This window comes from Hippopotamus amphibius, chromosome 9 (genome assembly GCF_030028045.1).
Source record: "Hippopotamus amphibius kiboko isolate mHipAmp2 chromosome 9, mHipAmp2.hap2, whole genome shotgun sequence".
Taxonomy (NCBI): Eukaryota; Metazoa; Chordata; class Mammalia; order Artiodactyla; family Hippopotamidae; genus Hippopotamus; species Hippopotamus amphibius.
In genome coordinates this window covers 25,768,591-25,890,486 of record NC_080194.1, presented here as the reverse complement: position 1 = coordinate 25,890,486, position 121,896 = coordinate 25,768,591, and the positions used below count along the sequence as shown (strand labels likewise).

At 49.6% G+C, this 121,896-nt stretch overlaps 3 protein-coding genes across 4 annotated transcripts; 1 reads left to right on the top strand and 2 right to left on the bottom strand.

Annotated features, from left to right (window-relative positions):
* The first annotated feature begins 984 nt into the window (after positions 1 to 984).
* On the top strand, positions 985 to 5,855 carry TMEM86A (transmembrane protein 86A). Of its 2 annotated transcripts, XM_057750259.1 has the most exons (4): positions 1,000 to 1,143; positions 2,977 to 3,044; positions 3,242 to 3,506; positions 3,892 to 5,855. In XM_057750259.1, exons 2-4 carry the CDS (start codon positions 2,985 to 2,987, stop codon positions 4,326 to 4,328), a joined length of 762 nt encoding a protein of 253 aa, XP_057606242.1. In that variant the 5' UTR covers positions 1,000 to 1,143; positions 2,977 to 2,984; the 3' UTR covers positions 4,329 to 5,855. The 2 variants fall into 2 exon arrangements, with proteins under 2 accessions (XP_057606243.1, XP_057606242.1); XM_057750260.1 differs by lacking the exon at positions 2,977 to 3,044 and having other exon boundaries at positions 985 to 1,143; positions 3,892 to 5,432.
* Positions 5,856 to 6,760: 905 nt separating this feature from the next.
* IGSF22 (immunoglobulin superfamily member 22) lies at positions 6,761 to 24,628 on the bottom strand. Its single transcript, XM_057750258.1, is given in 26 exon segments — positions 6,761 to 6,831; positions 8,192 to 8,521; positions 9,316 to 9,615; positions 10,718 to 10,780; positions 10,783 to 10,909; positions 11,107 to 11,195; positions 11,676 to 11,972; positions 12,616 to 12,744; positions 12,963 to 13,136; positions 13,929 to 13,985; positions 13,988 to 14,230; positions 15,543 to 15,839; positions 15,983 to 16,124; positions 16,213 to 16,337; positions 17,069 to 17,353; positions 18,290 to 18,562; positions 19,217 to 19,379; positions 19,915 to 20,028; positions 20,702 to 20,724; positions 20,727 to 20,823; positions 20,825 to 20,876; positions 21,083 to 21,124; positions 21,207 to 21,304; positions 22,489 to 22,625; positions 22,824 to 22,955; positions 24,520 to 24,628. Coding segments are annotated over 26 exon segments (3,969 nt in total).
* A 2,801-nt stretch (positions 24,629 to 27,429) lies between these two features.
* PTPN5 (protein tyrosine phosphatase non-receptor type 5) lies at positions 27,430 to 100,646 on the bottom strand. The gene is made up of 16 exons (XM_057749335.1): positions 100,471 to 100,646; positions 82,289 to 82,436; positions 81,873 to 82,152; positions 59,394 to 59,474; positions 40,155 to 40,348; positions 39,516 to 39,623; positions 39,192 to 39,269; positions 38,464 to 38,705; positions 37,261 to 37,450; positions 34,810 to 34,894; positions 32,523 to 32,602; positions 32,163 to 32,300; positions 31,517 to 31,627; positions 29,228 to 29,388; positions 29,023 to 29,136; positions 27,430 to 28,574 (listed from the first exon to the last, which is right to left on the bottom strand). The coding sequence occupies exons 1-16, from the start codon at positions 100,644 to 100,646 to the stop codon at positions 28,481 to 28,483; spliced, it is 2,280 nt and encodes a 759-aa protein (XP_057605318.1). The 3' UTR covers positions 27,430 to 28,480.
* Between the last annotated feature and the right edge of the window lie 21,250 nt (positions 100,647 to 121,896).

Below are 121,896 nucleotides of genomic sequence, written 5' to 3'. Positions count from 1 at the left end.
TCCTACACATGTTGGGCTTGGGAGGAATCTTGGAGATCATCCACTCATCTTATACTTGAACAAATCCAGGCTAAAGAGGGGAAGGATGGAAGTGGCAGACCTGGGACTAGGTCCCAGTCCATTTGACTGCCTACCAGTTCTCTCATGTAATTCCCGTGATCCTGAAATGTGCCTGTGCACCTTCAGCCTGTGTCACATCGACATTAATATGCTTGAGCTGCATTTTTGGCAGAGTTGGTTCACACCCCTTTGGGTCCTTAAATATGCTCAGGTCTGCCTGTCTATCATTCTCGGTGTGTTCTTGTGTGTGTTACAGTTGTCTCTGAGTTGTGGGAGGTGTGTGTCTAAGGGCAATTGAGTAACTGGGTTTATTATGGTTCTATAGGCTGCTGCATGCCTATATATGTGTCTCTCTTTTTACCCTGAAGGATGTGTGTCCACCTGCAGTTGTCAGTTTTGTGTCCATGTACTTGTTTGATGCCTAAGAGTAGTTGTGATCCTGTGTGTGTGTGTGGATACGTATGGGTCTATGGGCTGCTATGTGTCTCTTTTCATGCTGAAGGCTGTATGTCTGCTGCCCATCATGTGTCCATGTGGGTGTGTGTTTGTACGCAGTGAAGGTTGTGGGTCTAATTGCAACGGTGCCCATGCAGACTGCATGTTTAAAGGCTGAAGGGACTCCGTCTTTGACTTTTATCCCCGGGTGATGAAAAATAATGTGTGTAGCCCTGTGTCCAGAGCAGGAATGTGTTTGTCTCTCGGCCAATCTCCGTCCTCATCCAGGGCCTGGGGTCACCGTTACGTTCCGGGATGCCTCGGCACTGATTTCCAGAGGGGTGGGGCCTGCAGGGAGAAGCCTCTCTCCCCGGGACAGTAGCCGCGGGGTGTGGGGGTGCAGGGGGGCGGGGTCTACCCGCCTCACCAGCCGCCCTCCCTCCCCCCGCCCCCTCCCGCGCCGACTCCCGCCTGCCCATTGGCCGAGTGCGCCGTGACGCCGTGGGGGATCGCAGAAAGCACCCCCGGCGCCCGGCGCGCGGGAGGCACTGTCCGCCACCGGGGCTTTGTGACGTCGTCGCCGCCTCACCTGGCCGCGGGCGCGTCCTGGCCGCCGCCGCCGCCGCCATGGTGTCCCCGGTCACTGTGGTGAGTGTGCGAGCCAGCGAGCGAGCCCGTGTCCGGCGCGGCCAGAGCCCACCGGCCTGCGGACCCGGCTGCGGCGGGCCGAGCCGCCGGGGGCCGCGGGAGGGCGGGGACCCCGCGGCGGCCCGCGTCGCCGGGCGAGAGGCGGCGCGGCCGCGGTCCCCCGCATCCCGAACCCCGGCGCCGCTCCTCCGCGCGCCCCCCGCCGGCCCGCGGGAGGGAGGAAGGCAGTGGGCACGTGACTCGGAAGCGTGACTGTGTTGATCTCTGTGTGTCTGGCGCGGGTCGGCAGGGTCGCTGCCGGGGAGAGGAAGGGGACGGCAGCGGGCCGCCGGCTTCGGCGTGGGCGAGGGCAGGGGAGAGCAGGAGGGGGACGGGGACCTCCTGGGAATCCTGTTCCCAGTTGGGTTCCGCCCTTTCCTCGTCTTATCAAGAAGTCTGGGCGCGGTGCAGGGGATGCCTCTGAGTCTAAACAGCCTTGATAACGCGCTGCAGGAAAAGCGCTCGTTCTCTGTGGACGCCTCTTGTTCAGACTTTCTCACCTGAACCTTTGTCTCTCCCCCGCCCTGCTCCTCCTTCTAGTGCTGGGTTCTCTTATGACTGTCACAGCTTCCCCAGCTGCTACTGCTGTTTCTCCTTCTAGGAAATATGGGGCTGGGGGAGGGGTGTGGAGTAGATGCTTCCAAAGGCTGGCAGGTGGAGGCTGGGGAGATCTGGGCACGGTGAGGTTACGCTGCCTCCTCCCCTGCCCATGTCCCTGCCCTGACCAGCTGCATGGGGGAGTCTCCATAGGAAGGAACTTAGCCATCTCTTCTCGCTGCTCTCACCCCTGGCACAGCCAGGGCAGGCTTAGACGCTGGACCCACCATCTGCCTCTTCCCAGCCTCCTTCATCACAGCCTGTTCAGTCCCAGGTAACCAGGGACTGGAGGTCTGAGAGTCCAAGTGTGAACCCAGGGCCCTGTGCTGGGCGGCTCACCCAGCCAGAGGCCTATCACTTTGGTCAGAGCCTGAGTATACCGGGAACCTCCGCTGCTCCGAATCACTCTCAGAGCCCCAGTACCAGATGCCCAAGAAAAGGAGCTTCAGGACATCGCAGATTCACAATATCTGCAGCAGCCCGCTGGTGCCTGCGCGGCCTTGGACACAACCTTTCTTTAGCTGCCCTCCCCCCTAATCCGGCTGAGACCAAGTCAGCTGCTCTAACTTCCCCCTCTCAGTTCCTCATCTCCTCCCAGCCTGACTGCTGGCTTCTGATCAAAAGCTGGGAAGAGAACTCCTCCCTCCCCTTCCTGCCTCTCTTTCTGATGTGCCTTGAGTTGCTCTTGTTCTCTGGGAAATGAGACTGACACGCTCTCCAACACCCCAACCCGAGATTTTAGGGACAGTATTTCCGGGACAGTTTTCTTGCTCCCAACTCATGGGTCCATTTCTAGGCAGTATCCTTGTCTCCTCTCCTTGTCCTTGATGGTACTTTTAAACTAGGGCAGCTGGAGTGCAGGCTGAGTTGCAGACTGGCGGAGGAGAGCGCCTGTGGGGGCTGAGATGATTGACAGTGCCCACCCTCACGCATTCCTGGCACTCACCTGCTGTCGGCGGGCCATGCCCTGGCCCCACTACTGAGGATCACGAGTTGGCCAGTTGTAGCATCTCTGTGGTTTCCTGCTGACTCCACTTTATTCCAGACAGCTGGGGGCTGATGCTGGCAGAGAGGCTAAAGGGGCTTTGGTGAAGGAGAGGGAGGGGGCCGGAAGGGAGAAGCATTGGGCTGCAGGATGGGACACTATCCCAAAGTCTGTTTTCTGCCCAGTGAGTGACTATTCTGGTCCTGCCCCAGGGCCAAGAATGGATACCAGTAGCAGGAACAGTGGAGCCCTTTCTCTTCCTAATCAATTAAGCCTCAGGGTAATGATGGGCTTGTTCATACTCTGGTGGCTGCTTGGGGCAGGCCAAACTGGGTTTCTGTGTGTCAGTCCTCCCTGCTTGGGATGTGGGCCTGTCTTTGGGGGTGGATGCCTGGGCTGAGGGTGCTGGCTCTGGGCTCCCCTCTGGGCTTCTGAGCTCCCACGCTCTGAGTGCTACCCTTGTCCTGTGTCCTCCAGGTGAAGAGTGAGGGACCCAAGCTGGTGCCCTTCTTCAAGGCCACCTGTGTGTACTTTGTGCTCTGGCTGCCCTCGTCCAACCCGTCATGGGTCAGCGCCCTCATCAAGTGCCTGCCCATCTTCTGCCTCTGGCTCTTCCTTCTGGCCCATGGCCTAGGATTCCTGCTGGCCCACCCCAGCGCCACCCGCATCTTTGTGGGGCTCGTCTTCTCTGCTCTAGGTGATGCCTTCCTCATCTGGCAGGACCAGGGATACTTTGCGCACGGTCAGTCATCACAGTAGCTACGTGGGAGGAATCCTGGGGTTGGGGACTAGAGGACCCTGGGTGGCCAAGGATTTGGGAAAGGGAGGTTTTTTGTTTTGTTTGTTTGTTTTTACAAGAATATGGGGAATTTGAGGGGCTGTGAAGCCAAAGACTGTTAGGGCCCCTGTTGGACGATAACCTTGCTGGTGATATGGTGATCAGTTCTGGAGTGTCACAGGAGAGTTGGGGAGGGGATCTTTGCCTTCGTGGATTTCTTCCCACCCCTGTTACTCCCAAAAGAAAGCTCCTGGGTTATCCCAAGCACTCTACTTCTGCCCCCACCTCCTATCACTCATTATTCACCTGAGCTTGCCTTCAACATCCCATCATCGCCTCTCACTCTTAGGTCTGCTGATGTTTGCTGTGACCCACATGTTCTACGCCTCAGCCTTTGGCATGCGGCCATTGGCTCTTCGGACAGGTCTGGTGATGGCAGTACTGTCGGGCCTGTGCTATGCCCTCCTCTACCCATGCCTCACGGGTGCCTTCACCTACCTGGTGGGGGTCTATATGGCCCTTATCAGCTTCATGGGCTGGCGGGCTGTGGCAGGGCTACAGCTGGTTGGGGCCACCTGGCGCTGGACTGAGCTGGCGGCAGGCAGTGGTGCCCTGCTCTTTATTGTCTCAGACCTGACCATCGCCCTCAACAAGTTCTGCTTTCCTGTGCCCTACTCGCGGGCACTCATCATGTCCACCTACTATGCCGCCCAGATGTTCATCGCCCTGTCAGCTGTCGAGAGCCGGGAGCCAATGGAAGACTACAGACTGAGCAAGTCCAAATGAGGGGCCAGGTTCTGGTCACCCCTCTCTTCTCCTGGGGCTGGGGTCCAGAACCTGGGAACCTGCAAGAGCTGGATCAGGATGGCTGCAACACCAGCCTGGGGCAGCAGGTACCATCTGTGAAATGTACAAGTTTGAGGGGATAGGCAGGAAAAGGATCTTTCTAGCAAAGCTAGTGGTCCAGGACAATGCTGAGAACTAATGAGAGCCAGCCTAATGCTCCTTGCTGGAGCCAGAAGAAGATATCGCCCCACCTCTACCCCATCCGGACTGTCAGAGCCCCTCTGAAGGGCCATGGTGCTCTGCCTCTTGTCCTCCCCCACTTCTACTAGATGGAAGAGTCTGACTCAGGCTCTTCTAGTCTTTCTGATTTGCACAGAGTTGAGGGAGGAGGGGAAGAGTCTGTGCTGAGATGCCCCATGTCCAGGGCTAGAAGCCCCTTTTACCGGCCCCTAGTTGGGAAGATTGGATGAGGGTGGAGTCTCCCTTTCCCGCATCTATCCTTGTTACTTGAACAATCTTAATCTCTAAGTGTTGGGTGGGAAGGTGAAGGGGTATCTATCCAGGTTGGCAAGACTGGGGACTACTTTGGCCTGGGAGTTTGGGGTACCGGGGATTCAAGTTGGTCCCATCTCTCAAAGGCCATCCCAGAGCTCAGGCCCCACACCACCACCCTCAGACCCTATCCCCAGGGCTAGGGTGAACCATGCCAAAGGAAGGGGCCAGCCTGTGTGTGTGTCTATGTTAGTCTTGTGTGTATGGACTGTCTCCCAGCCTATGTCTTACTCTGCCAGCTGTCTCTGACCTGCTGTGTGTCAAAGTCTTAAAGGGAGAGGGCCTCAGGGAGTTGCTGAGGGGGTGCTGAGCCTAGCTCAGAGAGCTGGGACATCCCCCACATACACACCCACTCTCAGTTCTTTCCTCCTTGTCCCTCCTGCACTGGGAGCAAGAGGAGGGGGTTCCAATGATACTCTAGGGTCCTAAGACCCGAGGCACATTCAATGCAAGAGGAGCAAGGATGGGACAACTCTATCCTATTGCTCATGTGAAAAAAATAAATGAATAAAAACCAAGGGCCATTGGCTGCCTTGCTTGTCTGCCTGTGTGGCACGTGCCTGTCCTGGAGAGGTGGGGGTGGGGGCATGGCGCCAGGGGCCCTGGATGTCCTCACAGCCTGGGTCATGGTCCTGGCTAGTGCATCTTGGCGCCAGGCTGGCTCCCTCGCTCTGGTGACACTGTGCTGGTTGGAGTGGGTTTCACTTCCTGGTCACGTGTGTGGGTGGGGATGTAGTTCAAGAAGATGGAGGATGGGTAGTATTTGCCACAGTCCAAACTTGTCCTTGATGCACTCCCCTGTGCACAGGTGCCCAGCACCTTTGGTGATTCCTCGTTACCCAGTGTCCTCTACTGCTACCCACCTCCTCCCATCCCCACCCCAGACCTTCTGCTTGCTCCACAATGATCCAGTTCCCTTCAAGCATCTCTTTTCTTCCTGGATTCTGGGCTCAGTTGAACAGCTAGGAGGAATTAGATTAGATTGTCTGATTTGTTCTTTAGATGTGAGGCCCTGGCAGAATAATGTGTCACCCCCCCCCCCCCAGGGGCATTTGCATCTTAACAGGCAGTGCCCTGACCCAGAAGTAAAAAGGGAAGCCTTGGGGGGTGGTGGATGTGCCATCAGTAGTGGGGATGTGATAGAGATACTCAAGCCCCATATGGGTGTTGGATGAATCAGTGATTTTCAAACTAGGGTTTTTACAGAGATCCCTGATGGGAGCTAGCAAAAGAATAAAGTAGAGGAGGGAAGCCTAAAGACCCCTTATCCTTGTTTCAAGTCTAGTAGCTTCTTAAGATTTTCTTTAAGGGTTTTCTACTGCAACACATAAGTTTGAAACCTAGTGAACTTGATGACCAATCCCTTCTAGCTTTCAGATGATCTAATTCTCAAACAGTGGGAACCCTGGACACTAAAGAGGCAAGGTCCTGATCCCTTCAAACACCTGAACTCTGAAGACACAGTCACCTGGAGTGAAGAAATGGGAAGGGCAGGATGGGGAGAGAGATGAAGACTTTCCCTCTTATCCCCTGAAGGAGGGCAGGGTGCAGTGTGGCTGTGGAGGAGGGGAAGGCAAGACCCAGTCAAAAGTGGACCAGTCACTCCCCATGTGGGTGGGTTTGGGCCATACTCTCAGGGGTTGGGATTCTCTGTATCGCCATCCCACTCCCAAGTCCATGTCCTTGGTCCCTGCTGCACACGATGGTTAGGAACAGGCAAAGGCGCGCTTAGTCAGTTTATCGTCCCATCCCTTCACTGAATGTTGTTGACAAGCACCACAGAGTGAACTGGGCCTCCCTCACTGGGACCACACAGGGGACAGGCCAAGAAGCCCCACCGACATCACAACATCCTCCTGATGCCTTGGCTGGGCTGCAGCTCACATAAGGTACTATGATTTCTTCTGCAGACTCTCAGTGATGGATGCTAAAATTGACTTGTCCTCTTTGTCTGAAAGAGCGAAGCAAGTATTTGTTAGTGTGAATGACGGGGGTGAGGGAAACTCCAAATTGCTGGACTTGCAGTCACTGTGCAGGAACCAGGGGCTGGACCCTGCCTGGGATCCTCAATCCTTCCCAGTCCCAGTCTCCCAAGGTCAGCTGAGTGTGTGACAGCCAAGAGCTGCCAGTTGTTCAGCATTTAATATTTGCCACGCATTGTGCCAGGCACTTCTACGCACTATCTCATTTAATCCTCATAACAGCCCTAAGCAGTAGATGGGAAAACAAGCTCAGAGTGGCTTGCCAAGGTCACATAGCTGGTTAGTATTGGAGCCAGGGCCCTGTGCCCATGTGCTTACAACCAGAATTAAGTTGTCAGGGATCTCTCCAGCTGTGGAAGGAGAGCTGGATGTCTCCCACAGTGCCTTCCTTGGCCTAGTTCTGTTATACAGTTCAGCAGCCACTGTGGACCCATTATCTCAGTGCCAGACTCTTAGCTGAGTACTTGAGAGAGAGAGCAACAGGACATGGTCCTTTCCCCAGAGAAGGGCATCTAGAACAGGATGGAAAAGGTCTGTAACCATGGAGACCATGGACACCAATAGTGTGCCATGGAGACTTCATGAGTGGTGGAGGATGAGGCTGGTGAGGTAGATGGTGGGCGGTGGGGGTGGGGTGCCTTGTTGATTGTGATTTTTATCTAAAGGATCATGGGAAAGCTAGGAGGGAGTTTAAGCAAAGGGGAGCAAGACAGGTCATCTTTACATTTAGAGAGTTCATGCAACTAGCCGTTTAGCTGTGAAGACAGTAGAGTCTGTAGGAAGAAATAAAATATTTCCCCTACATGTGCACCCGTGAGCAGAAACATGACACACGTGTACGCAGAGGGAGGGCCTCCACTAGGTTCCCTTCAGTGCCTCCCATCTATCCTTGTCCCCAACCAGTCGTTTCCAATTTTGGTTGCACATCAGAACCGCTTGCAAAATCTGTAAACAGAAAGATTCCTTCCAGAACCCTGCCAGAGAGATTGTGATTGGTAAGTCTGCTTTAGGCCTTATCACTGGTATCTTTTTCAAATGCAAGTCTAGGCCCACCAAGGGTTGCAAACTACAAACTACTGAGGGATTGCAAACTCTCAGGCTGCAGAGGCCAGACATATAACAAATGACATGGAGAAGATGGGAGAGTGGCATGAACCATGGCCAGCTGGAGAATGTTTACACCATCCAATGTCAGATTAAATCAAAGACTGCGCCAGCCATAGGAAAAGAGTCTATTGACAACAGCCCATTTTGCACCTCCGCCCCAGACAGGACGCTGCCAGGCACCCGCACCCTCCCGGGCCGGCCAGCGCCGCGCCGCGCCCTCACCATAGACGGTGAGCTTGCAGCTGCTGCGATCCTTGCCCAGCTCGTTCTCCACCAGCACGCTGTACTCGCCGCTGTCCTTCTGCGTGCAGGTGGGGATGACGGTGGTGCACACGCCGCTGGTGGAGCTGTACCAGAACCTGGAGGTAGCCGTGATGTTGACGTCGCCCTTGTAGAGGATCACGGTGGGCCGCGGGTTCCCAAGGAAGACGCAGGTCATGATGCAGTCCTGGCCGCGCAGCACGGTGTGCGGCTTGAGCGGGGTCAGGAAGCGCGGTGCGTGGCGCCAGTCCTCCTGCTGGTACGGCTTCAGCTTGGAGCTCAGGTCCTCGACTGTGCAGACGGGACACAACGGACAGTGAGCGCACCCCAAGGTCCCCATCCACCGCGCGCCCACTGAGAGCTCGGAAGACGTCCCGGAGACCCAGATCACGGAACCCCGATGACCTGGGTTAGATTCCCACACGCCAGCAACTCCGGGGCCCCGGCTTTATACTGGTTTCTAAGGTTCTCCTTCCACCCTCCTCCCACCCCCATGGGATCCAAGACCTAAACCAGGTCTGCGGGGTTTTACGCTTTTCCAGACCCGGGCGTCCTAGACTTCTTTCCAGCCGCCAGCTTCCTGGACCCGAGCTGTTATCTGGCTTTTAAACTTCCCATCCAAGCCTTCCCCGGCGCCGTCCCAGCCTCCACGGTCTGCACTCTCTCCAATTGAGGCCCTCATTTCAAGTTTCCCGCAGCTATCTCTACCCTTAATCCCCTCCCTCCAGGGTTTCTGGAAGTCATCCCCGCTCCTGAGGTCCTTGAGTCCTCACTCAGGACCTTAGTCAGCCCCTCGGCTCGGACTGCGTCTCAGCTCCACATCCCCGCCCATCCCCCACCGTCGTCCCCACCCCCAAGGGGACCTCCCCACCTCCACGTTAGTCCCACCCCTCAAGTACCCCGAAGGAATCTCCTCCCATAGGCTTCCAGACCTCTACCCTTCTCGCGGGTCCCCCATGTTAACCCTTTCACCTCAGTGCTTCTCAGATTTTACCTCAAATCGTGGGTATCCCTTGCAACCCTTATTTCATCCCTGCCACCAGGGATCCCAGACGTTACCTGAACCCCAAAGTCCCCAGACTCACTCTTGTCCTTGTTGACAAGCCAGGTATGCCTGGAGTCCAGCGGGTCGCTGTCACCGATTTCGTTGCGGGCCAGCACTAGGAAGTAGTACTTCCTGCCGTGGAGCAATCCGGTCACCGCGTACTTGTTGCTGAAGACCCGCTTGGCCGCAGTGAACCGGGTGGCGGTGCTGGCATCCCGCTTCCTAATGACGTAGTGAGCCTCGCCGTCCTCCTGCACGTCGGGGCTGTGGTTCCAGGTCAGAGTCACCGTGTTGGGGACCTCCTCAAACAGGTGTAGGTTTGTTGGTGCCCGCGGAAAACCTGGAAGGGTCCAAAGATCCATCAGCCGCCCTGGGGGGCTGAAGTATTGTACACCCACCCCAGCCACCTGCCAAGCCCTAAGGAGGATGGGATGGGGCATTTTCACCTTCTAACTCTCAGGCAGCTGGGGTCTTGGAATCGGGAAGTGTAGCTCTGCCATTTAACAGCCCTGTGAATTTTCGCAAGTTACTTATCTTTCCTGAGGCCTATTTCCTCATTTGCAAAATAAGGGTAACAATAACTATCACAGAAACGTTGGGTAAAGTGCCTGGCCTGTAGGATCCGTTCAATAAAAGTTCACCCCTTCATCTCTTGGGGTTTTAGGGCTTTATTAAAAGCTTCCAGCCCTCTCTAAGAGATCACCCCAATTTGGGGGGTGCTGTTAGGCTTTTAATGGAAGGAGGTACAGAATGCATCAGTGCAAAAGAATGTTTCACATACTCTTCAGCATATTGATTAATGTAAATTTAGGAATACCCAATGTGTTAAACCTCAAAACCTGCAAAGTTTCCTGCAACCTAAGATAATGAAAAGGTTCTTTCTTAAGTTTTTACCCACTACCTTTATTATTAAAGTTCTAAATATCTGGGGGGGAATAAAAAATAATAGGAGGCTCATTTCAGCTGTGGTTCAGGAATTCTAATGAAGCTATACGGCAATGACACTGTGGGATTGTGACGTTTCCCTGAAAGGGCTTTCTGGGTGACCACATCACAAACTTTAAAAGTATTTCCAATAACACACAGGCAAGTTAGCCCAATTTTTAACGGACTCATCTCCATCTGTTCCTCCTGCCTCTCACCCATTCTCTGCTCTCCCTCTGCCCACTGACCCTACTCTGCATATGCCCCGAAGCTTGCCACATATGATTGAAGAAACTGAAACAAGGGCTTGGTCCTAGTTCAGTGCCTCTGGGGCTTCAAGACACTGAGAAAAAGTGGAAACAAACTTCTCCATTATGGTAAAGGCTGATAAAGTCTCGTTCTGTGGTGCCAAAGAAGCCTTGACTACCTTAAAGCTTAACTGTGCACTGGTAGGAACTCAAGCAGCAGAAGGGAGTGTGTGCAGGGAGGCCTCCCCAGGCCTCTGCCCATTGCCGTACCTGCCACGTGCATGTGGATGGCATAGTATGCCTCTCCAAACGCATTCTGGAGCAAGATGCGCTACCCCCCGAGGCAGAGCGCTGGGTGCTGTTGATGAGGAACTGGGAGTGGCTTTTGCTTTTGGTGATGGTTTCCCTGCCCTTGGTGGGGATGCCATCTTTCAGCCAGATCACGTTGGGAGGTGGTGAGCCCTGGGCAGTGACAGGAGATGGCATCAGGGGTCACCCAGGTGGTATTTGGGGGCAGCCCCTCTCCCATTGTCCAGGAGTCTCCTGCCAGGCTCTAGTGCCAGGGGTCTGGGCAAGGGCAGAGGCAGAGACTATGATAGCCATAGCAGCCATCTTGGTTCAGTGGTGGGTGTCTGGGGCCAGGGACAGGAACGACTCACGGAGAAGGCAGCATGGATGCAGACGGCTGTCCCAGCATGAACCACCATGTGACTCTTCAGCCGGGCACTGAGGTCAAACCTGGGGGCAGCTGAGATGGAGGAGACAGAGATGGAAGCATGGAGCACTCTTTCCAGAAGACTCAGCTTTAAGCCTCCCCTCCAAAGCCTTTCCCAACCTCTTCTTCATGCTCTCACGACAGGCCATACAGACATCTAGCATCCCTGCAATGCTGTGAAGCTTTTATTTTTTCTTATCTGTCTCCCTCTATTATTACATAAGACTCTTTAGGGCAGGTCCTAGGTCCTACTTTTTTTCTATATCCCTAACACCTCCCTTGGCACACAGTAGATACTAGTTGGCACACAAAGAGTGGGTTGTTTTGTTTTTGTTTTTGTTTTTGTTTGTTTTGGCCAGGACTGGGGTTATCCCTAGCTCTGTCCAGGCACAAGTATGGACGACTCTTGATCACAGCATCGCCCAATTTTCTTCTGTGGGATGAAGTCCCAGAGAGGAAGGTGTGGAGCTAGGATGTTGGGCCCTAAACCCCATCCCTGTCTGCATCCCTCACCTGGTGGTGGCATGGCACAGACCCCCTCGTCCAGCTCCACAGGCTCCCCAACCCCAGCCTCGTTCACAGCCCGTATTCAGAAGAAATATTTCTTCCTCTCGGTGAGGCCTCCCACTGTGTAGCAGGTGCCTGAGATGGGGATCTTTGTGCACTTGGACCACTTCTTGGTGTCTTCAGCCCACATCTCGAGGATGTAGCCAGAGGGTGGGTCTCCCACTACAGGCTCCCACCAGGCCAGGGAGATGCTGGAGTTGGAGGAATCTGACACATGCAGGCCCTGCACCAGGCCTAGAGGTTCTGGGTGACACACACAACTAGACAGCCCCCAAACTCTTCTCCACTCAATGCCATGCCCAGTTCCCACACTCAATACCCCTGAAACCTACCTTTCACCACCTCTACCTTCCACACTCACTGTTAACAAGCCCAGTACCCAGACTTGCACCTTTAACAACAGCCAAATTCAGTTCTCTTACTGATTCACTACTTTCACCCTTGAAGTCAATACCCTCCAAATCCAATATACGCTATATACTCAACCCCTCTGTATTCAAAACTCCAGCATTTAGCCCAACCATCTCCACCACATCCATTTGTGGGCAGTATCCCCATCTTACCACCTAAGCTCAGCACCCAGCCAACCATTTACCCAACACCCCTGCTCAATCCTCAAACATGCCCCTACCACCTCACCTAACCAGACATACTCCACATTTGATAAAAACTTTTTTCCACCCGCCTCCTTGCTGTCCCTGACTCTCAATCTTTATTTGCTGACTTTCTCTTGTGTATGAATCTTGTCCCTCTATCAGGCTGGCAGCTCCCAGAGAGTGGAGACTATGTGATCCCCTCCCCCGTTAGACTTCCCAGGAAGAAATCTTCTTTCTACCTCAAATGGCTAATTCCACTCTGTGTTGAGTCCTGGCAGCCCCAGACTCACTGACAGGGTCTTTGGCTACCACTGAGCTGGATGGCACACTGGGCTGTCCGGGGCCTACCTTATTCACAGCTACAACTCGGAATTCATATTCTGTGTTCTCCACAAGACCATCCACAGTGTACTTGCTGCCTGAAATGGGAATTTGAGGGGGTAATGAGGCCAAGGGGGGGGGATCCATGTGGTAGGAGACCATACAGTGAGTAGATATGGAGGAGGGGGTCATGAGATGCTATTAAAACCCACAAAGGAGTTGGAGGAGGGAGTATGTTCAGAGCAGCAGGGGTACATGGGTCTACCCAACAAAGTCTCCCGTGGTCCCTCCTGGGCCTCTGTCCCTAGGACCTCACCTTGGATGGAGTCCTTGTTGACTGGCACCCACAGGTTACTGCCTTTCTTCCTCCGCTCCACAATGTAGCCGAGCACTGGGGCTCCCCCATTGTGGGTGGGTGCATTCCACGTGATGGTCACGGCCTCTTTGGTCACATCAGTCACTTGAGGCTGGGAGGCAAGACCAGGGGGCTCTATGGGGGAGAGAGAGAGAGAGCAGAGGTGAGGAGGGGAAGCATGTAGACAGTTGCCCACCCCATGCTGAGCTCTGGTCCCTTCCTTAAAAAACATAAGCCAATGATTCTTAACTCTGGTTGCATAATAATGTCAAGTGGGGAGTAAAAAAGACCCCAAAACACACCATCAACAACTAGTGCCTGGGTCCTGTCTCCTGATGTTCTAATTCAATTGGCCTAGGGTAGAGACCAGGTATCAGCATTTTTTAGAGACCTCAAGTGATTCTAATGTGTAGCCAAGATATAGAACTGCTGACTTGAATTTTCCAACCTGTGGCATCCCCAATGGCACAGTTTTTCATGGACTGTCTTGACGCACAGAAACATGGAGATCAGTCGAGAGGAGTGTAGCAAGTAATTAACTAGTGACCATAATTAAAATGCCAATGTAGTCAAGGGTTTTCTTTGGAAAAAAAAATGAGAATGAATTCCAGGTTATCCCTAAAGTAATATTACTCTCTCTTGGATATGGGATGATGTCTGGAACGGAGCAGCAAGCGGAGTTATTTCCCTGAATTGTACATAGCTCTGGATATACACACAAGAGTGTGTTGTGCATGTGATCTGACTAGAAAACACTGAGAATTCCCATCCAAAACGAGGTTCTGCTCTTACTCTAAAATCCACCTGTCTCGCGGGGCAGCTAGAGATGACCATGCAGAACCCCTCACAGACCAGCCCTCCTCACCGGCTGAAGGCCCCCATGCTGGCCCCCAAGGTCCCTACTGAGCACAGGGCTATCTCACTGGCCAATAGGATTTCCTGCAAACCCTTCCTCTGTCTCCAGCAGATCGCTCACTCCTTCTTGTTGACGGCCAGGATACGAAACAGGTAGGCTTTCCCCTCCTCCACCTTGTTGGTGGAGAATTTGGTGACTTTGCTGTCCACCTCGCCAATCTTAATCCAGGACTTCTTGCCAACTGCTCTCTGTCCCACTATGAACTGTGTTATAGGACACCCGCCGTTGTCCTTCGGGGACTTCCACTTCATGTGCACACAGTTACCTGAGAGCTCCAGGAGCTCCACCCGGCCTTCGGGAGGCTTGGGACGGTCTAAAGACAGAAGATAGCGTTAGAATGGGGCTTTGGAGCAAAGGACCAGAAGGGCTTCATCCCACCTGTCGAAGGTCCACCAGATTGGGACATAGCTAGGAACGGATGAACTGGAGACCTGAGGGCCCCCTGCCTCAGCTGATTCCCACTTGTCCTCTTCCAGACAAGGCCTCCCCTCTTCTCAGCTTCCAGAACTCTAGTACTTTCTTTTATTATTTTATAATTACATGCCTACCAGTTTATATCCCTTTTGGGTTGAGGCACTGCTGGGGACAATTCATCCCTGTGTCCCCAGCACTGAGAACACAGAGGAGGTGCTCAGCCATTGCTGCTAAACTGAATTGAAACCCAATCCATCCCAACGCATAGCTTGATGGAGATGCAGGTGGAGGAGGCGGTGATGGTGATGGTGATGGTGTGGGTGTGTGTGTGTGTGTGTGTGTGTGTGTTGCATGTTGAATATGAGTTCACTAAGGCCATCTCCTTATCTCTTTCCTTAACTTTATATTCAGACTCATCCCAAATCCCACTTCCACCCCCATTCCATCTTTCTCTCCAACTTCATTTTATCCTTAACCCTATCTTACCTCCCCTCACTCCATTTCACTTCCAACTCCAGTACTCTTCCCAACCAACCTCACTTTCATCCCTAAATCCCACCTCTCTTTCACCTCATTTCTTTCTTTCTTTTTTTAAAGAACTTTTATTGAGATATAATTGACATACAATAAACTGCATATATTTAAAGTGTACAATTTGATATTTTTTTCTTATTAGTAGTTCATTTCCACCTTATTTTCAACCATGTCCTCATCTCCAAGTCAGTCACAATACTTCAGTAACATCTGAAGATCTATTATGTGCTGTGCTCTCTGCTATATTCTTTAAGTTTGCTTGAAATAGGCACTTTAAAAAACTACCCTGTTGTTGTATAACAAAGGGAGTCCAACTCGAGGATGGAAGATGCCTTAGAGGACTGGGGCGGGGAGGGTGGGGGGGACTCGAGGAGGGGGGGAGTCAAGGAAGGGAGGGAATACGGGGATATGTGTATAAAAACAGATGATTGAACCTGGTGTACCCCCCCAAAAAAAAAAAAAAAAAAAAAACTACCCTGTTGCAGATGCGAAACTGAGGCTTAGGAAAATTAATTGCCCAAGGCCACTAGTTAGGAAGCAGGCTTCTTCTGGCTGCGAAGCCAGCGCTTCAATCCCATTCTCAACCCAAACTCCAACTCTCTCCTCCGTTGGTGTGGTGCCCTGAGCCCGGGGCAGCAGGTGCCCTGAGCCCGGCCAAGCCAGGGTCCTGCCCTCACCCAGCCCGCTGAGGTGCAGAGTGGCTGTGGCAAAGCCATGGTCATTCTTGAGCTTGAGCAGAATGATGCCACTGTCCTCGCGCATGCAGTTTGAAATGGTGAGCAGCGCCTGGTCTTCCCCACGCTCCATGGACACGCGTTCCTCTTCTGTCACCTCCATGCCGTCCTTGTACCACGTCACTTTGGGCAACCGCTTTGCCCGGAAGGGCACCTTGATGTTCGCGGTGTGGCCCACCTTCACCGTCACCGGGTGCGCGGCCAGTGCCTCCAGTACCAACGTGTCGATGGCTGGAGGATTTGCAGGGCGGGGGTGGCAGGGAAGGCTCCCCCAGCAGGGATGGGGAGGAGCCGAGGGGTGGAGGAGGATCCCGTGGGGATGCGGGAGGAGCTAGGAGTAGGTGGGCGGGTCAGGCTTTGTCCATAATGGGCGGCGACCTTACCTGCAATAAATACCGAGGCTTCGCTCTCTGCACCCTTGGCCCTGAATGTGTATTTGCCCTCGTGCTCAAGCCCCGTATTGGGGACGATAAGCCTGTGTACCGCACCCTGCTTCACGATCTCCACGTCGGGCAAGTCCATGACCTGCGGGGCGAAGGGCGGTCATGAGTGCGAGTGTATGCCCGGTCGATCTCTTCATCCTTCATTCCCTTCCCAGGCCCCTGCCTCAGACCTCCTTGCCATCCTTCAGCCACACGCCCTCCACCTTTTCGTCTTTCAGCACTACGCACAGCTCAGCCGGGCTCCCCGTGGCCGCGTGCACGCCGGACATCCCACTCTTCACGGTGGCCAGCCGCTCTGGAGAGACAGCGGGCAGGGGCTGGATGAGGGTATGGGTTGGAAGGCACTTATGGGGAAAGGACTGGTAGTGTCTATCAAAATCATTTATGATGAGCAGGATGTTTGGAAATGGGCAAGTGGGTAATTTTCAGTGGGTGGATTAGAGCAGGTGGGGGGGGGGTGTTGGGAAAAGTCAGTGGCATTGGGAAATGGCAACCAGGAATTCTGGGAATTGGCTAATGGGCAGCTGATCATCAGAGGATGGTCAGTGGGGACTTGGGATGCTCAGGTGAAGAAGGGGACTAGATGGGAGGATGCAGGTGGTTAATGGAGTTGGGATATTTAGCTATGGTTATGCCGGTCTGTGGGACGCCCAGGGTTTATTGGGAGTTGAAGGTGGTCAGGCTCAGTGAGGAATGGTCAGAGATAGTGAGTAGGGGCTGGTTAGGGTCAAGCGGTGTGGGGTGATCAGATTTGTTGCCGATGGTCAGGGTCTGGAAGAAAAGGGTGGATGAAGTCAAGGGATTTTGGATAGAGTTCAAAAGATGAGGGATGGTCAGGGTCTAGGAGGTAGAGATGGTCAGAATTTGGGAGATGGGGTGGTCAGAGTGGAGAGGTAGAAATAAATCATGGTCTGGAGGAGGACTGAAGTCAGTTGGGGGACTGATGGGTGTCCACAGTAGGAAACTGTTAGGGCTGGGGCGGGGGGTGGGGGTTGGTCAGTGAGGGCTGACAGGGTGGGTACATACCTCCCATGGTGACTACAGCAGTACTGCAGTATTCAGTGGGGTCCCTATCCTGCATGGCCACCACAGCATACTCTCCACCATCACTGAGCTGTGCATGCTCAATGACCAGCTCCGCTCGCTTGCCCTCGTGGTTCATGGTGCATTTGGAGCTACACGCCAGCGGCTACCCATCCTTCTTCCAGCACAGGGTCACATCCTTGGACGTCAGCTCACACTCAAGGCATGCACGGCTTCTCTCTTTCACACGCACATTCTTGAGGGTGCTCACAAACTTTATAGGGATGCCTATGGATAAACACTTGGTCCTGCTTTCAACGTCTTCTTCTGCAGCTAGATGCTGCCCTGCTCCTCTTTTTGACCCTAGAAACTACAGGGCCTGTGACATGAAGTGTGTACCTGACTCACAGAGGTACGTGGCAGGGAGCGTCCCAGCTCTCCCTCTTAATTGCTATCTGACTGTATGCAGTGCATTCACTCCCTAAGTCTTAGTTTCCTCATATGTAAAATGGGACAATAGATTTTACCTCCTCACAGCCCTGCAGGCAATATCCCTAATGCCCCCTTGGAGTTCCAGCCATAAATTGCATTGTCTCTCTGGTGTCTGGGCCTTTACACACGCTATTCCCTCTCCTGAGAATGTCCTCTTCTCTTGCCCCTTCTCTGAAAACTGAACTCCTTTTCATTTATTTTACTTGGTAAAGCTTTGCCATCGTCTCATCACATCCTTTTTGACATTGCCACGTGGCTCCTCTTCTTTGCGATCCCACAGCCTCTGTGTCTCCCTCAATCACAGCAATGATAAGTCCATGTCACTTGTGTCAAGAGTGGTTCACAGGTGTGACCCACCATCATGTGCAACTCTCCAAACTAGGCATAATATAAGAAAGTAAGTAGTAAAGAGTGATGGGCTGTAACATATGATATTAGAGCCATAAAGGCTAATAACTTCTTGGCCCATGATCTCCCAGCTGATAGTAAGATTCTAGTGTGTCTTGACTCCTTGCTTAAGAACTTTTGTTCTAATTCCATTTCCAAGCCTGCTTCTCCCACTAGCCTAGGAGTTAGCAGAGGGGAGAACTCTCTATCTTTCTAGTGTCCATCCAAGGGCCTTGCAAGGAGGAGATGGATGGATACGTGGATAGATGGATGGATGGATGGATGCCCGTATGGAGGTTGCTGTGACATGAAGCCCACTCCTCAAGCTCTGGCCCAAACACTCACGGTCAATAGTGAGCTGGGCCTTCTGAACCAGGTCCCCCACCTCAGCAGAGAACTCGCCACTGTCACTGAGTCTGGCATACTTAATCTTAAGCATGTGGGTCAAACCATCCTCAGATGCAGTGATTTCATACTTTTCATCCCTCTTCAGCTCCTTTCCATTGAACTTCCACACAAAGTTGGGCACTTTTTTGAAGAGGCAGATCTCAAACACAGCTGTCTGGCACTCTGTCACCTTCACTGGCTTCATCTTTCCCAAGAACTTCAGGGGCTCATCTGCAGCAAAGAGTAGGAATGGCAGTCATTGGGCTGTATCCCTGGTCCCCCCTGAGGGGTAGGACGTTGAAGGGGGCATAAAGACTCAGGTCTCATTGGCCTCCTGTAGCCCACAGTTGGGGAAATCATCCTTCTTTCATTCAGACTCCAGCATCAGAATCCTGGAGTCCCCTTCCACGATGTTCATATCGTCTTCTTCCCAGTAATATTAACAGCAATTTTAGAGAGAATGTTTATCTATGTGATTTTAGATATGTGCCAGGCACTATTCTAGCCATTTTGCACATATTAAAGCATCCAGTTCTCACACAGGTAGATTCTACCATATTTTCCCATGGGAAAACTGAGGCAAAGAGAAGTTAAATCACTTGCCCCAAATACACAGCTCATAAGTGACAGAAGCTGGGATTTGAACTCCAGTAGTTCAACTCCAGAGGTTGTACTCTTAACCACTATGCTACACTGCCCCATGACACTTTATCTCATAGTCCTCTCCCATACACCCCATGTTTCTCTCCTCCATTAACTCCCATCCCCATGCAATCTGTGCAAAGCCCCATAATCCTTCCCCCCACATCCCCATGGACCCCATCCTTGGATATTCCTCTGCCCTGGCTGTGTCCTCCTTGTGCCCCCTGGTGCCCACACTCATACCCAGCACCATGAGCTCTGCACTTATCTGCTTGTTGCCCACAGACAGGCTGTAGGTGCCTGCGTCGTTCACATTCACGTTGGTAATAGCCAGCATGTACTTGGTGCCCATCTGCTTCATGTCATACTTGCCCAGGGAGCACTGGATCCTAAGTGGTTCATTATCCTGCCTCATGGAATAGGTAGAAAAGCTGATGAAGGGGTTTAGGAGGAGATTCATAGAGGTCTCCACTCCCCAAGGCCAGCCTGAGCTGAAAGGTGCCATATCTACCTCTCTAAGATCCTCAGTCATGCTCAGAGGCCCCTAAGATCTCTGAGCTAGCCTCATCACCTGGCTTGGTGGGATCCAGGGTCCCCGCCTCCCCCGAGGCCTGAATTCTTAACGTGCATGAGTTCACTAGATGCTTTCTCTTAGAGGCCCAGATCTTCAGCGATCTGCAGGACTATCTAATCCCGCCTTTTCAGTTGGGTAGACTGAGGCATAGAGAACGGAAAGTAACTGTCTCAAATCAAACAGCAAACTGGTGGAGCATCTAAGAAGAAAGCCCAGCTCCCAGCCAGTTTCAACCATACCAGATGGCATCCTTTAGATGGGATGAAGGAGAGGACAGGGCTTATGGGTAAAGAGAGGGTCTTGGAAGGAAAGGGGTGTAGAGAAAAAATGATATTCCAGGGTGGGCCCTGCCTAGGTGCTCTCCCACCTTCATCCATGTCATTTTGATATTGGGGTCCTTCAGCTTCATGATGCAGTCAAAGACCACTGTGGTGTCCACCTTGTTCTCTATGTCTTCCAGGGGCTTCAGAATCCGGATGGCCTGAGAGATTGTGCTAACAAAATGACAGGTATCAGAGGCATCTGGAATCTGGAATCTGCCCAGACTGTGTCCCCAGGCCTGGAGGAGCCCCCTGAGGGTCTGAGGAGAAATGATTAGGCTGATTAGATATCTGTGCTCTCCACCACCCCTTATCCTAAAGTGAACAACTTGAAGATTTAGGGGGAAATGGATATGATAAGGGAAGAGAAAGGAACCACCGTATGCGGAACAGTCACTATGTTCCCAGGCCCATTACATAGGTCCTATAACTCCAGTGCAGATGCCTAACAATTATGAGTTGATTGAGTGGATGAATGAGACCACCGATGCAAAAACAAATGCAAAAGGTAAGTACAATTTTCATTTTGCAGAGGTAGAAACAGGTTCAGAGAGACCTCCAAGTTCACTCAGTTGATAAGGCAGTAGAACTGGACTTTGAACCCAGCTCTGTCTGACTCCAAAATCCATGCAAATACTTTGGGGAGTGGTGAAGAGAAAAAAGGTAGACGGAAGGTGACCTGAGTTCCTTGCCTGCCCTTGCAGTAGAATATGCCCTTGCATAAGCACGTGCAGGGTGGAGTCACCCTTGTCACCAGAAGTCACACAGGCACTAGCACGTCCAGTAAGGACCAGCCCCTGGCCTGTAGCCTCCTGCCCCCTGATGGGCACTGACCTCCACCTCCACTTTGTTCATCCCTTTGAGTTCTTGAGCAGCCCCTGGAAGTCGGTGAAACCATACTCCATGCAGACCTTCTCAAAGTCCTTTTTGGGCACCTTGGACAAAATCTCCAGCATTCTCTTTCTCATCTGTCACCTTCTTCTGCTTCTTCTTGGGAGGAGGGGGTCCCCTGGAAGGAAGTGGGTGCCAAGCTTGGACTTAGTGCCTTTCTCTGAAGACAGAGGGAGGCTCTCCCAACCTTGAGATGCCCTTCCCTTCTCCATGGATTCTTGAAGCTGGTGCATTAACTCAGGGCCCTGTTGAAAGGCCTTCCAGAAGCTCTAGCCTGGAGGGTGAGGGGACCACACCCTGTGCAGAGGAGCCTGCCAGCCTCACCTCTTCTTCAACATCTTTTTGAAATCCAATTTTTCTTGACCTGAAGACAGAGAAAGGGACAGGGTCACACAGGGGGAGTTTGGTCCCTTAGAGGAAAGGCCAGGAGAACAGGGCTGACTCATCCTCGGTCACCAGCAAGGACATGGTGTAGATGGCATCTGCATGGTCATTGCTTGCAATACACTTGTAGTTGTCAGAGTCGTCTGAGGTCAGTGGCTCCATCTGGATCAGAGTCAGGCCATTAGTAGGGGAGGTGGGGAGGGAACCACAGGGAGACTTCTATGAGATGGGAAAGGAGGGCATTTCAGGGGGATGGGGAGGAGCTGAGTGTTGGGTGTATGTGTGGAGGACTGAACAGCCTCTCTGATTGGGAGGTGCCAGGTAGCAGTCAGTGTGAGTGTGTGTGTTTGAAGTCTGATTCCACACTGGATTCTCCCCTTTGGCTGTGAGCTCCTGGAAGACAGGGACTTCCTCTGAGTGGCAACTTTATCTGCAGTTTCTGGCACTGGGCTGAGTACTCTTTTATTTAACACAGATTTACTTCTCTGTACCAGGTATTGGGCTGAGCTCTTGAGGAAATGGGGGTGAACAAGGTTGTCTTGGTGCCTGTAGAAAGGCCCTTACGTACCAGTGGGTTCCTGGAAAGCGCCTGCTCAATGAATGAGCTTGTGTAAGGAGTGGCAGGTAGGGAGACTCTGGGGCAGCTTGTGTGTGCTGTGGGGGCTAAGGGTCCGATAATGGGTCTTTGGGAGGAGAAGGAAGCAAATTGCGTCTGTAGGGAGAGGGGAGGCTCTTTGCCTTTCACAGTGGGAAGTCGGGGCAGGACCAGGAACAGGAGTAATTATAGGCCTTGGTCTCCCAGGGACCCATCCTTCCCTTTCTTCAAAGGGTGAGACCAGAGGCTGCAGAAAATGGTTAGACCTTAGGGTGATCGGCACTTGAGATTGCTCTTTTGGAAGCTTCCCCCTAAAGAGCCCAAGAACCCTCACCCTCACCTCCGCTCTATGACCAGCCCCTCCCTCCGTGCTGGTCCCTCCCCAATTCAGCCTGGCTCCACCCACCATGGTCTCATCCCCTTCTAGCCGCGCTCATAGCTTTGGTCTCAAGTTCCTTTTGGGTTCATTCACCTTCTGCAACCTTATTTTCTCTTCCATTTGGTCCGGCCCCCTCCTTGTTCTGCCATTGTCCTAGCTCTGCCTTACCCCGCCCGTAATTTTGGTCCCCTGCTCACTCTGGCAACCCCCCAGCTTCTGACTCAGTTTCCCTTATCCTGCCCCTCCTCTAGGGCAATGATAGCCCCTTTTCCCATCTCCCAGTTCTTGGGTCTCCGTTGTGGATCTCTTGTCTGTGAGAGGATCTGCAGCCCATGGTGGGGGTCCGGCCTTATCGGTAACTGGACCTCGCACCTTCAGCACGTGCTCCTTGTTAACGCTGTCCTAGAATATCTTGGCAGACTCCTTGATGGGGATGCCACTCTCCCTCTTCCAGGAAATGTTGGGTTTGGGGTTCCCCTGCACCCGGACTCGGAACACGGCTTTATCCCCTGCAGTGGGCACAGGACCTATTTTTGACTCTTAGCCTCCAAGCTGCACCTTCTGCCTGCTCCCAGCCCTGGCAGGGGAGGGACCCTCAGCCAGTGATTCTGTGTTGGGAGGACAGTGGTGGTAGTGGTGGCGGCGGCTGGGGCACTGGGAAAAAAGGGAAGTACCAGGGGGCTGGGGAGACGCGGGGAGGGATGCACCCTCGGGTGCAGCGACCGGCTGAGGCTTCTCCACGAACTCCAGGATGCTCTCGGCAGCAGGGATGTTGGAACTCTGGATCACCAAGCTGAAGAACTCTGTTGTGCTGGAGGACTTCCTCGTCACGACTTCCTCTGTGGCGGCACAGGAAAGGTCAGAATGGGCTCCAGGCGGAGCTTAGTCTGGGATTGGAGGGCTGACCTTTTCTTGAGGGGACAGTGGAGCATTTTAGGTCAGGGTGGGGCAGGACCAGCTTTGGCCAAGAAACAAGAACCTTAGAGTCGGTGGGTCATTGTGTTGTGGCAAATTTCAACCACTAGGGGAGCCAATGCCTCATCCACCCCTCAATGGTCAATCTTTACTGGGTCAAGGCCTTGAGTTCCACATTTTTTCTTTTTTGAGAAGGAAGCTTCTCTTTGGGATTTTATGGGTCTCTTGGGCTTCTCTCCTGGAAGTTCTGGTCCCCGGTAGTATTACATAGTGACCAGAGTGCTAAAGGCTGCACCTGGTCTATAGATTTATTTTTAATTTGACCTTCACAATGTTTAAACAAAAAGTAGCCCTACATCTAAAAAGTGAGAGATTTCACATAAAAATTCAGATTTCTGGGTCCTCAAGCCTGGACTCATATTCCCATATGGCCACAGTTGGTGGGAGGTGAAGAGTGGCTGCCCCTTTAGATGGGCTGCAGCCCGTCCAGTTCACCTTGGTCTTTTTTCTGCATGTATGTTTCCTGCCTGGACACTGTCGGCCAGCGGTTTTCAACTCTGGCTGCACATCAGAATCCTTGCAGATCTTAAACAAAACAAAACAAAACAACCCCCCCGCCTCCCCGCACCAGATTTAACTGTTTGAGGTGAGACTCACATATCGCTTTTTTTCTCACTTTCCCCTGCCCCGTCCCTAGACTAAGATGACTCTGGAGTGCAGTCAGGGCTGAGAATCACTACTGTAGTCACTTGGCTTTGCAACTTCTGATCTTGCGTCCTAGCTGTTGCATTTGCTCTGCCTCTCTGGCCAGGAGGAGTTGGTGTAGAGTGTCTACTTGGCCTTGACCTCTGTGCACGGAGGACTCTGAAGGAGGGGGCAATGACTGGGAGGATGGGAATTCAATATCCTGGTCCCTGGCCACCTTTTAATCACTTTCCTCTAGAGACATGACTAAAACAATCTGTCCTGCTCTGAGACCATTTCTCAACGTTCCCTTGGATCTGCCCTCCCCCAAGTCTGGTCCCCAAGGGCTGAGCGCCCGGAAGCTCAAGTCACTTGTTTACGCGTTCATCTTCTCTCCACTGGCAGCTCCAAGTCTTCTCTTCCTTAAGTGCAGCAGGGCCAGCATTATTACTCATAGGTAGATAAGGTTGCTACCTCCCTAACTTCCTCCGTGCCTGAAATTCTACCATCAGAGATTCGTGCATTTGCCTATGGCTCTGATCTCAAGCAATTAAGAGCTCATCAGTCACTCACACACACCCATGTGATTGATGTTTCCTAAGCTGTTTTTCTGGAGGTTGGATCCGTGGGTGAGCACCTGGCTGGCTAAGCTTTATCAAAGCACAGATTAGAAGCACAGGCGGGGATGGGTTGCAGGTGGTATCTTGGGCTCTTGAGGGGCCCAGCAGTCGTAAAGACTGGAGGAAGAAAGACTGCCCCTATCTGTTACGCCTCCCCCACCTCCAGTCATCCCACTCTACCTGCCTCCCACAATCTTGGTTGTCTGGGAGAAGGTCTGCACATGGGTGGTAGAGCTGGAGAACTCCATGGACACGTGCTCCTGAAGCATCTGCTTGTGGTGAATGGTCGTCATGGTGACAGCAGGCGTGGGCACTCACCTGGGAGGACCAGGGAGAGGATGAGGCCATGAAGGACAAGGAAGGAAGCAGGAGGGAGACGCAGAGATATTCTTATGTGTGTGTGTGTGGCGGGGAGGGACAGGATAGGTGGACACAGGGGGAGACGGCTGTGCACAGGAGAGGGTGAGGAGAGGTCGGGCAGCAAGCCTCTTCTCTTTGGCCTCTCTTCACTTCCCTTAGTGTTTCCTTTTCCCTGGTTGGCTACAAGGACCACTGGGCCTGTCACCAACTGAATAACCCCAAACCATTGCAAGTCCTTGGAGGGGGAGGAGGTAGGGTTTAGACTTACCCAGCAAACCCAGTAAAGCCCAGAGGGAGTTGAGAATACCTATTGATAGCTACATGGAACTAGGGGGGAGGGGGCAGTGCTGGATGTTTCATCAGGAGGGAATGAAGTCAGACCTGAGAAGGAGCAGACACTGGAGCAGGCCTTGAAAGGAAACTGCGGATCTTCTTGCTGGGCCCTGGGGAGCCCTGTCATTGGGGGAATGCTAAGACAGATAAGAGCACCTTGGTACAGCTCTGCTTTTGATTGCAATATGGTAAAGACAGAGGTTAAGTTTTTATTTCTTATACTTTTCTGATTTGGTAATTCAATCACATAGTTAAAAAACAAAACAGCATAAACATCTATGTGAAGAGGCTCCCTCCAGATCTCAAGCCCCTCCATCGCCCAACCCTCCCCAATAGGTAACCACTTGTGGTCTCTATGCTCCTTCTGAAGCTCTCATGCAAATATGTTTTTGTCTCCATCTCCTTTTTTTTACATAAGGTAGCCTATTATACATGCTATTCGGCCCTCTTTTCACTTTATACATCTTCGAGATCTTTCCATCCCAGTTCATAAAGTTTCCCCATTCTTGTTAACAGCTACACAGTATTCCAACGAATGGGTGTACGTACCATCTTCCATTTAACCAGAGTGGCAGTTCTTAAACCCTTATTTTGTTTATGAGAAACTGATGTCTGAGAGAAATAACCTATCCAAGGTCACTCAGACTAGAATCCTGGTCTCTTGACTCTCAGTCCAGTGTCCTTCCAGGGGACCCCAAAGCCTTCTTCTGAGCCAGAAGGTTTGGGGCTAATCTTTACCCCCTTATCGCATAATATCTCTCTGCCTCGGCTGCCTCTCCCTCCGGGTTCTGAGACCACTCCCCGCCCCAGCTCCTGCAGTCCTCCTCTGGGCTCAGAAGGTAGCAGACTCTGCTCCTTTCCTGAAGGAAGATGGAAGACTTACCTTTGCATCACCAATCCCTTCTAACCCTTGAACGCTGTGTCCACTCATGACTTTGGAGGCGCACCTGGTGCTTGGGCTGTAGACCGACCAATTTCCTTCTTCCTTTGCCCCAGCAATGAGGCCACCAGGAGTCACTGGTTCCTTAAATGTCTGGCTCCCTGGGGGCAATCCCCTACTCAGGTTCCACAGCTGCCCCGGGGTGGGGCAAGCTGGCACACTGCTTTGGGGGATGGGGGGACTGAGGGCTAGGGCTGGAGGAAATGCAGGGGATGGGGCCGGCAGGTGGCTGAGGGTGGCGGTCCCAGGTTCCTTTCCTGTTCCCTGTGCAGAGGTTTTGGTTCTCACTGCTGCTGGATGGGACCTCTCTGAGCCGAGGGGCTCAGGGTAGTGTGTGTGTGTGTGTGTGTGTCCCCTCAACAGGGCTTGGGGAACAAAACAACAGTTCTGTGTTTTCCAGGGACCAGGAGGGGGTGAGCTGGGGATCCTGGTGGGTCTGTCATTTTGCACAAATCCAGGGGGCGCCATTCATGTCATGCTCTATACGTGGTGCCTGCACAGCCTGAGTGGCCTCATGGGGCCACACTGGGAGAGGAGGGGTAGCTCTTCTCCCTGCTCCCACTCCTACTGCCCGCCCCCCCTAACCTGGGCAGAAGGGTAGGAGGGCTCATCCTCTTGTTGGAGGGTGGCTGGAGAGCTGGCTCCCCTTCTCTGGGAACTCCATCCCAGCTGCCCAAGCCACTCCCTGTTCTTTTCCTCATCGTTTGCAGTATACCTGCAGCCCAGACCCTTGACCAGTCCACTTAAGGATCCGCTACCTTGTAAGGTCCCGCTGGTTGGTTAGCAGCCCTGCCCTGACTCCCTGCTGCCCTGGGGTGACCCACACCTGTCAGCAAGGGCATGACAGTGGCTTTTGCTGCATCCCTGGGGGCTGGGGTAAGAATAGCGCAGGAGTGTCTGGGAGGCACAGGATCTTTGCCTAGGAGCAAATTCCCCAGGCCCCTTGGGCGGTGCTCCTCTCAGCCCAGGCCTTACAAGGGAAATTGCTGGGTTGCAGCTGCTGTTGGGACCTGCAGGGCTAACAGGGGATAAGTGGGCTGGCCAACAGGGAGGGGCCTGTGTGACCTGAAGGTCCCCCTGCTCCAGCCTTGGCCTCTCTGGTCCATCTGTCAAAGCTGGTGGCCTGCCATCCACTTTTCCTTCTCTGCAAGCCTCCAACACCTGACTCCTGGCTGGGTGGGGGGGTGTAAGAATCCTGCTCAATGGCCTTTGGTTTTTCAAATCTGGATTCCCGCCACACTCCAAACCTCCACAAGGGGGCGCTAGGGACCTCAAGGGCCAGAGCGTGCGTGCGTGCGTGTGCGTGCGTGCGTGCGTGTGCAGGCGTGCGTGTGCGTGCGTGCGTGCGTCCCCACTCAGGTGCGAACCTGTACTAGGAGGAAGGGCACGAAGACAGGGGTACAGGGGGGCAGGGAGTAGAGGGGAGGAGGCAATCACACAGACCCAGGAGGCTAGTTTTGCTCAAAATGCTCCATTTATTGCTCTATTCAATGACCACGAACAAATTATAAAAAGACACCAAATGTCTCTGGTCTGCCGTGGAATAAATATTTAAAGTCAGCAATAAAAACACGTGGCTCCAAGATAACACATGTTGCCAAAGAGTCATGCACGCCCTCCTGACGGGCTCTCAACACACGCATGGACACAGGACACACGCAGAGCTACACGCGGCGAGACTTCTGGGAGGGATTTCCCACAGCGACACAGAAACACGTTTCACACTGATCTGGGGCCGAGCCCCCACCCCACCCTCAGAGCTCCCCCTCTCCCACCATGATCCAGGTCCTCTAGGTTCACTGCCCCCATCTGTCCCCTTCCTCCTTGATGCCTCACAGGCTCCTCACCGCCTCCTGAGGGCATCTGACACCTCCCCACCCCCACGCAGAGACCCCTCTTCCAGCTGAGGTTTTTCTGCCACCCCCTCAGGAGCTCCCTGTGCCTGACCTCCAGATGCTCAGGCCCCCCCTCCTTATCCTGGTCCCAGTAACTAGGGGCAAAGTGCAATCTGCCTGTTGGGAGAGCGGGGCTGGGGGCCCGAGGCAGGCACCTCTACCTGGGCCACTCCGGGGCTGGAGCTCATTACCTCTCTCCCGGGCTGAGGAGACACAGTGTCCGGTACAGACGGCAGAGATGGATGGACAGACAGAACACGCTGCGGCAGGACACGTGGAGTGCAGCACGGTAACATTTTGGATCAAGTAGCAATGGAATCATCATTAAAAACTGAGACCCCAGGTAGCGCCGTGTGGGTCAGGCCCTGGGGCCCCAGGCCTGGCCTGGCACACCCCTCCCCCACCCTGCCCCACTCCCCAGTATGTACAGTAGGAAGAGCTATGTTTGGGGGGCAGGGTCCAGGCCGGGGCTGAGGGGGGAGGCGGCGCAGACGGAAGAGAAGGAAGCGGGAGGGACAGGGAGCAGGCTGGACCCGAGGCAGGGCCCTGGGTGTGGCCGGGACGAGGGCCCAGGTTCAGGCTGGGTGGTACCCAGAGGACCTCGGGGAGGAGGGTGGTCACTCCGGGGACGGGCGGGACAGCTGCTTCTCGTAGAGGCTCATGACATGGTGCACGAACTGGTACTGCTCACACGTCTGGATCATGCCGCCCCTGCCCGGCACACGCACAGTGGGGACGGGGTCAGGGAGGGATGGCTGTGGGGCTGCCCCCAGACCCACAGAGGGCCCATCATCTGGGAAGCACATCAGGGACTCTGCCTTTGCGCAGCTTAGAGAGGCCAACTCTGGCCAGCTGCTCCCCTCTGCCCCTTCCTGTCCCTCCCAGCTCTGGCACAGACAGCGGGGACACAGGTAACGAGTCCCACTACGCTCAGCCCCTGCCCCTCTGTCCGCCAGCTCTGGTTCTCTCCCCTTTTCATCCAGCAACCAACTGTCTGGATCTGGTTCCTCTACCCATCTGTCCTCCCTACTTCCTGTCTGCTAGCAGTTCCTGCGGCGTGTGTCCCCCTAACCCTCACCCTATGCACACGGCAGCCTCTCTCTGCCGCCCCCCCGGGGTTCTAGCTCCCCACGTGCCCCGTCTCCACCCACAGGCTGACCTGTCCTGACGGAGCTGGCACGTGGTCTTCAGGATGTCCACCACGCCCTCGTGCCGCAGCTGCCGGCAGCAGATGCTGGTGGCGATGAAGCAGCCCGTCCTCCCAATCCCTGCGCTGAGGGCCGAGGGCATGGGGGGGTGAGCGGCAGGGCAACCTGGCGGCGTGGGAGGCTGCCCTGCCCTAGAGGGCGTCTGGGAGGACCCACCTGCAGTGGACGACGATGGGGGCGCAGCGAGGCCCCTCCTGCTGGGCTGCCTCCTCCACCTCCCGCACCAGGTGCAGGAGTGGGGGGGCCCGGTCTGGGGTCTTCTGATCCGGCCAGGACGTGAACCAGTAGTGCTTCAGGCCTCGCTCTTCTGTCCCGCTCTGTCCAGGACACAGAGGCCCACCCCAGGGACACGTGAACTCTTTGGGCCCATAAACCAGCCCAGAGATGGACAGAGTGAAGGAGGAAACACACAGGAGGGAGGCCGCAGGGAGCGACGCCTCGGGCCTCTGCCATCTATACCACGTTGCCCAGCGGCACCAGACAGAGACCCAAAGCCAGCTGGGCAGCGGCATCAGCACCGGTCTTCACACGGGTTCTGCCCCAACTCCAGGATCATCCAAGAGAGGCGAAGAGTCCCTTCCCCAATTCACCCCTGTCTTCCGGTCACCCCTTAACAAACATCCCAGGTCCCACCACAAGAGCCCTGGGACCCTTCCTCTTACCTCAGTGTACTTCCTTGCTCACCCTCACCCCTGGAAAGTGGTGTGGGTTTCCCCCCGTCGCAGCTATCCTCTCCGCCATGACCACCTCCACTTTGTTCTTTTTCATGTCTCAACTGTGTGAGACCCTCCCTCCTCCTCCCTGACAGCTCCAGCTCCACAGCGGTCAAAATGGTCTGTCTACAGCACAGGCTGCTCTCCTGCTCAGGACCCTCTGATGGCTCTCCTTGCTCTTAGCATCAAACCCACCCTCCCCAGTCTTCACCCAGGCAAATAAGACATGTGGTTCAGCATCTACCCCTCCAGGCCCAACTCCTGCTCCTGTGAACTTGTACTTGATGCTCTTGCACTCCAAATGGTTTGTAGATCAAACCTCTGCTTCCCCTACCTCCTCCACTGTATACACATATAGAGCTGTTCTATCGTCCATGCCCTTACTTTTACTTTCTCTCTGCCTGGAATGCTCTCTCCACTATTTTGCCCCCTAGCCAACTCTTACTCATTCTTCAGAACCCCATTCAGCACCACCACTTCCAGGAAGCCCTCCCTGAGCACCCTAGCTGACAAAGTGTCCTTCTCCTGTACTCACCTATTTCCATATCAATACTCACCATTTTATAGGTGCTTCTTGAAGAGAGAATCTAGGCTTTGGACAGCTCTGCATTCCCAGTACCCAACCCAGAACCAGGCTCAGAGCAGGTGCTTATGAAGGTTTATGGACACAAGTAAATACTCGCAAGCCCCAAGCTGTCCCAATTCCTCCCTAACCAGTCCCACAGCACTGAGAAGATGAGACAGCCCTCGCGTATCATTCAGGGGAAAAGGAAGCTGGTTCCTTGGGCCCCTGGGCTATCTGGCTGTGACAGCTACCATGGCCTCTGCCCTCTACCTCCTGGCCCTTTCTGCTCTCCAGCAAGCCTATATCTTAGAGCTGCTTAGGTGGGCACTGCCCTCCAGGGCCTGAGTTCTCCTTGACACCCACCTTTTACCTTCTCCAGTGGGAGGCGGCAGCTCAGAGGAACAAGTCTCAGGCCCTTGACATCCTATCCAGACCCTGTGGCTGCCAGCATCAGTGGACCTCTTAGGCTGTTTCTGGATAGGATGTCAGCTTCCTGGCACCCAGCTCACCTCTTCCAGGCTGGGGTTATTACAGTGGCATCACTTTCCCCAAACATGGGTCATAAGATTTCTCAAAAACAGAATGCACTAATTCACCTAACTCCAAAGGAACAATCTCCTCTATTATGCTGAGCCTGGAAGAAGCACAACTTCAGGGTGGGAGGACACCTCCCCCCACTCTTCTGGGCTGTTTTGTATTGCTCATATTTTGTATGTCTTCTTCTCGCTCTTTTTTTCCTTTTTCTGTAACTACAACCTCCCTGTGCAACCTAAATGCAGCAAGGAGTGCCTGCCCTCTGGTGGACAGAGTTGGTACTACAGGCCAGAAGCTCAGGGAAAGGGAAGTTTCTAGGCAGGATCTCAAAGTTCATTTGTAAGGACAGTGCTGGAAGCTGCTGAAGCCCCCTTTTCCAGACAGTCCTGGCTTTGGGTACATTTGAAGCAGAGCTGGAAGACATTATGAATTACGGAGAAAGCCTAGCAACACGAAATGCACTGAGGGTTTGGTCCTGCCTGTGGCCTCCAAGTCTATTCATCCCTCTCTCCCTCGTCCCTGTTTATCAGTAAATCCTGGGAGTGACACACGCCTTACTTTCAGCTATCATGGCCTCTGGGACCCTGTTGGCTGTGGAGTCCCCCATCCGCCCAGCCCAGCCCCAGGCCTCACCCTGAGAGCAATGAGTCGGAGCCGGTAATCCTCAGTGTGGATGACTTTCTGCACAGTGATCTCCACGCCGTCGTACACCACCTGCTCCTCCGGCCAATACTCGGTGCACTTCTGCAGGGGCCCAGATCAGGCTGCGATACTCCCAGCACCCCAACCATACTCTCCCCAATGCCCCTCTCAGGTCGGCAGGAAGAGAGATAACAGGGCAGTAGGCGTGCAGTTAGAGAGTTCAAATCTCAGCTTCATAACCTGTAGATTACTTCCCCTCTCTGAGCCTGCGTTTCCTCATCTGGAAGACGGAAGTAATACCCTTTTTGAAGGACTTTTATGGGAGTTTGATTAAACGGGCTGTGATGAGTAGAGAAGTAGCCAGCATCAGCCCCGGCAGGCTGCACAGCCGCAAAGCACCGTATTTAAGGTCCCGAGCCCTGGAGGTGGAGAGGCCAGCTCCAGGCTCTGCCTCTGACTCTCTGTGTGGCTCTGAGCACCTGACTTAACCTGGCTGAGCCTCACATTTCCTTCCCTTGTCAGGCAGCGAGGTGAGCATGCCAACTTCACGAGACTGCTGTAGGGGTGAATACGGAAACAAGATGCTTAGTGCAGGGCACAAAGCGGCAGCCACGTGGTAAGGTGCAGGGGAGCCTACCTCATTCATCTCCTCGATGTTGGTGATCATGACAATGATGGGCGTGTGCTCCTGCCACACCATGCGCCAGAAGTCGCTGACCGTGCTGACGATGGGTCCCTGAGTGGCGATGTACACCTTCTCCTCCCCACCGTAGCCCTGCAGCCAGCCAAGTCCAGGCTGTCAGGGCTGGATGCCGTGCTCCCGGGGCCCAGTCCCCACACGCGCTCTTCCCAGGGGCCGGCAGGAGCAAGCTCACGGGCTTACGGACAAGCCCAGGGGATGGATCCCACTGACGTGGGCCTCCTTCACTGACGTGGGCCTCCTTCACTGACGCGGGCCTCCTTCTTAGGGAGAGGCTGTCGGGATGAGGCTACGTACCCGGATGTAGTTGGCGTTGATGTAGGAACTCAGGGGGTCGTCAGGGTCTGGTGAGGTCAGACACACTCTGCTGTGAGGGTCTGCGGTGGGGGAGACAGGTGAGGCTGGGATTTCACATGTGCCATCCCCCTGTTGCAGGGCCACCTTGTCTGGCCCATTTCAAGGCACCCACATTTCTCTTGGGACTCGAAGTTCCTGCTTCCCTGGCTCAGAAGCAAAACACTAACCCATCCCCATGGCCCTCTCAGGCAGGTGAGGACCCAGGCTGAAGAGCAGAGTACACAGAGAGGCCTTGGCTCTCTCCCTCTACAGGATCCATGCCGCCCCTTGCCGTGTGTCCCTTAAGCCGCCCTGTCCTCACTGTGCCTCATGTTCTGGGGAGGAGAAAGCGAAGTCAGTACGAAATTCCCCAGGGGAATCGTCCTGGACCACAGGGCTGAGTTTGAGTGTACACTGTCCCCAGCGTGCTGTGTAAGCCTGTAAAGCACATGGCCTTTCTAATAAGCCTCAGTGTTCTGATCTGTAATATTGGGGGTAAAGATGCCTACTTCCTAGGATTGTTGGGAAGATAAAAGAGAGAACAGATGTGAAAGTGCAATGTAAACTGAAAGCACTTTATAGCTAAGATGTGGGTAGGACGTGGAGGGAGAATATTACTAGGAAATGAGTAAAGTCTTCCACGGCTGAGAGATTAGGACTCAGAAGCGGGCACCACCCCCGCTGGCCAGACGCCAGGGCCTTTGATACTAAAGAACCATCGCGAGAATGGTGATGGTTCATTTGGCAGTGAGGATGGAGGGGGAGCTAGATTTGAGGGATATTCATTCATTCACTCCATTCATTCATTCATCCATATACATGCAGCTCCCCTGCATCTTGTCCTCAGTGCTGCCTGCTGGGTTGCTCTGTACTGGAGCTGTCCATGGATCTGTCTCTCTCACTAGACTGAGCACCCTGTGTGCAGAGTGTGTGTCTCGTTCATGTCTGAATTCTCAGGCCCTGGTCACGGGCTCAGGAAACGTGTGTTGAACGAATGAGAAAGCAAACCTTTGCGTGCCCTGGATCTGAGAGGGCGCTTTGCCACCTACCCCAGCCCGGTCTCTGAGGGCACAGGGTCAATTCTTGCTGGCCACAGAGAAGATTCTCTGTTGGGCTCGGGAGCCCGGACACTCAGGTAATGGCTGGAGGCTGGATTCTTCTCAGGAATCCAGTGGGGACCAGAAGGCGTGATGGCCTGGCTCCCATACTCCCCCAGTGGCTATTCTGAGTGGCCAGCAAAGCCCTAGATTGTGGGGTACCTGAACCCTTCCCTCCAGGTAGGCCTGGGTGGGTGCAGGGGGGCAAGAGGAGGGAAGAGGTGAGCAGCCCTGAATATTGCATCCTGGCCTTAAATGGTGCTCTGTTTAACGGGAACTACCTAGACGTTGTGTAACCATAGCAACCACAAGTCGATATTTTAAAAGTTAAAAATAAGTCATGACATCTTACATGTTGTTGGAGAAGCTGATGGCAAAACTGCTTTTTTCAAGCCTCCTTACTCCATAAACTGAGTGGAGTAGGTTTGTGGATTTGCTTTAAATAAATCAAGCCCTAAGCTAGCCCTGGGGCCCGGGGTCAGAACTTGGCAGGGGTGACAGGCAGACAGGGGCTTGATGAAAGTTACCTGACAATGACACCCCAAGGCTAAAAGAGGAATATCAGGTCACCTGGTCTAACTGCCCCCAAAGAGGAAAATCCCTATCAGACCTTCCAGGGGACTGCTCATGCAGTCTAGCTTGAATACCCTGACTGATGGGGAGCTTACTACCTGACAGGTAGCTCATTCCCTTATGGGGTGGCTCTGCCTATTAGAGGACTCACAATCTGGTCAAATTACACTCAAGGTAGACAAAAGAGCCCAATTCTGGGGTCACAGAGACCCAGTTTGAAACTCAGTTCTGTACGTCTTAACTGTGTGACAGTGGATGAGCTTAACCTCTCTGAGACTTAACATCCTCTCTTTAAAATCTGCCCACTCTGAAGAGACCAAGGATGTGATAATACTTTTCAGTCACCATGAACAGTCTAGGAGCTGCTGTTTTTGTTTCTCCTTCTCTCTGGGCTTCCACAGGGCAAGGGTCTGGAGAGTGCTGTATGAAGGAACAAGAACACCTCCAAAGGGGGTGTCTCCCTTCACGGGGTACCCCCACCCTCTGTCCCCTCTCCGGGGTTAAGGCCTTCCTCAGGGTGAAGGGGCACCCAGCTGAGGGACAGCCTGCCCCCACCCCCTGTGGCAGTAAGTACTCACTGGGAAGGATGGTTTTATACCGGTTCTTCCGCACCAGCCCAGGGATGTCATACTCCTTCGGATCCACAAAGTTCATGGGGATTTCCTGCAGGAGGAGGACACGGGGGTGTGAGCAGAGGTGGGCTGACTTAAGTGCACGCATTCATTCAACAAGCATTGACTACTACCTGAGTTAGTGCACATGAAAAGCATCTAGAACAGACCTGGCACATGCTGGGCGCATAATAAATGTTATTATCACCATTGTTTATTGAGGGCCAGGCTGGCACACAGCAGACATTCAGTAAATGGCTGATGAACAAAGAACAGAAGATAAAGTGACTGGCCCATTGCTGCCTTCTTCTGCACCCTGTACGGCAGCCACACGGAGTGGTTTCGCTGACCCGTGTTCCTACTCTGGGAGTCTCCACCTCAGGACCTTGGGTTGTGCTGCTCGCTCTGTAGTATAGTAACATCCACCCCATCCTCCTCGTCTCGTGTCCTCCTGGCCATCATAAATGCCACCTCCTCTGAGAAGCCTTCCCTGATTTTCTCCAGCAGGAAAAGTCCCTCCTTCTGGGCCTCCCAGGGTTGTATTTGCACCTCCCAATCACTCTCTACGTCAAGAGCTCCAAGTCGGAACTTCTTTGCCTGGAGTATGAGGTCTTCTCCGAACTGGCCTTTCTTTACCATCAGCTGCTCTCAGGAGAGCCACCCTCCAGCCGTACCTGACTCTTCCCTGTGGTTAATTTGTCAGTCTCTGGCTGGACTCACCGCACCCTGCTTGTGGGGAGCACTGGTCCCAGCCCTCTTCATCACCCCAAATCCTTCCCACCCTTTAAGGTTCACCTCTTGCCTCCCCCCAGCGTCCTCTGGGATGACTCCCCAGTGTCTGTCTTCTCCTCACGCCCCCTCCCTCTGTCCCCATGCTTCAGCACCTGACTTCACACAGTTTTACAGTGTTCACTGTTTGTGGACACACTAAGTATGCACTTTGTGCCGTGAGAATCAAAAGAATAAAAAGCACGTGCAGAAGTGCCCGTGGAGTGGGTGTGTGGGCACCTCCACTTTCTTTCTCTCTGGGCAAAACTGACGATGATCTGCTGAATCAGAGATGACAAGGGGATGCGAGCCCTTCCCTCAAGGGGAGGTGTGGCCGTGGGAACGGCAGCCGACGCTGGGTGGTGCAGGAAGGCTTCCGAGCGGCCTCCAGGGTGGGGGATGATGACAGTGAAGGCATGTGGGTGAGGCGGCCCAGTCTGACGTGGACAGTCCCCACAGCGATGGGGATGTGAGTACAGAAAAGGAGGCTGCCACTCGCTCAACTCAGGGAAGGCAGGCTGGGCCTCATTCTGCAGAATTTGGAGCAGCGGGTCAGAGGGTGATGGAGGGCTTCTCAAAGGGGAGAGCCATCCGGTCCAGATAGGGGGTGGGGCGGTCTGGGGCAAGGGGAGCTGTGAGAGAGGCACACGGGCTCCCTGCCCCACTGGCTTCTCCTAGGAGGGACCCTCCTCCAGTGCCGATGGCCTCCTGCCCGTTCCTACCCACAGAGGTGGCCGCGTTACCTGACGAGGGTATCTGATTGAGGAACTGGGCTTTTGGGCCCCGGACCCTTCCTTCCTCCTCCTCTCCTGACCCTCCTGCCAAGAAAGAATCATAGGGGCACCCTATGGGGTGATGCTGGCGATTGCCAGCGCTGTCTGGGGTGGGTGGAAAGTTTGTTCACTCTGGCAGCTGGTATAAGGAAGCTTCCTACTGCTGCATACCTAATCCTCACGTTAAACCTAGCCTTTATCAGCAAAAATAAAGGTGGTTTCATGATCTTCTATGCCTCAGCTCTTAGCTAGGTGAGTGCCCAGGCAGCTAAAACAGAGGTGTCATTTTTGGGCCCCTCAAGGTCCAACAGGAGGCAGCTGGAGGCTGTGGCAGAAGTCTAGAGGGGAGGTGATCAGGACCGCCCTAAGCTGCAGCCACAGAACTGGAGAGATTTCAAAGGAGAACAAACAGCGTTTGGTGATGTCGGGCAGGAGGAGGGTGGGAAAACGGGAGAGTCAGAAGAGAAGGCCTTGCGGAATCCTCTGGCAGTCCAGTGGTTAGGATTCAGCGCTTTCACTGCTGGGGCCCAGGTTCAACCTCTGGTGCCTCGCAAAGTGGCAAAAAAAAAAAAAAAGAGGACCGCTTTCTAAGGCTTTGGGAATGCCACAAATACCAATCACCCAATGGGTGCTCTGCACACGTTCTGCATTTCTTGAATCCTTGCCACACCCCTGTTTTTTTTTATCCCCATTTTCCGGATGAGAAACAGGCCCAGAGGGAAACGAGCTTGCCCAAGACGGGAGGTGAGGTCAGAATGAAATGACGGTCACCGATCAGATGCTGAGCTTGGGTACCCTGTTCCAAAGCCTTGCTAGGGGGGTCGGCATGAGCAGAAAGGGCTGCCCCCTGCAGGGCAGCCGGCTCAGGCGCACTCACAAAGAATTCTGCCTGTAGCAGGAAGGGGTCCAGCGCCTTCTCGTGAAGCTCTTCAGCCTGGAGGACGCGGGAGGCGCTGAGCAGGTACTCGCGGGCTGACTCCTCGCGTGGGGACATGAGATAGCCAAAGCCCTCCTCGTTGCAGCCCGGCGTGCACATGTCCAGAGTCAGGGAGACGTTGGAGCCCCGCCTGGAAGGACCGGGGAAGGCGGGGTGAGTATCAGGGTGAGAGAGGGCCAACAGCTGGGGGCCTCGGAGCAGGAGGATGAGGGAGGGAGAGAGGGGGTGGGAGCAGGGTGGGTTTCAGGGAGAGGAGTGGGTGTGACATCACCCCGACACAGAGAGCTCGAGGCTTGACCCCGAGGCTCCGGCCGCCTGCAGTGGAGTAGCTGAGTGTGGCCTCAGCCCAGTTCCAAAGGTTCCACACAAGGCCCCTCGACACAGCCCTTCCCTGCACTCCCCTCCGCCACTGCGGGGGGCAGTTCCCAGCCCTGTGGCCGTGGGAAGCTCACAGAGAGGGCGCCTGCCTAGAGCAGAGGAGCAGGGTTGGACCCTGTTTCTAACGGCACAGAACAGGAAAGCCCTTGTTACACAGAAAGGGAAACTGAGTCCCACAGAGGGGACAATAATTGCCCAAGTGTACACAGTAAAGGGGTGGCAGAGCTGAGACAAAGATCTAAGTTTCCTGACTCCCTGTTTAGTGCTCTTTCCGTGACGTCATGTGGGCAACTCAACCCTGTGTGGTCTGGCCTACCCAGCCAGGCTCCGAAAAGAGAGTGTTGACACCTCCCAACGTGTGCTCTATGTGACACTATGCGACACTATAAAAGTAGGGTTCTGTGGTCAGATGACTTTGAGGAATGCCACACGCTATCCCTAGTCAATCTACGATGACTGCGAGCATGTGAAAGGTCCTGACAAGTCCTGCAGTAAAGAAACCTAGCCAAACCATGAGAGTGTATGTGTGAGTGTGCACGTGTGTACACCTGTATACGCTTATGTGTTTGTGTGCAGTAACAATATTTCTTAGCCTTCACCTTGGGGCATCCTGAGCTACGTGACTCAGACCTGAAGAGGGTGTGTCTACACTGGTGGGGCTATGAGCTCAGCTCTGCCCTGGGGACGAGGAGGCAGAGTCCTGAGCCCCTCTGCTCAGGAGCTGAGAGCTCCAGGACATAGAGCCCACCCCTCCACTGCACGTACCTTTCCTGCAGACCCATGGCCTTGACGGTCAGGGAGGCAGGATCGGCTTCCAGTTTGATGTCCATCACACAGTCAAACACAGGTGTCTCGGGGACGGGGTCCAGGTCCAGGAAGTCATCTTCAACCCTCTCTTCCATCCACTCTGAGTAGGTGAAGGAGGGCTGCCGGCTCACTGACTGGCGCCTGTCCTCGGGGGGCAGTGGGGCTGGTGGCTCCGCGGGAGTCCTCACCAGGTGCCACACCTAGTTGGGGGCACATGGCATCACGGACCTAGGACCATGCCGGCAGCCCCAGGGGTGATGGGGTGCCCCTGGGGTGAGCCCCTGTCCCTCCAAGTGTCTGAGCAGCCCTGCTCTCCTGGGAGGTGTCTGCACAGCACCACCCCTCACCTAGATGGGAGGCTTCACCCCGCGCGTCAGGTCCTCCCGGCCCCCTCCCTCCCCAACCCTCAGGTTCTTGTGGATTGAAGCCTTCTTGATGGGGTGGGTGGTTCCTACTCCGGTCTTCTCCCTGCCTCAACCCCTTTCCCTGTCCAAGAACACTGCAAACCAATTTTGAGAAAGACGGCATCTCGCCCCCCAGGCTGGGCACGTTGGTGGAAGGAGACAGGTACCCCATGCTCAGCCCTACCCAGAACGTCTAGTCTGCAGGTCAAATGGGAGAAGGTGGGGATTGGGTCTCAGGGTCACAGGAGGGGAGCACTGAGGTCGGTTCAGGAGAAGCCTTACCAGGGTGGTGACAAGGACCACAGACAGAGAGACCAGCAGTAGATTGGGGACGTCCCAAGTCCCAACACCCAGCCAGGCCTGGGGAACATCAGACAAACAGGTCAGGGTGAAGGAGGAGGGGTGGGCAGAGTTCTCATCTGTTGCAACAGGGATAAAATCAAGGCTCTGAAAACTTTGGAGCCGGTCTGGGTCGGGGACAGGGAGAAGCACTTCAGGGGCCAATAAACATCTTCTGAGCTCAAAGAAGCCCCAGGCAGGGGGTGGTGGGACTGGAGGGCCCCCACGTGCTCCCTCCTGCCCTGGGGCTCCCTGGAGCTTACTCACCGCGGGTCCCAGCGGCTCCAGGAGTGTGAGCACAGAGGAGACGAGGTCCGTGGCGTTCTGCGACCAGATGGGGCCGTAGCCGCTGAGCCAGAGCATCCCACAGGCGAGCTGGGGTGGCCGGCGGCAGCGCACTGAGAATTTGGAGCCTGGGCTCCTTGCCCCCACATCCCCACCTTCGAGAGCGCACCTTCAGCCTCACCCGGGCCCCCCAAGGTCCAGACTGCACAGCTGACGCAAGGGCCTGGGACTTTCCCTGAAGAAAAGCTAACTCAAGGGAGCTAAGAGAAAGCTCCTCCCACAGGGGACCTTCCCACCCCACCAGGTACACACATAACAAGGAGGGTCTCCCAGAGAGGCCTCCAGAGACGGGACGTCCTCGGAAGGACCCCCGCAGGGCCAGGAGGTTGGGGGGCAGGCCTGTGTCCCTGCTTCTGGGGTCAGGGCGCGAGGGGCTTAGCCACCGAGGCTGTGGCTCAGGACTCCAGCCTTCTCCTCACACCAGCCCGAGGGCTGGGATCACGAGGGACACCAAGGCCCCTCATCCCTCTGTGTCCCCAGGCGGCCATCCTGGGGAGGACGCGGAGGGCGTCCCTCAGCCCGCCCTCCCTCCGGGCCCCGGGGGGCCTGTGATGTCCTTACCAGGAACTGGAAGGCAGCCAACAGGCACAGGCTGCTCCTGACGGTGAGGGAGTGGCTGCCAGCGCCTGGAGCTGGTGGCTTCTGAGCTGGCTCTGAGGGCGGTGAAGGGGGCAGGGGCGGTGGCAGCTCCCTCTGCGAGGCCACGGGCCCCTCGGCCTGGTCCGGTGCCTCCATCCCTACCGGCTGGGGGACACCTGTGCAGGGAGGACGCGCGGCCGGTGACCTGGGCCCGGCCCACCCCGGCGGGCCGCTCCTTCTGGGGCTGCCGTGGCTCCCTCTCGATCCGGGATCAGGCAGCCTGGCTCCACTTCCAGCAGTCACCCTCGATTAGCAAAGCAATATTCACCTACCTTCGTCAGAAAGAGCTACGTGTGGGTGGACAAATTATTTCTCTTTTATTTCTCTAGTAACAGAGTTAAAATGGCAGGAGGTTTTTCAGGGAGTTAACCTCGTGGTGTTTACGCAGTTTCATTCTTTTCCCATTTCTTAAGGAAACAAAAAACAACCACCTCAAACTCAATTAAAAGAGAGAGGGGGGGACAAGAAAGGCAGGGCATAACCAGGCCGTGACCCTGAACAGCCCACCCACGCCTGCCCTCTGTGTTTTCTGTCTCGCGAGCTCTGTGCCCTGACTGGGGGGGAGCTGGGGGAGGCTGGATACTTGCCAAGGTCACAGGCCCGTGCTCCACCCCCACCTCAACACCCCACACTGAGAGGATGGCGGTGGTCAGGATGGGGTGCAGGAAATCCTCGGTGAAGCAGAATTGATGTCAAATGTCTGAGATCCAGTTCTGGGTCCGTCCCCGGTTGTGTGACCTTGGGAAAGTCAGCCCCTCCTTTCTGGACCTCCATTTCCACACCTCAAAAATGGGGGTTGAGGTCATCCCTTTGTTTTCTTTCTTAAAGATTTTTTTTTTTTGATGTGGACCATTTTAAAACTCTATTGAATTGGTTACAATATTGCTTGTCTTTTATGTTGTGTTTCTTTGGCCACAAGGCACGTGGGATCTTGGTCCCCCACCAGGGATCGATCTCACAGCCCCTGCAACACCACTGGACTGCCAGGGAAGTCCCCTGGCTTTCTAACTGTGCTTTAAGGAGCCCTGGCATTTTCTCAGGTGCGCTAGCTATGCCGGGGCCTCTGCCGTGCTAGCTGTTCAACAGCATTTCATACACTGGGTTTCCTCTAAGAGGATTTCAACACAAGCTTCCACTACTAAGCAAGTCTGAACAGCACTGGCTTAGATCTGAGGCCCCGGTGGAGGGTGGCGATTCCAGCAGCACCACCTTGGTGACCCCAGAGGTTAGCGCTCCCCATCCAAGCCCACACCATTCAGTCTACTGCCAAGAAGAAAGGGACAAGCAAAACAGATGTGTATGGCTTGATGGTGGGGATGGGACGGTCCCCTTATCACTGTGTACGTGGGACAACGGATTCCTTTTCTGGTTGGGAGATAATGGAACACCCACAGCCAAGACCACGTGTCTGCTTACGTGACAAATACTTCCTAAGCACCTCCCATGGCCTGGATCAACAGTGTGGTGCAGAGAGCCGGGTCCTGGGGATACCTGTATTTCTATCCCAGGCTCCCCCTTCCCAGACCTGACCCTGTATGGCTTCCCACCTGCTGTGGTTCAGTTCCTCAGGTGAGCCTACACCCTGTGTTTTGCCCCTGTCCCCTCTGCCAGGAACATCCCTCCAGCATCCTGCTCCCCTCACATGCCCACAAAACACTTTGCCAAGTTAACTTCTATTCATCTTTTTTTTTTAAATTTTTTATCTTTATTGGTGTATAATTGCTTTACAGTATTGTGCTAGTTTCTGCTGTACAACAAAGTGAATCAGCTATATGGATACATACGGGGACATAGGGATATACGTACACATAGAGCTGATTCACTTTGTTGTACAGCAGAAACTAGCACAACCCTGTCATATCCTATTCATCTTGTAGAACTCAATCATTTGTTTCCTCAAGTAGGTGCTCTCCTATAATATATACCCAGCAATCCACGTCTCTCCTTCATACGACCAGCAGCGACAGTACACCTGGAGCACACACAGCCCTGCGCTGAGTGCTCTGCACATGTTAACCTATTCACTCTTCACGGTACCCTGTGAAGCTGGCGCTACTATTATCCTTATTTTACAGAAGAGGAAGATGAGGTACAGAGAGACTAATAAGTGGTCTTGCGGGTTTGAACTGAGGCACTTGGATAGGCTCTGAGCTACATCACACTCACTACAGTTTGTCAAAAGCATTTGCTGAACATCATCTCTCCCAGTCCTCTCTGTGAGCCCCGTGAGGGCAGGAGCAGTGTCAGTTTTGTGCATCCTGACTGTTCACAGCACGTAGCACCAGTCCTGCCACATAAGTCTGCAATAAATATTTCCTAAATGAGTGAACGATGGGTTAGTGATAAGCAAGGACAATAACACATTTGAAAAGCTGTGATGAAGATGGTAGATGAAACATGGGGCATGGCACCTTGCATCTAGTAGGTGCTGAAGAAACGTCAGATTATAATAATAATGACAACATGTAACTTCTGCCTTCAAAAGGCTCAAGTCAGCTGGGTAAAACAGACTAGTGAATGCGTGTTTACAGTACTATGCATTAAGTGAAAGATCTAAGTGCTCGTGGCGCCTAAGGGCCTCTACCTTTGCCCAGGGAGGCTACAGTTACTAACCACATGAGCAGACACCTCAGATTCTGGCCAGTGAGGTGAAAAAGGAAAAGTCGCTGCTAAGAGACGGATCACGTAGGAAGCCAAGAGTCTCCACTACTGATAAGCAGAGGGTCGATTACTCAAGTGGCAAGTTCTCCACCCACACCCTCCAAAAAAGCAGTCGATGTGTGATGGCAAAAACAGACAGGTGGGAGGGGTATAGCTCAGGTGCCACTTGGCTTACAACACGCATTGCGGACTTTGGGCAACCTCTTCTCCTCCCTGGGTCTCAGCTGCCTTATCTGTAAGAGAAGGGAGAACACAGTGCTTCTCAGATGTTCCTCCCATCCCCAGAGCAGAGGGGAAACGGGTCTTTGGGGAAAAACAGCAAGTCACATGATCCTGGACTTTGCTGCTTTGTTTTAAAATTCATGGGTGTTCTTTATTGTATTCTATGGCATATCTGTGCTTGTTTTGATCTTGAAATAATGTTTTTTTTTCCCCTCCCAAAGCTTGGAATCAAATTTATGCTTCAGGAAAATGTTCTACATTTATCCTGTGGCTTTGCCCTCAGCGGTACATGCACCCCAGTCTGAGAAGCCTGGAACCTGCCTACAATAAAACATCATCAGGCTGCCGTTAGAAATGACTCTGTAGATGAATATTTAATAACAGGGAAAGAAATTTTGATAGTGTGGAGTGAGAAAGGCAAGGTTACAAAACAGTCTGCTCTTCTTGGCCTTAAAAATTAAGAAAGTAATCTAAAAAAAAAAACCAAAAAAACGGTACTGATGAACCCAGTGACAGGGCAAGAATAAGGATGCAGATGCAGAGGACACGGGGTTGGGGGGGGGGGAGGGGGTGAAGGGGAAGCTGGGACGAAGTGAGAGAGTAGCATAGACATATATATACTACCAACTGTAAAATAGATAGCTAGTGGGAAGTTGCTGTATAACAAAGGGAGATCAACTCGATGATGGGCGATGCCTTGGAGGGCCGGGACGGGGAGGGTGGGAGGGAGTCGCGGGAGGGAGTGGATATGGGGATATGTGTATAAATACAGCTGATTCACTTTGGTGTACCTCAAAAGCTGGTACAGAAGTGTAAAGCAATTATATTCCAATAAAGAGCTTAAAAAAGAAAAAAAAATTTAAAAAGTATATAAAAAGGTGGAGAATCACCAATGAAAGGTAAGAGGTTAACTCACGTGGTGTCTGCAGAGTGTCAGCGTGACGGAGGCGGGGCATACAGTAAGCGCTCAGTGAACGTTACACTCGGTAAATGGGAGGGCACAGAAGCCAGGGAGTAGTACCAATAGCTCTTTGGAGGAGGATGAGAGGAGAGTGGTATTTTTCATTGTTTACATATTCTAAATTTCCTCCAATACGTAAATAGGCACATATGTATAAAGATAAGTATATCTGTATATACGCATATTGATTCGTATGAGGAAAAACATTTTTAAAAAGAGGGCACCATTCTGAGTCCAGATATTATGAGGTCTGGTTAGTATTCCCAGGTTCAGGGCCCTGAGTCTCACCTGTCGCATCTAAATGCACGTGGCGGGACTGGAGAGACGGAGTGAGTTAAAGGCTCTGTGAGACCCACCCAGCAAGAGAGCAGCCACTCCGAAGACAGCTCCCCCCACCCCATGCTCCTTCATCACTTTGGCATATGAAAGATGGCAGGTTAACTGCCTGGCACTTTGTGGAGGTGGGAGAAAAACTGCAGGCTGGCGGGGGCCCTGTAATGCACCTCTCAGAGACAAGGGTGGAGGCTGTTTTTTGTTTTTAAACCCACAGGGTACCTGGGAACTCTGGAGGCCAGAGGACGGCAACTGAGTGCCTGGCCAATGCCCACCTTTCAGAGCAGGGCTTATTTAACAGTTTTTCTGGGCAGAAATCTAACATTTCTTTACTCAGGAAGATACATCTTCACATACACACTATATTCTGTACGTAATTTTGGAGGGGATCCATGGACCTCAGGTTAAGAACCCCTAATCTCAGGGGTGGGGAGCAGAGGTCTGTGATTGGGTGGTAGAAGTGGGGAGGTAGAGAACTGGGCTGATTTAGTCTCTGCTCATTCGCGTGTGGGTCCAACGCACACTTATTGAGCACCAATTATATACTTTGCCAAGCACCGGGCTCGCCTCTGTGGATACAGCAGTGAAGAACACAGTGCCTGCTCACTTGGTCCACCAAGGTCCTGGGCCCCTTTGTTTTTGGGGTCCTGCTCCTAGAGATCACAGCAGCCCTTCTCCTCGCCCTGCCCACCCTTCCACACGCAGTCCTGCTCTGGAATGAGAACACCAGCTCTCTGGGCAGGCTCTGTGCAGCTCCCAAAGCGCTTGTGTGCACACACTTGCTTTTACTTCTCTGTGAGGTAGACATTAACATCATCAGCCCCGTTCTGCCGGTGAGGGGCGGCCGCTTGTGTCAAGGACTGATTTTTCAATAGTTGACAGCGAGGTAGCTGCTCTGCCACGCGCAAAGCCCTGACTCAGAGGTAGCTTGCTGACAGTGACAGAACACCGGGCTCCTTGCGGGCTTGCCTCCTGCATGGGGTGAAGGGGATTTTCCAGGCATGGAAATCAGCCTGAGCCAGGTTAAGTGGCTTGCCCAAGTAAATGCAGATCCGAGATGCAAACCCAGGCCTCCCTGACGCCAAGGGATCTTTCCACTTTGCCAAACTGCTTCTCAGGAAAGGGGTCACTGCAGCAAAGGCAGGGTGATGGTGAGAACCTGGGAGGGAGGGAGGGAGTCCCGTATCTGGGGGATCCTTGAACCCTAACCAGCTATATGGGGTGGCGGTGCAGCTTTTGTGCCTGATCCTGGCTGATGACTCCTCAAAGGCTGTACCATATGGAAGGAAGAAGCATCGAAGGCAGGAGCTCTGCATCCTGGGCCAAAGTTCTAGTGGCCCTGGGTGAGGCACGCAGGCAAATGGCCTTGAGAGTTTACCTGGGGCATGTGTAAACACCACGATCCCTCTCTTGTCTCCTGGCACCCAAATCCCACCACGAGACTCTGCAGCCACAGTGCGCCCAGCGGCTGGCCCCGCCCGAGCCTGAGAACCCGCGGCTGCTCCCGTTGGTGACTCATCCTCGGAGCTGCCAGCTGCCAGCCACCGGAACTGGAGCTGAAGGCTGGCTCAGCCTGTTCCTGTTTACATGAGGAGGGAGCTCCTGTCCCATTCAGCTTTTCTTCCCTTCCCAAACGTGGCCAGGAGGGACCTCCCCACCATGCCCACATAGGCGCAGGGATGCTGACCAGCCCTGCCTGGGCTTCTGGGATCGCTGACGGACAGAGCCAGGTTGGCCTTGAGGAGCATCTGGTCTAGTGTGCTAGTTTCTCTGATGGGGAAACTGAGGCTAGGAGGGAAAGTGGCTTGTTATAGGTCAACAGCCAGCCAAAGGCAGAGCCAGGACCACTGAGGGCTAACACTTACCGAGTGCTCACCACTGCAGGTGCTGCTCTAAGTGCTTCACATATATTAACCCATTTAATCCTCACAACAATCCTAGAAGGGACTGCTCTTACTCCCATTTTACAGATGAGGAAACTGAGGCACATGGGAGTTAAGTCACTTGGCCAAGGTCAGCTAGTAAATAAGCAGAAGCTAAGACCAGAACCCAGACAACCTACAGCCAGAGCCCATACCATTAACCAACCCACCAGATGAGACTAGCTCAGGTGATCTGCTCTCCACACCATAGCATCTTGACGAAATCTCCAGCACTGACCCTCCATGTGTTCACAAGTACGGCCTCATCTCTGTGGGAGATGGTGCTGGGCTCCACAGCCCATCACAGTGTCTGAAACCCCACCCTTAGCCACAGACACTTGTTTATAGGATTACTGCTCCTGCCTCACTGTGGGGATGGAGGGGAGTGGAGGCTGGGAGGCTGAGTGCTGGTTGCAGACACCGGAGGGGGCCGTGCTAGGGAAGGGGACACATCAAGAGGTGAGAATGGGACCCATGTGTGGATGCTCTTGGGAGGCAGATTTCCAAGTACCTCAGAGACACTACGGGTTCGGTTCCAGGCCATCGCAAGAAAGCAAATACTGCAAAAAAGCAAGTCACACAAATTTTGTGGTTTCCCAGTGTATACAAAAGTTATGTCTATACTCCACTGTGGTCTACTAAGTATGCAGTAGCATTATGTCCAAAAAACAATGTACAACTGATGAACCCAGTGACAGGGCAAGAGTAAAGATGCAGATGTAGAGAACAGACCTGAGGACATGGGGTGGGGGTGGGGGGCAAAGGCGAACCTGGGACGAAGTGAGAGAGTAGCACTGACATATATACACTACCAACTGTAAAACAGATAGCTAGCGGGAAGTTGCTGTATAACAAAGGGAGATCAACTCGATGATGGGTGATGCCTTAGAGGGCCAGGATAGGGAGGGTGGGGGGGAGTCGTGGGAGGGAGGGGATATGGGGATATATGTATAAATACAGCTGATTCACTTTGGTGTACTTCAAAACCTGGTACAAGAGTATAAAGCAATTATATTCCAATAAAGAGCTTTAAAAAAATAAAATAAAATCCAGACATTAAAGATAAAAAAAACAAACAACAACAACAAAAATAATGTACAACTTTAATTTAAAAATAACGCTGTTGGGCTTCCTAGGTGGCGCGGCAGTTAAGAATCCACCTGCCAATGCAGGGGACATGGGTTCGAGCCCTGCTTCAGGAAGATCCCACACGCCGCAGTGCAAATAAGCCTGTGCCCCACAACTATTGAGCTTGCACTTTAGAGCCCGTGAGCCACAACTATTGAGCCCATGTGCTGCAACTACTGAAGCCCACGCACCTAGAGCCCGTGCTCTGCAACAAGAGAAGCCACGGCAATGAGGAGGAGCCCGCGCACCACAACGAAGAGCAGCCCCCACTCACTGCAACTAAAGAAAGCCCGTGCACAGCAAAAAAAGACCCAACACAGCCAATAAAATAAATAAATTTATAAAAAAAAATCATTGAAACTTTCTTTAAAAAAAAAATAATGCTGTTGTAAAAATGGCATTTTGTAATGTAAAAATTTCAATTTGTGACAAACGCAGTGTCCGTGAAGCACAATCGCGCGAAGCGCAGTAAAAGGAGGTACGGCTGTAACAAGCACTGCCTCCAGGACCTGGCCCCGTGCGGTCGGCACTGCAGCTCTTGCTGCCCCTACAAGTGGCTTGTTTCTGGGGAGGACGCTCCTGGGGGGGGCTCCCAGCAAAAGCTCTGGAGTCACCCAGACTCAGGTTTGAAGCCAGACTGTGCCACTTACTACCTGTGTGACCTTGGCGAAGTGACTCAATCTCTCCTCTGGACAACGGATCCGCTATGCCTTGCTGGCTGGGGTCTGAGGATGCCATAAGGTAAAAAAATGCCCAGTGCTTAGGTGCCTGGCACACGGTGAACGCTCAGGAAACAGCAGCAGAAGTTAGAGGAGGCGGAAGAGGGCAGGGGAGGGGAGCATGAGGGACAGGCAGCAGGACCTCCCTTTCATCTGCCAGGTGAGCCCCTCAGGAGGACAGCGGGCACCCACCCTGCTGCGGGCACCCGGGTGGTGGATGGAGTGGGCATGGGCTGGGGGTGGCGGAAGGGGGGCAGCTTTGTCTCTGTCGGTTAATTACATCCGAAATGCTAACAAGCTTTCGAAACAAAAGGCAACTCAAGTACTCTTTGGATGGGATATAATAAAATGGTTCTATCTGAAATTGCAAAATAGCTTTGTTGCTGCAAACAAAGGCTCAGTTCTTTGTGTCTCTCTGGAGCGGAGGCCCAGAAGTACATGGGTGAAAAGGGTCAATGAAACTCTGAGGGTGCAGCTACCTCCTCCCTACAGCCCACGGTGAGAACTAAAAGAACCGACAGAGAGGCCCAGAGGGGTGGGCACCAGAGGTCCTAAGTGCCTGAAACTTACGCACGAATGTGTGGGGAGGGAGGGACAAAACTGGAAGAAGCCCTTGCTCCACCCTCCCATTTCACAGATGAAGAAACTGAGGTCCAGAGAGGAAGAGGAAGAACCAGGATTGGCACACGTCTTTAACCCTCTGGTTCAGTTCTCACTCATTAAGCCAGCATGGGATATTCCATAGGGGCTGCCTGTGGGTATCTGAAGGTCTGAGGCCTCCCTCCCTGACAGCAGAAGGCTGGGTCCTGGTAAAGCTCTCAGAGGTCTAGGGAAGTCCAGGGGATAGGAGGTGAACAAGGGCGACCCAAGACCCCTAGGGACAGATGTGCTGACAAATCCCAACCCTCCGGAGCTGCTGCCCTCAGGCAGCTCTCTGCAACCGGGGAGGCTCACAGTGCTGGCGAGTGTCAAGGGGCTCCCAGCAAAAGCTCTGTGACTAGTGCGCTGTGCAACCCCGGGCGTCTCACTGCCTCTGTGGGCCTCAGGGGCCTTCTGTAAATTCACAGAGCCTGCCTGGGGGTCTTTCAGGGCCCTGCTAGTGTTAAAGATCCACTGTCGCCTTTTTAAAAAAAAAAAAAAACACATCTGAGCCCCTGCTTTAGTTTCATTCAATGGCTTCCCCTTGTTCTTAGGATAAAGGCCAAAGTCCCTGCCACGGCCACCCACCAAGGCCCAGCATGCTCCGGCCCCTGGGTAGCTCCCCAGCCTCCACCCACACCATTTCCTCCTGGTTCTCCGTGTTCCCGTTTCTTCCAGATTCTCTGCTGGAACCAATCTGGGAAGCAGAAAACTCTGGAAATGAGTGCTTCTGCTCAAAAAAATTCTTACACAGTCCCAGGAAACACGCCGTAAACGGAAGTTGCCTCCTGTGCTAGCTGAGGTGGGGGTGGGAGGAGTAGGGCAGCCACATTCTCATCACTTGGCGGGGCCGGGAGACTGTGTCCAGGGGCACCCGGGGGAGTGCCCTGCAGCCCTTAGAAACAAAGGATCAGCGGACGTATGGTACCACGGAAGGATCTCAGAAACAGGGCTGAGCAAAAAGAATGAGATGGAACACAACAGGCACATTATAAACATATGTATACATAAAATATTGCCACCCATTCTGCAAGAGCACACACACACACACAAAACACACACTAGACATGTCAGAACACATTAGCTGTGGGGAGAAGAGACGTGGTGGGAAACAAAAGAGAAAAAATAAGTGAATGAAACCAGAGAGGGGTGTTGTGGGGACCCCTGAAGATAACGGGGACCACAGAGGAGTATGACTGACCACACTCTAAACCTACCAGCCATCATCACCCTCTCCTCCCGCAGGTGAAAACAAAACCAGCTGAGTTGCAAGTGGGGCCAAGGTCCAATGGGGAAATAACGAATGAAAGCAGAGGGCCCTTCATCCTGTCTACGTCCTGGAACTGGGAGAGCTGTAGAGAGTGAACTTGCTCCTCCTGCCCTGGGAACAGACACCCCTAAAGGACTCATGGACTTAGTGAAACAGAGCCAACTGTTAAGGACCCCTGAGTCTCCTCGTCTCTGAACTGGTTCACCAACATGACGTGACATGAATCATTTTATTGACTTTCTATGGGAGATTCCAGGCGTTGGTGACTGTCTCCACAGATGCCCCCACAGGATTAACCCCATTAAGATCCCTGGGGTTGGGACTTCCCTGGTGGTGCAGTGGTTAAGAATCTGCCTTCCAATGCAGGGGACGCGGGTTCGATCCCTGGTCCGGGAACTAAGATTCCATATGCTGTGCGGCAACTAAGCCTGCACGGTGCAGCTTCTGAGCCCACGAGCTCTGGAGCCCTTGCACCACAACTAGAGAAGCCCAAGCCCTTGCACCACAGCTACAGAGGCCGCGTGCCACAGTGAAGATCCAGCACAGCCAATAAATAAATAAATACATAAATTAAAAAAAAAAAAGATCCCTGGGGTTGGGTGAGCCCCAGACTCTGGGCCTGCTAGGCCGAACAACCCAACCTGGAGGGAGAACCCCAGGGGGACCCCACGACCCCCAGCTACTACTCTTGCCTGGCAAAGATTATTAAATATTTTTGGATGGCTAATCTTTTTTTTTTTTTTTGGCCGCACTGTGCAGCATATGGGATCTTAGCTCCCCAGTCAGGGATCGAACCTGCGACCCCTGCAGTGGAAGTGCAGAGTCTTAACCACTGGACTGCCAGGGAAGCCCCAGGTGGCCAATCTTTTAAAAATGATTTTGGAAAATATGAGGGAAAAAACCTCATAAAAGCATAAAATGAACCCCAAGTCATCCACGATCCTACCACGCTGAGAAAGGCACTGGTTTCCTTTAGATACATTTTCTGGTACTTTTTCTCTCTTTGTGGGTGGACTTTTCCCCCATAGACCATTCTGTATACAGTCGGCTCTCGGTACCTGCGTGTTCCACATCTGTGGATATGGGGTTTGGCTGTTACTGTGCCATTTTACATAAGGGATGTGAGCATCGGTGGATTTTAGTATGTGGGGCATTCTGGAATGAATCCCCTGCAGGTTTGGAGGGACAACTGTACAGGCATATCCTGAGAATACACCTTTTTGAATTTCAAGGATTCAACACTTAAGCAGTATGGCAGACAGCCTCCAAGGTGCCCTAATGATCCCCACTTCCTGGTATTCACACCAAGGTTCCAGACATGTAAGAAAAGCTTTCTTGGACCTTCTATCCCAGCCCAGCACCAGGTGAATACAGCTTAGTGAATGACCTCAGTTGAAGCCATGGAAACAGAAGAACTGCCCAGCTGAGCCCTGCATGACCCCCTGAAACATAAACAAATAAAACTGTGGTTGTCTTAAGGCACTAAGTTTTGAGACAGTTACTCAAAGCACATGCTGAGACTTGAAAAGAAGAAATGAGCTTAAATGGAAGGAAAAGTTTTTTTTTAAAGGTATAAAGAAGTTCCTGAGAGTTGGGGTGATTAGTCTCTGGGCCAAGTTGAGGAGAAAGGTGACAGCATCTGTCACTGCATATCTTAGTTACACAATGATGCCCGTTTGTCTGAAAGGGCTTTAGCATCAACCTGTATGGAGTCAGGGGAATGGACCAGATGGCCTCTTTTTTTCTAGTTGCAAAGACTCTCTTTCTAGTTTCATCATACATGCAGGTAACTCCCAGGAATATCAGAACTGTTTCTAAACCGGAAAATGGATATTTGGCTTCTCCAGCAAGTCTGACTCCTCTTTCCACCTGACTTTGCAAGCAGACAACACTCATCCATGTGTCTGCTGGTTCTGTGAGGTCCCAGCATGCAGTGGGGAATCATGAAAGAGCCCCAAAGCCATATTATCCACTCCACTTCTGAGGGTTTGGCCTGGGCCCTTGATGTCTGGGAACATGCAAAGGTTTTTGGTTGTTGTTTATACTCCACATCCTGGCGCAATCGTCACCATCACTATTTGCTACCATCTACAGAGCGCTGTGTAACAGGCATTTCACATGCCTCAGCTCATTTACACCCCTGAAATCTCTGTGAAGATCTTATTATCACCCTCATTTGGGAGTGAAGAATTTGGAGCTTAAAGTGGTCAGATTATTTACCTGAGATCAAGCTGCTGGTCAGCAACAGAGCTGAGATTGGAACCCAGGTCTGACTGCCTCCCCCAGGACCCCAAGACCCAGCTAAACTGCCTCCATATCTGTCCTGGTGTCTAAGGATAGTTAACCTCTACCATCACTGACTGGTGAGTACCTGAGTTGGCACTTTTCTTCTCAATACAGTGGTATTGTTACAGAATTCTCTCTAAATTAGGGTTCTCAGCACATCTAGGTGGTGTTGTTTGTCTTTCTTTAACTTCTATTCTACAGTCTCAAGGACAATTCATTGTACCATCGGCCATATAACCACCCCTAAATGCATTAAAAGTCCTAAATGAAAACAGAGATATCAATGAAAGAAATAAAAGTCAATAGCACATAAGCTGCTGAGCATTGATGGGCACAAGTGACATCTCAGTAATGATACTACATCCAAATCTATCTTCTCTATGTTTGTCCATCTGGGCTACTGCACTTGCGCCCACACCATTTGAACCAGTACCAGGCACCTGATCAGGGAGCTCTGTGAGAACAAGGGTTAGCAAGTGGGGGCCCATTCTGAGGTTAACCTGTTCCTTAAGATGCTTTGATAGCTGGTTCCTCAAGACATGAACTAGGATCTAACTCATCCTTCAGGTCACAGTTTAAAGGCCACTTCTTCCAGGAAGCCTTCCTTGACCCCCCCAAGATGAGGTAATATTATTGTTGCACCCTTCCATGGTACCCTGTCCTCCTGAGCGCAGGGACCAGGTCTGTCCAGCTCTTCATTGTATCACCAGTGGCTGCTACAGCACTGGGCACAAAGTGGATGTTGGATAAATGCTTGCTGAATCAATAATGGGATCAGTCTGCCTTTTCAATCAGCCCTTTTTGGCTTCTGGCAAAGACCTTATCCATGTTGTGGTGGGACAGCTGTGAAAGCTATGGCCTGATTCTCCCTGATGACCAGGGGTAGTCACTGCATGATTAGGATAACAAAGATTTCCTCAATACAGGCCTCCCCTTTACTTTATAAAAGGCTACCCAGGATGGGCAGTGGTCTCTTGCTGAGACCTAGACGTTGTCCTCCTCAGAGGAGGGTCCATCTGATACCCATGATGGTACAGAACCTAGAACTGGGCCGGGGGTAGCCTTCAAGGCACCGGGACTTAAGGTGTAGAGAAGTCAGCTGTTCCTACCATAGGGGCAATGACCTACTCGGGCCTTCAGTGGCTATTCACAGCCTTGCGTAGACCCAGTTAATTATGACACGCTTAAATCTAAGGGTGGCAGGGACTGCCATGGCTCCAACTAGCTGCTGCTGTAGAAGGGCTGTGGGAGCACACCTTGTTCCCAAGAGCAGTGTGGTCCTTAGACCTGGGCCCTGCACTCCCTCCCCTCTGGCCATGCCACTCTCCATGAGGGGAGAGGGCCACAGGGTCCAGGAGGTGTGCCCACGCCCCCCTTTCCAGGCCACGCCCTGGCTTCGAGGACTCCAGAACCCTCTGCCTGAATGGCCTGAAGCCTTCATGAATGCAGGTACACCCTTCTGAGCAGGCGCATGGCCTTTCACAGGGGTATCTTTAGGTCTAAGGGGTGGCCAAGTGTCAGCTATCGGGTCAATCTATGCTTACATGCACACACTGACGTGCCCCCACGCACGCACACAAGGGCCCTCACAATGCAGGACTGAGTGGGGGAGGGGTACCCCACGAGGGGCCCCATCTGCAGTCTGACCTTGGTCTCCGCAAACGTTAGGAGCAGGCCTGCCCGTGAACCTGCCTGCTGGAGACGCTGTGAGCAACACGTGGTGACCTCATGCCATCGGCATCACTGTTGCCTTGTTCACCTCTTTCCTCTGCCCTGTATCCCCGAGGAAGCTGCTGGTCCCAGGCTAGCCCTGCACTGGTGCTATCTGGGCAGAAGCGGAGGCCCCAGCACCAACTGGGGTGCCTGGTTTCTCGCAAATGTGAACACCTACACACAGAACGGGGTGGGGAGGGTGAGTTTGAATGTATAAATGTGTTTGGGTGACTGTGGGCAAGCAAATGAGCGAGGAAGTGAGCAAGTGAGGGGGAGTGCAAGAGAAAAGAAGGAGGCAGAGCACGTGAAAAAGAGCGTGTGCACGCGGGAGAGGAAAAACCCGGACCTGGGGACGCACCGGCGCCCACTACAGCACCCAGGAACTGCAGGCAACGAGGGAGGGCCGGGAAAGGACGGAGGACTGGAGGGAAGGAACGTGCCTGCTTATCCACCCGTGCAGGAGAAAGCGGCGTGGCGGCAGGAAAGAAAGAGACCTAAAGAGGAAACAGACAACAAGCGCGTCCATCTCTAAGAAGCATCTCTAGCGGAAAGGGGTGGAAGACAGGGCGATGGAGCTAAGAGGTCCTGGGTGTGCAGGAGGAAGAAGACTCGCAGGGGCGGGAGCTGCGTGTGCCCTGGGGGCTGCATGTGGGCAGGTGCGCGCGCATACATAAGCGTGCGGCTGTGACAAGTGAGAGCACACGTGAGCGTGTGTGCGCCTGCGCGGAACGCCTCCGGGGGTGCGAGTGAGCGTGCCTGTCCCGGGGGGTGGGCAGCTGTGGGCTGCCTGCAGGTGTCTGCAATACCAGAGTATATTTTCACCCAGAAATCTCAATCTGGGAGGACTGGATGACTTGCTTGGCGCTGGCTTGGGTCTGGGTGGCCGCGGCCTCGGGAGCGTTGGCCACGTCACCCCCGCCTGGCAGCGCATGTGGGAATGCGTGAGTCACCCAGTCACGGCTGGTCCTCACTCTGCCTCCATCTTAGTCTTGCCCAGCGGGGAAGACAGCGGGGAGGGGAAGATTACTCGAGGGCTGTATTTCTACACTGTCGTTATGCACCTGCTTGCAGTGCCCATGGGCTCATTCTAAAGGCCCAACGCCCCAAGTCTCTGGGCCTGTACACCTCCATCTCCTTTTGTGTCCAAGTTGCAGCTTAGGTCGGTGGTTTGGGCTGACGAATATTGTGGAAGTCTACTCCTTACCAGGTTCCAGGACTACCTTGTTTACAACGCCCCCCGACCCCCCAGCCCCAGTCCTTTCCCACCCTGCCCTTCTTGGCTTTAATTTTCTCCATCGCATTTATCACCATCTGCTATACTATATATTTTACTTATTGATATGTATTGTCTATCTTTCCCTTAATAGTGTATCACGTGCTACACTCCAGGCACTGTTCTGAGCTCCATTTAATCCTCCAACAACTCTACATGGTAGTGAATGTTATTTCTGCCATTTTGTGAATGGAAGGCAGAGAGGTTAAGTAGCTTGCCCAGGATCACCCAATGGTAAATGGTGCAGCTGGGCCTGGGTCCAGAATGCCTGCTCTTAACTAGTGCACAATATTGTCCTGTGAGGGTGGGAAATTTTCTCAGCTTGGTTCATTCTTGAATCTCTGGTGCTAGCAGAGTGCCCAGCACATGGAGGTGGTCAATGAATGGTGAGTAAATGGATGAAGAAATAAGTGAATGAATGTTGTCATGGAGGATGGAATAGGGAGGTAGTTGCCTTCAAAGCTCACGGTCCCATGGAGGAAACAGACAAAACGTTATTTCAGTATCATATCAAGATGGCATCATGGGGGTCTAGAAGGGCATATAACTTGCTTGGCTCCTGGCAGTCAGGCTTTCCAGATGAGGACAGGCACAGTGACATCGCCCAACTCCTCCAAACTCCTCCCTGGAGACAGACATACCTTCGTTCTTCCTGCCTCAGTCCACAGGGTGCCAGGAGATGATGACGGCTCAGTGGTGACAAACGAGGCAGAATGGGGTAGTGGCCAGTTGCCTGGGCTCTGGAAAGAAGCTGCCTGGAGTGAATCCTCACTCTAGTAAACACTAGATGAACCTGGACGGACCCTATAACCTCCCTGGACCCTGGTCCTTTCTTCTATGAGACGGTGATGGCAAACAGTAGTGACTTCCTAGGGTAGCAGAGAGGACGGCATGAGACATATGTTGTGATGTTATGACATAAGAAATATGTACCTGGTCATTCAGATGACCAAAACACATATGGCTCATATATTTTGGTCTTCACCCACAGTTCCGAACTCATCGTTCCCAAAGTCTTTGGGATTTCCTAAGCTATTAGACCCGTGGGATAATATTTGGTCTCTTGTCCTTAGTTACTGAAAATGCTTCAGGGAAGGTGACTTTTGGATCCCACCCAAGGGTGGGGGCTGGTTGCCAGGAGAACCAACCATGTGATTAGAGCACTGGAACTTTTCAGTCCCAGACCTGACCTCCAGGGAGAGGGGCTGGGGGTTGAATCATTTGCCAGTGGCCAATGATTTAATCAATGATGTTTATATAATAAAGCCTCCAGAAACATTCAAAAGGACAGGACCCAGAGAGCTTCCGGGTGAGCACATGGAGATGTGGGGAGAGTGGTGCTGGGAGAGAGTATGGGAGCTCTGTGCCCTTTCCCTGTGCCTTGCCCTAAGCATCTCTTTCATCTGGATGGTCATCTGTATCCTTTTTTTGGCTGCACCACACGGCATGTGGGATTTTAGTTCCCAGACCAGGGATAGAACCTGCACGCCCTGCATTGGAAGCACAGAGTCTTAACCACTGGACCACCAGGGAAGTCCCCATCTGTATCCTTTAATATCCTTTCATAATAAACTGGTGATCTAGTAACTGAACCGTTTCTCGGAGTCTGTGAGCTGTTCTAGCACATTAATTGAACCTGGGGAGGGGGCTGTGAGAACCTCTGATATACAGCCAGTTGGTCAGAAGTACAGGTAACAACCTGGGCTTGCAACTGGCGTCTGAAGTGGAGGGCAGCCTTGTGGGATTAAGCCTTTTACCTATGGAATCAGATGCCATCTCCTGGTAGACAGCGTCAGGAATGAGCTGAATTCTCAGATCCCCTGCTGGTGCTCCTGCCCCTCTGCATACACGTGAAAGCTTTTAGGAGAGTGCCTGGCAGAAGGCAGGCAATGTGCCAGGTCCAGGGGAGATGACCACTGCTCCTCTTCCACTCTATGCTGGTTGCTGGCTTTTGGGGAGGAATGGGAGAGAGGGTTGGAGTTGAACACATCACGCTTATTACTGTAGCTTCTCTGCGGTGGCTTCATCCCATTTTCCATAAGCAGCTCAAAGCAGGGCAGGGACCAAATCTGTTATATTCACCACTATATCCTTAGCACCTAGTATAGCACCTGACACAGAGCAGGTGCTCAGTAAGTATCTGTTGAATGAATGCTCATGTGATTAGATTTATTTAATCCTTATGAGGATAAATGTTCATACTGTTGTTGTTTCCATTTGCAAACAAAGGACTAGAGGACCAGCGAGGTTAAGTGACTTGTCCGTAACACACAGCCTGTATGCAGAAGAGCCTAGACCCAAAGACCAGATGCCATGCTCTTTCTTTCACACCATGCTACTCTCTGGACTCCTATACATCGTGTCCTATTTTCTACGGATTTTTCTCTAGCCACTGGCACCATCCCTGGTTGTAGAATCATCTCTGAATTCTATGACTCATATCTGAATCACACAACTGTTTAATAGTTGAAAGGGACTTGTGATGTCATCTCGACCTCCCACCCATTGTGGAAATTTCCGTTCCGATGTCTATCCAGACAATACTTGAATGCCTCCATCATGGAACACTCATTTTCTTCCTCTTGAATAATCAAGTTCAACAACTGGACTACTTCTAGAGTCAGAAGGAAAGTTCTGCATCCCGTGGGCCAACAGGTCTCTTTTTAATTTCTATGTATTGGATTATGCCCTCTTCTTAAGACACACACAGAATGAATATGCTGTCCCCTTCACAAGACAGTCTTTCAGATATTTGCAGACAGCTCTCACATCCCCTTGGAGAATTCTCTTCCTCAGTTTGGGTCCCCACGAGGACCCTGGCATCCATTCTCGCCCATCTCAACAGGCAGTCCTACGTGTTTTGAGCAATGGCACCCCCTACTGGATAAGGTGTGAATTACACCGAAGGGCTCACGGCTCACCAGAAGGTGGGAGGAGCTTCATCAGTATCTAGGGCACCTGCTCACGGCGTGAGTAAAACACCCATTTATTTTAAAGAGTCATCTCTTTAGAGCCACACCTAGTTGTTTTCCGTGTCTATCTTAAAGAGGGTCACTGAAGACTCCACACTCTAATGTTCCTTGCCAATCATGAGGTTTCTGACAAGCTACAGGTTTGAGACTTCAAAATTAGAATTCAAAATTGGTTATTTCTTAACAAAAAGGTTTGGGAAGGGAGATATGAAAATGTGTGCAGTGTTATAGGATTGTGGTCAAAATTAGAATTCAAAATTGGTTATTTCTTAACAAAAAGGTTTGGGAAGGGAGATATGAAAATGTGTGCAGTGTTATAGGATTGTGGTGATTTTCTTTTTTTTTTTTTCACTTGTCTATTTTTTAATATTTCTACAATGGATATTTGTTATAAGGAGGAAAAAAACAATAAAAATTTTCAAAAAAGGAAAAAACACACAAAAACCTCCCCCACCCTCCTTCCTTCATTCCTTCCATGGCTATTAATCACGACTTGGGTATTTGGTCTACAACTGGGCCATGCTGCCACCCCACGGGCAGGAGTGCCTCGGTAACGTCTCTGTGGTGACAGCAGTGGCCCATGCGGTTCAAGTGTGGTCAGTGGGACTCAAGCAGCACAATCTGACATTCACAGCCAGGCTTCTCCACAGGGCTGTCAGGGAGCTTCTCCACATCATCCACCCCTTGGTTCATGCCACGGTCAGGCTGTGCTTCCTAATCTTACCTTTCCAAGTCTGCCCAACACACCACCGGCCAGTGGTCATGGCCTGATCATGCCCAGACTCCCCAGCTCTTCACCCTTCTCTCCACGCCCCCCACACACCCTCAGCCACCTGCTCTGCTCTCCAGCCGAGCCTGGGGCAGCTCCAAATGAGAACAGGTCAGAAAGACATCAGGGATTAGAAAAACAAATCTTCATTGAAATGAAGACGTACAGCCCAGCTGAGTCACTCCTCTTGAGCAAATTCACAGCCACGCAGGCTTTCCTCCAGCCCCAGTGCCATCCAGAGCTCTCTTCTTCCATTCAGAGCTCTGGGGGCACCCGGTGCTGGGAAGACTTACCCGGCAGCCCCTCGCTGCAGCACATGTCCAGGGCCCCTCCCTCGGAGTCATCAGCAGTGTGGTTCTCTCCCTCGCTCACTCCTACAGCAGAATGAAAGACGTGAGATGAGGCTGCTGAGCTGCGATCAAGAAAAAACCCTGAACAAAGAGAAAAAGCCTTCCTTTCTTGCACTGTGCCCCTTGGAATAACCCTGTTCCATTAGAGGGACCCGAGGAAAAGACCAGCCTACAGAGGGGTCAAGCTGCAGAGGCAGCAGCAGAATTCTGCAGGTGTCTTCCAGGTGGAAAAGCCACCGGTAGCATCACTAAAACCACCAACAGCACCATCATCTCTACAACAGGAGGAGGGCTTACTACATGCAAAGCACTTTACACACTTTATCACACTGCATCTTCATCAGGACCCCATGAATTAGGGATCATTCCCCTGGCTCAGAGACGTTAAGTAACCTGCCACAGGTCACACAGCTCATTAGTGTAGAGCTGGGAACGAAACTGCAGTCTAGGACTCCAGGCTTACACTTTCACTGCTGTGCCATTCTGCCTCCTAGTCCCTGTGGGTGGGAACCACGGGTGAGCAAGAGGGATCTGGGTACCATACAGTCTGTGTCCAGCTCCCCACAACCTGCACATTCCCTGTGCCTTGGGCAGTAAAAAGTGGTATGCAAAACTCTTCTCCAGAAATCGCTGCAAAAAGTAGCTGGATACATATTTGTATATTCTAAATGTTCTTTTTTTAAAAAAATAAATTTATTTATTTGTTTGTTTATTGGCTGTGTTGGGTCTTCGTTGCTGTGTGCAGGCTTTCTCTAGCTGTGGAAAGTGGGGCTACTCTTCATTGTGGTGTGAGGGCTTCTCATTGTGGTGGCTTCTCTTGTTACAGAGCCCAGGCACTAGGCATGCGGGCTTCAGTAGTTGTGGCACGCAGGCTCAGTATTTGTGGCGCACAGTTGCTCCATGATGGCATGTGGGATCTTCCTGGGCCAGGGATCGAACTCATGTCCCCTGCATTGGCAGGTGGATTCTTAACCACTGCGCCACCAGGGAAGTCCCTCTATTTCTTTTTGAAATCAGAAAACCCTCTTTCTAGCTCATCTGGGAACCTTCCAGGACGATGCTGGGGTCCAGCTTTTCTCCTGTACCCAGTAAGCTGGAAAAAGGTTGCTGGAGATTAGCCAGACCCCAGAAAGTGTGTTTGTAGTTTGACATATCCTGAGGGTAACTGCACTGCTCTCAGGGCCTCCCCTGCTTTGGGAATGGCCTGCTGTGCAGGTGTGGGCACCAGTGACTCTGCCTGCCCCTCGTGTCTGACCCCTGGCAGTAGCTGACTGATCCAGGGCTGGACAAACCAACCAGGCTGGACCAATCACATAATGCATTCTGGGGACTGAATCACGGTAGCCACAGTGTCCTGCAAAGAAGGTCCAAAAACATCTGGTGCCAAGGGCCTTGGAGCTGCTTCTTTCCTGCCCACCCTGAGTCTTGATTGGGCAACATGTCTATTAAGACCATAAGATGCCCCAGGATCCTTCCAATAAATACCAACATTTTAGCTTAATCCAGAATTTGATTTCCAAAATTGGCAACCAGAAGAAACTTTAATACAGCCTTGCTAGCATAATACTTCCAAGAAGTTCAAGAGGTCAGCTGCCTCTCCACCTAACAGTCCTGTAATCCTGCCTCTCGGACTGGTCCTGAGGCTGATTTCAGGCCCAGCTGCAGATCTGAAACAATGAAAGGCAGGCAGGCTGGGTTAGCAATGACCCTTTTCATTCTGACATCTTCTGCTCTCAACTGGCAATTGTTTTATTTTTTTTCCTTACTCCAATTGTGGCAGGGTCTCTGAGAATCCCAAATCCCAGGGCCCAGCTCTCCTGCAGAAAAAGGGCTGCTACCTTCAAGGCCCGTTAAATGTCTCCTGAGTCTCCCCACATTTCTCCCTCTTCACCACCTACATCTTGGTCCAGGGCAGCATCTATTGCCTAGATTACTGTGGCAGTCTTAACTGGTCTCTACTATCCACTCAGGCTGGCCTCCAAAACATTATCCATATGGCTCCAATACATATGGCTTCATAGGTTGTGCAGTTTACAACCTGCACAACTGGATGGGGCAGGCCTGAGCTAGAATCAACTTTTTCACAACTCAACATTTATCATATAACTTTCCTTAAAAAAATACTTGAATGGCATCCTATTACACTTAGAACAAAGACAATAATCCGTGGACATGGTTTATCAGATCTTGAATGGTTTGATCCCTATTCATCCCTCCAACCTTATTTCATGCCCCTTTCCTGTTTAACCTCTGCACTCTAGCTATACTGGGACAGGCTCCTTCCTTCATGATACCTTTGCTTGTCTCCCTGCCTGGAGAGCCCTCCCTAGCTCTACTTCCCAGAACTTTTTGTTTTTTATTTTTTTTTTAAATTTACTTATTTAATTTATTTGTTGGCTGCACTGGGTCTTCGTTGCTGCACACTGGCTTTCTCTAGTTGTGGTGAGCAGGGGCTACTCTTCATTGTGGTGCGAGGGCTCATTGCAGTGGCTTCTCTTGTTGTGGAGCACAGGCTCTAGGCACATGGGCTTCAATTGTTGTGGCTCATGGGCTCTAGGGCACAGGCTCAATAGTTGTGGTGCACAACCTTAGTTGCTCTGTGGCATGTGGAATCTTCCCAGAGCAGGGCTCGAATCCATGTCCCCTGCATTGGCAGGCGGATTCTTAACCACTGCGCCACCGAGGAAGACCCTCCAGTCCTTTTTTTTGTTTGTTTTTAAATAAATTTATTTATTTATTTAGTTGGCTGTGTTGGGTCTTTTTTGCTGTGCGTGGGCTTTCTTTTAGTTTCTGTGAGTGGGGGCTACTCTTCGTTGTGGTGCGCGGGCTCCTCACTGCCATGGCTTCTCTTGTTGCAGAGCATGGGCTCTATGCGCGTGAGCTTCAGTAGCTGCAGCACATGGACTCAACAGTTGTGGCTCACGGGCTCTAAAGCACAGGCTCAATAGTTGTGGTGGCGCATGGGCTTAGCTGCTCCGCAGCATGTGGGATCTTCCTGGAGCAGGGATCGAACCTGTGTCCCCTGCATTGGCAGGCAGATTCTTAACCACTGCGCCACCTAGGAAGCTCCCCCCACCCCCGTCAGTACTTTTTATTCACAGCACTTGACAGAGTTTGAAATTTCACTTTAACTTATGCCATTATTTGACTAACATTAGACTATAAGTGACATGAGGACAGGGACCACCATTTCTGTTTTATTTACCATTGTATCTTGAAAGCCTCGCACAGTGCCTGGTTCAGAGCAGGTGCTCAGTAAATAAACACACACTTGTTGAATAAGTGAACGTTGTCCTGACCCTCTTGAAAAAACATCACGAACCTCAAACATGGCCATTATCCGAGCTACCTTTGTGAAGGCAGTCTTTGTGAAGCCACCTGGAACCTTCCTGCACAGCTGCTGTCCAGAACAGGCCCACAGTCCCACATCTGGAAGGCCCCTCATTCAGCAGAGGAGGAAACGGAGGCATAGACAGAGGTCTGACTTGCTGCAGATGATACATCGAGGGGGTGGCCGTGTGGATTGGGATGGAGAACACCTACCCCCCACCTCTCGATCTGGAGCTTTTTCCTTCTTCATCTTGAAGAGCGCCCCGGATGGAGGGCAGCCCCAAAGGCCTGGCCCCTGGCTCAGTGCAAAAAGGTAAGTGAGGTATCCATACACCTCTGGAATGGGACCCACGTGTGACTCACGGCTGCTCTCACACCTTAAGGCTCCCAGGCCCCAGGCCGTGTTCAGAATAGCTCAGTGCTGCATGTGTGCAGCGGACTCTATAAATAAGCTTCCTAGAAAATGACTAATTTCATAATCAGGAAAGCAGAAAGAGTAGCACCTCTCATCTGTAGAGGAAAATGCAGCAAGAGCCTGCTCTCGGCCCTGCAGTCGAAGGACTCCGGGCAACCTCGCCAAAACCTGCATGTCTAGGCTGTTCAGGGGAGGGTTTCAATCAGATTTCCAAAGAGAAGAGCTGGTCCACTGAGGCTGATTGGAGAAGCCCAGTCTCTGGGCACTGCCCTCCTTCCCCTGCCAAGAGCAGAAATAGCTGCTTGCAGTGGATTACTGCAGGCTACTTCTCTCCCCTTCTCCACTCCAGCATCCGGGCAACAGGAGCAGAAAACTGCCCGTGACAACAGGCAGCAACTTTCTGGGCTGACCCCCCACTGCTGCTCTTAGAACCAGAGAACCCCAGGGATAAAGGAACTTGGAGACCACCCTGCCTGTCCCTCCCTCACCAGTGGAGAATGTCTGGGAGGGAAAAGAGCTTCCCCAAAGCCACTGCTCCATTCAACAAGCATTTTACTGAACACCTCCTGCAAGCAAGGCACCAGAGCTATCCCAGGAGCACAAACAAGCCAGGCCCTTCCCCCACTCCCCACCCCTCACAGCTCCCAGTCTTCCAGGGGAGACACACAGGCAAACACGATCACTCCCACACCTGCATTAATAGGCTGTACGCACGTGATACCTTGGGGGGCTCAGCTCAGCTGGTGGTGAGGGTGGGTGTCTTCTGCAAGTGGAAGATAGGACCTGGCTCTTAAAGGGTATTTCTAGGTGGCTGAGGGGGTCACAAGGGAAAGAACTTCCTTCATAAAGCAAGAGCAGAGCATCTCGGAGGCCCGAGATGTATGGAACATTTGGCATTAATGGGAAGCAGGTTGGTCAGTGGGATGGGGAAGCGATGGAGCCTGGGCCTCAGCAGAGGCACCTGAGCAGGCATCCTGCCTCCCAGTGGGGCAGCCCTCCTCCCCTTGACCACGGGGCTTCCCCTGAACCAAGACGTGCCGCAGGCTCCCCCTCCCTGGGCCGAGGAGGTAAGAGAGGAAGGGCGATCAGTGGCCTGTGTTTGAGGAACAGACATTAGACCTATTAGCTGGTGGCATCTGATCTGGTCCCAAACTACTCCTTTTTTGAAATTGGGGTAAAATTCACATAACCTAAAATTCACCATTTTAACCATTTTAAAACATACAATTCAGCGGCATTTAATACACTCACAACGCTGTACAACCACCACCATTATCTAGTCTCAGAAGAATTTCGTCACCCCAAAAGGAAACCCCACACCCATTAAGGAGTCACTCCCATTCCCCCGGCCCCCAGCCTCTGACAACCACTAATCTGCTTCCTGTCTCTCACAGATTCGCCTGTTCTGTGTATTTCATATAAATGGAACCATACACTATGTGGCCTTTTGTGTCTGACTCGTTTCACTTAGCATAACATTTTCGAGGTTCATCCCAGTTGCAGCATGTACCAGTACTTAACTCCTTTTAATGGCCGGATAATATTCAACCCCACGGACACACTACATTTCATCCACTCATCACCTGATGGACATCTGAGTTGTTTCCACCTCTTGGCTACTGTGAGTAGTGCTGCTATGAATCAAACTTCTCTTTTAAACTCTGCTTCCAACATGCTTACGCCTTTGGGCAATCCTCTCTCACCCTGGGCCCCTCAGGCCTCATCTATAAAATAAGGTGGTCAGATCCTAGGCTCCTTGAAGCTTGAATGTTGTCACCATCGTTTGCCCATTCGTGTGTGAAGGTAACGTACCCGGCTGGGTGCTGGAGACCCGGCCTGGAAGAGCCCACCTTATCTTCCCGGAGCTCATGGCTGGTGGGGGAGACAGAACAGGTAATGCTGTGGCCTGGGTGAAGTGTGCTAACAGAGCCTTGTCTGGGATGCGCTGGGAGCACCTCACCTCTGCCTGGGGGGTGGGATGCTGGAAGGGTAGGTGCTGTTAGGAGACATCTGGATGCCAGCTTTGCCCAGGATGTACACAGAGAAATAGCTGACAGGTTTGAGGAGCGGGGCAGAGAAGCGTGCGTCCTCTTCCCAGGGAGGTGAGGTGTGAGGAGGAGCTGGGATGCTGAAGCCAGGATTCCTGGGTGGGAGGCTGAGCCCCCAGGAACCTCCTGACCTAACCCCAGGCAGAATGCCTTCTGCCTTGGGCTTCATGCTGCTGGGGCTCCCAGGGCCCTCTGGACACCCCAGACTGTCAACACGGAGCCTCTAGCACCCTCCCAAAGCTCTAATTCCACCAGACATCCCTACTCCCTGAATCAGACTTGTCCACTCCCACTTCTGGGCCTTTATGCTGCTACCTCAGCCTCATGTTTCCTTCCCCCTCCTGCCAAATCTTACTTACTCTCAACATGACCGCTTCCACGAAGCACCCCCTGACCTCCAGGGAAGAACAAGCTCTCCCCGCAGCACCCCTGGCTCATACTCCCCTCTGCCTCCGACTGTGCTCTGCTGCTTAGTGAGCTGTTTGTGCACCTGCCTCCCCCACCAGGCAGCCAGCGACTTGGGAGCATCCCCGCCCCCTCAGCCACTCCCGCATCCCAGGTGTCCAGGCCCCGAGCCTGTTGATGTACCTGTTAAAGGTCACATGGAGGGCAGTGGCAGGGTCTTAGGGTGAGTGACTTTGGGGGTTCTGGGAGGGCAGAATCTAGCCAGGAGCTTCCCAACCTGCAGAAGCTGGCCAGACCATGGCCAGAAAGAGACCCGCAACGCCGTCCAGATTTTCCTCTGCACGTTCAGTGCGCAGGGGCAGAGGACGTGCTGGCTTCATGGAGCACCAGGCCGACCACCTCATGCAAATGAGCCACAGGTCCCAGAGCAGGCAGGTGGAGACGCCTCCCCCTCCTGCCTGGGGCGGTGGCAGGGAAGCACCCACAGGCTTGCTCCCCTTGTGCCCTCGTCATCATCCCCAAGGGCTCAGGATGGGGAAAGGCACCATCTGGGGCCAGGGCAGGAAGCCTTCTCTGCACAAAGCACACTGGAGATGGGAATGGAGGAGAGAGGCCAGCTTCAGAACATCCAAATAGAGAAACTGAGGCAAGAGAGGTTAAGTGACTTGCCTCAGGTCACACAGGGTGTGAACAATTGTTTTCGGGTGGTTAAAAATCCAGATTCCCTTTTGGTAGGTACCTCTCTCTTCCCCAGGTGCTCTGCCTGTCCCTTGCCACAGGGAGGGCCCAAGACCAGAGGTCAGTTACCTGTCATTCTGTGTCACACCCCAAAGCCTTCTAACAAGCAGCTTTCCTGCCTAAGTTACTCAGTTTCTGTTGCCGGCAACCACAGAACTCAGGCCAGTGCATGCTGCAAACTCGCAGACCAGACAGACTCTGAGCCTGGGACTCCCGATGCTTAGTTCACTGCTATTTCCATCCTGCCAAGCTGCCTAGCCTCCCTGCCCAGCTGTCCACTGTCCAGCCATCTGTCCCCACGTCTGAGCAGACTGCAAACTCAGAGTGTTCTGGATCCCAAACACAGGGTCTGAGTGTTCTCTGCTCGGGACGTGCCCAGATGAATGATGACCTCTCCATCTAGCTCTGCTGGTGGGAGACAGGGGTATGGGTGTGGGTGCGGCAGGCACCCAAGGGAAGGGAAGACGGAAGGGTGCTGGACAGGCCCAGCCTGCAAAGGGGTGGCGGGGGTCAGCAACAGAGTTTTCCATCCTCCTCGTGAGTCTGATTCAGGGACTGGGACATTTACGTGTTCAACTACGGGTTACCAAACACCTCCTACGCGCAGGCCACAGGGTGAGGCCCTGGGGATGTGACGAAGTACAGGCTCTCACGGTGCAACGGGGGAGTGCAGGTAAGCCAAAAGGTGGTCTGTTTGATGGGAGAAGTGCAGGGTGCTGTCGGGGTGCCAGCAAGGCCCCCAGTGAGGCAGAGCAGTCGGGGAAGATTCCCAGGAAGGAATCTATGATGAGACATGAAAGAGGGGTTGGGGCCAGGAGCTGTGCAGTGATAAAGGAGCGGCTGGGGTGTTCCGGGCAGAAGAAGGGCCCGTGAGTGGGCCTGGAGTTGAGAGGAAGCGGGGCACACGCAAGGAACGGAGAGAAATGCAGTCTGACAAGGGCACGTGGGAGGGGAGGATGGACAGGGGAATTTCCGGAGGTGCTCACTCGTGATGCTCCTCCTTTGTGCTCTCCTCCTCCCTCCCTTTCTTTCCAGAGACGTGACGCAGACCTTCATCCTCACAACAGCCCTGGGAGGAACATATTATCATTACCTGTAGTTTCTAGATGAGAAAATGGAGATTCAGAGAAGTACCGTGACCTGTCCAAGGCCACACAGCTAGTTATGACAGATCTGCCTCTTGCCGCCCATATTCCTCAGCTCTCTTCTCCGCTGGCTCTCAGCCTTCGTGGAAACGATGCTCTGAAAATAGGAAGAGAGTGAACATGAACGTAACAGCAGACGACAGCAGCTGCATTATAGGTGTTCTTCGAAAAAATCCTCACCATAGGTCTTGGGGGCAACATGCCCATTTTACAGATGAAGAAACTGAGGCTCAGGGGGTGAAGGGACTCTGCTAGGCTCACATAGTTGGTGAGTCAGTGAAGGAGCCTGAGGGAGACTCCAGTCCTCAGGGCTCTGAAGAAGCTCACTGCTGCAGGGCCTGTGTGTTCTCCCCAGGAACAGAACAACAGGAAGTCCTGCCCTGGACCCTGACCTCAGGTTTCACCACCTGAAGCAGCGGCCCAGGGAGCCCTTCTTGGGAGACTGGCTGGGGGGGATGTAGAGTGTGCGTGATGGTGGCAGTCGAGCTCCCTTATTGGAGGAACAAATGTACTCCATGGCCAAGGACCCAGCAGCCCTGGGCTCTAGTCCTAGGCTACCATGTGACCATGGGTCAGTCACTTCCTCTAATCTGAGTCTCAGTAGCCACAAATGATAATCAAAGGAGTTGAATTTAATGACGTTTAAGGGCCTTTCCTTAAGGTCAAGTTTCAATTCCGGGGCTATCAAGGTTTGATGAGGTGGAGGTGGTGGAGCAGCAGGGAACCAGCAGAGGGCGCTCCTAGCACCAGGGAAACAAGGCCTTGGCCCACAGGTCTCGGGGCAGGGCATTCCCGCCCCAGCCAGTTACTGATGGAGGCCCAGCTCAGCTGTGTGGGTTAGTTTAGTATCTACTGCAGACGGTCCTATCTGTGTGGTGGGCAGGAGCCCAGAAGATGATCAAAGAGCCGGATTTCAGAGTTCAAAGGTCATCTGGTTTAACCTTCTGCTCTCTAAGATTCTGCAAGCACCCCCCTTCCGCTCCCTCTTTCTACAACCCCTTTTCCCCAGGTATACCGTTTAATTTACAAGGAGGAAACCGACAATTACAAACGTGAAGGCGTGATCACACCTCTTGGGAGGGGGGTGTTCTGGTTATTTCCATTCTGTTAGATGCCTGCTCCTACTCTTGATGCCTTGGAATGCACTTTTTCCTTCAGGGACAAGCCCCCTTTCCCTGCTTGTAAGACTCTTCAAGACCATTCTTCTCTGCTTGTAACTCTTTAAGACCATTCCAAGACCCTGTTCAAAGGTGACCGCCTGAGCAGAACCCTCCCTGACTCCCTTAGGAAGAACTGGGTACCCCCCTTCTGTTCTCACGTTCCATTCAGTGATTATCTACTGATGCCTGTATCCCCACCTCACACGGAGCTACCTGAACACAAAGGTTATGATCACGGCAGCCCCCTTTTGCTGAGTGTTTGCTGAGTGCTGGATACCGTGCCACGTGCTGTACGTGTATGACATCACTCATCTCTCACGACAGCTCACGCGCTAAACACAGTTATCAGCCCCCTCCCACACATGTGGAGATGAGGACTTGGAGAGACTGAGTCACTTGCTCAAGGTCACCCAGTTGGCAGAAGCAGGCTTCAAACTCAGTTTGCCTCAACCCCAGGCCCAGGCTTTATTGAAACCATAGGTGTACGGCCTCTGATGTGGATGTTCCCATCTCCTGTATTTAATACTCTCTCTAGCGCCAGGCAGATATTCAAGACCTATTCTCGAAAAAATAAAGGAGAGGCGGGCTAGGTTTGTGCGTGTATAAGTGGCTCATTAAAAATGCCACAAAGCACAGGTTTTGGGATTGGGCTGCCTGAGACTGAATCAAGGCTCCTTCGCTGACTGCCTGATCTTGGACAAGATACTTGACTTCTCCGTGCCTTAATTTTCTCATCTGTGAAACGGGGATAACAGTGTCTACACTTCAGAGGGTTTTTATGGACATTAAGTGAATTTTGATCTTCACACAAGGTTTTTACATGAGATGCCTGCAAAACGCTGAGACAGAGCCCAGTAAGCTCCTAAAAATGCTGTCATCATCTACTGTGTCAGTCGTTGCCTTCTTCTCAGTTAATAGAGACCTTCTCACCTATAGGTGAGGTCCATGGAGGCTCTGGAATGAGTCTAATGGTGTGCTAATAAACTGGTTCTCAGGAAAAAAAATTTAAAAATAAATAAAAATGTAAAAAGCCATGAATTGTGGCATTTGCCAATTTCCCTGGTGTAACTGCTTCCACTGTGGCTGATTTCAAGCTTTCAGTGTGAGGGGTCATGCTGCCAGTCTTGAAGGAGATCAGGAGTTTTACTCAAACTCTCGGAGCCTCAGTTTTCTCATCTGCAAAATGGAGCAGTAGTATGTCACTCAAAATATTTCTGAGATGAGAAAACATAAAACTCTTATAAGAGCTCCTAGTACAGAGTGCACTATGTCAGTATTAACTAATATTATCATTTTCACAACACTCAGTCTCACTGCTGCTTGTCTGGCTCCGACATTGGCCCCATCTCAGCACCTGGCCTTCCGCCTGATGCCCTGGCAGGCAGAGTCTCTGTCTTGGTCATCTGCCTTCTAGGACTGAAACCTTGTCCACTGTTGCAGCTCTGCCCCCTCCACCTGGAACTAGAATCCTGACCTAGCCAGAGCTGGTTACATATCCACCTTGATCACAAATCATCTGTGCTTTTGGTTTCTACCTGCCTCTGGTTTTAGCCCTAGACGACCCTGAGGCCAACCCTGGGCCTAGACACCAGGGCCGCCTGTGCCCTGCTCTGGATCGTCCATGAAGATCCTGTGTGGCATCTGCTCTGCTCTACATCACTTACAAAACTACCTCTCATTGGGCTTGTATGCACTGAGAGAGGGGAGAGCTGGGGTACAGAGCTAGGTCTGCTCCCATCTGCAGCTAGGGAAACCCCTAGCTTCTGTCATACCTCACTGTGGGGTCCGGTCTTCCATCAGGGCCCCCACCCTCAGCCTCTGACTTAACCCTTCTGTGCTTAGGTTGAGAAGGTCCTGGCACTTCAGGATTTGGTAAAAGAATCAGGCAAACTGAGTCAGAGGCAGGGCCTGGGAGAGGCAAGGCAGAGGCTGTTTGGAAACATTAGCTGGGTCTGAGGTGCCTTTGCAAAAATAGAGTGTGAGCCAGGAAGTTGAATGGAATGGGAAAGAGAAAAAAATACCAGAGGGGACCAGGAGTCAAGGTTGAAAAGGGTCTGACCTCCTGAGTTCAGATTTAGCAAATATCAGCTGCAAAGCTATTATGTGCTATGTGCTTTCTGATACATTATTTCATTAGACCCTTGTGTCAACCTTGTGATGAAGACATCATTACCCCACCTTGTGTAGCAGTAACAGGCATTCAGAAGGGCTCAGGACCGGCATGAAAGCAGGTAAGTGGTCACTCAGGAGAGGTCAGGACAGAGCCTGGTCCTGGGCCAAGGATGGCTGATCTTCTCATGGCCTGGCCATTCTGAGGTTGCACATCTTAAGACGGCCATGGTCCTCTGCAAAAAAGGATGGATTTGGAGGCCTAGAAACAGGCTGAAAGGCTGTGCTCGGCCACCTTCTCCCTGCATGGCCCTGGACCAGGGTCCTGACTTCTCTAAGCGTTGATTTCTTCTGGGCCCTGGACGCAGGGTTGTGGTAAAGACCGAAGAAGTGACTGAAGCACAGAAAGCACGAGGCAACTCAGGGCTGACATTCGCCTTGTCACCACAGCTGACCTAGCTTAAAGCTGCATCTCCCGGCGCCCTCCCAGTCAACCCAGCACGCGCGCCACTACTGCTCTCTGTGCCAGGCAGTGCCATAAGCTACAAAGCTGTTTCGTTTTTCCTCAGGCTCTGCCAGGTGTTCCGGAGCTAATGAGAACAACGCAGGAGAGACAAGCTTGAGGATGAGCGGGGCCTCTCTGGCAGAAACATCCTCGCCCCTCTGGAGAGCCCCGGGATGTTTTCAGGTCCCCCAGGTCAGACCCAGAGCCCTTAGGAAGGTGGGGCACAAAAAACTGAAAAACGGACTTTGTAGGATTCCCCAAATCCTCCTCCGCCATGAATCTTGCCTCCTAGCCATGCTCAGTCTTGCTTCTCGGCCCTCGTTTCCCCCCTTTCCTTCCTGGACAGGCCTCCCTGATCCTCTCCTCTGAGCTGTGGCCTCCTGGCCCTCCAGGGCCTCCCTCAGCTCATGCCACCTCCAGGAAGCCTCCCCGGGGAGTCTAGCGCACGTTGACTTCTCTTCTGGCTGAATTCTTCCTCCAGCGTTTTGATTCGTAACTCAGCACCTGGCAATGGACTGCATTCTACGCCGGGCTACTCCCTCGCTCTCCTGTCCACAACCTTGGCTTCTGTGAGCTGCCCAGGCTGCCAAGGGGCAAGGGATGGGCCTCCTTCTATATCCTCCATGACAGGGAGTCCAGTGCAGAGAAGGGACGGAAGGCTGGGAAATGTACATCCAGCTCTTTTTGCACATTCAAGTTTGGAAGGAAGATGGGAAGTAGCGATTAAATGGGAGAAAAGAAGGAAGGAAGAAGTGAGTGAAAAGGAATGAAAGAGGAGGGAAGGGCAGCTATGTGACTCAGGACCTCAGTCCCAAGAGGACAGATCAGACCATGATCCAGGCTGCCTTGGATCATGCTTTAAGTCTTTCTACAGATTACCCCTGATTATGTAACTCTGGCTCAACAGACTCCTCTTGAAAATCTTTGGAACCCACCTCCTCCAGGCAGCCTTCCCTGACTGACGCTACTCTTTTGACCATCCCCTTGGCTTTCTGAGCTGTATTACTTTGCACTTGTTAATGCCCATCAATTTCCCGTGAATCCAGGTCCTCTGGGGGAAGGGCTGGAGCTCTTTGCCTCGCAGTAAGCTGAATGCCACATTTATCATCTGTAATCAGAGATTACTCTGTCTTTTTTCGTCACCTTTCTTTGATCAATTTCAGAGGGTGGTTTGGGGATATATTTTGCACAGTTATGTTAGACCCAATTTGCCTCTAAGTAATATTGAGACAGGACCTGCTATAATCTTATATCCATTTCTTTACTATCAGGCCCTGTGTGTTGGGCCTGTGAGGATACACAGATGACTAAGCCCCAGTCCCTGCCCTCAACCAGCCTGCAGTCCTGTGAGCAGAGTCAAATATGTGCCAAATGTCAACACAGACTATGTAACACGGGTGTCTGGGAGGGCACAACGGGACAGTCCAGGGAGCTGCACAGGGAGGTGATATCTGAGCATCTCAAGGACCAGCAGAGTTCACCAGACAGTGGGGAGGGCGTTCCAGGTGAGAACACTGCAGGGGCAAAGGCCAGGAGAGGTAAAAGGGCAAGGCGAGCTGGGAGAACAAAGGCAGCTCCTGCTGCCTGGACAGCAGGCAGGAGAGGGGTCTCACATCACACGGCAGAGGGCTTCGTGCATCCGGCGAACACACACTGACTTTAACTCACAGCCCGCTTGTCCTCAGTGGGAATGCGGCAGGGACCACCATTCTAGTTGGCACTCAGAGATGTGTATGTGTGTGTGTGTGTCAGGGAGGGTGGGGGTGTAACAACACAGATGGATCTCAAAAACTACTTTATGACACAAAAGACTGCAAGCTACATGAGTCCATTTATACCAAGATCAAGAACAGACAAAACTCATCTTCAATGGCAGAAACGGGAATGACGGTTACCTCGGAGGGTGGGTACTGACTGGGAAAGGGAAAGAAGGAACTTCGCAAGGTGATGGACGTATTCCACACCTCAATCCCGGTGATGGTTATTGAACTTCATACAATCATCAAAACTCACTGAATGGAACGCTGAAGGTCCGTACGTCTTTTCTTCACAAAAGAGACCTTAAAAACACATGTGAGCATTGCTGGTTGTCACAATGACTGAAGGGTACTCCTGGGAAATATTCAGGGGAGTGGCCAGGGGTGCTGTCATAACAAAGAACTCCGCCCCCCACCCCAAAGGCCGGAAGGGTCCCCGTTGAGAAGCACTGCTGCTGGCCCTGGGGAGCTACAGGGGGTTCAAAGAGCAAGAGAGAACTCGCTACATCTGGGTTCCGGGAAGACAAGGCTTTTGAGGCGACAGGAGCCCACAAGGTCTAGGTATCTTGGGTGTGAAGTGATGCAGAGGTGGACACAGGACCTCCACGGCTGCTCCTGGCCTTGTACCTGGCCAACTCCAGCCTGCTGGCCTAAAGCTGCCCAGGCCCAGGAGGTGCCTTGGGATGTCCCTCTAAGGCATCCCAGAAGGGGCTGGAAGGAGGCCAGCTAAGAGTCAGAGGCGGCAAATGTCAGAGGGAAAAGGACACATCTCTGCACTCCCTGCCGTACGATAAGCACCAGGGATGCTGGCTGTGATCACCTTCCTCTGAAATGCAGCCTCAAAGAGGTGGGGCACCCTGGGAGACAGGGGTCACGGGAAGCAGGGCTGGATGCTGTTGTTGCTCCTATGAAAAACCATGTTCTGAAATCACGAGCAAAAGAAGAACACACAGCCGACGTACACTAAAATGCTCACCTGACCCCTTCCTTCGGGAAGACTTCTCTTACCTCTGCACTGGGCAGGTGCCTCTCCTGTGTCCCCACAGCCCTCCCCTCATCACCAGAGCACAATTACTACCTATGTGTGACCTCTGGCTCTGTCACTTACTCGCTGTGTGTTCCTGGCAAGTTACTTAAGCTCTCTGAGTCTGTTTCCTTATCTCTAAACTGAGGATAATAAAAACCCTTCTGCAATGAACTGTGCTAAAGATTAGGTGAGATAATGTATCAGGTACTCAGAAAAGTTAGTACTTAGGATTACAGCAGCGAGCATCTGTATAGACCACTGTTGCCCAGTTATGCTGGCGCCTCCAACAGACACAAAGCTGCTTGTGGGCAGGGTCCTCATGGCATATTGATTTCCTGGCCCAGTAAACACCTGCATGCATGAATGAATTCCATCCCCTAAGATCTCTCCTGAGAGCTTTCTTTTTGCACCCACGATGCCTCTAAATCACAGTAATTCTTCAGAAATGGAGGGTGGATTCATTTGTATTCTGTTCCCTCTTCTCTCTTCCCTCCAACGCCACGCAGAAACCTACACAAAATTTACTTTAAAAAATTAATGGTTTCTTCCTGGACTCCTAAGACTTCATTTAGTGGTCTTTTCTGATGAGTACACAAAAATCCTTAATAAAAAGCACCCTGTGGTTCCTCAAAAAGTTAAACATAGATTTACCATTGGATCCAGCAATTTCCCTTCTAGGCATATACCCCAAATAACGGGAAGCAGGGGCTCAAGCAGTTACCTGTACATCAATGTTCACAACGGCATTACTCACAACAGCCAAAAGGTGGAAGCAACCCAGGTGTCCACCGACAGATGAATGGGTAAGCAAATGTGGCACACACAGACACAGAGGGGACCATTATTCAGCCTTGAAAAGGAAGGAAATTCTGACACATGCTTTGACATGCATAACCTCGAAACTACTATGTTAAGTGAAATACGTTAGACACAAAAGAACAGATGCTGTAAGATTCCACTTACATGAGGAACCCAGAATAGGTGAATTCATAGACAGAAGAACAGAGGTTACCAGAGACTGGGGGGAGGGAGGAATAGGAGTTACTGTTTAATGGGTATGGAGTTTCAGTTCTGCAAGATGAAAAGAGTTCTATGGGTAGACGGTGATGATGGCTGCACAACAGTGTGAATGTATTTAGTGCTACTGAATTATATACTTAAAATGGTTAAAATAGTCAATTTTATGTATTGTACCCTAATTTTAAAAAGGCACCCTAAACCAGATCAGCAAAACGCTGGGGGAACTCCATCTGAAATCTGACACCCCTCCATCACACCCTCGGTGCTCTGTGACTTTGGCCTCCTGGCCCATAACCTCCCTCTCCAGCCTCTCCTTGGCACCAGCTATGATGCCCACTGTTTCCTTTCTACCCCAGGACCACGTCATTCATAGTCATGAGATCAACCTGCATCTGTCCACAGTCGACATGTGCTTTCACCTTGTACTCTTCTTTACCCCTCCCCCTGGTCCTGTCACACCCTCTTGGGGATACTTAAATCAGATGCTTTGAGAATCTGAGATGGAAAAGCTATCTGTTTGAAGATGTTCACTACTGCCTAAGTCCACCAATTAAGAAATGATTAAGTAAAGGATGGTAATGCCATCGAGGATAGAAGGAGGTCATGTGTGAGAACAAAAGCTATGAGAAAATAAGTGAAAAATGTTGGGTACAAAACTAGATGTGGACTGATTTCAACTATTAAAAGATACAGATCTTTAGAAGAAACAGAACGGGACATATAAAATCATGGTTCCTCTCACCTTCTCTAGTACTGTTGTGTTATTGTTACAATACAATTTATTTTCTGAAGACTGGACCACACCCTGAGGCAGATGATGAAATACACAATCTTTGGAGTCCACTCCAGATAGCCACATACCGTCCACCATTGAAGTCCACTGAATCCCTCCTGAGTGGCTTCCAGAGAGATGAGGGAGATTTCCACTCTCAAGAAAGAGATGTTAAAGCTTGGTATGTCTCTCAACCAACCACCTCACCTCGCAAAGGTCTGTATTTTGCTATCACAGTAACCAGAGTCGGCCAAGAACAGTTTATCCCCGTCATTAGCTCAAAGTTAGGAATTCTCACCAAGATGCTTGCTCACTTACAAATTGTAGCTCCCCTGCATCTAGCTCGGCGGGATCCCCTCCCAACTCAACATGCTGAATCCCCTATGGAAACTTGAGTCAAGGCTGCTTCAAGGGGGACACAGGGAGGAGGGTAGCTTTTATTCTATGTGCTGCAGCTGAGTGGAAAAAACTTTCTTCTGTCTAAGAGTCTGGGAATTCTGGAGCTTTGCCAGACATTGGTGGCCAAGGTGCTTGTCTCACATCCCACTAGATGCAAAAAAAGATGGAGATGATATTGAAGAATGGGGGAAGACCTTATTTTCCATAATGCCATGGTTTAAGGTAAGGAAGAGCTTTTTGGTGATGGTACTGTTCAAAAACTAAAAGGGTTTTTAGTTTTTTTCTTCAGCTGACCTGAGTCTCCAGTGCCTAGAGGTGACAAGACATGCAGAATCAGATGGAATTTGGACCAGGGTACCTAAAGAGTCTATGGTTTTAAGAAGACTTAGACTACCTGTCAACTTGCCCCTTCAAAAGGTTCAGCCTAGTATCTGTCTCTGTCTGCTTGATGGAAGCATTCCGTCTCCTCTGCGACAGGACCACCTGTCTACCTCTCATCCACCAAATCGTCTGAGTACCACGGGGAGCCACACGCCCACACTGTGACAGTGATCACTGTCCTCCAGGAAGACAATAGTGTGAGCCTATAGATATCACAGACCATAGTGCTTAGTGCCATAAGGGCCCTAGAAACCCAAGCCCTACTTCCTAGAGATGGGGAAACAGTTTGGGAGAGGGGGAAGGACCTTGCCCCAGGTCACTTATTCATGAGTAAGCTTCAGACTGAACACAGGTACTTACACACAGATAGCTGTGCTGACCTTCACCAGTAAGAACATATTTCCTGGTGTCTGGATTAAATTTTTGGTAAAAGATGCCATATATTTTGAAATGTTCACACATACCCTGTGTTCAACTTAATGCAGACAAAAAGCTTTAAACGATTAACCACCTTCTGGAGTTTTTCCATTCCCACTTGTAGATCCATTTAAACAATTAATTAGGTGCTTGAAGAATTTATACTTCTATAGTTTCTCTCTCCCCACTGCCCTCTATGCCTTTTTTGGGAATCTGTCAATTTATTGGAGAAGATGATAATTCCTTGCCCCACAAATATGGGCCTTTGTGCCAGAGATGAGTTTCTTTAAAACTCTACAAGGGAAATGGCTGAGGGCATAAGAGTTGCACAAGAGAAAATCTGAACTGAAGCCAAAAAGTTGTATATTTGCACTGGAAAAGAGATGAGGGAAAACCAAAAAATGTTACCATTCCAATTGTTTTACAGTCATTTCAGGTATGTTTTACTATTTCGTCTTAGTCAATAGCCATATTGAATATACAGATGTGACTCAAATTTTCATAACTGAATGACCTCACAGATATTGAAATCATCTGAGCTTTATCATTTTTATCAGCTTACTATGCCCTTCCTATGCTACAGTATCTTTATTCAGTCCAGGATATGAGGCTTTGTACAGAAATGGTGGTTCCCACCATTCATTCATTAGACAACCATTTAGTGAGCCACGGCTGAGTGTCGGGCTTGGCTTTCTAGGCGTGGAGAACACAAGGAGGATAGAACTCCAGTTCTCTTGTGCTCATTAGCATCATACGATTTCTTACTCCTCAGGCCTGTAAGCACCTGTGTGATCTGGGCCTGCCCCTCTCTCCTACCTTTTTCCTTTCCACTCTCTCTCTTGACCCACGTTTTACAGCCACACTTGCTGTTCCCAGAAAACACCAAGCTATTCTTACCCCAGGGCCTTTGCACTTGCAGTCTCCTCTTCCTAGAATGCTCTTCCCCAAGGCCTCTTCCTCACTTCACTCAGGTCTTTGTTCAAATACCACTTCCTTGAAGACAATTCTATTTAAAGGTAAGTATTTCCCCTTCAGTCACCCTTCATCTTGCTTCCTTTGTCTCCAGAGCATTGCTCACCCTTGAAATGTTACACTTTGCTTACATTTTCTTTTCTGTCTCCCTTGGTAGAGCTTGGACAGGAAATTCACCTTTTTCAGCAATGTATCCCTAGAGCCTAGAACAACCAAGCACATAACAGATGTTTCCATGTATCTGGATAATAAAGGAAGGAAGAAAGAAAGGAAGGAAGGAAGGAAGCAAGCAACTGGCTCTGGACAGTACGGGATGCTCGGTGAGCCAGCTTTGCAGGAGCTGTTCTGGTGGCCTGTCAGATCATGGCCCCCACTCCTGAGCCTCCCCTCCCCCCCTGCTGGACTCTGTCCGTGAATGGACACTTGGCCACTCGGGCTCCAAACCTTGCCATCACTTCTCATTCCTCCCTCCCTCTACTCCCACATCCAATCTGCTGCCAGTTCTGGTGACACTGTGACCTCCTGCATCAACTCCTCCTTCTCTGCATTCTTACAACCACCCCCCACCAGACCCTCCTTATCTCTTACCTATACCACTGTCACTGGGCACCCTGCCAGCAGGCTCTCCCCCTCCAATCTGTTCTCCACGGGGCAACCAGAGTGAGTTTCCTAATGGCCGTGTTTGGTCACGTCTCTCCCCCCACTCAAAAACTAAAGTCCCATCCCTTAGCTTGGCACTCAGTGCCCCAGCAGCTGCCTCCACCTTCTTACCCAGCCTTCCTTCTCACACCTCCTCTTTCATCCTTTTTGCTCCAGCGGGAATGAACTGCTTTCCGGTTTCTACACACGTCCTAGAAGCCCCCACCGCTAGCTCTCTGCTCATGCTGTTTCCACTGCTTGTAATATTTTCCTCCTTCCTTCCACTGTATAAATCATTTAGACCCAGCTCAAATGCCACCTCGCTTCTCCAAGAAGCCATTCGTCGTCTTCCAGAAGAATAAACTCCTCCTCAACCCTACCCAAGGCATCATCTGTGTCTCTTTTAGGACAGGGTTCAGGAAAGGACAGGCAAAGTGACATAGAAGAAAGAGTTCTGAATCTGGGGTCAAATGATCTGAGCCGGAGACACAGCTCTCTGGCTCTGAGATTTTTACAGTACACATCCTTAGATAAGTTAAACTCTGAGTTTTAACTTCCCCAACCTATAAAATGGGAATAACGCTATTGATATCATGAGTGTGTTATGAGGATTAAATATAAATGACAGCCTGTAAGAAAAGCTTTGACTGTATATAAACTATCAAATTCAATCACCCTTAGGTGCGAAATAACTGATAAACAAAAGTGCGACTTCTCCTAGGAAGCTTCACGAATGTCCTATGCTGACTGAGCCCTAAGTCCAGGAATAGATCAGTGGAGGAGGTATTTTTTGAGGGAGAAGGACTTTCAGGATCTAAAATCTCATGTCCTTGGGCAATCTGAAGAAGGGAAGAAGTGGAGGGTATATCCATAAGGCTGGGGCCTTAATGGTATTAATAGCTACCTATTCCGAGCTTTTTCTATGCCCCAGGCACTGTGCTAAGTACCCTACATAAATGATCTCATCACAGAGTAACAAAAGAGGAAAACCAGGCCCACAGCAGCTATATAAATAAGTGCTCACCTCCTTCCCCCGACCCCCCTTAACAGTTCAGACCTGAAAGATAGCCTGAAAATCTCCAAGCCAATGATCTTATTTTTTGGATGGAGAAACTGAGACCCAGAAAGGTTATAAACATTCACTGCAACTGTCCAGCCAGTGAGGAGGAGACTGGGCCTGGAACCCAAATCTCTTCACTCTGAGGGTGAGAAAAACAGCATTGCAAGAACCCGCTCATTATGAACTCTGTGTAAATGGTGCTTCTGGGGCACAATGCCATTTACATGCACAACAATGTGAGTGGTGGCCCCTGGAGTTATGCCAGCTGGTCATCCTGTCTCTGCTCCATGCCAGGCTGCTCACCCAAGAAGGAAGCTCTACCTCAGGCCCGTAGAGACTGAACACTGTCCTCCTTGCCAACTCCCCCATCCAACAGAGTCTTCTCAAAGGTGAATGACTTTATCCATTCACCAGCCAGCTTGCACTCCATCAACATACCTCTCGGTGCACCCTCTCTGCACCAGGCATCGGGTTCAGCTCTGGGGACACCCAGCTGCCCTTGAGGGAGCCTTGCCCCAAGCCATCACCCGAGCCTGGTGAAGCTGTAGTTCAAGCTTTCCCAGCAGCTCTGTCAGCAACACCAAGAGGCTGCACTCAACAAACATCAAGGAGGAAGAGGTGGCCGGACAGGAAATATGATGAAGGCAGCCTGGTTGGATTAGAAGACCTAGGCCCTTAAGGAGGAGGGGAGAGTGAGGGGAAGGCACACAGTTACGTCAAAGTGGGGGAAGGGGATGACTTGACCATGACATCACCTGGTCCAACTGAGGACACTGGTTCAGTGACTCCTGGGAGAACCAGGACTAACACCCTGGAATCTGATCTTCCGTCCAGGACTGCTTAATTCTCTCAAACTAAATCTCAAACCTGGAGTGCTTGCTTAAGGGAGATCTCCTTCGAGGCTGAAAGAGGCAAATTAAAGGCCAGCCTTTTTTTTTTTTTTTTCAACAGTAAGTGTGGTAGTAAATGAATGGCACCTGCCGCTCCAAATGGGGGCTGGGCTTGAATTACAAAGACTTTCCTGATACACTCAGGTAAATTTTTGGGCTCTGGGGCTTCAACGAGGATAAGGATGAAATTGTATAGGAGAGGAACCGAGTATGAAAGCCAGGGACGCTAGATTGTAATGCAGGCTTTGCCACTAACTCTCCCGTGACCTTGGTCAAGCCACCTCACTGGGCCTCAGTTTCTCCTGTAGAATGAGGGGGTTAAATGAGTTCCCAAGGTTCACCTGGTCCTGACTCTCTAAAGCTACATGATCCTGAGGGGTAAGGTAGCCCCTCAGAGGTCTGACCCCAGCAACCTCCAGGTTTTGCAAGAGCGTGGGCCTCATCCAGGAAAAAGGGGCACGCTGGGGGAGGGGAACGCGCTGGGCTTTTATTTTGGGGGTGGGTGGGGAACTGGGGTTTAAGCTACACGGTCCGGGGGAGGCGAAGCGAAGCTAAGGCTGGGGAGCCACGGTTTACAGGCCAGCAGCTAGCGGAGATCTCCAGCCTCCCCCCGGAGCTCCAGACCCTGGAGAGGTGATGCAGCCAAGAGCCGCGCACCAGCCGCGGCAGCAGAGGCTCGGAACCCGGACCACCATCCCGATCCCTCCCCTCCCTCTCCGGAACCACGCACGAGCTTCGTGGGGAGTGGCTGCTGCTCCCTCCCCGCTACCCAGCGCCCGGTCCCCTCCCAGGCGTGGGGGACCCCTCCCCCAGTCCGGGGGCGCCGGGAGCCCCATGGGGGCGTGGCGGGGGCGGGCTCCGGCTTCTCCGCCCGGGGGTCTGGAGGAGGTCTCAGTGGCCAGGCCTCCCTGGGAGGGACCCCGCGCCCTCCACCTTCCGGCTCCCCACACAAAGGCGCCGACGGAGGCGCCGCACTTACCGGCCAGAGCGGGCCCCGGGCGCCGGCAAGCGGGCGGGCAGGCTGGCGGGAGGATGTGCGCGCGCGAGTGTGCGTGTGTCTCTGTGTGTGTCTGCGCGAGTGTGTGTGTGTGTGTGTATGAGAGAGAGAGAGGGAGAGATGGGGACCTCGCCGAGCTCTGTGCGTCTGCGTGTGCGGGGGCGTCCGTCCGTCGGTCCGTCTGCCCGGCGCTCCGTCCCGCGCTCCGTGCGCGCTCCCTCGCCCGACCGCCTCACCAAATGCGCTTCGGCTGCGGAGTCTCGGGCGCAGCCGCCGGGTCGGCTCGGCACCCTCCACCCCGGCTCCGCCCCGCCCCCGGGCGGGCTTGCGCCGCTCCCCGGGAATTGCGCAGGGCGCGCGGGGCTGGCGGGCGGAGGGGGCGGGGAGCTCCGGCGGCGCCCAGGGCCCGAGTGGGGCCGGATCACGGACCCTTAATCCCTGACCCTGATCTCGGGCGCCCCCGCCCCGCAACTCGGCTCGGAGTCCCCGCAGGCACCGCCTCCGCGCCGAGGCTGCCTGGACAGGGAGGGCGGGGGAGCGGGAGCTCCGCATCCATTTCATTCATGAGTTTCTCCCCTCGGGAGCCCGGGGCCAGGGTTGCGCCGCTACGGCGGCCGCCAGAGGGACTCCGGTGGGGCCGTGCGCGCCGAACCCGGTACAGGACCGACAGGCAGACAGCTGGGGGTAGGGGAAAGTGAGACAAAGGGGTCATAGCCCGGGGGTGGGGTGGGGTGGGGAATTGCACGGAGGGGGTGCTGTAGCGCTCCCCGCATGATGCCAGCACGATGCCGTAGCCACACCTGCACAAGCAGAGTGGTGGCATACCGGGGCGCACACAGTGCCGGGTGCGCAGGATCCGCTCCGAACTCGGTGGAGGCACTCGCCTTCCCACCCTTCCCTGTTCAGGCTCTGAGGAGCAAGACCTTCCTCCGCCAGGTCTCACCCTCCTGACGCGCATCACGGGGCGCGCACCTGTCTGGGCTTTCTCGTGGGCACCCGAGGCCCGGACTCGCGAGGAGCTGCCCACGCGCCTCACGGTCCCACTTTACCCAGGCTGGCACCCCGCTGGCCGGAGGTTCCTGGTCTTCCGTCCCTATGGGGGCTTTTTGAGACGTTGGGAGGCACACGGGGCCGGGCTCCTAAGCGTCGTTTTTACATGGGGAAACCGAGGCGCACCACCACAGGGCTGCCACCCTGGTTCCAGCCGCCGTCCTCTTTCGCCTGGAGTTCTGCACTAGCTTCCTTACTGGTCTCCCCGCTGCCACCCTTGCCCCCTGCAGCTGATTCTCTACGAAGCAGTCAGAGCTATCCTTTTAAAACGTAAGTCAGATCGCGTTGCTCCTTTACTGGAAATCCAACAATGGCTCTCCATTCATTCAAGTGAAAGCTAAAGCCCCTGTAATGGCTTGCAAGGCCTCTCATGAGCTGGCTCCCTTTTATTTAACTCTGTAACCTCACTTACTATCACTCCAGTCACACGGGCCTTTTTAATGCATCGCCAACATGGCAGCCACCCTGTGGCCTCAGGACCTTTGCACTGCTATTTTCTCTGGTTGGAAACTTCCCCCAGATAGTCAGATGGCTTGCTCCTTTACTTCCTAAACGTTTCACTTCAAAGAGGCCTTCTATGACCACACTGTTTTAAATGCAGACCCACTCCTCCCATTTTCTCCGTGGTAGTCATGACCTTTATTTTGTGTTCCCTGCCTGTAAGGTTCACTGGCCCTTCACTTCCAACTTTCACCTCAGTCCTCTGGCATGCTAGCTCTCCAGCCTTACCACGCTACTCTGTTCTCTAAACAGACTGCATTTTCCCATTTCTAGCCTTTGTTCATGCTGTGCTTTCAGCCTGGAATCCCATCCCCCCATGTCTTACCTAATTTTTAAGTTCCCGTTCAAATACCTCCTTCTGCATGGAGGCTTCTGTCATATTCCCAAGGACACTCAGCCCTCATTCCTTTCTGTTTGCTGTAATAATGGTTCCTTGTCTTTTACCCCAAGTGCACTGTGAAGTCCTGGGTCTCCTCTCTCTCCAGTTCCCAGTACAGAGGGGGCCATCAGTGCCTGTTGGTGGATGAAGGGCAATGAATGGGAGGCCCTGGGCTGGGCTTTGATTAGTCTTTTTTTTTTTTTTTTTTCTCCTCTAGGAGGGACATAGAGCCCAGCTGAGTCTTGTTATCCTCAAGTGGTTTCTTGTGGGACAAGGGGAAAGCTCAAATGTCAGATAACCAGGGAAGTGTGGTTAGATGTGTCAGCCAGTGCTCAAGGGCCCCACTCTCCCTCTCTGAAAGCATCATCTCCGTCATTCAGCATAAGGCTGATTCTCCCCAGATCGTGTCAGTGTAACAATAGCAGCTACCATCAACCAGCGTTTAGTATGTGCCAGGCACTGCTTTACATGTTTTCAATGCTCTATTTAATCTTCATGGCAACTTCGCGAGGCAGGCATTTTGATGTCACCATTTTCAGAAGAGGAGCCGGATAGAAGTGACTTATTTACGGTCCTACAGTCGGTATGTGAGGGGTATGTGTTTCAAATTAAGATCCAGCTAATTCCAAAGCCCAAGTTCACAGAGCAGAGACCCTGGTGGCTGATGAAGTGAGGGAGCCTCAGCAAGGTCACCCTGAAGCCACCTTGGGAGTCACAAGGGCGTGGCTCTCCAGAGGGCTTGGGACCTTGCAGATTTCTGTCAGTGGTGCCTGTGATGGCCTGTGGTGGAAGCTAGTTGTTGCCCTTCATAAAGTCAGCTTTGGAAGGCCAGCACTGCTGCCTAAGCATTCCTACCTGTGTGTTCTGGGTTCAAAGCCCAGTCCCAGCTGAACAATGCCCATCGCAATGTGTTATGGCGAGGAAGGAGCATGATAATAGACCTAGAAAATAGTAGGGAATCAAAACTGATTTTTCTTCTTTGCTTCTTGTGGGGAGTTTCTGTCACATAGAGATATACCCAAACATGTCTTCTCATCACATTTCAGCCCTGTACACCCTCTTATTTAAAAGTTCCAAATTCCTATAGTTCATTGAGTGTTGCCCTAGGATACAGTTAAGGAAGGAAAGTCTAACATTTATTGAGGGCTTTACAAATAAGCTATCCATGTTGCTTCCATGCACTCTCTCCTTTCTTCTTCACAAGCCCCTTAAAAGGGAGGTTCTCTTATTACCAACGAGGAAACTGAGGCAGAGAGATGGCAAAGGGACTTCGTTATGGACACAGGGCTCACTGCTTAATAGCAGTAATGAGATTCTAACCCACGTCTGATTCTGCACTCAGCCAGCACCCATATTCCTTAACCCCATCACCATGGAAAACAACCCCATCGATTTTCTTTCTCTTCTCTGATGGGGAAGACGGAGTGTTCTGTAAGGTCCACGGCAATGAAGTAGTTGTGAGGTTGGGAGGATTTAGGTGTGTTGAGTCATTCTGTGTGACTCATTTACCCTCTCTTGATGGAGGGAGGAAGAGGGTTTCGGGAGAGAAAAAGATGGTCTGATTAACCAGAGAGTGTCTTGCTGGTGGTTTTTGATGGACTGTCGGAGTCAATATTTCTCGCTTTTGACCTCACTTGCAATTCACTGTATCAGTAATGAAATGTTTTGCTTCAGTGAAAATGTTCCCCTATCCAGATTTTTATTTATTTACTTATTTATAACCCACTCCAATCCACAAAGGATTTGAGGTTGCTTACCACAGGAATAGAAATCATAAAACAATGTGAAAATATCAATAAAGAGAGAATCAGGACCAAGGAAAATGTAAATAAACTTTGAGAGACAAGACCAAGGCTTAATCATTACAGCCAATGTTTATTGAGGTCTTCCGGCAAGCAAAGGAATTTGTGTACGTTATTTCCTTTAATCTTTAAAAGAGTCCTATGATGTGGGTGCTATGAAATCTTTATTTTGGAATCTAGGGAACTAAGGCTCAGAGAGGTTAAATATGATGCCCAAAGTCACGTAACTAGTCCGTGCTAGAGCCAGTATTTAAATCTAGTTTGATTTTGAAGCTCATGCCCTTAACCACTGTCCTGTCCTGCTTCTCCAAGGGACAAAAGACCACACATTTGCAGACCACAGGGGCCTCTAGAGTACTGGGTTTGAGTCTCAAATTTGGTTCTGTTTTTCTTGAATATCAAAAAGGAAGGGAAACAACAAGTTACATAGAACTAAGGCCCTCGCATCCTTCAAGTCTTTGCTCAGTGTCACATTTTCAATGAGACCTACGCTGACCACTCTTCTCAGCTGAGAGCGGAGCTTGCCTCTTCCCACTCCCTTCAGCAGTTCCAGTCTCTCTCTCTCTTTGTTCTTATGATGGTACATTTTACCTTCCAACGTATTGGATGTTATATATTTTGAATATTATATTGTATACTTTATATAGCACATAGGTTCTGTAATATATCTATAGTAATAAATTTATGAGTTACAAGTTAGATACTTTATCTGTTTAATATGTTCACTATGTAATTGCCTGTCTTCTTCCGTTAGAGTACCAGGTCTGCATGGGGGAGCATCATTGTCTGTTTGGATTGCTGTTGGATCCCAAGTGTCATGGACAATGCCTGGTAGATAGCAGGTATTCAGTACATTTATGTTGAACATTTGAATGATAATTTCAGAGAGGAAGGACAGAACAATATATCTAAAGTGGCAAAGTAGGTCATTTTTTTTTTTTTTGCTAGCTCATATTTTCTTTCCCTTCTCTCCTTTCTTTTCTCTTTTTCTTTTTTTCTACTCATTTCCATGATGAATTTAGGCAGCTCTAGCACTTAGCTCTCAGAGCAAGTCTTTAGGAGGGTTTTCTGACGGTAGACCCTGAGGGTCACTAGGGCCAGTGACCTCTGTGTTGTTGTTACAACAAATGCATAAGTGGAATTCACGTTGCTGATTTTGGTGGAGTCTCTCAGTGAAAGCTGAACATTATCCTGACACCTAAATCGGCAAAGGTAATCCTTTCAGGGGTCTAGGAATAGTGTCCAAGTGCCATTCCCAGTGATTTGGGTTTTATAGCAGATGCTATGGGGAAGGAGATGGGAAAATAAAAACCAGAGCTTTTGTGTAAAACAATTGACTTAAAGGGAGGACATCCTTGTGTTCCTAAGAGCTCACCTCCGGAGTCTTATTTCCTGGCTGCAAGCCTGAAGAGTGAAAGCCAAGGTCATTAGCGAGGTTTGTCAGAGGAGAACCTGAGCTGAGACCAATTGCTGGGGTATGTGCGGGGGAGGGGGATGTGATGTGGGCTTGCTTAGGAGCCGGCCACAGATCCGGGCCAAGCCTCGGGGAGCCGCAGACACCAGCCTGTCAGCTCAAGGTGATGACCAAGGACACCTGGTTCCCAGTCCCAAGAAGAAACATCAGAAACACTGGTCTCAAGAAGATCAGAGCTTTGTCTCTCCCGTGGTCACTGCTCTGGGTGCCTGCAAAGCAGATTTATTCAACAAGTATTTTATGAAGTGCCTACTCTGAGTTAGCCACTGTTCGGAAGCCAAGTACATGTTAGAGGACAGGATAGTCAGCGTCTCTGCTCTCAAGGAACTTACGTTCTGGTGGGAACTCACTGCCAATAAACTGGGTGAAAACAGTGAATGAAAGGATAATTTCAGACAGTGGCAAGTGCACTGAAGAAAAGGAAAAGACAGTGGGGGTGATGGGGAGTGGAGGTGGAGGAGGCACATTTGGGATTGGGGGTTCAGGGAAGGCCTCTCAGAGGAGATGACATTTGAACAGGGACTTGAGTTATGAGAAGGAGCTGATCTCGGGGGGCCTTGGCCTGCAGTGGCTTGAAGCAGGACTTTGGTTCTCTGGCCAGAGACTGAAGTCAGGCTGTGGCAGTGAGTGTGCTGAATCCTAGCCACCAGACCATCAGGGCCAGGGGCCCGTGACAAGGCCCTGGCCCGTCAGCTTTGTAGAAGTGAATTTCCACAGAGAGACAGAAAGTAGTGAAACAATGTTTTTATTAGGAGGAAAAATGGTGCATGTGGATAGACACACGAGCGAGCGGACTCAAAGAGAGAGTTGCGCCCTCGTGGGAGTTTGCATCACTTATATGGGGCATTTCTTCCAGATTTCCTTTGGCCAGTCATCTTGCTTTGCCTGGTTCTGAGTCCAAATTTGCTTTATCTCAGGGTCCTCCCGTGTGTGCGCGTGCATCTCTTAGTCAAGATGGATTCTAGTGAAGAGGCCTATGGGTAGGTTGACATCACTTACCATGGAGTGACGCCCCCTCCCTTTTGACCTCCGAGGAGGCTTTCTGCACATGTGTAGTCAGAAAGGTCTCCCTGACCTCGAGAATGAGAAATATGTGGTCTCTTGTCTTGGCAGGGCTCAGCTTCTCTCTCACTTCTGCTATTTTGGAGTATCTGTCCATAGGGGACAAACTCCAGCTGCTCTGGCTGGGGCCCATCTATCTTCTGCCTCAAAGCCAGCTGAGCAGAGTAGGGGAAGAGCGTCCCAGGCAGAACTTTCCCTTCTGGGCACAGCAGGAAGGCCAGAGTAAGAGATGAGGTGGGAGAGGAGGGCAGGAGCCAGGCTGCAGGGGGTTTTGCATGCTGTGGGAGGAGTTTGGGTTTTATTCTGATGTGCCAGGAAGCTACAGGAGGTTTCTCATTCTGAGTGGGGAGAGTGATGAGACCTGGGCTTGAACTGTGGGTGTCCCAGAGAGCAGCAGCATCACAGAAGCACCGAGAGTCCCCGCCCTTCTGCTCTCAGAGGGCCCTCAGAGGCTGTGTGGCCCCGTGCTTCCCAAGCGGGCTGCGTCTCGGAGTCATGTGGGGGAGCTGTTAAAATATGGATTCTCAGGACTCCCCTTGGAAAATCTGGTTCGGTAGGATGGAGGTGAGGCTCAGTCTTAAGGAAGTTACCCCAAATGATTCTGCTGATTGGCCAGGGTTGGAAACAACCAGTCTAATCAAAACCCACACTTTAGGAGGCGTGTACTGAGGTTCAGGGAGGAGAAATGCCTTGCCTGAGGGAACACAGTGGGTTAAGGGCCAACCAGTGTCCTGACCCCAGAGCAGTGCATGGTCAGGGCTCTCTGGAAGCAAGTCATGGAAGTGACCGTTGGCTCACCTAAGCAAAGGGGACAGCCATGGGGAAGTGCATGGATGGAAGGGAAGGCTGAAGAACCATGCTTGGAAGGGTGGGGTTCAGGAAGCTCCGGGAGTTTTCAGGGTTGGGAGCGTCTCCAGTCACATCTAAGTGTCACCACAGGATGTGTGAGCACCTTTCCTGCCACTCAAAGTCCTGGGAGAGGGAAAGTCTGCTTGGCTGAGTTCTGGTGTGGGCTCACGCCCTTGGCTAGGGAAGGGCACACCTTGATTCACAGTCCCATCCAGATTTCACCCAAGATTTCGTCCAAAAGGAAATCAGAAGTCTGTTACCAAAAGAGCAGCCAAAAGTGTCCTCTACATCTGGCAGAGGGTTGTAAAGATCAGTCATCCTTGTCCTCGTTGCTGTGAACATGGTAATACTTATTTGTTTAATACGTACAATGTGTCAGGTACTATTCAAAGCGTGCTACATATATTAACTCATTTAACTCATACATTAAGGCTCCGGGGCAGGTACCGAGATAGATACTGAGCTAGGAAACTGCAGCACAGAAGGTATGTAGCAACTAATGCCTAGATCCTGCTTTTTACAGGTTCCAAAGCCCGTTTATTCCGGTTGTCTGATTTGTTCCTCCTGACAGCCTGTAAGGATCGGCATTTTCACAGATGCGGAAAGTGTGTGCACATGCTCACCCAGCTGGTAAGTGGTGGCGTCTTTGGAGTCATATATTCAATCATTCATTCGTTCATTCACTCGTTCATCAAATAGCAAGTGGCCGTCAGGGGTCAGGACTGTGCCGAGTTCTGGGAGCTCACTAGTGAACAGCTGTAGTTTCTTCTCTCCGGAAGTGTGCCAACTCCAGGGGCAGGGGCCAGAGAAAAGGCTAGAGCATGAGTGTGGGTCAGGAACCGAACCAAACCAAGGGCCTCACGATAAGGAGTTTGGCCTTCAACTTGAGGACAACCATAGAAGGATTTTAAGCTAGGAACTTGTGTTTTATGAAGACAACTCTGACTGCAGTATGAAGAATGGACTGGAGGGTGGTAGGAATAAAAGTAGGCGATAGTTAGGGGGGTGATGCCGTGATTGAGGTGAAAAATCATGCCTGCATTAGGACGATGGCACTGGAGGTGGAAGGAAATGAACAGAGTCCAGAGAGAAGAGATGGAATTGACAGGGCTTGCTGATTGGATGAGGGGGGAGGGGTTTAAGATGAAGAGAGAGAAGAAATGGAATTGACAGGGCTTGCTGATTGGATGGGGGGGAGGGAGAGGGAGGGGTTTAAGATGAGGGCAAGGTTTTTGACTTGGGCCACTAGGTGAAGAGTGGTGCTATATATATGCTGAGGGTACAGGCTAGCTGGGGGGTCGTTTGGGTGGGGGAGATGATACACTCAGTTTTTGGACAAGTGGTGTCGGAAGTCCAGGGGGACAAGGACATGGAGAGAGACAGGAGTTTGTGGGCTTTTTGCCTCCAGTTCCTATGCTCTACCCACAGTGCCTTGCTAATTTTATAATCTCCATCTGTAAAGAACACTCAGAAACCGCAGACTATCAGATCAAAGTGATAGAGATCCCCCTCACATTTCAGATGGGAAGACAGAGGCCAGAGAAAAGTGGTTTCTCTAAGGTGACAAAGTGAGTAGATGGCTGAGCTGAAGGCCCCCTCCCTACCACACGTAGTACCCTGGTCCCGAGGGTGCACTCAGGAAATTTGCAGCTCAATCCAGACTCCAGAAGGGCTCTGTTTGGCCTACAACTAATTCAAATTAGTTGCCATCATTAAAAAAAAATTAGGACACTGCAGGCACAAATCCACATAAAAATAACAGAAGATCTGGTAACTTCACGTTCACATGCCTACATCACAGTGACCAATGAATCTGGGTTGCGATTCCTCCCTTGAAGCGGGCCATGTCCAGTTTGCCATGGTCTCCACTCTTACCCCCTTTACTGAGGGCCTGTGTTATTTGCCATTTGTTGGGATGCTTGCTCTGTTGTTTTTCCTAAAGGGGAAAGTCACGTATTTCCTGGAACCTAAGAGATCTCTCATCTGACCCCAGCTTGCTTGTTTCCCTGTGGTCACTTGAATTATGACCCTATCGCTTCCCCTCTGTGAACCACACATTCCTCATTTGTAAAGTGAAGCATTTGAATATGATGATGCCAAGGTCCTTTCTAGTTCTGGCTTGCCAGGCTCTCCCAGTCTGCGCTTCAGAAATGAGCTGTGCTATTGACAACGCGTAATTGTTCTGCAGATGGTTTTTGAGGGATTGCTCACCCTTGACTCTTTTGTCCTTGAATTATGATTTATCTAAGCCCTTGGAAGGAAAATGCCTTTTGTTTTGGGAGTTTATCCTTCATCTTTTGATTTTGAAAAAAAAAAAATGAGTACTTCAAACAATGCAGCATAGTTGCAGTTGCTAGGAGGGGCGAACAGCCACAGAGGCTGCTTGGAGACGAGGCCATCAGAAAACTCTTGTCTCCCTTCCTTCCTTCCCTTCTCGTCCCTCCTTCCCTCCCTCCCTCTGTCCTTCTCTCTCTCTCTCTCTCTTTTTCTTTTGAGCAAAGATCCATAATCAATAACCCCTTCAAAAAGACCAATCTTGATCACCAATAGAGTTTAGATTGCCCTGAATCCAAAGGGTAATTTCTAAAGACCACCCCCCACCGGCCAAACTATTAAATATTCAGTGAAATGACCTCCTGGGTTTTAATTCTGGTTCTACCACTCGATGGTCATCTGACCTTGGGCAAATGATTTATTCTTCTCTGAGCCCCAGTGTCCTCATCTGTAAAATGGGTTGGAGGAAATGCTTGGATGCTCTTGTAGTTCCTTCTAGCCCTAATCTTTTAGAAGGATGCTGCAAGAGATTTAGAGAACAAGGTAGCACCAGCAGGTAATGTCTCTACGACTCTCCTTCTAGGTCAGCAAGGCTCTGGGACCCCTTCACCTTGAAGCCATAATATTCAGCTGTAGGTCTTTGTCTTTCTCTCCCCTGGCTATTTAATCAGTGGTAAAGAAAGGATTTCTATCCACCCTTCTCAGTAGATGTGATGTGCCCCGGGTATCAGCCTTTTAGCATCTTACTTTTAACATTGTTCCTTTATTATATAAAGGGCCAGTGACAGGACCTAAATGTCTCTGGTTAATTATTTTTCAAGTCCAGTATCGTCCTTCAGACTGCAGGTCTCCAGAGGCAGGGATGATTAAGTGACGATTTAAGCAACAAGTGCGCCCTCTGGTGACCTGTGTAAAAATTGCAGAAAGGCTCAACCATTCAACAAATACTGAACTTAAATCCTGCCTCTGCCTAACCTTTAAGGCAGGATTAAAAAAATGGACATATGTGTCCTGTAAAGTAATATATAGTTTACAAATGGGAAGGTTATATATGTGAAGCTTGTATTTCTGCTCGTAGAACCAACTTTTGCCCATTTGATGTGTCCACCCTCCTGCAGTTGGGGTAGAGGATATATTGAGTTTCACATTGTCATCCTTTAGTTACATGTATCTCTCGGTGAAACAATGGAATTGGTTTTTCCAGAAGATAATCAGCTTTCTGTGCTCGGAGATGTAGAAGCAGGTGTTACAGGCGTCCTTCTTGGGAAAGTTAGAAAAGGGTAAGGATAAAGTTAGGCTCACTGATTCAAATGATCAAATATTCATTGAGTACCTACTATATTCCAGAAACTTCCTAAAAGACAGGATGTACAAGTTGTGAACAAAAGTCCTTGTTTTATGAGCTTACATTTTATTGGGGGAAATAACCCCCAGTGTTATTTTCTAATCAGAGATTCCAAGATTCATCAAGTCCAAGGAATAGTAGTCTGGTTTGGCAAACATTTGTAACAGATTTTGGCCAGGGACTCAGGGCCCTAAGGAGGTTTTGTATATCAGAGTGAGAGCAGTTGAGACCTCTGGACATCACCTGAACAGACCGGAGCCTGACCACTAGAAGGTGTTCTGAGTCCTGAAAGTGGAGAGGCTGGTCCAAGGTTTTTATTCCCCAAGGTACAATTAGTCCTGAGTGTAGCCTGTGGATGGGAGGAGGGGAGAGAGAGGAACATGTACAGGCATCAGGATTTGTATATATTCCCAAGTCACGAGAGCTGGAAGGCATCTTTGAGACAATCTCTTGTAACATCCTCATTTTATTTATTTTATATCTTAATTTTTTAAATTGAAGTATAGTTGATTTACAATGATGTGTTAATTACTGCTGTACAGCAAAGTGACTCAATTATACATATATATAAATATATACATTCTTCTTTAAATATTCTTTTCCATTATGGTTCATCATAGGATATTGAATATAGTTTTCTGTGCTATATAGTAAGACCCTGTTGTTTATCCATTCTATATATAAAAGCTTACATCTGCTAACCCTAGCCTCCCACTCCATCCCTCCCCCAACCTCCTCCCCCTTGGTCACTACCAATCTGTTCTCTATGTCCATGATTCTGTTTCTGTTTCACAGCTAGGTTCATTTATGCCCTATTTTAGATTTCCTCATAAAAGTGATATCATATGGTATTTGTCTTTCTCTTTCTGACTTATTTCACTTAGTATGATAATCTCTAGTTGCATCCACGTTGTTGCAAATGGCATTATTTCATTCTTTTTAATGGATGAGTAGTATTCCATTGTATGTACATTTTTTATCCATTCATCTGTTGATGGGCATTTAGGTTGTTTCCATGTTTTGGCTATTGTGAATAGTGCTGCTATGAATATAGGGGTGCATGTATCTTTGTGAATTATAGCTTTGTCTGGATATATGCCCAGGAGTGGGATTGCTGGATCATATGGTAATTCTATTTTTAGTTTTCTCAGGAACCTCCGTATTGTTTTCCACAGTAGCTGCAGCAACTTACATTCCCACCACCAATGGGGAGGGCTCCCTTTTCTCCATACCCTCTCCAGCATTTGTTATTTGTAGATTTTTTAATGATGGCCATTCAGACCAGTGTGAGGTGTACCTCATTGTAGTTTTGATTTGCATTTCTCTGAGAATTAGCGATAATACCCTCATTTTAGAGATGGGGTAACTGAGACCCAGAGAGAAATACCTTTCCTGAAATCACAATCAATGATCATCAGCAAATGGGAAGTAAAAATTGAATTTGTGTGTATCGATAGGAGGACAAACATGTTACAAAGTAGCATGAATAGTGTGATTCTAATTTTGATTAAAAATCATATGTGATTATCTTTTGGAGATGAGATTGCATGGGTTTTAAATTTTCTTTGCTATGTATTGATACATTTAAAAAATATTCTACAGTGAGAATGCATAGTTGTAAAAACAAACAAACCATTATTCAAAAGAACTTGTATTTTCAGGGACTCAAAGGAGATAAACCCAAACTCAGTAGCAGTAGTAGAACACACAAACACACACACACTTTTTTTTTTAGCTTTCATGAATCTTCCACATTTAAAAAATAACTGTTGTAGAGATTGCTGGTCTTCCCAGTATGCAATTGCCCTCTCCTCTGGGCATACAGCAGGATTACCCTTCCTTGGGTTAGTCTTCCTTGGCTCTTGCACTTACTGTAGGATCATATGACTAATTCTGGCCAGTAAGTGGTGACCCATGTGATCAGAGGAAATGGCCAGTATTGCCTCAGGGCCACCGCATTTAATTTCCAGTGGAGTCTTTCTAGCACCAGGGAATTCCAAGTCTCGTGTTGAGATTGAGGTGCCTTAAGATGAAAACTTCCTGCACTGCTGAGCAGTGGGCCAGGAGGACAGCTGCCCTGAAGAGGTGCCCAGACATGCTGTGGACTTTGTATGAAAAGGAAATAAACCTTTATTGGGTTATGCCACTGAGATGGTGGTGGTGTTTGTTGCCACAGCATTACCTAATCTATTCCGATTAATACAGTTACATGCATAACTTATATACTATATATATATGAAAAAGAATTATTACCGTTTCATGAAATATAATCGAACATGTACCATAATCAGAAATGCTTATGTCCAATTTATATTAAATTATATTTTTAATGAATAATCATACTAACATTGATTTGAAATCAAGATCACTTTTTGTTTCCAATTCAGGGATATTAGTTTGTAATGAATGGTTAGCTGAATCACAGGCATGTAGTATTGGGAGGGACCTCAAAGTTTTATCCTGCACATTCCACAAGTTCATATAGAGAGAGGTATATAGCAACCATCCAGTACAAGTAAATTGTCTAAACCCATGGGTTGCAAAACCTTGATGAACTGAAATACCAGAACTTAACAAAATTGAGACTGCTAAGTCACACTTCTGAAGTTTTGGTTAAGGAGGTCTAGGATAGGACCTAAAAATGGTCGTTCAAGAAATCTGCCACGTGATTTCAGTCACAAGTCTGGGAGTCATTGGTGTAGAGGATGACTTTCAGGTTGCATTTGTCATTACTTAAAATGAAGCTTCATTTAAATTTTGTATTCACATTAAATCTGAAATCAATGTTGTAAATTCAGGTCAGGTTCTTTAGAAACAGAATCCAAGATGCGGATTCATGTACACGTGATTTATTAAGGCGTGCTCTTAGGAGAAGCCCGTAAGGGGATGGGGAAAGCCGGGTAGGGGAGGGGCAGAAGCTGAGCAAGAATATGATTTCAGCCAAGTTTAGCCTCAGCATGATTTTGCAGCTTGCTTGGAAATGCAAATTGCACCGCAGAACTTACCCCACCCTGGGGCAAGGAAACTGGGCCTCTCCACACCCACTGCACTGGGCAGTCATTGGCTAGAGGCCACCTGGGTTGGGGGTAATGTAAACTGTGAGGTGCCTGCAATCACCCAAAGACAATTTTGGGGTGGAGTCTGGTGAGTTCTTAGCAGGAATTCAGTTGGTAGCTGGGGCATAAGTGTACCAAACTGGAAAAGAGGATCTCGGGGACACCAGTAGCATCTGCTATAGTCTACCTCTCCTGCCACTTAGATCCACTTGCATCTCAGGTGGAATTCATCTCGTCTGGTCTCAGCTTCTCCAGAATTCTGGATGGCCGCAAGTTATAGTGAAAGTTACAAGAGAGGAATGGGATGAGTTCCAGCGCCCAGTTCCGTAGCTGGCCCTCCGGCTGCCACTGACACATATCATCTCCTTTCTCTCCCAGCTATTAGAGAGTCTCTTCCCCTCTGTTTAATATTTCTGCTGGTCTAGGTGGCTTGACTGGTGGAGTAGCCTAGACCCTCAGGGAGTCTGAACCCCTGATTATCTTGTCCTTATCAGGCCACGATTGCTCTCTTTAGCCCGTTTACAGGTAGACTGGTCATGAGAGTAAGAAGAGACACCCAGTGGCACACCTACTCCTCCCTGCTCCTACTTTTGTGCTAGCATCCCTGCCGTCTCATGGTGGTAAGTGTCAATCACTGCTGGAAGTAAGATGAGGCCTTGCTTGCACTGGGGGTGTACTGGCACAAGGAGCAGAAGGCGTCCAGAAGTCAGTGATACTTTTAAGTTCAGTGAGACTCTTGTTTTGTTCCCTGGTGCAAGCAAGCTCCCTTTGGGGACCAGGACCTCTAGACTCCCAGAGTCCAGAGTTGCAGGCATGGGAAGCACAGATTCCCTAAGGGGATCACAGGGAGTAAAGGTGAGCGGGGCCTCTCCTGTTTGCATCTCTTGGTTCCTGGATGGAATGTTCTGCCCATGGAGGACATTCCACCTATAATGGCGATTGGTTTAAGGATACCTGGCACCTTGCATGCATCTTTAAGAGGCCATTTAACCAGTATCAGGTTAGCCTCTTTTGGACGATGCGGTATGTGATAAGACCCGTGGATTCCACGTGCCTACTGCTTTCTTCTTTGGCCATTGATAGGGTCTCTTGGTCCAAGGCAATATTGTCTGTGGTTTCATGATGGTAAATCAGATGTTCTGTGCAGGAATGGGACTAGAGTGAGGAAAGTGAGGTGCCTAGGGTGCAGACCTTAAGATGCACCTTAAGAGTTCAAAACTCACTTTTTTGTACTCTTTTGTACTGCCTCACTTTGGTGCTGTCCCTGACCCTGTGAGCCTTCAGATCATGGTTCTAGTGGAGATGCTCCAGGCAGGAAAGGCAAATGGTATACCTAGAATATGTGCCAATCTGAGTCAGGGTGAACTGCGGCCATTTCCAGGATGGACGGTTCCAATTGTGGCCCGAATGGCGATAGGTGGCCGAGGGGCCTCCTTGAAGGGTGATACCATATCGGGGGCCTGAGTGTCGGTCTTTGTTGCTGGCAGGTTGGCAGCAGCAGCAGCCAGATCAGCCCTGGGGAGAGAGGGAGATGGGGCTGGAGGGCCTGGGCACAACCTCCCTCTCTGTCCTCATGGCTGTTCTGCTCATGATCCCATTTCACCAACACTGGGGTGGCCAAGGTCAGAGGCTGGCTCACGGTGGCTGGATCCTGTCCACTTGGTCTTGTCACGCCTTTCCTGAAGTAGAAGCCCTCTGGTGGGCATTAATGTGTGATACCAAGTGTACAACTTAGCGGTTTTTAGTATATTCACAGAGTTGTGCAAATTTTACTACGTTTAATTATCCCCCAAAGAAACCCTGTGGCCTTTAGCTTTTCCCTCATTCTTGCTCCTCTCCCCCCTGCCCCTGCCCTAGCCCAGAGCAACCACTCATCTGCTCTCTGTCGCTATGGACTTGTCTGTTCTGGGCATTTCACTTAAATGGAATCATATGATATGTGGTCTTTGAGTCTGGCTTCTTCCACTGAACATAATGTTTCCAAGGTTCACCTGTGTCACCGCACGCATCAGTACTTCCTAATTTGTTTATTGCCAAACGTTGGCCATTGTATGCATATACGTTTTGTTTATCCATTCATCACTTGATGTACATTTAGGTTGTTTCTGCTTTTTGGCTATTCTGGATAATGCTGCTATGAACTTTTGTGAACAAGCTTTTGAGTGGACATATTTTTTCATTTCTCTTGAGTTGCTGGGTCAGATGGTAACTCTATGTTTAGCATTTTGAGGAACTGCCGAAGTTTTCCACAGTGACTGCACCATTTTACATTGCTGCCAGCAATATATGAGGGCTCCTCTTTTCCTACCGCAGATGCCTCTGGTACCATGGGATCTGTGGGTCACATCGCCTTTGTGACAGGATTGTTCGTAATGCAGGCTAAGCTTGCCGCAGAACCCTTTCTTGCTTTGGGTTCCTCTCAAAACAGGTATCCTTCCACATCACTCAATAAATAGGTCAAAGCAGTATCCCCCAGTGTGGTATATGCTGCTTCCAAAACCCAAAGAGGCTTACCAAGGCTCTTTCTTGGTAGCAGTAGGTATAAGGTACAATATCACGTATTTTGCTTTGAAGGGGATGTCCTGGCAAACCTCCGAACCCCTAAAAACTTCGCTTATGGGGCAAGCAGGCCCCTGAATTTTTGTAATATTTATCTCCCGGATATCCAGAGCAGTTGCGAAGGCCAAATTAGTAGTTCATGGTTACCAGGTCAAATTAATATGCTGTCATCAGTATAGTGGACCAATATGGTATTTTCTGGAGTGTCCAGATGGCCCAAGTCTCTTCAGAATGTTTTGCAGTGGAGAGTGTAATTGTTGTATATGCTTGCCCATCTCACCTGAAGCAAACTCCTTCCAATCCTCCCTCCTGATGGGTATTAAAAATAATGCCAGATCAAAAGCAACACCATGTACTAGAGGCCATGTTACTGTGTTCTAGCAAAGATGCTAAATGTAGCACAGCAGCTGCACTTGGTACTACTTCCTGGTAGATGTGAGCAGTCCACTGTCATCTGCCCTATTCATTGCTTCTTACAAAGGCCAGACTAGTGAATCAAAAGGTTATATGGGGGAGGCAATGACCTTTGCATCAATTAAATTTTGAGTGTAGTACCAATCGCTGCTGTTCCACGGGAATGCAATGTTGTTTTTTATTTATTGTTTTGTCTAGAAGAGGGTATAGTTTCAGGGACTTCCACTTGATCTTTCATATTACAGTAGCTTTTATTCCACAGGTGAAGGAACCAATATGGACTTTTGCTGACTGCTAGGTAAGACCATTCCAATTAAATATTTAAGAGCTGAGGAGATGGCTACCAGTTGGTCAGTGGACTCAGTGGCTTCACTGTGGTATGGACTTGGCCCAGGACTCTTTATTACTTGACCTTCATCTGCCACTTCTCTAATAGGAGATAGTAATGGCGCACTGGGTCCCTAGGTTTCTGTGTCAGCTCAGACGGTATATATAACACCTCAAAAGTTCTACGTATTTGTTTTTACCCAAACATTGGTACTAGAGTTACCCAAATACTGGCAGTTATCCAAATGCTTTGAGGAAGGACTGGAAGCATCACTATACCCACTTACTGTGGTATTTCAGGGCACTTCCCTCACGGGGACTCAGCCTTTCTTTCTTAAAAAAATTAAAATATAGTTTTTTTTTTTAAAAAAAAGATTTTATTTTGAAACAATTTTAAACCTGCAGAAAAGTTGCAAGACTAATACAAAGAAATTTTGCATACTCTCTTGCAAAAGCCCCATTCAAGTTTCATCAAGAACGTCCTTTATAGCATCTTGTCCAGGGTCACATGTTACATTCACATGTCAGGTCTCTGTGGTCTCCTCCAATATGCAACAGCTCCCCTGTTTTTCTTTAACTTTCATGACTTTTACATTTTTTTGAAGAGCGCAGGCCAATCATTTTGTAAAGGTCCCTCAAAATGGTTTTGTTTAATATTCACATATGATTAGACCTATGCTATACATTTTGGCCAGAATACTGCGGAAGTGATGCTGTATTTTTCTGATTGCAACCCTACATGATGTGGATTTGTCCTATCACTGGTGGTGTTAATTTGATCACTTGATCAATATGGTGTCTGCCATATTTTTCCACTGTAGTTACTTTTCTCCCTCTTGCAAATACTGAGAATTTTTCTGGGAAATACTTGAAGCTAGAGTAAACGCCATTTCTAATCCCATTTTAGCACACTAGTTTTAGCATCCATAGCTATTTCTTGCCTTAATTATTACTTCAGTGGTTGCCAAATGTTGATTTTTCTAATTTCATCAATTTTCAGTTGGCATTCTACTGTAAGAAAACACTTTTTCTTCTCATTTATTTCACTTGTTTATATATTTATGTCATTGTGGACTCATTGATTTCTATTATTCAATGAGTTATAATCTGGTACTATCAATTATTTATTTTGATGATCAAATTATACCAGATATTTCCAGTGAGAGCTCCTTTGAGCTGGTGTCTGTGTTTGTTTTACATGTCCCTGTCATTCTTAGAACACTTCCTTACTTTCTACAATAATAAGACTTTTCCCAGGTTACTTTGTTCTTTTCCTGCTCTAGTGCTGGAATCAGCCATTCCCCCCCCCAGGTAGCCTTACTTTCTTTAAATGGAGAATGGTATTTAGAAATGAATACTGGAGTATTGTTGCTTCCATGCCCCCTCAATTGTCAGGACTAGAATATATGCATATGTACATACATATATATGTGTATGTGTGTGTATATATATACACACACATATACATGTGTGCAGTCATGTGGATGTATGTGCATTTGTGTGTGTGTGTGTATGCATATATACATAGATAAATATGGATAGGTCTATTGTATATGTTGAAAACCATTAGTTTATACCTATACCTCCAATTCCAACCCAACACCAATCCAACAGGGTTCGTAGATGTTCCTGTAATTATTTGTATTTGCTTTTCTCAGCCTTGAGGAATCTGGCTCCCATTATGCTTAACATATTCACTTATTTGCTGAACCTCCTGAACACAACCGGTAACCTGGCCCCACTGGGCCAGCGCGCTGCAGCGCTCGGCTTGGGCACCCACCTCGTGGAGGCCCTGCTTCTGCGGCTCTGCCTCACCCTCTGCTCTGATGTCCTCCTTGTAGGGGCTCATCAGCCTCCCTTTCAGTGGATGGGTTCTGGGTGTGAGGCCCGGCTCAGGTCTGAAGACTGGGTGAAGCATCGTGACACTCTGCTGAGGTGGCTGACCTCAGCCTCCTGCTCATTCATTCTTGATGTGCTTTGGTTATGCATATTCAGTGATGTCTTTGATGCCTGAAAATCTTTACTGCCCCAGGGAACACTGCGCTCCATTTTCCATCCCCACAGAGTCCTTCAGGTCAGGCCCCTGGTTGCTGTTCTGCCATTGCTGCTCACTGTGGCTCGTGAAGGCTGTCTTGCCCCCGATGATTCATGCTGCTGTTTGGTCTCTCCTACTCGGGAATCCTACCCTCCCTGTTGAAACCAGGGAGCCCAGCTCTGTGACAGCATCTCCCGCTGCCAACTCCTGCCTCCAGAGGACAGCCACCATGGAGCTGCTCAGCCCTCTGACATCCTCCTCCTCGTTCACTCCTTTTCCCCTTGGTAGAGGTAGCATCCTCTGGGCTGTTCTGAGGAGCAAAGCCTGAAATGGGGATTCCTGGGATTACTTAGTGGAGTGTTCTCAGGAGGAACCTGTAAGAGAGCGAGGGAAGCAGAGTAAAGAAGGGGCAGAGCTAAGCGTGGAGATGGTTTCAGGTAAAGTCAAATCTCATCTTGACCTTGAGTATAAACTGCAATGTGGAGTCTGTCCCATCTTGAGGCAAGAAAGGTTTTTTGTTTTTGTTTTTTACTTCTTCCTTAGCTAGGCATCTCAGGGTGAGGTGGCTCCCATCACCTGAGGACAAACATTTGGAGGAGGTTGTAGGTGTGAGCTACTAGCAGTGGCACCTGGAACCAAAACCGCAGAAGAAGTCTCAGCGATCTGGACAGGTCACCACCTGCGTCTGCTCTACCTGGACATACCTCAACCCTAGTTAGCTCTGAATCTGTTCCGTTTGTGTCTGCACCCTCCCAGCTGAACGTGTCTGGAGAGGAAATCTGGAGAGGAAATCTTACTGAATGCTATCACTTTTTTTTTTTTGGCACACGGGCTTAGTTGCTCCGGCACACGGGCTTAGTTGCTCCGTGGCATGTGGGATCTTCCTGGAGCAGGGATCGAACCCATGTCCCCTGCATTTGCAGGCGGATTCTTAACCACTGCGCCACCTAGGAAGCCCCATGAATGCTATCACTTTTAAAATGACCAATAGCTTCAATTGAGTATTCAGTGCTGCCAGGTAACTATGGTATATTTCTCTAGTCCATTCACCTCTTGTTCTCCTTGATGGCTATTCCCTGGCTTCCTCTTTCCTTAAGCCTCTGACACATTCTCCATCATCCTGACTGTCAGCTGATGACCTTAATTAGGATAATAGAAACAATCAGAAGAGAAATTCCTCAAAGCTCCATCTCTACATCTGTCACCCACCAGCATCTTTAACTATGTGCCTTCTCTTCCCTTCTGTTACTATAGGTGAACCTTCTCTTTACTTCCCTTCTTTACTGTAGATGAACTACCACTATTCCTACTAAGGCCAGCCTCATGTGGTAGGAGTGGGGGTTGGAGGGTGAAGCCCCACCCAGATGGCACTGCTGGCTCAGCAGGAACCACTCTTATCCAAGTCTAAGGGCTGTACTACCCAGAGCTGGGGAGGGGGGAGCAGGGGAAGATATATTTCGATCTTTCTCTCCTGCTTCCTGATCTCCTGCTGGTGCCTTCCATTGGCTGAACCACAGAAGCCCATGTGTTGTAGTCAATAGAAGGTAGCCTGCTGGGGCACAGAGAAAGGCAGAGAGGGTGGAGAATTGGTTGAGATGGGGGCAAATGGACAATAACTAGCACATATGTGACCTAATACGGATGATTTCCAAATGTATATCTCCACTGGAACCTCTTAATTCCAGACTCATATATTTAGTTGTCTGTTGAACTAGTTTACCCATTGCTCCTTAAAAAATTACCATGAATTTAGAAGCTTAAAGCAGCACATATTTATTGTCTCACAGTTTCCATGGGTCAGGAGTCAGGGCATGGCTTAGCTGGGTCCTCTGCTCAGGGTCTCACGAAGCTGCCGTCAAGCCACATGTGATCTTTCGTGCGTGATCGTATGAAGCCCCAAAGGTTTCAGCTAGAAACTGTGGACCTGTGTGTTTCAAACAGTGGAAGTTTGCCCCGCCGATGATCCAGGGACTGTGTCATTCCCTGGGTGAAAGAACAGAGACCATAAAGTGGAAGAGTCTTGGTGCCAGTTGACAGATGTTCTTCAGTCTGGGTTGAACCTGCAAACATCAGTCTGGTTATAAGGACTGCTGTGTCCATGACTTTTGTGCAGTTTCAGGTTGTCTTCCTAGGGGAGCGGGATTGAAAGAAATGACCACATCTCTCTCATGACGATTGTATTGGTGAAAATTCACAATGAGGACAGGATTCTGGGCTGTTCTGCCCTCTGCTTATGGAGGCCCCCAGAGAGCTGCAGGGGAGAAGACGCCTCCCCATGGTGTGACTGCAGCTGTCATACAGTTGTGGGACACGTACAGTAGTTCCTCACATGCACGTACTGTATTGCTGAAACTCAGATTTTTCCAGAAGGGGAAGCTGAGAGAATAAATCTATGGCGAACAAGAGGAGTACAGTGGTTATGAAAATGGTTCTGATTTTTCACTTTATTTGTTAGAGATGCAGAAATCTCACACACCTGAGTGGACAGGTCCCACCGTTTGGCGCAACCTAAATTAATAGAAAAAAATTTTTTTCACCTCTGGCAACTAGAGAAAACAATGTCTAATCAACTTTCCAGACCCTCTGACATTTAACATGTTGGCATCTGCCTACCTTTCCAACCTCATTTATTACTACTCCTCTCCTATTTTTGGCATCATCTTCCAAAACCCCACCCATGGAAGACATGGTTAATAGATCCCAGAACCTTGTCACACTGAGTCTGGCTGGAGCTGGAGAATTCTTCTCCAGGCAACACCCCACAGACTCTACCAATCAACCGGTGTTAACCTGAGAGGGAGGAAACCTCCACATTGTTCAACACTCCCTAAATAGTTTTGGTGCATTTTTAAAAATTTAATTAATTAATTGGCTGCATTGGGTCTTTGTTGTTGCGTGCAGGCTTTTTCTAGTTGTGGCAAGCAGAAGCTACTCTTCGTTGCAGTGTGCAGGCTTCTCATTGCAGTGGCTGCTCTTGTTGCGGAGCATGGGCTCTAGGCGTGCGGGCTTCAGCAGTTGTGGCACATGGGCTTGATAGTTGTGGCTCGTGGGCTCTAGAGCGCAGGCTTAGTAGTTGTGGCGCACGGGCTTAGTTGCTCCAAGGCATGTGGGATCTTTCTGGGCCAAGGATCAAACCTGTGTCCCCTGCGTTGGCAGGTGGGTTCTTAACTACTGTGCCACCAGGGAAGTCCCTTGTTGCCTTTCTTGAAATTATCTTATGTCTGCTTGCTTTCCCTGTCAGCATCTCTTCCTGTCGAAAATTTTCTTGTCGTAAATTTAGGCACCTCCTAGGATTGTTTTGAATATCAAAAGACCAAAAAAGATAGCTGTTAGGAACTTGCTTTATAAACGAAGGGCTGTATAAAGGTAAGAGCTTCTGCCTCAAATTCCTACCCTTCTCTGAAGCAGCCCCATGTTTGTGGTCCCACCCCACAGAGTCCTAAACGACCTCACCCTCTGTGCTCAGCTAGCTCTGAGTTGGTGGTTATGTAGCCAATACGCCCCCACCCTCGTGAGAACACCCTGTAGTACTATATCTTGTCCATTTCTACATTTCTACATCTCGGACTTCCAACTTCCAGAAAGGTGAGAAAATAAGTTTGTGTTATTTAAGCCACCCAGATTACGGTATTTTCTAAAGGCAGTACAAGCTGACTCAGACAGGCAAAGATTTCTTATATAGGATACAGAGAAGCATAAATCATAAAAGAAGAATATTGCTAAATTGAAGTTTATCAAAATCTAAGACTTTTGCTCTTTGAAAGACTCCTGTAAGAAAATAAAAATATTCACAATGCATAAAACTGACAAAAGACAAGTATTCAGAATATATAGAAAATACAACTGAATAATGAAAAGACAAATTACAAAAATGTCAAAAGATTTGAACAGACCATTCCATAAAGAAGATATGCAAGGGACTTCCTAGGTGGCGCAGTAGTTAAGAATGCGCCTGCCAGTGCAGGGGACACGGGTTCTATCCCTGCTCCAGGAAGATCCCACATGCCGTGGAGCAACTAAGCCTGTGTGCCACAACTATTGAGCCTGTGCCCTAGAGCCCTCGAGCCACAACTATTGAGCCCATGTGCCACAACTACTGAAGTCCACGTGCCTAGAGCCTGTGCTCTGCAACAAGAGAAGCCACTGCAGTGAGGAGCCCACGCACCACAATGAAGAATAGCCCCTGCTCTCCACAACTATAAATATATGGGGATATAAATATATACACCTACACACACTACTGTTTCATTAATACCTAGGATTGAGGGCCAATTGGAAAGTATATGTTTACCTTTATAAAAACGTGGCAACCTATTTTTCCAAAGTGGTACCATTTTACATCCCCACCAACGAGTGAGAGTTCCAGCTCCTCCAAATTCTTGCTAACACTTGGTGTATACATTTCCAAAGATTTGAAACAATCCAAATATTCAACAACAGGTGACTAGATACACAGATTTTGGTATGTTGGCACAATGCTGTACAACTCAGGAATAAAAAGTATGAAGAATAGATGCATGCCACAAAGAAACAAGACATGAAGGATTACACAATGTAGTAGTTCATTCTAAATCAGGAAAAATTATTCTTTAGTAACAGAATACAGATCAGTGGTTGTCTGGGGCAGTGGGTGGTGTTGGGAGACGGATCGCAACAAAGCATGAGGGAACTTTTCGGGGTAATAGAAAAGTTCTATATCTTGACTGGTGGGGGGTGATTACATAGATATATATATCTGCCAAAACTCATTGTGACCATACACATTTATTGTATATATATAAAATGGGTGCATTTTAAGGTGTAAATGGTAGTTCACTAAAGTTGATTATAAAAATATAGACAGGACAAACTCTAAGGATAAAAATTGTCCTTTAAATTGACTAAATACAGTTTACTGAATAACAAAATGTAATAGCACAGGTATGTAACTCATACCTTTATATTCACTCAGATAATTGTTAGGGAATTAAATGTGTTCATATGTAAGGTGATTAGAACACTGCTAGCAGTACATAGGTGTTAGCTACCACCACCACCACCGTCAGCATCACCACCATCAAACTACATCTCAGCATTTTGCTATGTGATGAACAATAGGACAAATCCCCATGGACACCAAAAGTTAATTAAAGTTCATCACACTAACCAAGGTTTTATATGAGCTTGTTCCACACGTGAATTGATGTGTAAAACCAGAGGAAAAAAAATTGAAAGGAGGGGCTCAGGGACAGAAGTGACCATGAAAATAAAACCCCAGCGTGAGTCAGAAATTAAAAGTACAACAAAAAAAGACAAAACGCCCCTTAATTAAGATACAGATCTATTCCATCATCACAAAGATCCCTTGTGCTACCCTTATAGTCACAACTCTCCCTTTCTCTTCCTTCTGCCTTGTTCTCGGTAACCACAGATCTCTCCTCCACCTCTATAATTTTGTGATTTCAAGAACATTATATAGATGGCATCATAAATAGCCTTCTGAGATTGGCTTTAAATTTTTTTTTAACTTGAAGTATAGTTGATGTATAATATTATATGTTATAGGTTTGTAATACAGTGATTCAAAATTTTTAAAGTTTATACTCCATTTATAGTTATTATAGAATTTGACTATATTCCCTATGTTGTACAATATATCCTTGTAGCTTATTTTATATGTGATAGTTTATACCTCTTACTCACCTACCCCTACATTGCCCCACCCCATTTCCTCTCCCTACCCGGGACCACATTTTGTTCTCTATATCTGTGACTCTGCTTCTTTTTTTCTACATTCATTAGTTTGTTGTATTTTTAAAATTCCACATATAACTTTTTTTGTGCAGTATTTGTCTTTCTCTGTCTGACTTATTTCACTTACTGTAATACCCCCCAAGTTCATCAATGTTGCTACAAATGGCAAAATTTCATTCTTTTATATGGCTGAGTAGTATTCCATTGTCTTTATCCATTCATCTGTTGATGGACACTTAGGTTGCTTCCATATCTTGGAAGTTGTAAATAATGCTGCTATGAACATCAGGGTGCATGTATCTTTTTGAATTAGTGTTTTTGTTTTTTTCAGATATATACCCAGGAGTGGAATTGCTGGGTCATATGGTAGTTCTGTTTTTAGTTTTTTGAGAAACTTCCATACTGTTTTCCACAGTGACTGCACCAATTTACATTCCCACCAACAATGTATGAGGGTTCCCTTTCCTCCACATGCTCGTCAACATTTGTTGTTTGTGTTCTTTTTGAAGATAGCCATTCTGACAGGTACAAGGTGATATCTCATTGTGGTTTTGATTTACATTGCCCTGATGATTAGTGATGTTGAACATCTTTTCATGTGCCTGTTGGCTATCTGCATTTCCTCTTTATAAAAATGTCTATTCAGTTCTTCTTCTGCTCAATATTTAATGTTTTTTTTTTTAATGCTGAGTTATATGAGCTGTTTATGTATATTGGATATTAACCCCTTATTGGTCATATCATTCGAAATATTTTCTCTCATTCTGTGGGTTGTCTTTTTGTTTTGTTTATGGTTTACTTTGCTGTGCAGAAACTTGTAAATTTGATTAGGTCCCATTTGTTTGCTTTTCCTTTTACTTCCTTTGCTTTAGGAGACAGATCCAAAAAAATATTGTTATGATTTATATCAAAGAGTGTTCTGCCTATGTTTTCCTCTAGGAGTTTTATGCAATCCCTATCAAAATACCAATGGCATTTTTCACTGAACTAGAACAAATAATTTTAATATGGAAACACAAAATATCCTAAATAGCCAAAATAATCTTGAGAAAGAAGAGTAGTGCTGGAGAAATCACACTCCATGTCTTTAGACTATACTACAAAGCTATAGTAATCAAAACAGTATGGTACAGGCATAAAAACAAACACATAGATCAATGGAACAGAATAGAGAGTGCAGAAATAAACCCAGGTACTTATGGTCAGTTAATCTGTGACAAAGGAGTCAAGAATATACGATGAAAAAAGGACAATCTCTTCAATAATTGGTGCTGAGAAAATACAGTTATATACAGGATATACAGTTACATGTAAAAAAATGAAATTAGAACAGTCTCTCACATCATATATGAAGATAAACTAAAAATGGATTAAAAACCTAAATATAAGACTGGAAACCATAAAACTCCTAGAGACTGGCTTTTTTAACTCAGTATAATCACATTAAGATCCATCCAAATTGTTGAGTATATCAATAGTTTATTCTTTTTACTTCAGAGTATGGATGTATTATAGTTTGTTTTCACTCACCAAAGGACATTTGGTTGTTTCCAGTTTTTGGTGATTATAAATATGTTGTGTACATGTTTTTGTATGGTCATAGTTTTAATTTCTGTAGGATAAATCCCCAGGAGTGAAATTGCTGGGTTATGTGAAAAGGTATGTTTTATTTATTAAGAAACTGACACACTTTTTTCCTGAGTGTCAATGTGTGAGAGAATGGCATTGTATTTTAATTTCATTTTCCAGTTATTTTCTAGAATATTGAAATACAATTGATTTTTTCCTCTTTGTCCATTTGGCACGTTATATCACTAAACTCAATTATTAGTTCTGGTAGCCTGTTGGAGCTTTCTTAGGACTTTCTACCTACATAGTCTCATTGTCTGTAATAAAGAGAACTTTACTTCTTCATTTCCACTTGTATGCTATTCATTTATTTTTTTCCCCTTATTTTATTGGCTAGCATCTCCAGAACATTGTTAAATAAAAGTCATGAGAGTGGATATTCTTGTCTTATCTCTGAAATTAGAAGTAAAAATTCGTTGAGTATATCACCACAAAGTATAATGTTAGCTATAGATTTTACATAAATGCCCTTTATCAGATTTAGATGTTATATTCTGTTTTTATATGTTAAAAATATATAAATATTATTAGGATGAGTGGACATTGAATTTTTCCAGATTCTCTTTCTGCATTAAGATGATTATGTGATTTTCTCCTCAAATCTGTTAATGTGGTAACTACATTGATTAATTTAAAAAGTGATTAAAATTTTTTAAAAAAAGGCTTTTACATTTACTTTCATTTTTACCATTTCTAGTACTCTTTATCTCTTCAGATCAAAATTTCCATTTAGTGTCATAGGACTCTTGTATGAACTCTGGCTAATATGTCTTGTAGTGCAAATCTGCTGGCAATGAATTATCTCAGTTTTCAAGTTTTTTAAAAAGGTCTTTATTTTACGTTCCTCCTTGAAAGATATTTTCATACGGTGCAGAATTCAGGATTGGCAACAAAAAATTTCAGTCCTTTAAAGTGTCACTCCATTGTCTGCTGGTCCTCATAGTTGCTGAGGGGAAGTCTTGTAAATTTTATCTTTGGTTTTGTTTGTCTCTCTGTAATCTTTGTGTATTCCCTGGCTGCCTTCAAGATTTTCTCTTTATCTTCAATTTTCAGCATAGTAGGTGTTAAGGACTGAGTTGTGTCCCCCAAGTTTATAAGTTGAAGTCCTAACTTCCAAGGGGATTGTATTTGGAGATAAGATTTTTAGGAGGTAATTTCAGGTTAAATGAGGTCATGAGGGTTGGGGGAGGGGGGTCCTTAATCTAATAGGATTGGTGGCCTTATAAGAAGAGGAAGAGAGAGTCTCTTTCTCTATGTGCATGCACTGGGGAAATGTCACGTGAGGACACGGTGAGAAGATAGCTCTCCGTGAGCCAGGAAGAGAGTTCTCACCAAGGACCAAATCAGGTGGCACCTTGATCTTGAACTTCCTAGCCTCCAGAACTGTGAGAAATAAAGTTCTGTTGTTTAAGTCACCCAGTTTATGGTATTATGTTATGGTAGCCCACACTGACTAAGACAGTGTGATATCTCTAGGTGTTTTAAAATTTATTTATCCTAATTGGGGTTCTATGAGTTTCTTGGATCTTAGCTTTGACATCTTTAATTATTTTTGGAAAATTCTCAGCCATCATCTCTTCAAATATTTCTTTTGGTTGTTATCCCTGTCCTTCTTCCAATGAGACTGCAGGTGCATGTATTTAGACTATGTGATATTATCCTCCTGTTCATAGATGTTCTGTTTTAATTTTCACTCTTTTATCTCTTGGTGTTTCAGTCTGGATGACTTCTATTGATCCATCTTCAAATTCTTTGACTCTTTGTTCTGATGGGCCTGTCTAAGGAATTCTTTACCTCTGACATTTATGTTCTATTTTTAGCATTTCCATCTGACCCTTTCATATTATAGTTTCCATCTCCTTGCTGAAATTCTTCATGTGTTCATGCAGGATGTCTTCCTGTATGTATCATTTAATATATTTAAAGTTACTGTCTGTTAGTTCCAACATGTGGGTCCTGATTGAATCTGCCTGTATAGATATTGGAATGTTTTTACTTGCTTTATTATGCCTCTTATAATTTTTGATTCAATGCTGGACTTCCAGTGTAGAACAGTAGAGACTGAGGTAACAGTATTAAGTGTGAAAATGGTCCTTTTCTTCTGTCTAGCCATTAGCATGTGGGGGTTGAGTCAACATAGACAGAAGTTGAGTAAGTTTAAGTGGTGATGTTTGTATTGTTACCTTCACTGCACGGTAACCTTCAAATTTCTGTAATGATGGGCTGCTATTGCCTTGTGCTTGTAAGAAAGGATAGGATCTGGGGTGCCAGTGGATTTTTTCTCAATGTTCCTGCTACTCCTTTAGCTTTCAGATATATATATATATATATATAAACTATATGCATATCCATGTTTGTGCCACAGGGAGTGTCACTACACATGGCCTTGTTCAACCCCTTACTGTTGTTTGCTACTCAGTTCAAGGCTGGTAGCGGATGCAGGGATGGTTTTGTGTTGTCCTTCTTAAGCTCTGGTCTTAGGCCAACCCTGTATAGTGATAGTTTTTTGAATGATGAACAACCTTGTATCCTTTAAATAAACCACATTGGTTGTGATATATCATCCCTTTTATATATAGCTGGATTCTATTTGCTAATAATTTTGGGGGGATCTTTGCATCCCTTTTCATGAGGGAATTGGACTGGTATTCCATTCCTGATATTGGTTATTTGTGCCTTAATTTTTTTTCCATTACCAGTTAGTCATACATTTATCAATTTCATTGATTTTTAAAAAGAAACAGTTTTTGGTTTAATAGATTATCTCTATTGCTTATCTGTTTTCAATTCCATTGATTTAAATTTCCCTCTGAGCACTGCTTTTGCTGTATATCGCAAATTTGATATGTGGTTTTCATTTTCATTTAGTTCAGAATATTTTCTAACTTCCTTACTTTTTCTTCTTTGACCATGGGTTATTTAAAACCGTGTTAATTTCCAAATGTTGGGTATTTCCAAATATCTTTTTGGTATTGATTTTTAATTTGATTATTTTCTGTTCAGAGAAAATACACTGTAAGCTTTCAGTCCTTTTAAACTGATTGGGACTTTAAGTATTGTGAGCCTGGATATGGGCTATCATGTCAAACTTGATTAAAGCTTTCTCAAAGTTTGATATATTTAATTGTTAAATAAATTAAAGAAAATGACAAGTAGCTTAATTAGGCTGCAACATTAAGTCCTTAAAGAGAAGACCTAGGACATAAGACTGAAAATGTTTCCTGGCATTTGACAGACTGAAAATATAGTGCCAAGAAAGATCTTGAGTTGTGCTAAATGTGCTAAATCTTTTTTCTTTTATAAGAAGAGTCAGTGGATTATGCCTGATATTGAGAACTGTGGATTTAACTTGTATTATCATTTAAAGTTAGGAAGATGACTACTGGAAATTAAGAATGGAAACTATAAACAGTGATTCCCCTGGGGATTGGAATGGGAGGGCTTTTATCTCTTATTTTGTGCAATTCTGTGTCATTTTAAGAAAATATTTAAAATTTGTGTGTATGTTACTTCTCTGATAAAAAGAAAACAGTCCAAACAAAACAAAACAAAAGATAGGGTGGGCCAGCCCATGGAGGGCCTTGAATGCCAAGCAAAGGTGACTGCGTGGTACAGGCTCATATCACTTGGCAGGGCTGCCTAGGCTCACGATTGACTATGAAGGTTCTAGAACAGTGATTCTCTACAAGAAGGGTACTGGATGGGTGGGGATGGGCAGAGGTAGAGGTTGACTAACATCTTGTGAAGTTTTGTGTGTCCAACAAATCTGGGCCTCCAGCGACCAGCAGGGCCCTAGGAAGGAAGTCATAGGGGCTGTACTGCATCTTGATAAACCTTCCTCAGGCCCCAGTTTCCACTGCAGTGCCTGCATTTGAGACAGGCTGGGACCCAGGACCCTTTGCTGCAGTGCTCACACCTGCACAAATGTCTCCTTGAGTAACAGAATACAAGGAAACTCTAAGGGACTGAAAGTAACTGCCTGCATGCTTGGAGCAACTTATGAACAACAAGATACAAAAAGACCAAAATCCCAACTGCCACTTCTGAGGTGTTGGGATCAAAAGCAGGGTACTTTGCATGATCCCTTCACACAGCATCACCAATGGGTGGGCAGACCACCTAAGCCACCCCTCCAGCCCTATTCACAGGTCTGTCCCCACCCTCACCTCATTTAAGGGACCAGCTTGCCCCCTGCCCCCACCAGGGAGCGAGCCAGGGAACCTGTTCCTTGTTTTCGCTGCTTTGTGCTACAGCACGAGTCCCGATAGAGCCTTGCCTGCATTTCTTGTCTCTCATCAATTTCTGTTGATTAAGGATTCCAAGAATCCTGGTTGGTAACACAGTTACCCCTTGAGAAGGCAAAGAGATAACCTCTGGGCTCTGCCAATCTCAGAAAAGTTCTTCCCTTTCAGCATGGTCTGCTCACCCCCTCTGGTGAAAAGAATGGAGGAAAGTTATTAAGAATTTGCTTAAGAATAATCTTACTTTCAAAGCCAGTGATAGTTTTTGCAATTAGTCCACATCTTTTTGGCTCCAGCTTGTGTGTGTGTGTGGGGGGGGTAGGGTATGTGAGGGCTCATGGTGCACCCTCAGGAAAAGACAGGAGACAAGAAGCTTCCACTTGATCGCTTTGGATGCTGGCAACCTTGACTGTGAGAGATCTGACTAGGGTAACCAGAACCTTTTTCTCTTCTGGTCCATCTTTCTATATGGCTTCATTCCCTGCAAGCATTCAAATCTGTGAAAAGGGAACAGTAATGGACAACATTTCATACAGCAGATGACCAACTATCATTTGTACTCACAGGGACATCAGAGTATTTCTGAGCCTGTGTACAACACCCTTAGACTGGCTGACCGAATTCACAGCATAGAATGTAGGTGTCCTCGAAGGAATGACCTTGTCTCATGGAAAGATCTCCATAAGTGCCCTTCATTGTTTCTTCTCACTGTTGGCCCTCAGGCTCTGTGATGTTCTTTCCACCCCTGCCTCCTTCCTGTGATGGTCCTTTTGCTGATTGCCTCCGTGGCTGCATTTCTAGGGAGAAAAGAGTCCTGGACACTGTTTCCTTTTCCCAGTGACTTGCATCCACCTATTTCTAGTTCAGGACTTTATTGACCATTCTTCTATGGTGCCTCTGAAATTTACCTCTTGGTCAATTCAACATCCTCCCACCCACACTCCCCGAGTGCTCGCATGCTTTCACACACAGACACTCACATACATACTCAAATACATACACACCACATAACTTTGGTTGTTTATTTTGTTTTATCAGGGACTGGAAATTATAACTTTTTTTCCTTTTTGTGTAGCCCAGCAGAAGGACAGTTGGGGAAACAGGAGAGCATCGCGCTAGCCATGGGGGATTCTGCACATAGGCTGTCTGGGAACAAATCTGGGCTCTAAATTTAAAGCTGTATGACCTCAGTTAATGCTTTGTGCCTAGTTCTTTGTCTAAAAAGAGAGGATAATGTGAGCGTCCACCTCTTAGGGTAACGGTGGAGGTGAAATGAGAGGGGTGGGGAGGGAGGAATTGGGAGACTGGGATTGACACATGTACATTATTGATACTATGTATAAAATAGACAACTGAGGGGAACGCACAGGGACGCCTACCTACCTGTATGGCTGATGCATGTTGCTGTGCAGTGGAGGCTAACACAACATTGTAAAGCAACCATACGCCAATAAAAATTAATAAAAAAGAAAAAAGAAGAAGTGAGAACAATGTACCTAATGCCTGGCACATACTGGGTGCACGGCCATTGTTATCTGTTATTATCGACCCAAGTGCCAGCTGTGCCCTTGCCCTCTGGCTCCTGGGTCTCCCTGTGTTCATGACTTTCACTCATACCAATCTGGCAATAGAGCTCAAGGCCTTTTCTAGTTCCCACGTGACTTTCACTCATACCAACCTGGCAGTAGAGCTCAAGGCCTTTTCTAGTTCCCACCACTCATTTCTCAGTGTGATTATGAGGATGAAATGAGATGACACATGATTCAACTAAATATGTGTTCCTTGATCTTTGGAGAACCTGCTTCACTAAAGCAGGGGTTGGCAGCTGACAACCTGGCGGCCAGATCCCGCCCACAAACTGTATCTGTAAATAAAGTTTTATTGAAACTGTCCACTTGAAAAAAAAGCACAACGTGAGAGTTGCGAGTTGAGTTTCTTTGGGACAAAATGAGGACTGCAGCCCAGGAGACAGCTTTGAGAAACTGTTTCAAAGAGGCACGGGGGTAGATTAGTGTATATGTATTCTTGGTGAAGGAGGAGTACATGCAATCAAACACAGTTTTTTGTAGGGGGTTTCTGCTAGTCACGAGGAGCAGACGTCACCATGTAGGGATTTAGTGCTTTTCTAGATATGAGGAGATGCAAGGGTTGGGCTCAGGAAATCAGCTCCAGAAAACATCGAACTATCTAAAGACCTGTTCCGCCCATCCTCCAGAGCACAGAGGGCATCCTTCCGGGTCTCCACCCTGAATTCCCCTCCGGGGATGTGGAAGGTCAGCAGCAGGAGCAGCACAGTGTGATTTAGTCCTTTTACAGGCAGATGGCAAGTTCCAATTTATAGCTGACAGAACACAGCCACACCCCTTTGCTTAGGTGTTGTGTGTGGCTGCTTTGGTGCTGTAGTGGCAGAGTTGAGTAATTTCAGCAGAGACTCTATTGCCCACAAAGCCTAAGATTTTTCTATCTGACCATTTACAGAAAATGTTTGTTGATTCCTGCACTAGAATTAAGGATGAAGACAGATTAAATTTAGTTTGAGGTAGAGGTGAGGGAGGAAGATGAGCTTTTACAGGTCACAGCTGGCTGAGCAGAGGCATGGATGAAGTGACTGAAGGCTGTGATCACTGGGTAAATTAAGGTCAGGGAAGCAGGGGAGACCAGATGAAGGAGGCTTTCAATGGCATTCTGAGTGTGCTTTATTTGCTATCCAGCTTAACCTTGCAGATAAAACCTAGAACCAGGAGTAGCCACCCAGAAAGAAAATTACTCTCAACAACCAGAGATGTGAGTGTATGTGTAAGGAGGGGGCTGCTTTGAGTTGAGTGGAGAACAAGTAAGAGGAAGGCTGACTCCTTGGATGCCAGGCAAAGGGAGAAGTTCTAAGCTGCGAACATATTCTAAGATCTGGCTTTCTGCCAGCACTGCAAGTGTAGAACCATCTAATCCCTGAGTGGCAGGAATGTGGAGGCTCTGATCTCAGGTGGCCTGAGCCCGCAGCGGCTTGAAGGAGGGTTTCGGTTCCCAGCCAGTGATTGAGGTCAGATCGTGGCGGTGAGAGCACCGAATCCTAGCCACTAGACCAGTGGTCAGTGACAAGGCCCTGGCCCTACAGCTTTGCAGAAAAGAATTCCCACAAAGACAAAAAGTAGTGAAACAAATAAAGTATTTATTAGGAAAAAAAAAGTGTAAAATACGTGTGGGTAGACACACGGGTGGGCTCAGAGAGAGAGTCGCGTCCTCGTGGCAGTTCAAATCACTTATATAGGACACTTCTTCCATGTTTCCTTTGACCAATCATTTTGATTTGCCTGGTTCAGAGTCCACATTTGGTGTATCTCAGGATTTCCCCATGTGTGCGCGTGCATCTCTTAGCCAAGATGGATTCCACCAAAGAGGCCTATGGGTGTGTTTGGCCACTTGGCATCACTCCCCTTTTGACCTCCAAGGAGGCCTTCTGCACAGATGTAGTCGGGGGAGGTCTCCTGATTTCCAGAATGAGGAATATGTGGTCTCTTATCTTCTATCTGGACAGGGCTCAGCCCCCTCTCTCAATTGTCCTGTTATTCCCGTCTGAGGTTATTGGTCCACAGCGAAGAACTCCGACTGTTTGCCCCGGGGTCCCATCTATCTCCTGCCTCAGCTCTGTCATCCAAGTCCCTCCTTCTATGGAGGGGGATGTTGAAGCCAGAGAGGAGGGATGAACCCAAGTTTACACAAAGAGCTGATAAATGAAGCGCCAGTATTTGATCTTTTTTCCTTTAATTGAAGTACAGTTGATGTATAATATAGTGATTCAATTTGTAAAGGTTTGCTCCGTTTATAAAATATTGGCTATATTCCTCAGGTTGTACAGTATATCCTTGTAGCTTCTTTTATACCTAACAGTTTGTACCTCTTAATCCCCTACCCTTACATCCAGTATTCGATCCTGGCGCACTCTCCACTGAGCTAACCTTGAATCCTGTTCCTACTTCACTTTCCAGATGCTGTCCTGGGGCTGGGCTGAGGCCCTCTCCCCATAATTTAGAGAGAGAGGGCATCTGTTCTTCCAGTATAAGCAGCCAGCTACAGTTCTCCATTGAGGGTGATTTTTTTTTCCTGATTTGTGTTTTGGTCTGGTGCCAGCATTCTAGATTGAGAGTTGTTTTTAGAAGTAACCAGTGAGAGGCTGTGTAGTAAAGAATTTGGCTGGCCTTTGTCCCTGGCTCCTGGGAGGTAGCATTTAAATACTTGGAATTTCCAGAGTGATAGGAGTGTATTTATTTTTCATGGTGGGTCTTTTAGACCATACTTGATAGTTTATGGTAATGAGGTGACTCATGGTGAGCCCTGAATAATTTATGCTGACAAGATGACTCAGGGTGGGGGCTGGCCAAGCCAGAAAGATCAGCCATGTAATGAGAGGGTTGGGGCTTTGAATTCTGGAGAGGGGAGGGGCCTGGGATTAGTTTAACCGCGTGGCCAGTGAGTCAGTTAATCCTACCTATATAATGTAGCTCCAGTAACAACTCTGGATACTGCAGCGCATGTGAGCTTCCCCAGTTGGCAATACTCTGCATATTACCACTCACTGGTGAGCCCGGATGGTGGCACGGTCTTGAGGGGGGTGGAAGCTTCATGTTCGGGACTGTCCCAGACCTCCCGTTATGTGCTTCTCCTTTTGGCTGATTCTTACTTGCCTCCTTTTGCTATAAAAAAAATGGAATCATAAGCATAGTACTTTCCTAAGTTTTGTGAGTTATTCTAGAGAATTATTGATGCTGAGGGGATAATGCAAACCACTGAATTTCTAGCCACCTGCCCATCAGTGAGGTTGGCTAGGGGTCCCCTGAACGTGTGGCTGGTGTCTGAAGTGAGGGCAGTCTTGTGAGGATGGCGCCCTTCCCCTGTGAAGTCTGGCCTAACTCCGGAGAGTTGGTGTCAGAAGTCACTGCAGAAGCTCACGCTTGTGTCTTTGGTCAGGATGTCGTTGAGAATGTTGAGTTAGGAGAGTGTCCTGGGGGCAAAGTACATCTGATCTTGGTACAAAGTACAAATGCAGTTCCGCTGGGAAGGTGGCCTATTTATGTATCATGAATGTGTGACTGACAAGACTTCGGTCCTCGTGTTGGATGCACGGCCCTAAGGGATTTGCATGGTTGGCACTTCAGCCTCATTTCTGGTATCACTTTGTCCCCAACTTGGAGTGTCTTTCTCTCTCTCTCTCTCTTTTTTCTTTTTGCTCCATGTTTAATTTATACTGCCGTGGATACCCCAGATGTCATCTGGGGTCTTGCATGCTTGCGTCACGTCTGTCTCCAGGATCTGGTTTATAGCTGACCTCTATTTTTCTCTAGTGTATCTTCCCAGAGGCAAGTTCCTCTCACTTGATTTGCGCACACCCACATACATGTGCGCACACACAGCTCCCCTCTCTGCCCACAACCCTACCCACATTTATGTTTGTAAGTGTGCTCTAGACATTATGGAAGATTTGCAGTCATGGGAAGAGGCCGTATGTTATATCACATAAACAAACCATCTATGTCTAAATATTATGTATTTTTGTTCTAAAGCATCCTTTCAGCCCTCCCTCGTTAGAGGTTTCTCACTGGCCCTTTACCTTCCTGGTATCCAGCCAGCCATCTGCCACCTTTCTAGCTCCCCTCACCTCTCTTCTCTTTTTCTTTCCTTCTTTCTTATGAGGAAAAATAAATTCTTCACATTTTCTCAGTTGCCTGATGTGTAGGAGTCACTCAACTCACTTCCGGATTTCTCTCAGAGGGAATTGATCCTCTGCAGGAGGAGCCAAAGTCAGGGGCCTCCTACCCAGCCATTTTGCTCTCAGTTGCATTTCTATATTCTAGCAATGAACAGTCAGAAAAAGGAAGTAAAAAACAGTGTATATAATAGCATCAGAAAGCATGAAATACTAATTTGGTAAAAGGTGGGCAGGACTTGTACGGTAGAAACTACAAAAAGTTGCTGAGAAGAACTAAGAAAGATCTGAATAAATAGCAAGAAATACCACGTTTATGAATTCAAAGACTATTCTAAGATGTCAGTTATGCCGAAATTAATTGATTCGGCACAATCAAAATCCCATCAGGATTTTTATAGCAATCGAGACGTTTCTTCTAGAATTTACATGCAAGTGCAAAAGACTTACGTAGCTAAAATACGCCCCCTCAACCACCCCGCTTCAGGTTAGAGGACATACACTACCTGATAGTAAGACTTACTACAAAGCTATAGGCATCAGAACAGTGGGTGTTGGCTTAAAAATAGACCAGAGATCAGCAAACTTACTTTGGAAAGGGCTATCTAGTAAATATTTAAGTCTTTGAGGCCATATAGTCCCTGTCACAATTACTCAGCCCTGCTGTTTTAGCACAGAAGCGGCCACAGGAAATGCGTGAATGAATAGGCGTGGTTGTGTTCTGATGAAACTTTATTTACAAGAAAAGGAGCTGAGCTGGATTTGGCACATGGGCTGTAGTTTGCTGACTCCCGGAATAGACTAATAGAACAGATCAGAATGTCCAGAAACAGTCCCATACTTATAAGTATAGTTTTTGACAGAGGGGCTAAATAATTAAATGGAGAGGGGAATGTCTTTTCAACAAGTAGATAACAACTGGATACAACTGGATAACTGATGGGAAAAAATGAACCTTGACCCCTGCCACAAACTCTCCACAAAAATTAATAAATGTAAGAGCAAAAATTATAATGCTGTTAGAAGAACGGTATTGGAAAATACCTTTGTTTCTTTGGGAGCAGGCAAAGATTTCTTAGAAAGCATAAAGCACTAAACATAAGAAGTGAAAACTGATCATTTAGACTTCATGAAAAACAAAATCCACTGCCCAACAGAAGATATTTTAAAAATAAATAGGCAAGTCCCAGACTGAGGAAAAATATTTGTAATACATAAATTTGACAAAAGATTTTATTTAGAATATATGAAAAACTCAAATAAATCAATATAAAGAGATAGACAACCCAATAAAAAAGGATAGAAAAGATACTTCAAAAAAAGAGAAATAAATGGTCGATAGCCCATGAAAGGTGTATCCTCTTTTGGGAAAGAGGATTAGTATAACCTTTTGGGGAAAAGGTTAGTATATTTCAGGTACTGTGCAACAGGTGTATTATGTTAGGGAGAAGCTTGAGTTTGCTTTCTTACCTTTATTTGAAATTAACTATGGTTTAGGGAGGTGGACAGGAGTTGGACTGTGATGGGTTTGAAAGTGTCAGCTTGGCTAGGCTGAACTGTGGTTCCCAGAACTCCCTTCCCTTTATGTTTCTGGTTAAAGCGGGCACTAAGAGCTCATCAGTTTGCACAAGATGTGGTTGTTGGAAAGGAAGCAGCAGCCGTATTGTGTTCATGTGTGGAAGGACAGTGCTGGGGCACCTGGATGTTCATGCGTGTTGTGGCTTCTCTGTTGGCTCATCTCGTTGGCGTGAGGCAGCCGCTGGGCCTGCAGCCACTCCACCTTCCCCTGGATCCTCCTGCAGCTTCTCTGACTCCTGGACCAGGTGTGTGCTTAGCTCCATGAAGCAGGGAGCCAACTTCTGCAGACTTCAGCAACACTGCAGGCTCTGAGAGAGACTGACACAAGTTCCTGTTGGTTCTGATGGTGTGAGCTCATCCTCCTGGCATCTCACTTGTCCTGCCGGCTTCAAGCTCTAGCATCAGATGGACACACAACAGACTTGCAGAGACGGTTTAACCAGAAGCTACAACTGTGTAGGGTCAAATATATATATATATATTTACACAATTATATAGAGAATCTTCCATAAGCACTACTTCTCTGACTGAACCCTGGCTGATACAGAATCACTACACGAAACTGCTTCTGGTGCCTTTGAAGTGAGGACTCCGCATGGCTTTGCTGAGCACCTAGAATCGTTGTGGTGCACAATCTGAAGGTAGGATTTGGGGCCGGGCTACATACAGGGGAGGAAGAGTAAGTGAGGATGAGGGCTGAGTGCCACTGAATAGAGGAACCTGAAGTTTGGGGACGTGTGTGGGGGACTGTGAAGTGGGGGTGCTGGGTGTGTGCAACGCAGACCTACTCCATCCTCTCTCTCGGGGGATCGTTAGGGGAGTTTGCTTTGCTGAGTGAGTTTCTGTGTGGGACGACTCTGTGAATCTATGAGAGGAAATGGAAAAGGCACAGGGCTTGGAACATAAAGATAGTCCTGCAGAATTCACCTGGAGAAAGAGCACCCGCTCAGCTCTGGGGGAGTGAGAGCTGATCAGGAGTATCAGGTATCTTCGTCTTCTTTCATCCCCTCAAGAGCCCTATGAGGTTAGAAGTAGTATTGTTCCCATTTTACAGAAGATGGAATTGGAACCCCAAAAAGATGAGTGTTTTGCTCCTGGTCTCACACAGTGTGGATCTGCACCCAGCAGGGCTCCTTCAGGGTCTACACTTTTGACCAGCCCTCCAGACCCACCACCACTGTGGTGTCGATTACACATGGATGTGGGGAACAGCAGAGGAGTGATTCCCAAGTTAAATCCAAGAAGGCACTCAATATTGTGGTTAAAAAACCAAAACCAAAACTAAACAAAACTAACATAAACAAACTCCAGAAACAGAGAGGAAGAGAAGCCAATCAAATAGGGACCAAGAAAAGGTGGGTGGAAGCCAATTAAAAGCAGATAGCAGAAACCAGGAGCCCTTTCCTGGTTCACAAAGGCAGCCATTGCTCTGGAATCCAGAAGCAGGAGGCCTCCAAGTGGCAAGAGGACATGTCCTCTGCTGTGGCCCAGAGGGAAGTCAAGGGCAGAATCATCCATCTTTCCCTCTCTTAGAGAAACAAGATCCCGCAGCCCTGATTGGCCATGGAAGGATGTGTGTGGGGGGGGCGGGGGGTGGGTGCGGACCAGAAGCTCTGCTATCCCTGCTTAGGGCACTTAACAGTTTGTAAGTCTATTTCTTTGGTGTGACATGTATGTTTTCCTCATCAAACTGGAAGCTCCATAAGGAATAAGTCTTGCCTGTTGTTGTTCACTCTTGCATCCTGGCAACTGGTGTGTTCCTTAAAGACCATCTATCGTCCTGTCCTCATTTCATAGAGGAAGAAGCTGAGAGGGATTTTGCCGATGTCCCTGTGGAGAGCAGGCCCAGCACCAGCCCTGGTCTCCTGCAGCCCCGTCCTGGGCTTTCCAACTGTTCTCTGCTCCATCATTCATTGTGTGCGAGGAGCTCCTGGGAGACATCTTCATGTGAGCGCAGAATGGGAGAGACTATCGGGGGGGCAGAGAGCACCCCCAGCATCTGTTCTCCTCTTATGTCGCGCACTCTAGGTAACTGCTCCTTCCCTGGTCCTTTAAGCCTGATGGTGGAAGCAGCACTTCACTACTGCTTGCCTCAGGGAGCTTCTCCAGGCATTGACCTTTCCCCTTACCCCTGCCTGCTTTGCAATTATCCCCCCTCGTGAAACATTCCTCATTTATACCAGTTTGGGATGTTTCCTCCTGGGACTCTGCCAGATCCACAAGAGAAGAGAACTTTGAATAGCCGGTAAACACT

Bases quoted from the DNA above. Each gene is read 5' to 3' on its own strand.
- TMEM86A (XM_057750259.1), top strand. From the start codon at position 2,985: ATGGATACCAGTAGCAGGAACAGTGGAGCCCTTTCTCTTCCTAATCAA. The intron at 3,045-3,241 runs GTAATGATGGGC...TGTGTCCTCCAG, and splicing joins CTAATCAATTAAGCCTCAGG to GTGAAGAGTGAGGGACCCAA. The intron at 3,507-3,891 runs GTCAGTCATCAC...TCTCACTCTTAG, and splicing joins CCAGGGATACTTTGCGCACG to GTCTGCTGATGTTTGCTGTG.
- PTPN5 (XM_057749335.1), bottom strand. From the start codon at position 100,646: ATGCTTCACCCAGTCTTCAGACCTGAGCCGGGCCTCACACCCAGAACC. The intron at 31,628-32,162 runs GTAGGCTCCCCT...GGGCCCCTGCAG, and splicing joins ACATCGAGGAGATGAATGAG to AAGTGCACCGAGTATTGGCC. The intron at 29,389-31,516 runs GTGAGGCCTGGG...TGTCCTGGACAG, and splicing joins TCCGACTCATTGCTCTCAGG to AGCGGGACAGAAGAGCGAGG.